Here is a 144,179-nt window from a genome sequence, read left to right on the forward strand (position 1 = left end):
GGCTGATACTACCGAGAGCGCTGGAAAACGGAGATTGTTCAGGCAGAGCAGTGTTACCTACATGTGTATACTTGCCTGCAAAGGAGTGCGGAAGACCCTTCACCGAGCTCAAACACAGGACCGGAACGGCTGAAGATCGCTGGCAGGAATGGCTCTGACTGTGATGAGTCGACTAGGGGCTTCCTCAGTACTGATGGCAAGCGTGCGTCCCGGTAGTGAAGACGATGTAGGTTCGTTGAAATAAGTTAACCTTCTAGATTTATTCCGGATAAGGGTGTCGTAAACTGGGACGAGCCGGCTTCGGGCGAAATCGTGATGGTTGGCGTATTCAGCAGAGGCAAGAACATGTTTTTTGAGCTGTTGTCTTCGAATTCGCGAAATAAAATTCCTTTGGGCCAGGTTTGAGTGTCAAGAGCTGCTTCTCAAAACTTGGGGTCGATTCCGATTTTGTAGGAAACGAAGCTCAGACGACTAGTGTCGATGCCTCGTTTTACAAGAGGAATGACTCTAACAGCTTCCTCACACTTTAAACAATCCTTTACTAGCTTTTCAACAGCTTCCAATTTAGCGCTTGGATGGATACGAGAAAGGTAAACCCAAAACAGTTGAATTGACTCAGGTACGGTTATTACGCTGGCGTCGGGAACTATTTTCGTGCCACCAAGAAGAGGTTTATGCGATCCTATGTCTTCTTGACGACGTCTTTTGGATGGAGGTTGTCGGGTAGAGCCACTTTGTTGTTGAAGGACCGGAGAAGATGCCGCAATGCGTTTGGTTAGCTGAGCGATTTGTTGACCATGTTTTGTTAGTTCCATCCTGATTTCTTCGTGCGCGGATTCCTGCTTCTCAGTGATAGTGTTAACAACATCACTGAATGACGAAACAGCGAATTTGAATCGAACCATCTTCATAAGTTTCGCACACTCATCACACATACTAACCACTCCATAATTTTGGCTATTTAATATGTCACTAGAATCAGGAAAATTCCCAAATATATGGAAAAACTAATTTTTGATACCCATTTTCAAATCTGGAAAAAAATCAGACATACGTAGTTATCGTGGAATAGCCATTATCTCTTGCATTCCAAAACTTTTTGAGGCCATAGTAAACGAAAAATTATTCAAACAAGTAAAAAACCGAATAACAGACGCACAGCATGGCTTCTGTAAAGGGCGTTCAAGTTCAACTAATCTTCTTGAATTTGTTGACTATACCCTGAATGCAATGGATAAAGGAAACCATGTTATACTGACTTCAGTCGCATAGATATACCCATGCTTCTATTCAAATTGAAAAAAAAACTGGAATTGAGCCGGGACTACTCAAATGGCTTGAATCCTACTTAACTGATCGCCAATTGATTATAAAATTTAACAACAATAGATCAAAACCCATTCAAGCCACTTCCGGTGTCCCCCAGGGCTCTCATTTGGGGCCTCTATTATTCATATTATATGTAAACGACATTTCCTTCATTCTTGACAAACTTAAAGTGTTAATCTATGCAGATGACATGAAGCTCTTTTTGGAAATAGGGAATAAAAATGACCTCAACATATTCCAGAACGAAATATGCACATTCTACGAATGTTGCAATAAAAGCCTATTGCAACTGAATGTAAAAAATTTAACCTTATATCATTCAGCAGAAAAAGAACAGCATCAAATCTCTCAATTACATTAGGAAACCAGGTTGTAGAGAAATGCGATAGAGTTAGGGATTTAGGAATTATCTTAGACTCCAAACTAACATTCATCGACCATTACAACACCATTATTCATAAAGCAAATAATATGATGGGTTTTATAAAACGTTTCTGCTATAACTTTCATGACCCATACACAATTAAAACATTATATATTGCTTTGTAAGGTCGATACTGGAATATTGCAGCATTGTATGGTCTCCATTTTCAATAGCACACGAAGAAAGATTAGAATCAGTACAAAAACAATTCCTATTATTATCGCGGAGACGAGCCAGCCTCGGGCTGAAAGTCTCCTTAATAAAGACACAAAAAAAAAAAAAAAAAAATTCCTATTATTTGCTCTTCGTAAATTAGGTTGGACAACATTCCCACTTCCATCATATGAGGCACGCTGCAAGCTTATAAACATTCAATCTTTGAAAGAGCGTCGTGAAACTGCAATGGTTTCATTTATTAACGATATAGTTTCGCAGCGTATTGATTCAACAAACATACTATCGAAATTAAATTTCTACATACCATCTCGACAACTGCGTCATCGACATACATTTTTAATTAATCACTGCCGTACAAATTATGCAAAATTCGGACCTCTCAATCAGATGATGGCTATCTATAATCAACACTGCGAAACTATTGACTTTACAATGTCTCGGCAGAACCTAAAAAAATATTTTGTCATAATTCGAAACCTACACATCTAAATTTACATTAAATCGCAAAATTAAACACTACTTAACCAAACTATTTTTATTTTTATACACTATAATACCGTATTTATAGCATTAAGAAAATAAAGAAAAACATGTATATTGTATATGTACTAGTCTACGTCGGTTGACGAAATAAATAAACATCCACATGAGGTTTTGGATCTCATGGACGATTTTGATAAACGACTTGTTGAGTTTTTTATCGGTGCACCTATAGTGTACCATTTTTTCGCAGAAAGCCATGCAAGTAATACCCTCGTCGTCAGCTTTAACTACACTATAAAAAAAATACACGAGAGGACCGTGTGTTCTACACATGAATTTGCGCATGTTGACAAAGCAAATCAATATCACGTGTAAAACATATGACATCGCTCATTCGAAACTCTGCATTTGTTTATAAACAAACCACACGGTATTAACGTGTAAAACAAATAGAATTCTGTTGCTTGACTTGTCACAGTCACTTGTTTGATATGTGATATCCAAATGTATTCGTGTTGAATTTCGTTTGTTATAACAAGTGAATTTCGTGTTTTCTTTCATTTTTAAATGATAATGATGATTGCACATCCATCCGGAATCCGATTTCCGTCAGCGGATCGAAATCCATTTCGAAAAAACAGTTTTCATAACTTCAACTATTACTTGATTAGAAAAACCGTCACTCGTTGGTTTTCGAAACTATGACGGAAATCGCATTCCGAACAGATAGAATAAAATTCGAACAAGTGTGATTAAAATGTAGGTGATTGTATTTATTATGTTAAGAAATGCTAAACCACACCAACCAGCATTAACGACTTGAGGCCGAAGAGTTTGTTCTAGGACAGGTGAGTGCTTTCATCTTCCGAAATCTGCAACCAATGAATAAGATTCTCATCATCTACACAGATCACCAAGAAATTCAAAGGATTGCTGCCGGAAAACGGGATCGGTTCGATGCTGATGCCAATCAATAACAGGAAGCCGCCATGAAGTACGTACGTCGCAAAGAATATTCCAAGGGGACCGATACTGAGGATTCGTCGTTGTTTTTGTGAAAAATGCCGCAGCAGCGGGAGGAGAACATGCAATAAATAAGAAAATGCACCAAATTAGTATGTTCCGATTCGATTCAACACCAACGAGGAGCCACAGCAGGTCAGCCAGTTTTCCCAGAGCAAGAAAATCAATTTTGAAATATTTATATAAGTATATAAAAAATAATAAAATAATCAACTTACTTCTGTATTGTCATTGGTTTTCAAACGTATAATAGAAATCGCATTCCGAATGGATCAAATGAAATTAAAACAAATTAGGTATTTAAAGAAAAAAAAAAACAAAAAATCTACATTTTTTTAGTTTTAAATGATATAGAATAAAAAAACTTCAAGAACTTCTTTGTACATAGATTTGTAGGCGTATACTTATGTTCACCTAAGACAGCAATTCAGTTTAAATTTGGTAAGCTTCACTTTTTCGTCTATTTATGGTCGAAGTTGCTTGTTCCACACATGCCGCCATGTCTTCTGCCCTTTGGGTCACTGAACAGTGAAATGCCTCTTCCTTCCACCACCGCTTTATAGCCATTATAGAAACACGAATATATTTCTTCATAAATAATATTCAAACATAGTATTTTTCTTCTTTATTGAAGTGGAATTGAATATAAAACCGAGTATAAAACTATAGTTCACTATCGCTGATAGCTGAAAATTGTTACAACCTTTTCGAAACATGCATGAACATGTGCGATTTTATTGGAATGATGACAATTGGAGACTCATCAGAATCCATACCTAAATTCGTTTCAATTGATTCATAACATATTTAAGATAAACATATGACATCGTGGTGTATCAAGTATGAAATTTTCTATAAACATTGTCATTTCAACTGAGTTTGTAAAGAACATCGCTGTGATGTGAAATACATTAGACTTGCTGGTGTAACTTGGAATGAAATATCAACATTTTGAAACATACGAGTCGAACGTGTATTTGTTATGGGTTTTCATGGATATGCATATCATATCGTGGTGTATCAATAATGAATTCGAATACTAACTTTGTCATTTGAAATAAGAATGTCAAGAACATCATAGTGATGTGGATTACACTAGACTTCATGGTGTCAGCTGATTGAAAATATCCATATTCCGAAAAACATGAATCGAACGTGTATTTTTTTATCAGTGTAGCCTCGCGCAGTGATCACAAGCGGATGACATCGTCGATGGAGATGCTCTTAAACTTGCAGTGTGGATGTACGGTAGCCGAAAAAGTGCAGTTAGGGGATAGTGCGAATAGATTGCAAAACAAAACAGTCACAAGTCACAACAATATCACTATCAGGGAAGCGATGATAAACGATTGATTCGCAATATTTATCACTGACCATCCAACACAAATTTCACAACACTAAGTACTACGAGTCAAGAGCAATGAAATGTCACAAAAAGGTAAAATAATCACAGCAAGTTACACAACTAAATAAACGATACAAAAGACACACAATTCGAAGTGCTACTTCCAATCAAGAAGAGTGTCGATGATGATGATCACCCGCATAATCATGAATCATGTGTGGATTATTCCTCAAAACGTTCATGACTATAAATAACTTTACTTCTACTATTCTGATTGTTATTCGTACTAAAGATACACCAACCTCACCAAAAATAATATTTACATTTGATTCGGCGCTTTTTTGTGCTGTCAAACTCTACCTGTTGCGAAGCCGCTTGTGAACCCCTGGTTGTGCAGCCGCGATCAATATGACAGCTCATATGCAGCAGTGATAGTTTAGCGAAAGAAGAGAGAAAATGTGGTAGTTGTGGTAGGAAAATAAAACATAAACAACAAGTAGTACAGAACGAATATAACTTGCGCTCGCACGATAGGAAGAAAAAGTTATTTAGATTTGCATGAAGTAAAAGAGTTTTTGTTGATTATCAAGTGTAGGTATAATTTGTAGGAAAAAACCAAGTGTCAGGGCAATTTCGATATTAAAGCCAGTGAGTATAAAACCTGAAAAGAAAGACAAATTGTGTAAATAATAAATGTAAACAAATGTAAATACTTACCTGCAGGAACGGTGAATATTGATGCTTATCAATTAAGTACCATCGGATGTGCAAGACAGTCCTGTATTAGTTGGCCTGACACGCTGTCTCTAAAATGTTCTTTATTTCCTGCATTATATGTCAACATTTTAACATACTGTTGAGTGAAAATTTTGCACGCGAAAACAGACGATTTTTTATGGTGACATAACTTAACAACCCATTCAACATATTGTTATTTGTCAAATAACCGTACCACAAACTGTTAAAACTTTATAAGGGATTGTTCATTTACAGTTGTCAACAGTATAGGATACTGTTGTCGACCGCACGGGAAAATATCCATGTACAGTTTGTAATTATGCGGGTTGAGTCTCTTAAGGGTCTGTCTCATTTGGAGAATTAAACTGAAATTAAACTTAAAAGTGACATTTCAATAATTATCAAATAACCCTGCTCGCAAAGCAAGATTACTTTTGACAGATATCGAATCATTTGGCATCGATGTCTTATTGGAATTGCTGGGCAGCACCAGCCATTCTTATTACCGGGTTATTTGCTAATTTTCGAACTGTCACTTTTAAGTTTAATTCTCCAAATGAGACAGACCCTAAATATTACGCGAAAAGTGCTGTGGAAAAATCCACATATATTTTCACGTTGATATGTCGTGACGATTATTTTGGGTGTAATGAGAATGAAAATTTCAGCAATGTATATGAGTCGTTATGCACATACATTTAAGGAGTCAATTTTCTTGAGTGTTAAATTAATATAAAATTAGACTTTTTCTAACCTTTCTAACCGTGTGCGATAGCTTTTGGCCCTTTCAGTTTTCATGTTTTGACACATGATGATGCCATAAAAACATCGACCCTGGCAGTGCAAAGTGTTGTGCTCAAGTTGTGATCCATCCGGGAGATTCCTCATACATTTTCTGCATCACGATGGGAGCTTCCTCTAGCGCGCCGAGGACCGTCACCGTCGAGAACGATTCACCGGCCGGCGTTATCGACATTTCGGATGACGTAGTCCAGCGCCTCAAGACGGGACTGCCATCGAAGGAAGGTAAGTTCATATACCAAATCAACCGCAGCTGCTGAGTGTTTTGAAGTGTTGAAATGGGCCGACAATAGATTCCGGTTATGCAATGAGTAAAACAAAAAAAAACTACCAATTTTGTAAATAACAACTATTTCTACCATCGGCAAGGTTCCCGTCAGCAAGGTGCACAACGAGCGACTGGTTCTGATGGCAACGTGCCAAGTTCGTATCCGAATCCGTTGCCGCCGCCGGCGGCTGCCGGCTTCGGAGAACCATCGTTGTCTTCGCTGCAAGTGCGCCGTGAAAAGGAGCAAGAACTGCGAGCAAACGACGTCTACTGGACCAAGCGTTTGCAAACCCTTGAGGCAAACCTACAGAAAACGAACCAGATACTAGAAAAGGAGTATAATGATGCGGTGAGTTTGAATCTTTAAGGTTTTATTTTCCCGAAAAGATAAGGTATTAGAGAAAGTTGGGATAAGTTTCCTGATTTTCTTCTAATGTTATGCGATTTGCCTGCTGATGTGCCAATATATTTCTGATTTGTTTCAGATCGTCGACGTTAAAAAGCGGTTCGAAAGCACGGCCATAGCCCATCAGTTACCACCGTGTCAGGATCTGAAGGCAAAGGTGGTAGAATGCTACAAGAAGAACCAGAATGAAACGCTAAACTGCTCTGCCGATGTTAAAGCATTCACGGATTGCGTCAATCTACATCGCATTCAACTCCTGAAAGAGAAGGCATCCGTCGGAAAGCCAGCGGAAGGAAAATAATTGCACCACGGAAGTTGGGAAAACTCCGTCTACTGAATTGGTCACCTAGAGAGACAATTGTGTCCTTTCGTTTGTACATAAAAGAGAAGTAAAATTATCGCAAACGGTCACACTAAGCTGCAACCTTTATTCACCAGTGTTTCTGATATAGATAAGATCTTAAAAGATAAAAACTTAGGAGACGATTCAAACCCTCCAGCGCGGTGCTAATTTTGGCCAGTTTGTTGTTCTTGTTTTCTTGCGGGGTTTCTTCAGTTTTGTCTTCTGGAGGGTTGTTCAGCTCTTCGTTGCGGGACAATATTTCTTGCAGCCTTTCCTCCAGTTCCTGGAAGATGTCGTACCCTACAATACTTTGCTTTCCGTTGTGTCCCCAGTAGACATTTTTCTCGAACTCATCGTCCACTCCATTGTCCGATACTCCTGACAGTTTCGTAGTGGTTGTGTTGTCTCGAGTGGCTGGTTCCGGTATCTTATTGGCCACAGCATTGGCAGCATCCTCTAGGATTTCCTCGGGGGTCTTCGTCCTATGCAGAATAGGATTCCGCCTGATGATGGTTGTCTTGACGAGCGAGTTTGGATCTTCGACGGTTTCGTATGTGTGCAAATTGTTTAGCTGATTTTGCACGTTCCGGTGGTCATCGTCCTCACTGTTTCCGTTGTTGGTGGAAGAAAATCGAGCGCCAGATGGGAATTTCGGAAACATTTTCGGGAGAAGACGTCTGGCCAAAAAAAGAGCCATTTTCTTAAGCGACTTTCAATTTTGACAAATAGAAAAGTAAATGAGGGAAAAAGGCTACTGTGATCTAATGAGTTGCTAGAGCCTTTTTTTGCCTTAATCTACAAAAACTTTTTACCGAAAAATATGAACGACTTCCGATACACATCTTGATTGTAGAATAGAACACTTTTGATATAGTAAACCTCAACCGATTTACTCACAAGGGGCAGCAGGGACTATGTCCAAGGGCTTGACGACCCCTCCCCATGGCCACTGCGAGTTAGGGGGCCTGCCTAGGATGTGGTGGGGTTTGACAGTGGGCTCTGTTAAACCTCTACAAAAAGCTGCATGTGTCCATAAGCAGGCCCTATCAAACCCGGTCAACACATGAACGTATATGGTGTCGCGTAGGATGCTGAAGTGCAGGCGATAGAGGTACTTTTCCACACAACATGTATGTATATCGTCTCCAATTTAGCATCTTGTATTGCACCATGTGCGGTTTTGTGTAGACTGGGAAGCGACCGTGTGCCGCTCAAAGCGCACAAGCCCAACACGAGTGCCAACCGGCACATCAGGATTAATACCAGTGAGATCCTGATTACGGTATACTGGTCAGTGACACACATACGTGCGTAATGGAAAATAAACGACATGTAAAATGAACGTAAACTTACATTCTTTCTTAACGTCAAATAGAGATAAAATAAGGGTTGCTGAATAACATTAGCTTTCCGATTACTATCAATTATTTTCAATTTTAATCCCGTTTCTTTTTTACTTTTCTTACGTTAATTAAATGATAACGCGGGCGCCTAATCCGAAATTCAAATGAACAATCGCTCACTTTGAGCGATTGATTGTTTATTCTTGCGAAGAATGAACAATTGTACAAATTAAGGAAATGCTAATACTGCTGTGTAGAAGTTTCATAGGTCACATCACTTTCCATTGTGAATCCCGATCTATGTTACTGATTACCCCACCCAACTAACACTACTTCCTTCCCGTGGTAAATGTGGAGATGCAGAGGTATTCTCGGTCTCTAGTAGCAACAATTACCACACACTCACATTCCCTCCCTTTCCCAACTGACTGTAAGGACTTGGCCGGCGCCGTTATTGATCAACATTTGCGAGCTGCTGAAACGTGCACTTCGAGAATAGTTGGTAAATCCCAACCACTATTCACTTGGATCGTAGTGCAATTTGCACCAGTTCTGATCAATCACGGAGTAGCAACCATTGATATGTACAGTCAGTCTAAGCTAAGCTAAGCTAAGCTAAGTAAACCTCAACCGATTTACTCAAAAGTTGCATTCGACAGAGAATAAAGCACACAACGCTGCTGCTCTGCCTCGTTCAGTAAATTACTAAAAAAAAAGTCCCATATGGACAAACATATTATCAGCATTTGTATTATAGAATTGCGTTTGAATTTTTCAAAATATTTAAAATTCATAATATGCATTTTCATGTGCTTTCATGTGCTGACTCAGCCCTAACAATCAAAAAATGCCATTGTGTGCAATCAAAATTGGGCTCGATCTGCGTTGAAACTTTTTAAGCCCAATTAATTCAACGAGATTCAACTATGCAAAATAAGCAGCTTAAATAAGACAAATATTCTCTTCAACCCAAACTGTTCTTAGTTCCGAATATCTTCTTCTTCTTATTGGCATTACATCCCCACACTGGGACAGAGCCTCCTCGCAGCTTAGTGTTCCTTAAGCACTTCCACAGTTATTAACTGCGAGGTTTCTAAGCCTAGTTACCATTTTTGCATTCGTATATCATGAGGCTAACACGATGATACTTTTATGCCCAGGGAAGTCGAGACAATTTCCAATCCGAAAATTGCCTAGACCGGCACCGGGAATCGAACCCAGCCACCCTCAGCATGGTCTTGCTTTGTAGCCGCGCGACTTACCGCACGGCTAAGGAAGGTTCCAAATATACTGTTATGAATATGTGATATTACCTCTTTTAATGATGGTTGATGGTGGACCATTGGTGTGATTCCTTATTTATTGTTTCTTTTATGTGTTAGTCACATAATGCAATCGATTTAGTATGTCCACCTGTAAATATTGAAAGTTAATCAATTTAAATTGCATATCAGCAATGTGTATGGTGCATCACTTACAGTTTCAACACTTTATCCTTGCCGCCAGAAGCTACTCTAGAACCATCCGGGGCCCAATCAACTCCGAATACTTCGTCGGCATGACCGGGCAATTCTTGTGCAAGTTTCCTTTCCTTCACGCTCCAAACCTTCAAGGTGGAATCCTTGCTGCCGCTCAATATCAACCTGGAGTCGGCTGACCACGCTACGGTATATACGGCTTGCACGTGTCCACGGAATGCACAGATAAATGCTCCATCACCAGCGCGCCATAGGCGAACAGACTTATCGAACGAAGCGGACGCCACGAGCTTTACGTCTGGTGAATATTTGACGTCGTTGACGACATTTTGATGGCCGGTCATTCGCGTGATAAATTGCTTCTGGCTCGACTTCCAGAGATAGAGCGTGAAGTCGTCCGAACACGACACGAACGATTCGACACCATCTGGACATACTTTCTCGTAGCGTTCTAATGCGGATTTCTGCATTTCGGTCTCTGGAAAGTTGTAAGCATTATAAAAAATGATAATCAAAAGCGTATAGTTGGTAACTTACTGTCCGAAATCGAGTATGATTTGCTTCTGTCCACGACAGGATGGAAGGGTCCGGTGCGTAAAACATAATCCGTATTCAAAGCAAGATTATTCACCCAGTGAGCATGCCCGGTAAACGTTTTGCAAAGTACGCCGTCTTCGGCACGCCACATCTTAATGGTGCGATCACGGGAAGATGTGTATAGCAAACCGGATCCACCCCAACGTACTGCGGTGACCGGCGCAGTATGACCAGCTATCGTCTTCGTACAAGTTCCCAAAACGACATCCCATATCCTCACATCGTTGTCGTTGCCGGCGCTTGCCAAATATCGACAGTCCGGGTTCTTATGATATGGTTCCCAACTTAGGCAGCTAACCCACTTTTTATGGCCGATCAGAGGACGACCCAGCAGTTTGCCAGTATCGGGACACCACACCCGAACCTCTCCCGTCTTATCGGCCGAGGCAACCTTCATCGAATCTGGTGACCACGCTACGCATAAAACCCAGTTTCTGTGTCCTGTGCAGGTGAAGTGTGGTGTCTCCGTTGTCAAGTCCCAAAGCCGAAGTGTCGTGTCACCGGAACCACTTGCCAGGTGTAAGCTGTTAGGACTGAACGAGAGCGACACGATTGCTTCCGCATGACCAGGCATAGAACTGGTGCAGCGCGTGACCGGGCGCACTCGAAAAACTGCTTGCGGCTGATAGACAATGTCCAGAACATTTTCCACGTCAAGCTGCTTCGCGCCAAGTGTAGTCTGGATCGACTCGCGAACTTCGTCGTCGTTAACAAAGAAGAGATACGGCGTGGGTTCATCCTAAAATTGGCAGCACATTTTAAAGAGATCGGATCGTATTAGTAACATTATACCAGGGGTCTGATGTTTTGGTTGAGTTTTCGTAGTGTAGATGCAGTCTCGTTTCTTCTGCTTGTCGTTTATGGAACTGTCAGTGTGGAACGCACCTATCTCTTTCTTTCCCATGATTCTTCTTATGGCTGTCAGTGCGGAATTTTCTATGTTGGCTACGAAATGAACTGTGGTGGAGGTATACAAGTGTCAGTCCCGTGCATTATACTTACATTCTTCAGTAGAGCATTCAAAATCAGTTCAAGTTGCTCTTTGGTCACGTTCACCGGCAGGTCCAACGGTGGCCCAGCTTCGACGCCCACATCCGACACAAATCGAGCTTGAATCGTATGGGTTTGTGGAGTTTCTTCCTCACCGTCTACGTCCATATTGTCGTTCAAATTGTATACCCGGTAGCAGCCTAAAATTGCAATAATCGAATATCCCTTGGGCCAAGGTAGGACATTGATTGCAAATAAAAACACGTGCAGTATTCGAAGAACCCGAATAACCAATTCAAAACAAAACAAAAATATTTAATTTTGACTGCAGGGAGGGGTCAAGCAATACAAACAATTACATGTAATATCGTGGCGATGTTTTATCAATTACTGCAATTGTTAACCCCTCGAAGCCGAAATCGCCCAATACTGTATGTCCGTCTGTCAGCTGCGGCGAAAACAAGTTTTTTCACTCTCGCGCCAACGTTCAAAGCAGCAACATCGGAAAGTGGAAAGCTGGTCTTGTTTTAGCTTGTTCGCGTCCACGCGGTTTTGAGCGAAAAAAAGTTTTACATTTTCTCGATTGAAAGTGAAGGTTATTCTCATGTGTAAATAGTCATAGTTTAAGTTCGATTCTACTTTTATTTTTTAAGGTTCCATTAATTTTATCTAATCTTTGAATTCGAAAATCCAAAAAATATATTACTATCAGCTAGAATAGGTTAGGTTAAGATTTTATGAAAGTGGTGTAAATATAGGTTAAGTTTCAGTGCATGAGTGCGGATGAAAACGATTTCAGGGGTTTGAGGATCAGGATGTGTTAAACCGGAACTCATCCCCAGGTAAGTCTGGAATAAATGAAGGCATAAGACATGGGGTACGAAGGAAGCTAGAAGAAATTATTGAAACTCAGAAGGCCAAAACGTACAAGATAGATAAGGGTAAGGAGATGGCACAAAAAAGAAAACGGAGCAGGTAAAATGACAGACAAAATGAATGTTGACTTGACAGACGAGACTGACACAGGCAATACTAACAACAACGGACAAGACAAAAGGAAAAATCAAAAGAAAGAGGTAAACACGAACAAAATTCAACAAGGAATGACTGGACCAAAAATACGACACACACAGTTTTCTTCATCGAAAGGGAAAGCCAAGATGTCAAACCGGTTCATACAATGGAAATCGCAAAAATACTACACAACATCGGCATCAAAAACTATAAAGAACTGAAATTTGCTGGACAAGGACGGTACCGAATCACATTCAATCGACCGAGAGAGGCAGAAGACTTGCTTAATTCCAAGCTTCTGTCGGAGGAGTTTAAATACAAGGTGTATGTACCCAACATGCTGAAGGAATCGATAGGGATTATTAGGAATGTCCCCCCATCGCTCACCGAAACCGAGATTCTAAACAACATCCAAACAGGAGGAAAGAAGAAGATCATCAAAGTGGAACGGATCAACAGGATGAAGGACCAAATCCTAATACCAACATACACAGTGAAAGTCTACGTAACAGGACAGGAACTTCCAGAAAACGTCTCGATCTATGGTGTTCCAGCGATTGTTGAAGCGTACATCTTTCCCATTAAGATGTGCAACAAATGTTGGAGGTATGGACACAGACAAAAAGCTTGCAAAAGTAGGAATGAACGATGCGAAAACTGCGGACAAGAACATGGCGGTCAGGATTGTTCCAACCCCACCAGCTGTATTCACTGCAAACAAATGCACAAAGTAACAGACAGAAATTGCCCGGAAAGAATACGTCAGGACAAAATTCGTTACGTCATGGCGAACGAAAGACTGACTTTCATGGAAGCAGCGAACAAGTTTCCAAAACCGAATCAAGTACAAAACAGACTGGACTCACTAACAGATTTTCCACCGATCATAACGAACGATCACAATACACGACCAAAAACAAGACTACAAACTTCTCAATCAGACAATAGACCAGCAAGACAGGTTTCTAGAACACGAAATAGGTCTGGCAGCCAAAACAAACATCCACAAGAAACACAGGTAGACGTTCCTCTATCCTCAACAAAATTACAGCTATTCAAAAACCATCCTCAAACACGCAGAAAAATCCAGAAATAGTAAGGACACAATTGACTCAGACATTTTGTTAATAAACATAAGTGACCAAATCAAATCGATCATAGAAGCGGAAGTAATGACAGTCAATTCTAATCCCATCCAATCAAAAACTTCATGGGGAGTTTCAGGAATCTAAAGTTTGTACAACACAATATAACCAGTATTCGCCCATTAGATACCCGTAAATCTCTTAAAAACTTCCTTAATGTAAACAAAATAGACATTGCACTCTTACAAGAAATTTGGATCAAATCAAACGAAGAATGTAAAATCCCCGGATTCAATTTTGTTAAACAATGTAGGCAGAATGGATACGGAGGAGTCGGTATTTTAGTTCGAAATGAAATTACATTCAAAGAAGTTGCATTGCCAGATCTAAGCCCATTAGAAACAATAGCAATTAAAACACTAAATACTGAATACCCTATACTAATTATTTCAATTTACATCCCTCCACCTCCAATCAGAAATCAAAACATAAAAGATCCTTTAAAAAAAATAATAGACATAATCGACCAACTAGAACTTCCAACAATTTTTGCAGGTGATTTCAATGCCCATAGTCGTACTTGGAATCCTAACCAAAGTAATTGCCCTAGAGGAGAACTACTTGAACACCTTTTAGAAAACACTAATCTCATTAACATGAATGATGGTTCCCCAACTTTAATAAAATCCCCCAACACCTCCCCATCAACCATAGACCTAACTTTTGCTACGTCTGACATAGCACATAGAATAGAATGGACCATACACTTCGATGAAATAATGAGCAATCACAGAATTATAACTTTCGAAATACTTAACACAGCCAAAAATTTTAATTACAAAATCGAATGCATCAATAAAACAAAAGCTATAGAAATGATAAACCAGATAGACGTAGACACTATTATAGACCAACATGACATTCTTCCAGCAATAAAAGAAAAAATAGAAAAAAATAAATATCATAGAAATAGTAACAGAACTCCAAAATCATGGTGGAATAAAGAAATTGCTGAACAACTAGAATTAAAAAATAATCTGCTAATCCAATACTTTAGAAACCTAACACAAGAAAATTTAATACAATTTAAAAAGCCAAAGCGAAACTAAAACAACTAATAAGGAAAGCCTCAAGAAATGATTGGAATAAATTAATTGACTCAATAAATCCAGATATGGGATGCAAAGAACTATGGAACATTGTTAAAAGAATAGGAGGCGGATACACATCCAAAATAATATTCACTTACTAAATGATAAAACAATAGCATTAAAATTTATTGATATTAACTTCCCAGAAATAGAAAATGAAATCACTCATACAACAAACACAGCTGAATCAATTCCAAACATTTCCCTTTCAGATTTAATTAAAACTATACACTCTAAAAAAGATTCATCTGCCCCAGGAAACGATGGTCTTTCCTTCCAGATTCTTAAAAAATTAAATCCACCAATCCTTATTAAAATAGTTGATATGTTAAATTTAGTATTAAGAACAGGAGACATACCTAATGATTGGAGAGAGATAAAATAGTTCCTATACTAAAGCATAACAAGGACCCTCTAAAGCAGAATCTTATCGACCAATTTCGTTATTAAGCGTTTTACTAAAACTTCTCAATTTTACAGTTAAAAAACACTTATCAAATTTTTTAAATAGAGAAAATCTTTTGCCACCCTATTCCTTTGGATTTAAACAAAAAATATCAGCAGTTAACTGTGTAAATACTCTTGTCTCACACATTAAACAAGCTAAAAGAGAAAATGAAATAGTATTAGCAACTTTTCTAGATTTAACAAAAGCGTTCGACAATGTAAATATTGAAAAATTGATAGAAATTCTAAATGACATAAACACACCCCCAGAAATAAGCAATTGGATTTATCAATATCTAAAAAGAGGAAAATAATTTTAAAACTAGCAAACGGTACAGAGATAATTAGAACAACTAACAAAGGATTGCCTCAAGGCTGTCCATTGTCCCCATTTTATTTAACATTTATACCATGCAAATACATAAATTAGCTAGAAAAGACAGAATGTTTTTTCAATTCGCAGATGATTTTACAGCAGTTATCATAGCCAAAACAATAGCAGAAGCAGTAGATAAAATGAACAACTTTTTAAATCATACAGTAAACGCATTGAATGAACTAGGAATGATAATAAACTCAGAAAAATGTGCCACAGTGATATTCACAAATAAATTCCACCCCATAACCAGTATCACTATACAAAATACTCAAATAGAAGTAAACCCTTTCCACAAATTCCTTGGAATTTTCATAGACCATAGATTAAATTTCAATAAGCAAGTTGAAAACAGCGTCACAAAAGCTAGAAGAAAGATAAACATACTGAAAATGATAACAAAGAAAAAAAATGGAGCCCACCCTGAAACAGCACTTAAAATTGCTAAAACAATTGTACAACCCCATTTAGATTACGGTCTAACACTTTCAGCAGGAACATCCAAAACCTCATTTACTAAATTAGAAACTGTCCACCACCTTTACATAAGAACGTCAATGCGATACTTGAAATCAACCCCGAACCATGTAATTCTAGCTGAAACAGGAGAACTACCCCTAAAAGATAGAGCAGAATATTTAGCTATCAAGGAAATAACCAAAAATTTGTATCACAATAATAGCCCCATAGTACCCTTCCTTATTGAATCTATCCATACTGAAGAAATACACAAACATAGTTCTTATTTAGAAACAATAGCAAACATAAATAACTTCCATTTACTACAATTAGCAAAACCCATTTTCACTTTGCCAGCCAAACACTTAATAGTCAATACAGAAATCAAAAACTTAACTAAAAAGAATCTAACAAATAACGTACAAAAACAAATGGTAATAGAGTTAATTAAGACAAGCTACCCAGATAAATATCTTATTTATACAGATGGATCAAAATCACAAGATAGAACAGGCTACGGGATCCATGACGGCCAAGAACAATCTCTTATAGTGGTAGGCTTAGGACACAGTTCACGATCATGAATGCGGAGCTTGCAGCAATTCTAAAAGCAATTGAATACATTTCTCAAAGTAACATTCAATCTCCAGTAATATTAACAGACTCGAAAAGTGCCACAAAATTACTAAAAACGTTGAAGTAGGTGAAAATTATTTAGTCAATGAAATAATACATAAAGCACTATTATACGACAAACAGATTATTCTACAATGGATACCGGGACACATAGGATTATTAGGAAATGATAGGGCAGACTTGGCTGCTAAATTAGGTGCTAGTAAAACGAATATAGAGGATTTAAAGTTGACAAAAGGTGACTTACTATTAAACATTAAAAAAGAAACCTACTGCATTTGGGATCAAAATACAAAACAATATCATTAGATAAAGGAAAACAACACTTTTTAATAATGTCTACAGTAATTCAAAAACCATGGTTCGATAATATTAATTTATCAACAGATCTAACAGTAATTATATCCAGAATTAGAGCAGGACATACAGCTACAAAAGATAGACTATACAACTGGAATCTAATTAGCTCAGACAGGTGCGACGAATGCAATGAAACCGAAACCTTGACACATATCCTTCACCACTGCCCTAAATTCCAAACAATTAGACTGAAATATCCAATATTACAACAAATAGATGATATTACTCCTATTCTAGCTGAAAACAAACCAGAAAAATTAAACAGATTGCCGAATTCTTAAGAGAAACTAAAATTAGTGTTTGAAACTAACTAATCCGCGAAATTTTGATAAACAAACTTAAACCGTGACATTACATTTGACACTACCCGACACTGAAATGAGAGTACTGTCAAACTTCAATATTCCCGTTTCGTTTTCATAAATGACATGCGATGTTGTCACCCGCAAAACAAGACTTGGCTGAAATGGACCGATAGGTCTGCGCCAAAAGAGAGAAAGAAAGAAAGAAAGAAGTTTTTTCCTTGATGCTTGTTTGTGGCGGCGGTGGAGCAAAATATTAATTTATTTCACTCAGAATCAACTGTAAAACGCATTTCCTAAGCGAATCATGGCCCATTCGGCATTGGTTCAGTTATGCCGCTTTTGTGGTGGACAAAATGATGTGATAGTGGACTTACTTGAAACCGGATTAGGCGATAAACTGACAAAATATTTCCCACTCAAGGTAAGGAATCCCCTAGGGAATCACACTCCGCTTGCAAGGGCTGTGGTTGATCGTTCGCTCAAATTCAGTATTTTTTTTTCATCTGTATTTTCTATTCAAAATCAGTTCGAAGTGGCTGATCTCTTACCAAAAATGGCATGCGCGGAATGTGCCAGCACGATCCAACAGATGGAGGGTTTCGTACTCAAAGCCCAGGAAGTGGAACGGGACCTGCTGGAGCGTACGAGCCGACCGGCCCACAATAACGTGATGACCCCGTCGGAGATACGATCACTAGCCCAGTCGATGACAACTAAACTGTCCACACCGAAAACCGCCTCGGTGGGTGATGTCCTCCGCAAGCTAAACACGTCGTCGATTGTGATCAAAAAGGTCGACAAAGTTGTGCCGAAATACGAGCCACCGATGGTTCAGATTAAGAAACAACCAATCGACGAAGAACCACTGCTGAAGATGAAGGTTGAGGTTCTCGACGAAGAGCTCGAACATCTACCGTCCGATAACTTCGTGCACTACGATGACACGGACGACGACGATGACGAAGGGGAAGTGTTGGCCAGAAAAAGCTTCCGCAGCATTGAATCTGTCAATATTAAGGAAATGCATTCAACCGACGAGAGCAGCCAGGATGTATATGCGGAAGAGAGACTCGAAATAGAAATGGATCCAGACTATGTGGAAGAGAAAAAAGTGGTAAGGCTATTGGAACTTTTAATAATTTTAATTCATTGGGTATCCCATCTACGTTGATCAAAATGATTGAATGTAGTTATGCGAATTATAAGTCATCGTACGCAGAATAAGTAGTAGATTCTGGGAAGTTTAGGAAAAGCCAACAATGCTACTGAAAGGACGTTACTAATGAACGTTTCCCTAACAAGCATGTTCAACCGGTCCTTTCCAGATAACTAAACGGCGGAGACGACGGAATTCTATATGGATCCAACCTGAGGGCCTCTACGGCACCAAAAGCTTTACTGCTGATTCCGCTGATCCATGTAACTATGTCTGTGTTACATGTAAGGGAAATTTCAGCAGCTTTGACAAGTTGAAAACCCATATTGACAAGAGCAAGGATTGCAACAAAATTAACCGAACTTGTGATACATGTGAAAAGGTTTTCGACACGCGAAGGGCAATGTTTCAGCACAGACTGTCGCATCAGCCGAGGCCCCAGTTGACATGCGAACGATGTGGAAAAACTTATACGAATGTACACAATGTACAAGCCGAGGAAGATTCTCCGGATGGGGATGTCGGCTACGTGTGCTGTGAGCAACGATTCACATCGCGCCGGGACCTCGATGACCACATTACCAAGCATAGTAGAATATCAAATATGTTGTGTGATAATTGTGGAAATTTGTTCGCGTCACATAAGTCATACCGGCCAAACGTTAAATCGTATGCGTGTGAATTGTGTGATGAAATATTTGATACGAAGTTTCTGCTTATGCAACATTCGCGTGTTCACGCACCACCTCCTAAGGTATGTATTAAACTAACCACCACAACTACTGCCAGTCATTTATTATAGTAGTAACAACATGTATTCCGTGTCTTAATTAGTCACGATGAATTCGGATGTCATCCAAGATGTATTGGAGTTGGATTGCTGTCCAGTATGATCTTTTCTTGTGGATCATGGCTTATGATCTTAAGCAGAAGAAACGTAGTAATGTCGATTCTAATTTGCTTAGTAGGTCGTAGATTCCTCAGTCAGGTACACGTTTTTGGCGATTGACTAAGACCCTTGCATATCGCTTCCGCTTCGATCAAAGTATTCGAGCGCTACCCCCTTCCGAATTATATTTTTTTTAATTTTAAAGTACAACGCCGCTTTCAAACTATAAAGCATCTTAACGTTTAATTCTCATAAGACTTTCACAGTTTGATCGTCTTGTACACGATGTGATAACCAGAGATTTTGTTTTTAATTCGTCACCGAAATTCCAACAAAATTTTAAAAATCTTATGCCGGATAACTTAAGAATGGGTTTTTCTGACCAAAAAGCTCAAAGATGCAGCCTACCCGGCTGTCGTAGCCAAGCAAATTCGTCTTCCGATTTGCCTCTTACCAACGAAAACAAGCGCGGAACACCGAAGGATAATTCGCATGTTCACGCCTCAAAAACAGAACACTAAATGATCGTTTATTTTCACCGTTCCTATCAGCCTACTGAGATTGAATTTCAAATTTCTTCTCATAAGCTTCTTAGTATGCTGGCATTTCAAATGCCAACTACGATTGAATTTCAAATTCATTATCATTTTTTCTATTAATGTCATTTTTAAATATTTTAGTTTATTTCATTATTTTTATCATGAAATAAGAAATACGTTCCACTTTATCCATCAATGTAACCAACAAATGCAAATGCATTTTTCGGACTCACTTTATTCCCCACAATATTCACCGTCTCTACTCTTTCTTTTTTTTTCGGTTAGGAAATTTTTTTTTGGAGCTGTTAATACGAAAACATGAATTTAATTGTATTCTTTTTTTCATACCGGCGCAGTAGTTTATATATCAATAACAGCTGTGAATTTATTATTTGTGGCTCTAAAGCATTGACGCTGTCCTTAAATTCTATTGAAACTATTGATTTACTAAACCATTAACTAAACCAATCTAACCCAAATCTAATCCACATTCTACACAAATCCAATCCAATCCAAATTCAATCCAAATCCAATCCAAATCCAATCCAAATCCAATCCAAATCCAATCCAAATCCAATCCAAATCCAATCCAAATCCAATTAAAATCCAATCCAAATCCAATCCAAATCAAATCCAATCCAATCCAAATCCAATCCAAATCCAATCCAAATCCAATTCAATCCAAATCCAATCCAAATCCAATCCAACTCCAATCCACATCCAATCCAAATACAATCCAAATCCAATCCAAAGCCAATCCAAATCCAATTCAATCCAAATACAATCCAACTTCAATCCAAATCCAATCCAAATCCAATCTAAATCCAATCCAAATCCAATCCAAATCCAATCCAAATCCAATCCAAATCCAATCCAAATCCAATCCAAATCCAATCCAAACCAACCAAACCAATCCAATCCAAACCAATCCAAACCAATCCAAACCAATCCAAACCAATCAAACCAATCCAATCCAATCCAAATCCAATCCAAATCCAATCCAAATCCAATCCAAAACCAATCCAAATCCAATCCAAATCCAATCCAAATCCAATCCAAATCCAATCCAAATCCAATCCAAATCCAATCCAAAACCAATCCAAATCCAATCCAAATCCAATTCAACTCCAATCCAAATCCAATCTAAATCCAATCCAAATCCAATCCAAATTCAATCCAAATCCAATCCAAATCCAAGATTTTGAGATACTTAACCGAATTGGCAAACTTATTCAATTTGATGTCACCAAGCAGATGTATTGCAAACAACACCATCTTAAATCCAGTAATTTTTTTAAATTTTTTTTTCCACAACTTTTTAGATTACGAAAACTTTTCAAATCTCACCGACAAAGAGATATTCAACTCAACCTACTATCTTGAACAACAGCTCCGTCGATCAGATAAATTTAAGACTTAACAAATGTTCATCTCATTGATTTTGATTTTCTCAACGACTCTGTAGAAGACAACTTTCCAAATCTTATAGATGTCAAGATATTCAACCGAACTGCCAATGTAACTGTCAATATAACGCGCTGCATAGCGGATGAGTTCCAAACATAACTGATAACTGATCTTGAAATGGTAGACCACCTTCGTTTTTTTATATTTCTCAATATTGCTTATTTTGCTCATTGAAACATAATTTTTTTTTCTTTATCACTATTCTGTCAAGAATCTCTCTCGCCTATTGACACCCCTTATTTTTTTATATGTGTGTAATTTTTTTTCATGACTTTTCTTAATTTTTTTGCCATATTATTTTCTCGCGTTCTCTCTCTCTCTTTCTATTTGCCCTTAGCATATACACTACCCGCCAAAAGTATGGAAGCGCAAAAATAAGTATTGCAACACCCGCTTTGAATATTGCAACACTCCGAAAAGTTTAGCATCACTCCGGAACTAACATATTCGTGAAGATTTATCGTCGGATCCTTTACATTTAGAATGGTGGAACCTTCTACAGAATTTATCACGGCGATAAGTGCATTGCGAAAGAGGACAATTTAGCTCTTTGGAGTGCCCTGGCCATCAGGTAGACCGCGGATTATCCGGATTCTGAACCACGTGTGAAGTCACCGCTTAATACATCTATTCATTCTAGCGACATGCCAAATGTTCATCATCTTTCGTAATCGCAATATGACAGAAAAATCAATGCTGATTGACGCTTGCTTGACCCTTGGCGTCCTCCCAGTGGTCCTCCGGGAGTTTCGGAACATCCGGTAAAGTGGTTAAATTTTGAAATTCGTCACAGAAAGCTGCGACTTTTACAAAGCCGATTGTGGCAAAATTATCAGAGCAAAATCAATGCAAGCATCACTCATTGACCCCAGATGGCCTTCCAGTGGTCCTCCGCAAATTCCGGAACATCCAATGAAGTGGTCAATTTTTAAAATTCGCTCCAGGAAGCTGCGACTTTTTCTAAACGGTTTGAGGGAGCATTGCCAGAGAAAAATCAATGCAAGCATCATAATTGATCCCAAGTGGCCTCGTATTGTTCCTCCGGAAGATCCGGGACATCCGGTGAAGAGGCCAATTCTTGAATCTCGTCCTAAAAAGCTGTGACTTTTTCTAAGCCGATTGTGGTAAAATTGTAGGAATTCCTCCGGAAGTCCTTCTAGGAATTCTTGCGAAAGACTTTCCAGGAATTCCTTCGGAAGACCTTCCAGGAATTCCTTCGGAAGACCTCCCAGGAATTCCAGGAATTCATTCGGAAGATCCTCCAGGAATTCCTTCGGAAGCTCCGTTCCTCCAGGAATTCCTTCGGAAGTTCCTCCAGGAATTCCTTCGGAAGTTCCTCCAGGAATTCCTTCGGAAGTTCCTCCAGGAATTCCTTCGGAAGTTCCTCCAGGAATTCCTTCGGAAGTTCCTCCAGGAATTCCTTTGGAAGTTCCTCCAGGAATTCCTTCGGAAGTTCCTCCAGGAATTCCTTCGGAAATTCCTCCAGGAATTCCTTCGGAAGTTCCTCCAGGAATTCCTTCGGAAGTTCCTCCAGGAATTCCTTCGAAGTTTCTCCAGGAATTCCTTCGGAAGTTCCTCCAGGAATTCCTTCGAAGTTCCTCCAGGAATTCCTTCGGAAGTTCCTCCAGGAATTCCTTCGAAGTTCCTCCAGGAATTCTTTCGAAGTTCCTCCAGGAATTCCTTCGGAAGTTCCTCCAGGAATTCCTTCGGAAGTTCCTCCAGGAATTCCTTCGGAAGTTCCTCCAGGAATTCCTTCGGAAGTTCCTCCAGGAATTCCTTCGGAAGTTCCTCCAGGAATTCCTTCGGAAGTTCCTCCAGGAATTCCTTCGGTAGTTCCTCCAGGAATTCCTTCGGAAGTTCCTCCAGGAATTCTTTCGGTAGTTCCTCCAGGAATTCCTTCGGAAGTTCCTCCAGGAATTCCTTCGGAAGTTTCTCCAGGAATTCCTTCGGAAGTTCCTCCAGGAATTCCTTCGGAAGTTCCTCCAGGAATTCCTTCGGAAGTTCCTCCAGGAATTCCTTCGGAAGTTCCTCCAGGAATTCCTTCGGAAGTTCCTCCAGGAATTGCTTCGGAGTTCCTCCAGGAATTCCTTCGGAAGTTCCTCCAGGAATTCCTTCGGAAGTTCCTCCAGGAATTCCTTCGGAAGTTCCTCCAGGAATTCCTTCGGAAGTTCCTCCAGGAATTCCTTCGGAAGTTCCTCCAGGAATTCCTTCGGAAGTTCCTCCAGGAATTCCTTCCGAAGTTCCTCCAGGAATTCCTTCGGAAGTTCCTCCAAAAATTCCTTCGGAAGTTCCTCCAGGAATTCCTTCGGAAGTTCCTCCAGGAATTCCTTCGGAAGTTCCTCCAGGAATTCCTTCGGAAGTTCCTCCAGGAATTCCTTCGGAAGTTCCTCCAGGAATTCCTTCGGAAGTTCCTCCAGAAAATTCCTTCGGAAGTTCCTCCAGAAAATTCCTTCGAAAGTTCCTCCAGGAATTCCTTCGGAAGTTCCTCCAGGAATTCCTTCAGAAGTTCCTCCAGGAATTCCTTCGGAAGTTCCTCCAGGAATTCCTTCGGAAGTTCCTCCAGGAATTCCTTCGGAAGTTCCTACAGGAATTCCTTCGGAAGCTCTTCCAGAAATTCCTCAGGAAGCTCCTCCAGAAATTCATTCGGAAGTTCCTCCAGAAATTCCTCAGGAAGCTCCTCCAGAAATTCATTCGGAAGTTACTCCAGAAATTCTTTCCAGGATTTTTTCCGGAAGATCCTTCACCTTCCAGGACTGCTTCCGAAAGTTTCTCCAGGAATTCCTCAAGAAGTTCCTCTAGGAATTCCTCAAGAAGTTTCTCTAGGAATTCCTCAAGAAGTTCCTCTAGGAATTCCTCCAGAAGTCCCTCCGAATTCCTCCGGAAAATTCCTCATGAAGTTCCTCCATGAACTACTCAAGAATTTCCTCCAAGAATACCTCCGGGAGTTTTTCAGGAAGTGTACCGAAAGTTTCTCCAGGAATTCCTCCAAATGTTTTTCTGTCCGTTCTTCCAAGAAATCCCCTTGAAATTTTTTGCAGGAATTCTTCCGGAAATTCCACTGGAGTCCGAAAATTCCACTAGGACCTACTCCAGAAATCCCCCAAAATCTCTACATAAATTACTTTGAGAACTATACAGAAATTTCCTCTGAATTCGTTTCTAAATACACATGGAATTCTTTTAAGCCCACCCATCTCCGATCTCCAATATTTTTTCCTGAAATTTCGCATTCCGCATTCTGCCAGAAAACCGTTTGGAAATTTTTTAGAAGTTCTTTCAGGAATTCCCCAGAGATCACCCAGAAAACGGTTCACGATTTATTTTCAGGAAATACTCTTGCAATATTATAAAGAAGTTAACCTGAAAATAGTCCCAGAAATGCTCCCTTTTTTCTTCCACAAGGAGGGCTTGTATTCGACAAGGAATTCTGCCAAAAATGACCAGAAATTTCTGCGGAAATTACGTGGAGAATTGTTCCAGATATCCCTTTATAGATTCGTTTCGAAATTCCCCCAAAAATTTCTCCAAGTGTTCTCAAGAAAAATCCAGGAATAGCTCCGGGAAATTCCCCTTCCAGAAAGATTTTACGATAGAATTTTTATGCGAATATCTGAAGGAGTTCCTAAAAGAATTCATAATGAAATTCCTGAAGGATTTTTTTAACAACGTTCTTAAGAAATTCTCGAAGATATTCCTGATTTGAATCTGAAGAAATTTTTACAAAATTGTTTGAAATAATTTTGGGTGATTCCGATTTATAAACTATATCGGAAATGAGATTATATTCTGCATCATTAGAAGTGGAAAATGACATATGAACATGGTGGAAAATATGTATTTCTGACAGGAGTTAGACGAAACTGGAAAACTGAGCTTGACTTTACTGTTAATGCTCTTTTGGAAAAAAGTTCGAAATCCATAATCCTACTGCCTACAATAGCCATCGGCGTTGTAAAAAATATTTGGACGTGGTAAATTTTCATACAATTCATTTTGATGGTGGCGGCACAGGTCTATTCCTGAGGACCACTCAGTGAAATTTTGCTTTCATGTTGCTACATCTAACATACGAGGGAGGATTACTATTTAAAAGAATGGACCACTTCACCGAATGTTCCAGAACTTCTAGAGGACCATCCGAGGAGAACGACTGGTTGTTATATTGAATTAGTTCTGACATTTTTACAACAAGCGATTTTCAGAATGTTGCAGCTTTCTGAGTTGAATTACAGAAATTTACCACTTCTCCGGATATTCTAAAGCTCCCGGAGGATTACTAGGTGGCCACCAGGCGTCAATGGGAGATGCTCGCATTGATTTAACTCTGGCATTACTATTACAGTCAAACCTCTATGAGTTGATGTTCTATGACTCGATATCGACTCATGGAGGCAAAATATGCCATATTGAAAAAAATATTCTGGGTTACTGTGATGGTCCCTTCAAACAGATTTTCAATGATTCTCTATTCCACGTCTCGATATTTAAACGAGTCTTCATTATCGACTCATTGAGGTTTGCCTGTACAAACGGTATAGGAAAAATCGCAGTTTTCTGGGATGCATTATAAAACCATTAAATATGACCACTTTACTGGATTATCCACTGGTCAATGAGTGGTGCTTGCTTTGATTTTGCTTTCACAATGCTACCACAGACGTTTTAGAAAAACTCGCAGCTTGCTGGGACGTAATTTAAAAATAGACCACTTTACCGGATGTTCCGGATCTTCCGGAAGAACACTGGGAGACCACTTAAGGTCAATTAGTGATGCTTGCTCTGATTTTTCTCTGACAATGCTTCCACAAACCGTTTAGAAAAAAACGCAGCTTTCTGGGACGAATTTAAATAATTGGACACTTTACCGGATGTTCCGGATCTTCCGAAGGATTACTGGGAGACCACCTGGGGTCAATTAGTAATGCTTGGATTGATTTTTCTCTGACAATGCTTCCACCGACCGTTTAGAAAAAATCGCAGCTTTCTGGGACGAATATTAATAATTGACCACTTTGCCGGATGTTCCGGATCTTCCGGAGGAATACTGGGAGACAACCTGGGTTCAATTAGTGATGCTTGCATTGATTTTTCTCTGACAATGCTTCTACAAACCGTTTAGAAAAACTCGCAGCTTTCTGGGACGAATCTTAATAATTGACCACTTTACCGGATGTTTCCGGATCTTCCGGAGGAATACTGGGAGACCACCTGGGATCAATTAGTTATGCTTTCATTGATTTTTCCCTGGCAATGCTTTCACAAACCGTTTAGAAAAAATCGCAGCGTTTTGGGACGAATTTAAATAATTGACCACTTTACCGGATATTCTGGATCTTCCGGAGGAATACTGGGAGACCACCTGGGGTCAATTAGTGATGCTTTCATTGATTTTTCTCTCACAATGCCTCCACAAACCGTTTAGAAAAAATCGCAGCTTTCTGGGACGAATATTAATAATTTACCACTTTACCGGATGTTCCGGAACTCCAGGAGAATCAGTGGGAGGCTACCACTAACTGGTCAAGCAAACGTCAGTCAGCATTGATTCTCCTTTCATATTGCGATTACGGAAGATGATGAAAACCACATCTCGCTGGAATGAATGCATTTATTAAATTGTGACTTCACACGTGTTCCAGAATCCGGAGCATCCGGATGTCCACCCGGTGGCCAAGGCACCCAGGGAGCTAAATTGACGTCCGGCCTAATGCACTTATCGTCGTGAACAATTTTGTTGAAGGTCCCATTATTCTAAATGGAAAAGATCCGATGGGAATATGGGAGTTCTGAAGTGATGCTAAACTTTTTCGGGGGTGTTGCAATATTCAAAGTAGGTGTTGCAATACTTATTTTTGCGCTTCCATACTTTTGGCGGGTAGTGTATATACCATGGCTTATCTTTTTTTTTTGCCGTTCTCTTTTCCAACTTAGGCTCACCATTTTTTGCCTTTTGTATAGCATGGCTTACCATTATTTTTTGCCATTTTTTTCAGACTGAGGCTTACCATTATTTTTTGCCATATCTCGTCTGGGGTTTACCTTTTTTTTACCCTTCACCAATCATAGCTTATCTTTTTTTTTGCCATGTTTTTTTACGTCGGAGGCTTACCATATTTTTTTGCCTCATTTAGCTTTTCTTCTACTGCTGAACTCTCTTACCTTGTAGGGAGCAACGACTACGTCATTGTCGTAGCCAAGCAAATTCGTCTTCCGATTTGCCTCTTACCAACGAAAACAAGCGCGGAACACCGAAGGATAATTCGCATGTTCACGCCTCAAAAACTGAACACTGAATGATCGTTTATTTTCACCGTTCCTGTCAGCCTACTGAGATTGAATTTCAAATTTCTTCTCATTAGCTTCTTAGTATGCTGGCATTTCAAATGCCAACTACGATTGAATTTCAAATTCACTATCATTTTTTCTATTAATGTCATTTTTAAATATTTTAGTTTATTTCATTATTTTTATCATGAAATAAGAAATACGTTCCACTTTATCCATCAATGTAACCAACAAATGCAAATGCATTTTTCGGACTCACTTTATTCCCCACACCGAGTTGTACGCAAAGGTGATGCTTGTCGTCACACAATATTCTGCTACCAACGGCATTTTTCTATCGTTTTGTTTTGCATTTTGATGCAAATTCATCTCGGCCAACCTTTTATTGCATGAAATGATGGTCCCAAAAACAACAAATTTATTTTCTCAAAAATTAAATTTCACTTCACTGCTGTTGACGCTATTGAACTAGCATCCCTGTCAGTCTAACGTGAATTCAGCCCCTGCTGTCGTCACCGCACGCTGCCAACCTTAACTTCCTGTTTCGTGCACTGCAACGAGAAGATTCTATTCAAGGAGAAACCGTCAGAGTAAGCAGTTATAAACGTGTCTTTACGCAAACAAATGAAATAATAAAATACAGTCCGCTTAGTTATTAAATAGTTCGCCTTTTTTTTCGTTCCGCCTTCTCCCTCGCGTACATTTGGACCTTCGTCGCCGGATAATTCGCGAAACAGTAATGGAAACGAATCGTAAACGTCGCGATGTGCTTTTCGAGCGCATGAAATGGGAGAAGAGTCACGCGAGTGCCGTAGAGAAAAAAATGCCTTCTGTCGGCGAACTTCAGGAGCGAATAAATAAACTTTCCGAATTGTGCGAGCAATTCGACAAAGTGCAAAGTGAAATGGAGGAGCATTATGATGCCCTTGAAGAAACCAGTTCTATTTTCAATCATCGAGTTGAATTCGAGGAAATGTACTATGATGTAAAAGGGCGGTACATAACATTGCTTGGTGTACCGAAACCCCACGGAAGTAGTGAAGGAACTATCTTCGACGATCTCAAAGAGGCAGTGAAATTGCTTCTGGATTCGCAACGAATGTTGTCGTCGCAGGCTGCAGCCCAAAACACTGTCTCGCAGTTGGCTGGTCAAGTTGGTTCCGTAAATCTTTCACGTCGCTGATGCTCAAACGTCTGGAGGGCAATTTACATTCGAGGTGCGCCTGCCAACTGTTTCTCTGCCGGTCTTCAAAGGCGACCGGAAGCAATGGGCTTCCTTCAAAGATCTCTACGAAAGCTGCATTCATTCAAAAAACATAAAGGACTCCGTAAAACGTCAGTACCTGCTTTTCCACCTCGACGGTGGGGCGAAAAAGTTGGTTAGTGCATTCACTGTTACCGACGCTAACTATGTGGAAGTATGGGACCGACTCAACGAGTTTTATGATAAGAAAAAGTACACTGTCGCAGCTCTTATCACGGAATTCTTTGATCAGTCGCCGAACACTACACCATCTCTCGTCGGACTTCGTAAAATTGTGTCAAAGTCGGATGAACTTGTGCGGCAGCTCAAAGCTCTAGGAGAAGAATATGAATCCCGAGATCCCTGGAACGCGTTCTTTGTGGGCTCAAAAGCTGGTAGAAGAGGATTTCCCCAGCTTCAATGATTTTGTCATGTTCCTTGAACGAAGTTGCGATGCGATGGAAACCTGCGCATCATTTTCCAGAAAAGGAAGAGAAACCACAATCAAAAAGGAATTGGACCGTAAAGCAGACCAAAATATGAGACCGAACAAGGTGATTCAAAGTTTCCATGCAATTATGCAGTTATCTTGTCCGCAATTCAAGTTTCAAAGGGATGTAGCTCCATGACCGGCGTGAATTGATTCAGCGAGCCAAGCTCTGTTTCAATTGTATGAAAGCGACTCACATTGTGAAGAACTGCACGTCTGCAGGAGTGTGCAAACAGTGTAAACAGAAACACCCTTCACTGCTCTGCACAATCGGTGCATCTAATTCCGGCCAGCTCCGCGAAAAAACGGCAGCTGCAAAGAATCAACAAACCACCAAATCAGAAGAACCGAAGCAAGCGGATTCGGTGGCATCGTATGTCACGGATCTCAACGCAACTGCTCGCTTAACTTTCTCAGTTTGCTTCCAACGGCTTCCATTAAAGTATTGGGGAAGAACGGTGTCTTTCATGAAGCACGGGCAATGGTGGACTCAGCCTGCATGAATTCACTAATCAGCAAACAAGCATTCGAACGTCTTGGCCCGGAGAGGCGCAGTGCCAGCATTCTGGTGAGCGGAATCATAGATGGAAAATCCACCAAGACGTCGGGAGCAGTCACATTGCAAATCTCATCGTGATTCGACGACCGTATCATCATCGTGGTAGAAGCTCTGATCCCGAATCATCTGGTTTCGGATCAACCGAGTCAACAATTTGACATCGACACTGTAACAAGCTGTACGACGATCAAGGCATTTCGATTGCACAAAATTCTTCGGTTATCTGGTCGAACGTTTTAACCCTAGCCCAGCAGGGTAAATTGGCACAACTTGCCAATGAGGCACGCCGCATGAAGCTTGAGATCCTGGGACTGAGTGAAGTCCGTTGGCCAAACTTTGGAGAACACAGAACGCCGTCAGGACAAGTTCTGCTATACTCTGGTTTACGAGGTGAACACGCTCCCCGGCATCGCGGAGTTGGCTTCCTACTAAGCGCTCAGGCACACTCTGCGCTTATGATGTGGGAACCTATAAGTGAAAGGATAATCGTTGCTAGATTTAGAACACGGGTCCGAAACCTTACTATAATCCAATGTTATGCGCCAACCGATGCTGCCGACCTGCAAGACAAAGAGAACTTCTACAGTCAACTCAATGCCGTCGTAGGTAGAATTCCGAAGGGTGATATCAAGATCTGTTTGGGCGACTTCAATGCGAAGATCGGATCCGACAACTCGAACCATGAGCGCATTATGGGACGCCATGGTCTCGGCGAAATGAGCGAAAACGGAGAGCTGTTCGCAGAATTTTTTGATAATAACGACATGGTGATCGGGGGATCGCTTTTCCCTCATCGACCGGTTCACAAGGTCACGTGGGTCTCCCGTGACAGCTTTACAGAAAATCAAATCGGCCACATCTGCATCAGACGAAAATGGAAACGGAGCCTTCTTGATGTACGGAATAAACGTAGTGCCGATATCGCATCTGATCATCTCATCGGCGAAATACGCCTGCGCATTGCGCGAATTCGTCGGCAGGAGGAAAGAGTTGGACGACGATTCAACACACGCCGACTGGAAGATGCCACGGTGAAACGGTCCTTCGTTGAAGAACTGGAGACGCGTGCTGCAGATATTCCGGAAGGTGGCAGAACAATCTGGGCGAACTAAGCACCCAGAGAAAACAATGGATCACCGATGAGACCTGGAGAAAGATAGAGGAGCGAAGAGAAGCCAAAGCCGCGATAGAGCGATCGAAAACCAGAGGAGCCAAAGTCTTAGCCCGTCAACGATACGCGGCTCTTGAGAAGGAAGTAAAACGCTCATGTCGACGGGACAAGCGAGCGTGGGCAGACTCTCTGGCCGACGAAGGAGAGAGAGCCGCCGCAACCGGGGACATTCCCCTCCTCTACGATATCTCACGACGCTTAAGCGGGCGAAGATGAATGCAACGATGCCTGTGAAAGACGCGAATGATCAGTTATTGACCGACCCAACTGACCAGCTGGAACGCTGGTTCGAGCACTTAGAACAACTTTTTCAAGTGCCAGCCAGGCCATCACCACCTCGGCATGATCTGCCTAGGATCCGACGTATAACACGCGTCAATACCGAAGCTCCATCACTGCTAGAGATTCAAACAGCCATCCAAAGCATGACATCGAATAAAGCCCCAGGGGTCGACCGCATATCAGCCGAGATGCTCAAAGCTGACCCCATGACATCCGCCCAACTAATGCATCGTTTATTTCATAATATCTGGGACACCGCAACTTTCCCGGTCGACTGGATGCAAGGTATCTTAGTGAAGGTGCCCAAAAAGGGTGACCTGACTGTATGCGATAACTGGCGAGGCATTATGTTGCTGTGTACCGTTCTCAAAGTTCTGTGCAAAATTATCCTAGCCCGGATTCAGGAGAAGATCGATGCGACTCTCCGGCGGCAACAAGCCGGATTCCGTGCCGGAAGATCCTGTGTGGCCACGCTCCGCATCATTCTGGAGCAGGTCAACGAATTCCAAGAGTCCCTATACTTGGTATTCATTGACTACGAAAAAGCTTTCGACCGTCTCAATCACGAGAATATGTGGGGCGCCCTGAGACGCAAGAGAGTTCCTGAGAAAATCATTGGCCTCATCGAGGCACAGTACGAGGCCTTCTCGTGCTGCACAATGGGGTCTTGTCCGACCCTATCCGGGTCGTAGCTGGTGTGAGGCAAGGATGTATTCTATCACCGTTATTGTTCCTCATCGTAATCGACGAGATTCTGGTAGATGCGATTGACCGTGAACCAAACCGCGGGCTGTTATGGCAGCCTATAACCATGGAGCACCTAAATGACTTCGAATTGGCGGATGATGTTACACTCCTCGCGTAACGGCGCTCTTATATGCAGAGTAAGCTCAACGACCTTGCCGAGCGCTCCTCTTCGGCAGGTTTAGTCATCAACGTCAACAAAACCAAATCGTTGGATGTAAAGGCTACCTTACACCTCGGGAAAATTTTCCGCCGGATTTCTGCCCCCGTGTATTTTAAAGGGGGCCGGGATTTTTATTTTCCGTGCCCAAATCCCGAAGACATCGCATATGCAAAAATGCATGGGGAAAAAATCCGCGGACCAAATTCCCGAGGTGTAAGGCAGCCTTAAACACGGTGACTCCTTCCAGTTTCACAGTAGCCGGGCAACCAGTGGGAATGTTGAAAGCTTACAATATCTTGGTACCCAAATGGCGTCAGACGGCGGTCCAAGATCGACATAGGCGCACGGATCAAGAAAGCAAGGGCTGCCTTCGCGAGTTTAAGAAATATCTGGAAAAACAGGCAGATAAGTGAACGCACCAAAATACGAATTTTCAACTCTAACGTGAAATCTGCGCTGTTATACGCCAGCGGAACATGGTGTGTATCAGTGGAGAACATTCAACGGCTGCAGGTGTTCATTAACCGATGCCTGCGGTATATAATTCGAGCCTGGTGGCCGCACAACTGGATCTCAAACAACGAGCTCCATCGTCGTTGTCACCAGAGGCCGATAGCAACAGAAATTCGGGATCGGAAGTGGGGCTGGGTCGGCCACACTCTACGTAGGAGCGGAAACGAAATCTGTAAACAAGCATCAGACTGGTACCCAGCGGGACATCGCAGCAGAGGCAGACCCAGAGGCTCATGGCGGCGAAGCCTCAATGAAGAAATACAAAAAGTCGACCGAAATCTAACCTGGCAACAGGTTAAAGCGATAGTCGGGCAACGCTCAGGATGGAGATCTTTCAAGTCGGCCCTTTGCACCACCGGAGGTGTACAGGATCCATAAGTAAGTAAGTTATCTGGTCGGTGGCCAATTCAAAACATTACGCGCCACCAGCGGTCGTCCAATGCTCGGCCTAACAACTACAATTGATCTGGACAAAACGCTCCGGAAATTTTGGGAGATTGAAGAAGTGCCTAAAGCTAAGCAGTTCACCCCGGACGAGTTACGTGCTGATGATCACTTTCACTCTACCTTGTCCTGTAACGCAAAGAGCCGCTACGTAGTTCGCCTTCCCTTAGATAGTTCCAAGCAGTTCATGTCTGAGTATGTTGCTCTCGGTCATATGGAAAAAATACCTCCTTCGGAAGTGGTGGTACACCAGAAAAATCGTTTTATCTTCCGCACCATGCCATATGGAAGGCAGACAGCTCCACGACTAAGCTTCGCATCGTATTCGACCATTCGACGTTTCTAGTAAGAGTGCATCTGGAGTGTCACTCAATGATCACCTGTTGGTTGGACCGAATGTGAACAAACCGCTTTTCAATGTGTTTACACGCCGGCGGACCTACAAGATTGCCTTTTACGCCGACATTGAAAAAATGTACAGGCAAGTTCTAGTTGCCAAAGAGGATACCGATTTCCAACGAGTAGTGTGGCGTGAAAGTCCAGAACAACCACTGGAACATTATTGCTCACTGTTACCTATGGTACCGCATGCGCTGCATATCCATCAATGGCTGCTTTACGACAGGTTGCTGAGGACAGCAAGGAAGCACATCCACTCGCAGCAGAACGGATTCAGAAGAATTTCTATGTCCATGATTTACATACTCTCGGGTGCGGATTCCATCGACGAAGCAAAGTTCCTCCACAACGATATCACCGAGGTTCTACAAAGCGATGGTTTTGTCTTGCGTAAGTGGTGCTCCAACACACCGCAGCTTCTCAAGTGTGATGCAATGCCAGATGAACCCATTTCTTTGAAGCTTCAACAAGACGATGTTGTTAAAGCTTTGGGGATCAGATGGTCACCTGAGGAGGACACTTTCAGCTTCAAATTCACTTTCGATATCGACGGCACAAACACCAAGCGTCAACTATTGTCCGATTCATCGAAGTTTTTCGATCCATTCGGTTGGATCGCGCCGATCACTATCCGAATGAAGATATTGTTTCAGCACCTTTGGCTTTACGATCTCGGATGGGACGATCCACTTCCCGCCTTTATTCTAGAGGAGTGGATTACGTTGAAGGAAACGTTACACCACAGACAAACAGACGTAACACTGGAGAAAATACCATCGACCATGACTTCAACCCTTCAACGATCAATTTGAATTTGATTGATTACGCAATTCACAACTAGAGGCGCTAGTGTCGTAATCCTTTGTTTGTCATTTCACTCCAGCGCCTTCTGGTGACGATGTCATACGAAACATCGTTTCGTGTAACATGCTCGCAAGATGGTGGTAGAGGAGTTGAGCGATAGATTTTTCTGAAAAATGTTCAAGCTGTTACGTCTGTTTGTCTGTGGTTACACTATATAGAAAAGATTCGAATCAAGCGATGGCTTCCACACTCTAGAGGTAAGTTCCAACTCCATGGATTCGCGGATGCATCCGAAGCTGCATACACCGCTGTCGTGTACGCCCGCACCATCGCCCAAGATGGTAGGATCGACACAAATCTGGTAGTAGTGAAAACCAGAGTAGCTCCAATTCAACAGATTTCATTACCATGCTTGGAGCTAATGACAGCCGAATTGCTTGTCGATTAATGAGCAAGGTGATAGAATCATTTACCCATTTGGAGAAATGTTTGCGTGGGATGATTGCGAGATCGTGTTACACTGGTTGCACTGGCTCACGTCGCTACCAAGAAAATGGAAAACATTTGTAGCCAATCGCACTTCCAAAATTCGACAGCATCTCCCGAGAAATCATTGGTGCCATGTACCGTCAAGAGATAACCCGGCCGACTGCACCTCAAGAGGCATCACGGCATTGGAACTGGTTACACACCCATTATGGTGGAGGGACCCCGGTTGGCTGTCGGAGACCGAAGACAACTGGCCGGCTCATTCAATTCGTTCAATTGACGAAGATCAGCTCGAGAAGCAAACCACGATAACATGTCTAACATCAACTGTGGTGCGTAGCTCTGTGGCGAGTTGCATGCGATGTTGTCGAATGAAAGGTAAAACTGCAACACAGCTTAAGGAAATCCTACCTTCGGTACGAACTACAACGACTCACGCATTCGTGCACTGTGGGGTAGATTATGCGGGCCCAATTCTTCTACGTTCCTCCAATCTTCGGACAGCTAAAACGGTAAAAGGTTACGTGGCTGTTTTTGTTTGTCTTGCAACAAAGGCAGTCCACCTTGAAGCAGTTTCTGACCTATCCACAAATGATTTTATGGCCGCACTCAATCGCTTCTGCGGTCGACGTGAGCTTTGCAGCGAAATCTAGTCTGACCATGGAACGAATTTTGTGGGTGCAGACCGTGAGATCCGGTAGCATTTACAGTCACCCGAGTTCAACGAGGCTGTAAGTCAATATCTATCGAACCTGAAAGTGAAATGGATTTTTATCACTCCAGCTGCTCCCCACATGGAAGGAATTCGTGAGGCGGCTGTGAAGAGCATGAAAAAACATCTTGTGCGCTCTCTTCCTCAATTGATTCCTGCGAGGCCCTCACTCCGGGGCATTTAATTATCAACCAACCGCTCAATCTACTACCTGAACCAGACATATGTCACATTCAGGAGGGTCGTTTAAACAGATGGCAACGCATTCAACACTACGTAGACGAGATTTGGGCTCGTTGGAGAGACGAATACGTTGCGACACTACAACCAAGAAACAAATGGCAAGCAGTTCAGCAAAATTTGGTTCCGGTACAGCTGGTGCTGATTAAAAATGAAAATACCCCGCCTCCCATCCGGATCAGTACGGTGTTGTGTGCACTATTACCGTACGTCGTGGACAGCATGAGCATCAACGAGCGGTACACAAATTGGTTCCGCTTCCTCTGGATTGAGGCATTCGTCACAAGGGCCGGGAGGATGTTACCATGCATTTTAACCCTATGCGCAGCCCTATCCCTCACGCAACCTATTGCCAAGCTGTCGTAACCGCACGCTGCCAACCTTCACTTGCTGTTTCGTGCATTGCAATGAGAAGATTCTATTCAAGAAGAAACAAAAGATATTTTAGTTACCAGATAAAGATTGTCGCTGTCGTCGCTGTCCGGAACATCTTTTGCTGGCGACGATAGGGGATCTAAATGTCAATGAAGGTAAAATACATACGATTTGACAGTTAGATACCACACATGTTTCGGACAGCAGAACAAAGGGAACCGAAGCGACAATCTTTATCTGGTATGTCAACTAAAATATCTTTTAAAGAAACCATCAGAGTAAACAGTTATAAACGTGTCTTTACGCAAACAAATGAAATAATAAAATACAGTCCGTTTAGTTATTAAATAGTTCGCCGCGTTTTATTCCGTTCCACCTTCTCCCTCGCGTACACCTTGAATAAAATACGAAACAAGAATCGGTCGTGTCACGTTTATTTTCACTTCGTAAGAATTCTCCGTAAAAAACCAGAATAACTACACTTTACTATTTGTCCGCCCACATGTTATGGGCCGAGAGTATGCGTAGCTAGAAAATATCCGGTCGTAGTGTTTCGCTTTCCGGGAGAATCGGTAGAAAATAAGTTTTTTTTCGTCGGATGGAGCGCAGGCGTCCGCAACAGTAAAACAAAATGGCTGATTATGCAATGTTTCCATTTCCAAGATTGAACAAGCACAATGGATCAATCAAAAAGCAAAAACTGCCGCTATGAAACGAATAGCTTGAGCCACCGTAGACATGTTCTGTCAAAATCACACGAATAGAAATATGCGTATACAGTGCCGCCGTTGTTTTGAAGCGGTGAGTGCGAAATGAGTTACCTTGATTGATCCATTTGCAAACGTGGAAGTTAAAAATGGAAATAATGCTTTTACGCGACAAGCTACGGTATGTCATCGGTGACCAGAGGCCCCCGGCAACAGAGAATGAGGACGTTTTGACCAAATGGGGCAGATATGATCAAAGGGCTCGTGCGACAATTTGTTTTTGTCCTGACGACGGACAGTTGAGTTTGGTACGGAATGCAGAAACTGCAGAGGAAGTGTGGTCTGCACTAAAGAAGTACATACCATGACAAAACATCGGACGTGTACCTGGACTTCATAAAATCAAAACTGTTCGCAGAAGCAGAGAAACGCAAAGAACGATCCGGAGTTGCCGGCACAAGCAGTGGCAGAGCTTTGAAAGTCAATCATCGCCGATTTCGCGACGGAAGTGGATCTAGCTACAAGAAAGATTTCCGGGTATGTTTTTACTGCAAACTACCCGGCCACCTGAAAAGCAATTGCCGTGAGTAGCTTAGGATGCAAACCCCAAGGCCAAAATAAGTCAAGCGCAAAGTATATCGGGACCGTTGGCATGGTTGGTCGGCTACGGCGAGCCGGCAGATTGGTTTGTGGACAGCGGAGCGTCTCGGCACATGACGGGAAACAAAAGTTTCTTCTCAAAGCTACAGAAGACAAAGTTTGCTAGCGTTATTCTCGCGGACGGCAAGAACGCCATATGTGTGATCGACGGTAACGGAGAAACAGTCGAAGTCCTATTGACAGATGTTCTTTTCGTACCGAGTCTGACGAGTGGACTAGTTTCAGTAGGCACACTCATAAAAAGGGAGTTCAGCGTGGTATTCTCTGGCAGTGGTTGTAAAATTCGTAGATCAAATGGCGACGTGGTGGCGAGAGACCCTGAGAGGGCAATGGCAAGTATACAGCCTTCGCATACGCCAAACTGTGTGCATACCTGGCATAGGCGGCTAGTGCATCGTGATCCGGAAATTGTGCGATCCATTCCTATGAAAGGGCTAGCGGACGACATTAAGGTGGTTGATTGCAATATACATACAGTATGCCAGTGCTGCCTAAAAGGAAAGATGGCTCGAAAGCTGTTCCCGAAGCAGTGTGATCGTGGATCGAAAGCTATATTGGATTTGGGGCACATGGATCTCAGTGGGCCAATGGTGAGTACTCCCAGATACAGATACTACCTTTCCATCGTTGACGACTTCTCTCGAATGTCGTTTACCTATTTACTGCGGCGTAAGTCTGATGCTGTGGAGAAAATTAGGGACTTCATTGCGTTCAGTAAGACACAGATCGGCAAAGTTCCGCGAGTCATCCAATCAGACGGAGACGGAGGCGGAGTTTCTCGGCAAAGATTTGCAGAAGTTCCTGAGAAGTCAAGGGATAGAAAGCCAGTTTTCGGCACGATATTCGCCGCAACAAAACGGCGTAGCCAACAAAAAATCGCTATCTCAAAGAAATGACGTTATGTCTGTTACTGGAAGGAGGCCTGGAAGAAAAATACTGGGGAGAAGCGGTGCTTACAGCGACATACGTCCAAAACCGGCTCCCGTCGCGTGTCACAGGAATGAGCCCCTTCGAGTGTTGGTTTGGTAGAAAGCCGTCATTAGGGCACATCCAAATTTTCGGTAGCGATGCCTGGGTACATACCCGCGGAACGTAGGAAGAAAATGGAACCGAAGGCCCGTCTGCTGACATTTGTTGGCTATTCAAACGAGCAGAAAGCATATCGTTTCCTCGACAAAACTACAGGGCGCATTACGGTGAGTCGAGATGTTAAATTTCTTGAAGATATGGCAATAGACCGGAGAATCGAGAGGGATGGCCGAAATGTACAACGAGATGGACAGGAGTCAATGGTCGAGTTACCACCGCTACGAAGATTACGAAGCTCGGATAGCTACATACAGGGGTTAGACAAAAAGGTTTAGATAGGTAAAATTATGTCGAAATTCAAATCATCATAACTTTGCGTACAATAATCCGATTTTGATAAAATCAAGACCATCAGAACCGGACGCTTTTCTAGTATACTGCCCCCCTGCAAAACCTTAGATTGGTCATTGGCCACCGTAGATGTTCCGGGTTTTCCGAAGGTATGTTCAAAATGCATTTTTTCCACTGCTTGTCATTTTATGTGACGTTTACTTTCATCATGTTTTTTGCTTTCTCCAAAAACTAGAACTAATATGCCGGCCAATGGTGGCTGTAGATCGAGAATCCATCGAAACTACGCAGAGATATGGCCATTTCCGTAAAAACGGTTCCTGGAACATGATGAAATGATAACAGATCGGAATTGCCACCGCCCGAATATGGAACTCATACGAGTGACGCTTCCGCAGATTTTCCTCGGAGAAAGCATTTCGACTGCGTCTTTTTACGGCTTTACGTATAACCCTTTCCCGTATAAAGTGCTTCTGACCTGCTGCATCGAGGGACCAAAAGTTATTATTGATATCGATCCTGTCATCCTTTGAAACCAAATTGCTACGTTCCTTGCTGCAACCGCAATGCTCAAGTAATGTGGCATGTGCAAGCCGCCGCCGTTTCGCTATGTCTCGCTTCCGTCTTTCTTTCTTCGTCCTTTTTCGCTGCGATCTAGATTTCTCCGACTGGTTACCAAAAAAACTGCCATCAGAGTTGTCTGCACTCATGGAAAACAGGCTTTCATTAGATGTTACATCGTCATAGTTATTTCCATCGTTTCCAGGATCATCTTTCTCATCTTCATTCGCAACTATAAAAGGGAAATCAGACGCCTTTTCTTCACAGCCATGGTCTATACTTTGCTTCGTCGACACTTTACCGTCATCCGCCTTCGAGGATATATCTGCTCTCGATACAATATCACCAGAATTATCAAGCGGCAAGGAAGCGAAGAAGGACCGGAAGTTTTTCCTTTTTTCTTGGTCATAGCACAGAAGCACTCCACGCGTTTCATTACATGTGTTCTCACTAAATCCACGAAAATCCTCTTCATCAGAACTTTGTTCACTTCCGTCAGATGAATCACCCAAATAACTTCTAATTAACTTCAAACCTGACATTATAGATCCGGTAATGTTCGCCAAACCTATGCGCAAAACGATCCGACTCTAGCCAATTTAAAACAAGTGACAGTTGTTTCCTTAGTGACACAATTCAAAAGCGTGAGACTGGTATGCGGTTACTTTTGCTTTTGAAAGGCAAAGTAACCGCATATACTGTCCCATGATTTTTCCTTAGTGAAAAACAAAATTTCTCCTTAACCAATGCAGGTATAGTGAAATTAATATATTTCTACAGCACACTGGTGACAAACATGTGAAAAAAGTAATTTTAAAACGGCACAACAAGGAAAATGAAGATTCCATTTTCAATGACGATTTTCTCGATTCACTGTTTTTTCATATGGGACTGATATGCGATTATAGGCAGTAAACGTCAGATAAAACGACAAGCTGAAGAAAAAAATGCATTTTTAACTTATTCTCGGAAAACCCGGAACATCTCCGGTGGCCAAGGGCCAATCTGAAATTTTGCATGGGGACAGTATACTAGAAAAGTTTCCGCGTCCAAAGGTCCCGGTTTCATCGAAATCGGATCATTCTACGCAAAGTTATGCTGATTTGAACTTCGACAAAATTTCGCCTATCTTAACCTTTTTGTCTAACCCCTGTATGTGCTAAGAAAGGTTCAAAATTTCCAATGGATAGGGGGTATTTCAAAATCAGACAGCAGGGCGAGGCACCACCAAACAACGCTGATTACCAACGTTTAATTGGAAGCCTTTTGTATATAGCGACTAACAGTAGGCCCGACATAGTTGCCTCTGTTAGAACTTGAGTCGCCAAATCTGTTCACCATCTTTAGTCGATTGGACAGAAGCAAGAAGAGTCGTTCGCTATTTGTTACATACTGTCGACTATGGATTAAGACTAGGAGCACACGACAAGGAATTGAAGCTATTTGGCTAAAGCGATTCGGATTGGGCCGGCGACAGAAGTGACCGGTAGTCGTGCAGCGGATATCTGTATCATGTAGGAGGAGCTACTGTGAGTTAGATCAGTCGCAAGCAAAGCTGTGTAGCCACATCCACAATGGAGGCAGAATACATTGCGCTATCTGGTGCAACGCAGGAAGCGGTATGGCTCCGTGGTTTGTTGAATGAGCTGGGCGAAAAGCAGATGCAAGCTACTACCATGTACGAAAATAACCGCAGCCTTACCAAACCGCTTGGTACGGAACGAGTGCGGAAGTTCACCACGATGATGAGCCTGGTACCTAATCTGGGCAAACTAGGCTGAATCCCTGAGGAGGAGTTTTGAACTGGCATCCCTGTCAGTCTAACGTGAATTCAGCCCCTTTCAGAGAAAACGCTTGTACTTATGTTTTTTAACCTTGAATAAAATACGAAACAAGAATCGGTCGTGTCACGTTTATATTCACTTCGTAAGAATTCTCCGTAAAAACCAGAATAACTACTTTCTGCTACCTGAATGATGTCAACTTTGTTTTGAAATGTCTAAAGTTATCGTACGCCGACGATTTGAAACTGTATTAATGTATCAAGCAAACTCAAGACGCAATGTTTCTGCAACAACAGTTTGAATCCTTTGCAGAATGGTGCCGTATCAACCGAATGACGCTCAATGTTGCTAAGTGCTCGGTCATATCTTTTGGACGCAAACACTCTCTTCTCCAGCATGAATACGCTTTGGCAGAGATAAAAAGCTTCAATGAGAATCGACAGTCAAAGACCTAGGTGTTTTGGTCGATACGAAAATGGCATTCAAGGACCACGTAGCATATATTGTTTCGATGGCATCTTCACAGCTAGGTTTCCTTTTCCGTTTTGCTAAGAAATTCCGGGATGTGTACTGCCTAAAATTATTGTTTTGCGCCACTGTTCGACCAATATTGGAATCCCAAGTAACAATCTCAATGCTTCGAAGATTTATGCTAATTTTATAGAGGTTTTATTACGGCATGTAGAAATGCTTCAAGTTTTATTTTGGTTTTATTCAGTTGTCATTTAATTAGATCCGCAAGAGTACTTGAGAACTACGTTTTGAATTCCAATATAAAACCACAGCTCTTTAGGTTTTATAATGCTCCTGTGTTCCTCCTCAGAGCTAAAAAATGGAACTGACATAAAGCCAGCAGTTAAGTTATATGTTGGTTTTGATCAAGACTTATAAAAGCTGCCAAGCTTCCTAGAGTCCTGTATAAAACCATTGCCATGTTGTCATTATATATAAAACTACCAAGCTTTAGGTTTGACCAAGATAAAACTTGCTAGTCGTAACATGGTCTTCAAAAGGCCAAGATAAAACCTCTAGGTGTTTGAAATGCCCAGATAGGGCCAGTTCAGGAGTGATGGTTATATAGAGGCATTTTTTATGCAATCAAAGTTTTATTCGAAAAAATATCGCCGAGATGAAAAAAATAATGAATTTCATAATCGAAATATCATGCAAATTTCTGTTTCACCTTTTAAACGGTAAAATTGGACATTCTAATAAGTTTTAGGAACAATGCTTTGATTATTTGATCAACCAAAGTGGTTATTCATTGAAATTATTTTTAAAGTAATTAACTAAGGCAATTAATTAAACTTGAAAAATTCTCAATAATAACAAATTAACGAAGCGCATTGTTAAAATACTGATTATTTATCATGGTTTCACCATGAAACATCCCTGGCATGCCTTCAAACATGCATAGAACACTCAAAGCCAGATATGAACTTCAATTGAACTGGCTGATAATAATTCTTCTATTTTTGTTGTTGACATGTAATCCATGTATTGCAGCATATTTTTTTCGAGTACAAACAATAAACAAATAATCAACTTGAGAGTTGACAACTGTTTCATTATCGGCTTATTTGTTGTTGTATCATAGTCATGAAGTGGTTGTATCATGGTTATATAGTGGTTCTCAAAACCACCAAGTCTAGAGGAGGTTTTATGTTGCATGTTTTATGTGAGACTTGAAGTATATTATAAAACCGTTGGTTCTGAACTGGAACGCATATTAGGTTTTAATGATTGCAATAAAGCTGGGCCAACTGGCTGTAACATGGTTTTATAGAAATCTACAGGAGGTTGTGGAAACTGCAAGGACTGCATGGAAGGTTTTGAGATTAGGTTTTGAAGAACGCTATAAAACTCTGATACAACCTTAGTTGTTACTTGGCTTGGCTTGGCTTGGCTTTTGCTAAGCTAAAGCTTGAAATGCTGGAGGATATGCGGAACGTCGAGAGGTGTGATGCAGAGCGGCAACGACCAATCACAGCGTAGGAACGGACGGAAGGGGCATTCCTGGAGCAGAAATATAAACTGTTGGCGCAAGCTATGAACGAAAACGGCTCGTCTAAGAATGGATCAATGAGCAGAAGGCAGAACTGGATCGCATCTACGAATGCGACCCGCGATGGGTTCACCACCCCATGCAGGTAAAATACAACTGGAACCCAGCAGTTGCACGGATTGGTAGCACTCGTTCATCGTTACCAAAGCCCAATCCCCCTGATCCATTCCCAATACCGGAGACCATGATCAGCTTCAAGAAAAAAAATGCCTAAATAAATCTTTTAAAAAAATCCCTGCTGAGCTGTAACGTGAATCCACATGCATTGATGTGCGCCTACCGTCTCCCAAGACCCAGAAATGGATCCATTGAATGGAATCCCACGAAACCTAGTCTTCATAGCATGAACGGTTTGTCCCAGACTCGAACCGGCATTCGATTTATCAACAGAATCGTCCTCATTCATCTACAATGCAAGATCACCAACTCTATAACCATTCGAATCCAAAACTGTGCGTAACGATTCACGTACAGCCAAGAAGGGCAACTCCTTCGTCAATGCTCATATCGAGGAAGCTTCAAAAGATCGTCTCTTCACAGCGCTTTCCAACGCGAAAACTGCAGCCACGAGCTGCCTAGTTTGCAAGGGAAGCTGTAAGTCGATCACCAAATGCAAACATTTTCTGGAGTTCTCTCGCGATTATCGCTGGGCGACTAGTCGAGACCTAGCCCTTTGTCACTGGTGTCTACGCCAACATAAAGGTGGATGTCAAGCCCAACTGTGTGGGAAGAATGGCTGCGAGTTGAGAGGATGATCAAAGCTTGAGATAGGGTTAAAACATGACTCCAAGATGTACACAATGCAAGGAGTACGCACATTTGCTGAATTACTTTTTCCGACTCAGTCTCTCAATGTCGAAGAGCTGTCTGAGCTCATCTCAAAGGTCTGCCGATCAACTCCTATCAAGATGTTCTCCAAAAAATTCTCATCAGACTGAAGGATCAGCACCTCAGCCTAGTTAAAAAGAGTCGCGAGAGAGCGCTGCAGTAGCCGATCGATGTTAAAACCCAGCTAGGCTGGACAATTAGTGGTGGAGGGAATCGCGACAACGCCACCAATTTGGTACACTCTGTGTTTCAGATCTGCGCTTGCGACTTATATAAAATAATATATAAATAAAATAACTAATAATTCGGAGTAGACTGCCTAGACTTGTTCAGCCGAAGAAACGTCTCGTCTCGACAGAAGAAGAGCGAGCGCAAAATCTACTCGAAAGTCGCGAAGTGATTAAGGGAAAACGCTACGAAACTGGCTTACGACTGGCTGCGTTACGACAATGTTCGGCTGCCGGACAGTTTCCTGATGGCCCTCCGGCGACTGCATGGCCTCAAGAAGAGAATGGATGAAGACTTCACACTAGCCACACTAGCGGACGCCTTCAACAGGAAGATCATCGTGGACATCGTACCGTGGAGGTACCATATTCTGCGCATTTAAGAAAATTTTGAAACAAAATCGTTGTTATCGAGAAACCATAATGATTTATTAATACCTTTATGTAGTAGTTGTGCAGCTATAATCCACGGAAGACTATGAATCTTCAAAATTTTGATTAAATTGACTAAGAACATATATTATTAATCGATTTGTGAATTGCCATATGGTTCCTAATTCTGCGCACGTATTTTGAAATGTTCCATATTCTGCGCACAATGTTCCTAATATTCTGCGCATAATAATAACCAGTCAGTTTGAGTAATTTTTTGTCTCATGAAATGGTTTTGAACATTTATACAAATATTTCATTACTTTTGCACGTTTTTAGTACCATGTATATTTCCTAAAGTCTATCTAACTACAACGTTTTACCGTTCTCGTACGCAAGTAGACGAAAAAACGTCCGTCCAAAACGAACTTATAACAAAATATAAGACCTGGCGAATTGGACCCAAACCCAATCGACCCAGCTGTGATGAATTGAGATAATGCCTGTGTGTGCGTGTATGTGTGTACGATGTATGTGCACAAATATCTATTTTTCAAGTCCATTATCCGATTGCTCGCCATCACCACAAGTTGCTTTCGTTGATTTTCCGTTAGACAACTTTCCAGATCGGTTATTGTGTTCATGTCAATGGTCAAGTCACTGTTTTGCCTTGTTTATTAAAGTTCACCATTGACGAAAAGGCAATTTTTTATTCCGATCAAATCCGATATTTATATGGAATTGAAATACACAGGATTTTGTTTTTACACGATTTTTTTTCGCTGGTATTTTTGATCGTGTGAACAATCAATGTGACAAACTTCACTTCGCAACATGTTTAAAAAAATTCAGAATAAATCAAAGAAAAATCCCATGATAATTGATATGCGTTAAACATTTAGGATGAGTGGAAAATTGAGAAAATGTAAATCGTGTAAAAACAGAATCCAGTGTAAATGTAATCCAACGCGAATAATAAGACCAGTCCTACATAAATGCGGATGTTGCCCAAAGTGCTATTTTCTCAAATGTCAGAATGCCAACCTACGAAATCTTCGATGTCGATTTTTCAGAGAAAATTATTCATGCTAGTAACGTGATATACACATTTAGATTAGAAAACTCGAAGTTTAAAAATACGCTCAGTGGAGCTGTGGTGCGCACGGCCAAGTAGCAGATATCCCTTGTCTCTTGCCGGATAATCTATCTTCGCATTTTTTTGCTCTTCTTGTTTTATTCCAGCATTTTGAAATATGTTTCCTTGCCAAAACAGTTGCTACATTCAATTTGGGTTGACAAGCCAGGCTTATTGTACCTATCCATTCCACGCGCACAATTAGGAACAGAAAGTAAATTTTGTGCCATATTCTGCGCAACATAAAATGCTTTCTATAAGATAGATATTACACTCTGGAAGCCGATTTTCATCATATTGAAGCAACAAATAATCTGATTTGGAACTCCGCTTTGAAAAAATGAGTCCAAATCTTTATTTTTTGCTCAAATTCGAGAAAAAATGTTTACGTGCGTTTTAGCGCTGCTGCTAATGGAGGCCATTTTTCGACATTTTTCGATTTTACCGATTTTGTTTTTCTTCATATTTCCGCTATCAACGCTAAATTATTGCTTTATTATCTGCACATGACAACAATAAATTGCCAACTTTTTGATGACATGTAAGTAAATATAATGATAACATTAAAGAAAATTTAAAAAAATGTTTTAGTGTCAAAGTGCGCAGAATTAGGAGCCGCGCAGAATAAGGTACGCGCACGGTATCTACATATATTTCCGGTAACAAACGCTTTAAGCCAGGCAAGATCCGAATGGTTTGGAACGCCGCCGCAGTAGTTCACGTAATGTCCCTAAGCTCAGCGTTACTCGAAGGCCCTGATCAACTTAGCGAGTTATTTACCATACTGGTCCGTGTCCGTGCCCTAGTAGCACCCAGTTCGTTAAAAATCTAAAAATCTAAACGCCGAGCGCTTCAAGGGGGACTATTCAGCGGCTGTTGAAGTGATTCAGAAACGCCACTATGCTGATGATTGTGGCAACAGAGAAAGAAGCGATTGAACTCGCACTGCAAATAAAGAAGATACACGTAGCTGGCGGTTTTGAACTCCGTAATAGGATCAGCAACTCCAAACGCGTCACTAAGGCTTAAGGGGAACAAAACTCGGACGAAAAAAATCAAGATCTCTCAACGCAACTAGCCACGGAAAAGGAACTCGGTATGTACACTGGTGCACTGATATAGACACCTTTATCTACAAGATCGGTTGGTGCCGATTTGGCCAACCGCTGCTGGAGGGCCAACACCGCCCAACAAAACAACAAATGCTGCGTGTACTCATGTCCGTGTTTGATCAGTTTGGGCTTATTGCCCAGTTTCTAATGTATTTGAAAATATTGTTCCAACAAGTCTGGCGTTCCGGCATCGGCTGGGATGACCAAGTCTATGAATCGAACGATGGTTCATCCTACGATCGAGTAGATCAGTATTCCTCAGTATTATATCAGCGAATTAAGCATCCACTACGGAAACGCACAGCTTCACACGTTCGTAGATGCTAGTGAAAACGATATCGCGGCTACCTGTTACCTACGATTTAACTATCAGTGCAAAATAGTCGCCGCAAAAACCTGAGTCGCGCCGTTGAAATTCCTCTCCGCCTAGAGCTTCATGCGGCCCATACTGGCTCTAGACTAGTCAGAACACTCTCCGAAAACCTCACGATTTACATCACCCGTCGGGTTTTCCGGTCTAACTCTCTAGATACCTTGTGCTGGATCAGATGGGACCACCGCCAATACTCACCATTCGTAACGTTTCGAGTTAGCGAAACTCTCGAGCTGACGGACATGGCTGAATGAAGGCACGGTCCCACCGACCTGAACGTTGCGGATGATGGCACAAAATGGAAAGGATTTCTAAATCTGAAGCCTGAAGCGAGATGATTTAATTGCCCTCAATTCCTCTATCTCCCTGAGGACCATTGGCCACGCAAGTCGCATGGCTCACGAATCACCGACCTCGATCTCGTCTTAGTGCAATGGCGCACTTCACCGCATCCGACTTCTCCAATTGGGGTCGATTGATTCGAGTCGTTGCGTTTGCGAAACGCTTGAAGAAGTATATAATAAGCTGCCCTCTTTCCAGCTCAGAAACAAGCATGGATGAAGCATATCTACTACGTCAGGCGCAGTTGGAAAGTATACCGACGAAGTCGGTCTCCTTTACCGAAAGCAGCATAAACCGATGCCATTTAAACGCCGTTGTCTAAAGCAAGTCCACTGCACCTGAAATCACCATGGCTGGATCAGAATGGGGTTTTGCGGATACGAATCCGTATCACCAATTTCGATTGCTATAATCCTGCTTATCACCCTTTTTGTAAATGGGACACACGACACCTTCCACATCCACTTCTGCGGCAAAACCTGCTCCTCCCTAATCTTGGTAATCACCTAGTGTAGCTCTAGCCAGTGCATCACCACCGTATTTTAATAACTCTCCTGGTAGTTGATCAACCCCAGGGGCTTTGTTCACCCGGCCAATCTCCTCATGGATTTTCTGGAAATCTGGAGCTGGTAAGCGTATGTCTTGCGCGCGTGCTCCTAGGTTCATCAACATGTCGCCCTCGTTTCCTGCCACATCGTCATTCATGTGCTTTTCGTAGTGCTGCCGCCACCTTTGGATCACCTCACGCTCGTCCCTAAGAAGATTTCCGTTTAAGTCCTTACACATGTCAGGCTGCGGCACGTGACATTTACGTGTACGGTTCAACTTCTCATACAACTTCCGTTAGCTATTAGCGCGGTACAGTTGTTCCGTCTCTTCGCGGTCTCGATCTTCCTGCTGGTGCTTTTTCCTTCGGAAAATCGAGTTTTGTCTGTTCTACGCCCGTTTGTATCGTGCCTCGTTCGCTCTCGTGCGGTATTGTAGCAATCTCGCCCATGCTACATTCTTCTCCTACACTAACTGCTCACATATACAACTTTACAAGGGATACCCACTCTTATTTTTAAATCATTGGTTTCACTACATAATCATGTATAATTCTTCATCCTTACAGGTAAAACCACGTAAACCGTCCCCAGTGAAGGCCAAACCCAAGCGGGCATATAGTACCCAGAGTGTTGTTATCAGTTTAACGGATCCATGCAACTATGTTTGCGTGACGTGCAAAGGCAAGTTCAGCAGCTTCGAACAGTTGCAAGCCCATATCGATGAGAGTATAGCATGCAAGAAGGTTAACACCACATGTGACCAGTGTGGAAAGATATGCGACACGCGACGGGCTTTGTACCAGCACAAACTGTCGCACCAGCCCAAGCCCCAACTGATTTGCGACCAGTGTGGAAAGATTTATACCAATTCGTTCAACTTGGAAAATCACAAAAGCCAAGTTCATGGCGAAGAGTTTGAGGAGCTCGGCTACGTGTACAAGTGCTGTGAGCTTACATTCCCGACGCGCCGGGAACTCAATGAGCACATCAAAACGCACAGCAAAATATTGAACCTGTTGTGTGACACATGTGGTAAGTCGTTCACCTCGCATAAGGCACTCCGGTCGCATACACAGAGCCATTTAAATATTAGACCGTTCTCGTGTGATTTGTGTGATAAAGCATTCCGAACAAAGCTGCTATTGGTTCAGCACTCGCATGTTCACACCGGAATAAAGGTATGTACTAACTAAGGATTTATGGCAAAATTTGGTTTTGTAACTGAATGTTATCCAATCCCATTAGGCTTTCAAATGCGACGTGTGTGAAAAGTCCTTTGCCAAAAAGGATTCCCTCCGAAAGCACTACAAAATGCACTCCAACGAGCCCGTCAGCTGGTCATCGACGGGCGAGAAGATCTCGGTTAAGCCCATGGATCAACTGCAAGGGGAAGAAGAAGAACATTTACAGCCAATTCATCCGTATGTTGAGTTTGCCACCGGCATGCAGGAAACTATGTAAATAATTGATGTGCGCTAGGAGTTGGTTAAACTTTAACTAAATGTTAAGCTGATTAGAGTTAGTTTGACTGTTCAAGGTAAGTGCTCATACAGATTACAGCTTAGCGTGTCTCACAAAAAAAGTGGAAATCGAATACTGACATTTTTTCCGATGACTTCCTTGATAAAGTTTAGTTTTTTTTAAGTAAGCCATTAGATGGGTCTCTGACGAAAAGTTGACATGGCAACAAACCGAATGGAACATGGCCAGTTGCATTCTTGCTGAATTGTCGCTTGAAGGACTTTCAAACAATAGGTACTTTATCTAGATGGACACCTGGTTGGATACAGCGGCGTTACACATGTGCCTGGCCTATTGTAGAGCTTCATTATCGTTGGTCTTGGGCGATGTTCCTTCAGTTTTGCCAAATGTTGAGGTCCCCAGGTCCGATTTATCCGCATGCAAACAGCGTGTCCGTGTCTTTCCATGAAGTCGCCGGCATCTACCCAGTTATCTGTTGAATATTGTTTCTGCTATTCTTTCTACCGACATTTATACTAAGTGATCAGCCCATTGAAGTCTGCCGTATTTTATACGATTCACAACATTTTCTTCTTTGTACACTACACACCATTTTCTAGTTTTCCTCCGAGTATCGCATGCACCACTTTACGCTCAAAAATCTCCCACTGGTAGAATCAAAGTTTTTATAAGAGGAAATTTTGTTTCCGTCCGCATATGCCCGAACATCTCTCCTACTGAATTGCACTTCCTGCAGAGGTCCTCCACGTTTTCGTGCAATATATAGTGCCGATAGTTCTTCGTCGCAATTACCCGGTCCTGGATGGCTATTATGAATCCTTCTGTTTCTGAGAAAAGTTCGCCCCGCACCAGCCACGTATTCGACGTATTCCAGCTCCAGTTGATGGGGGTGCGTCCCATGTAACTCCTTCTGCTTCCACGATGCGATCATCTCGTCGACAGTTTTAATGTTGCAATCCAGCTGATAGTCTTCCTGCGCCAGATGCAGGGCACTGAATCCGTGGTCAGTTTCACATACAGCGCGATGGATTTCGTGGCGGTTCTGGCTCTCCACGAAGTATCTCCGCAACTTTTAAATAAACAAACTGCTGGATCTGGGAAACACATAGTGTCTGTATATCGTCTGTATATATTCCTCCTACTGTACGTGGCAGGGTGACTCCTCTCAATGGACGATTTTGCATGGCGCATGCGATGCTTAATGAACGCCACTCGTACTGCTCGTTCTAACGCCTCCAAATCAGTCTTGGTCCATCCTGTCCATCCTGATGCTGTTAGTACTGGACCGTAACACCTATTCTCCATCGGTAATGTGTAGGGATGTGATCCACATCCCCATAGCGTGATGCATTAGCCTGATGACGTTACCGTCTATATTATACAACTGCAGTCCTTTAAGAAAGTACGAGTGAGGTACTGAGTCGTATGCCTTTTTATAGTCGATATACGCCATGCTTAGGTTTCTTTGCTTGTGGGTGGCCTGTCCAACAATGACTGCACCAATGATGATCTGATCCTTGCAGCCTCGAATGTGGCGTCAATAATCTTTTTGTTCCTCGGTCATCAGGTTGTTGACGTCCCAATGGTTCTGCACCCTCCTCGCTATTACCGATGACCAGGACTGAGATTTTTATTTTCATTGAGAGAGAGGTTACGCGATATTTACATTTTAGTATCTTCTGCTAGAAAACATAAGCAATGAAATAAATTTTGCTAAATTTTCACGGATTTTTATTTCATGAAAGCATATCAAACTATCGTAAACAATCTGTTTCTTCTTTAGTATTGTTACTTCTAACTAAAAAATCATGAACAATATAATCATTCTATCGATTAGTCATCGCTATTTGCACAGATCTATTAAAACTATTTGGAAATATAGATTTCAAAACCAAGCAACATTCCCATGCTTGTAATGTGACAGGTGACCGGGACCCCGGTACATTTTCATTTGGTCTCTTGAAAATGAAAATGCAACTTGTTTTCATTTTCACATGACGATCACGAAAACTACCAGTACTGCCGATGACAGCACTTTGTACAGACTCGAAAGGCATGTTATTGGTCTGTACTTGGCTGGGTGCAAAGTGTTCCGATCCTTCGGCAGAAGATAAGTGATACCTCTAGCGATGAATTCCGGTGGCTGCCCGGGGTTATCTAGTACCGTGTTGAAGCATTCCGTCATCCGCCCTTGGACCATTGTGAGTTTCTTAAACCAGAAATTATGCACAAAATCGGATCCTGGTTCAGCCAAATTCCTAGTATACCGGGTCCCGATCAAGAATGCATAACAAAATTATAACAAGTGGAGTTATTTATTTCAGAAAAATAATGTAACAAAATGTGTTATAAAATTGGCTGGTTAGTTGTTAAAATAACAAAAATTATATTAAAATTCCCTCTAGCCGTAACATAATTATATCAGAGGTTGTTACCTTCATTTCAACATTATAACAACCGTTGATATGATTATGAGGTACAAAAATCTACTTTCATGGTAATTGCCTACATTACGTATAAAAATGTGGTACGCTACAACGCCGGATTTCCATCCATAATGTAGGCAATTAACTTTGTACTAGCTATTAACATCGAACATTGATTCAAGTTATACTGGAGGTGATTACCTCCGCTTTTTTCCAATATCAAAAAATGTAGGCAATTATTTTGTGTAAATATACATAACTAATGTTGTTATAATTTTGATATGAAATAAAACTGGCCGAAGACACATTTTTATCGAATTATCTAATTATAACACACGTTGTTTTAAATAACAACCATTGATAGAATTGAGTTATAATTTTGTTATGTATTCCTGATCGGGGTAGCCTCAAGTATGCCATGTCATGTCTCCAATTCCACCATCTCCTCGTTTGTCGGGTGAAGATCACTGCGTCCAGATTTTAGGACTATTGTGATATACCCTTTTACTGTGAAATACGCAAGTTATCTCAGTAACATGTTTGTCACTGAGATACCTTGGTATCGACTGAACTCAAGACCATCTATTATTGATGAATAGAGATCCTGAGTTACAGTATGTGACTCCCCCATTCTGGCGAGACTAGCTTTATGAAGCCAACCACGTCCTTGGGGATAAGATCCATATGTCAGCAGGCCTTAAAAAGGGCTTGCTGAGAACTTTGAACCTACGTTGGGTGAGTGCACTGCAATAGCAGAGGATGTGTTCTGATGTTTCTCTCTCCTCGTCACAGAAGCGGCAATTTGAGGTTTGGATTGCTCCGATCTTTTATAGATGGTATCTGCAGGGGCAGTGTCCAGTTATTAGACCGGTGTAGATGTTGAGATCCCTTTTGTTGAGACCTAATAGTTGTTGGGTTTTCTTGGGGTTAATCGTTACGAGCCTTTTGGATTGGCTCGTATGGGGAAGTGCATTCCAGTTTGATGTGATTTGACTGATCATATATTTGTTCAGTTCCATTTTTACAGAGCAGTCTGAGATCCCGCAGAAAGGCTCAGGGCCAATGAACCTTTCATTAGATCCATTCCTGGCTAGCTCATCAGCAATCTCGTTTCCCTCAATTCCACCATTATACCGCTCTTCTTCTGCCATCCACACCCCATCACCGTTGTGTATGACGGGGCTCTTCTATATATTGGACCAAAATTGCGTGACTTCTCCAATCTCCGGAAGGCGCACTCGTCAAGGAGTACTGCAACTTGGGTATCCGGTGTCGGGACATGGGATCTGTCCCACGAAACTGTGTGACTGCTGTGCCCATATGATTGGCTAGTTCGTCCTTCAAATGCTGTCGTGGCAATTCCACTGCTGGTCCTGGAGCGGCGGGTGCAATCGAATCGCGACGGTTACTTGCGATTGATGCATCCAACCCAACAGAACTCCTTCTCTGCGTATCGCTCGATCTTGCCTCCTCCTCCTCTCCTAGTTTCCTCTGCACTTCTCGCTTGATGTAATCTACGTCTTCTGGAGTCAGCATATTATGTGACATAATAGCTCTCTGGCGTGTGTACAACTTGTTCTGGTCAAGCTGGGGTGCAAACCGAGGGAACCTTTCATTTAACATCTCTAGCATCTCCGGTCTGCCTGGTGCAAACGAAGTAGCAACGGATCACGTACTGAATAATCTCCCTTGTCCACATGATACTCTCAGCACCAACACCACTAGGTTTTCCTCTATCTCTATCTGCAACCATGTACTTTGTTTTTGCTGAGTGTATCCTCGCCGTCTCCTTCTTCAATGGGACAAAAGTCTTCACTCTGTGTCTGAAACTCGATTTATACATATGCACAACCAGTGGTGCAATTTATCAACAATGCCTGCTGAGTGTGATTCTTTTGTTTTGTATTTTTCTCTGTTCCTCTCTGCCTATGACGGTGCCTTTCAGTCAGAACTACAAAGCAGGAGTAGCTTAGCAAACTCGGTCTGCCAACAGCGGGCTGAAACTGATGATCATTCGGCACAAATTTCCTGTCATTGTCTATCAAGTGATAGTATTCACCCATATATAGGGCTGTCGCATTCACACAGCAGCGAGTGAACTGAATAGACTGTCAGTGCCGGCTGCGTGTGCAATGAGAAGAGAGGTATTTTGTTTACTTTATCTTTGATTGTTGCTGCTAACCATTTTCAGTTTTCACTGTTAGGAAGTGAGTGTGAAGAGGGAATGGTATCAATATCCAACATTGCGTGTGCAATGAGAAGAGAGGTATTTTGTTTACTTTATCTTTGATTGTTGCTGCTAACCATTTTCAGTTTTCACTGTTAGGAAGTGAGTGTGAAGAGGGAATGGTATCAATATCCAACAAATTTCATTCACTGAGATTGAGAATTCGCACCACTGTGCACAACATGTGACAGATTTAGTTCGAAAAATGTAATTATTTTCTTTGGTGGGGTTTGATCCCACGAAACCAGTACGCTAGACAGGTGCTTTCCCAAGGACCTCTGTCGTCATCCGCAGCTAAGTTCAATCTTGTACATATCATTAGGGGTGGTCCATATACACCGTGGACAAATTTGGGGTGAGGGGGGATTTCGGTTATGGAAAATGTCCAAAGTTCAAACACATTTTTGAAAATTTATATGAGCAATTGTGCACGCGGGAGAAGGGGGTATCTAAAACTGACAAAACCTGTCCAGGTGGTATATGGACAGCCCCTTAAGGGTCTGTTTTGACGGAAAAAGTATTAAGAATCCTTAATTGCTATTTTTACATGCACAAAGTGCTCGAACCATTTGGCTGCTACATAGCAAGCACTGACGCAGTCTTAGGGGCAAGCCAGAGTAAACGCGACGTGCGATGCGACGCGACAGTGCAATTTGACAGCCTGTTGATAATGATTGTTATTCTTTTATGTGAGTCGCTTCGCGTCGCATCGCTCGTCGCGTTTACTCTGGCTTCACCCTTATGATTCGCATCATTGACAGTCGCGTAGAACCTCGGCATATCTGTCCATGTTCTCCTGCGTTTCATCTATCACACTGTCTTTGTACTGTCTTTTCTTTCTGCATTTGGTTCGTTTTCCGCCTCCACTGTATCGTTCTCTACTGTATCGGATAACAGCCTTCGATACTAGCATTCGACTCCTAGAGTCCTAGCAGCATTTTTCTCGTCCGTCACTCGCTAGCACTCCTCATAAATAAAAACTTGCGATTGCGTCGCGCTGTACAGTGCATAACACTCCCTGTGCTGTTGTAGTCAGTTTCATGGATATTATCCCGCAATTGTTTGACGTCGCCAGAATTGTTAGCATCTGCATCCACTCATCCAACTTCTGGCGGTACTGTTCAGCAACTCTTTCAACTGGCAAGCGTTGGATATTGAACCGCATCGGTCTAATATTTCGTGAGTTCGTGACGCTGACTACAAGATAGTCGAGTCAATGTTCGGGCCTCTGAAGGACCATACATCTATAACGTCCAAAAATGCCGTCCAACGATCAGCACGTGACGAAAGGGTGGCAGAAGCTTTGTCTCTCGATCTGCGCGTATGCATCCCCGATGACAATCTTTACATCGTATGTTGGGCACTATCCCTAGGCCTTATTAAAGCTCTCATAGAACGTATCCTTTACGCCATCAGGTCTATCGTTCGTTGGAGCATAGATGCTGATCGGGCTGTAGCTGAGGAATATGTCCTTCGTTCTCAACATGCAAATGTGGTCGCTTATCGGCTTCCTCCGGATAATTCACATTATCTACTTTCCGATCGCTATAAACCCAACTCCACGTTCTGCTCTGTCGCTGCTGCTATACTGCCGTGAATCGCATTTGTCCCATATGAATAGGAAACCCTGCAAAAATGGGACAAATATGCAATTCACGGCAGTATAGCAGATGTGGTACTTCAATAAAGAGTTTGCGATGGGATCCACCACTCATAATTCACGGTCTCCGGTTTTGAGCCACCGTATTTCGTAAATTGCTGTCACGATCACGTCGATCTGCAGTTCACGAGCAAGGAGCACAACTCGTCCGGGTTCATTCAAAGTTCTTACGTTCCAAGATCCGAATTTCCAATAGTTGTCCTATTCGTTGTCGGGTCTGTTGCCGTTGAATCCATCTGTTTGCTCTGCTTCTGCCTTTCTTGGTAACTGGAGAATGTTTGTTAGGATTCCTTACCAGGGTTGCGCTTCCTACATCGCGTTGAAGGGGCTACCTTCTCGATGCTGACACAATGCAGCATGATGTGCACAGTTTAGTTAAGAGTCCCTCGCTCGCACTCGGACGATGATCAGCCGCCCCTAACTAACATTGGGAACAGATGGTGTTGTGAGCCGCTTCTGACATAGAAAACAGACGCTCGATCAGGTTTGCATCTTTGAAAAGGAGCAAATTTCCCCCTTCCCTGTCAGCACCACGGGGAGGTAGAGATAGGAGCTGCTGGGTAAGACGCTAAAGGACCGCGGAATGGGATCTATTCTATATCTTCAGGTAAGCGATGTACCAAAGGTACGCATTACCCAGCATTTGTCATGCCACCTTATTGTTATTATGCCACGATTAGGGTGCATATTGCATACAAAAATAATTATTCATGCGGCTTGGGTATCATCTTAGAAATATCTTAAAATAATATGAGTTCAAAAAATCGAGATGAAGGAGACAGTAAGAAAAAATGTTCAATCTGTCCTCTATTTTTGGAGTTTTGATTATCAGGAAAGCTCATTTCGGTTTTCAAATTTGAACCATTGTTCTAAATTCGTGTAAATATTTATTCTTTTACAAATCTGTGTGTCTGTGCTATGCTGCAAATGCAAATAAGTTGACGTAATACCAAATACCACATAAATTAGTTTCGCCGTTTGGTTGTTGGTGTGATAAGGCGGATAAGGCTTGATTGCTTTCTTTATTTGTCCTTGTCTTCCTTCACTTCTTCGATGGTCGCCGACGGCTTGTCGCCCGGCTGATTCAATTCATAAATTTTATAATTAAGCACCGTTGCAAATGAGCACCATGCAAGATACGGAATGAAAAGATAGCCGGCTATCTTGTTCACGTTGAAAAAGGCAAATCCCGTTGCAGCGACTGCGGCGGTCAACGCTGATAGCTCCACCCAACTCTGAGGAATAATTTTGTTCAAGTCAACTACCATATCAAAATCAGTAAACAATAAATCTTACCCATTTAAGTTCATGTTTCTTGAAGAAAATTGGTGTCCATGCCCAGTTCAACACAAGCTGTGTTCCGTACAGTACCAATGGTCCCTGTGCAACTCCCCCGAAGCCGCCTCCGTCTCTCCAGACCAGATAGGAAGCATATCCCATACCCGCGTAAAGAGACGTCCAAACTGGGCCGAATATCCAGTTCGGTGGACGGAAGGACGGGAAATTTAATGTGCTGTACCACGTCTTGATCTCCTTCCGTGTGATGTAACCACTTATCATTCCTCCGATTTGCGGCAGAACGATTGCTCCAGCAATTTTAGGGATTTCACTACCCATGGTAAATATTTTTGAATCAAAGAACCTCGCGATATGAGTTTAAATTGCTGACTGAGAAATAATTTTGCCGACTCTGAATTTCACAATGTTTGGCGGTATTGTGTATTTATTGATGTGGATGTCTGGTATGCGAAATGATATAAATACTTGTTCGCACAGATAAACAGATGTAGAATTTTTTTTTTACTCAGGTGTAGACCACTGTAGACTGCCTAAATTACACTGCACCATCGTAGATCATAAAAACGCTAATGGCCATTTCGTGGTCATGATGTAAAGAGGTCAATGATTGGTCTCAATGAATTCGGAATGGGTCAAATGTCAAATCCTAATCATAATCAAAATCCTTTTCATGACGAATCCCTGAAATCCAATCAAATCAATTTTTCAAAAGTACCTATTAGTAATTTATTTTCAGTGTATTAAAGTTTTGGGCGTGTTTTGGCTGTTTTGGATTTTAGCAAACAACTCTATTGCTGGTTTACAATCAGCAAACTGTTTTGCTGGAACGCGAAATGAAATTTTGGTGTGTGCCTAAATTACACTGCACCACCGTAGATCATAAAAACGCTAATGGCCATTTCGTGGTCATGATGTAAAGAGGTCAATGATTGACCTCAATGAATTCGGAATGGGTCAAATCCAAATCATAATCAAAATCTAGATCAAAATCCTTTTCATGACGAATCCCTGAAATCCAATCAAATCAATTTTTCAAAAGTAACTATTAGTAATTTATTTTCAGTGTGTTAAAGTTTTGGGCGTGTTTTGGCTGTTTCGGTGTCTCGTTTATAGACCAATGCAAGATCTTGATCTAACCTCACTTATTTGACAGTTCACAGAGCTTGTTTACAAGGTGTTAGAAGAAAAATCGATGAGGAGAAAATTAAAATTCATATTTTTAGTTTAAAATTGCTGCGATCCGAATATTTCAATGATATTCTTTGCATTCAGCATGAAATCAATCGCAAAGGACATCTACATGCGAATAAAATGACGAAACAAATTTATCGGAAGCTACGCCAGAGGCTAAGTCCCGGTGAAAAAGCTCTGTGAACTGTCAACCTACGTCATCATGCACTGGTCTATTGTGACGGCTGTGACTGACATGTGTACACTGGCAAACTGACTTATGTGTTTTGTTGTTGTTCTGTGGTGCAACTTGGTTTTATATAATTTTTTGCCTCCATTGTGCTCCATCGGTACCCTGGAACTATGTCCGTAGTCAGCTTTGTTTCTAGATTCGCCATATCCGGACAAAACTTGGCCGGTTATGGAGTAAGTAAACGCTGTCGTTGAATTCTGGTTCATTAATATTCTTAAGAATGACCACCCAAATACATTTTGTAGTTCCAGCAAGTTCGTAACAAATGGACCGACTGGCGCATGATAAAAGATGCTAAGCGGCGGAAATGTGTAGTGGAACATGCCAAAGACCGGCTGCGAGTCAATTCACTGAGGAAGAATACAATCCTACCGGTTGAACTACGCGAAGTGGCTAGTGCGGAGATTCATGCATTTCCACGAGACACCTCGTTGGTGCGTGTAAGAGAACGATGTGCCATCACTTCCCGATCCCGGGGCATCGTCCATCGTTTCCGAGTGAGCCGAATCGTTTGGAGGCACCTGGCTGACTATAATAAACTGTCCGGCGTACAGAGGGCTATGTGGTAATATGAAATATAGCACATTTGGAGTTTGAATTTATGATTTTGACTGAATTCTTCGAAATCTAAAGAAACAATTAAATATATGTAATTATAGGTTTATTCTACACAGAAATAATGTCCAAATTCATTGATATTAATCTTAGCACAAATTTTACGCCAGAGTTGTACAAATGCAACTAATAAAGCAATTAACTTCACTTCTTAGCTTCTCTACTTTGAGTTAAAAAACAAACAAAAAATCATAATGTAATTTTTTTACTAGATTTAAACATGAGTCGGATCTTGTAAATTTCACATAGTGAGTTGCGCTTCGTTTCGAATTACGTTTGATTACCTCAAATGAGTCAAGATTGAATTAAATTTTCCGGATAATAAATGTCGATAATCCTTATCTCGTTTCATCCAAAACGCCGCGTATCGCACGTTCATAGGAGAATAGGTCCGTCATTCTTGAATTTTTAATATTTCTACAATAGATAAGAGTTTATTGACTTACTGCACGTGAAATTATTTAACTTTAATATTAATTATTGAAAAAAACAACTACAGATTATCTCTGTATTGCTTTGTTGGCGTAAAAACATGATAATATGTTGCTGTATAAGAGTAACATCACTATTTCCTCAAACAGTAACATTTGATATAGATAATTGCTTAAATAACGCAAACAGTCTCTAGCACCAGGTAAAACGTAGATTAGAATAGAGTGTAGGACCTTCGGCTTATATAGCAAAAGCGGTAACCACTAGACCACCAATGCAGTTACGCTCTATTCTTTGTTTTGCTTATGAAACGGAATTAGGTGGGAATTAGTGAGCATATTTTGCTTTTGTAGTATGTTAATTATTATGAGGTTACTACTGATCTTCATACCTATGAAATGAGGATAACCCAGGTTTCCGATTTCTTTTTTCGATTATCTAATTTTAGTGTCATCTGTGATACATTGAAATCTCTTGAAAAATGTTTCAATTTTGTTTTATTCTACAATCTTCCTGTTTGTTTTTACAATGCCTTATATAACCAACGTATATCAATACACAGAATCCTAAAAACTATCATCACCAGCAGAGGCTCACTTATTTGTTCTGTTTCTTCTTGTAATCCTCGAGGGCTGCCTTGATAGCATCCTCGGCCAGCATCGAGCAGTGAAGCTTGACCGGTGGTAGCGACAGCTCCTTCGCAATGTCCGTATTCTTGAGCTCTCTGGCTTGGTCCAAAGTTTTGCCCTTTACCCATTCGGTGGCCAGCGAGCTGGAGGCGATGGCTGATCCGCACCCGAAGGTCTTAAATTTGGCATCGATAATTTTTCCATCGGCATCGACCTTGATTTGCAGCTTCATGACGTCACCACAAGCCGGAGCACCGACCAGTCCGGTTCCGACCGTTTTGTCCTTCTTGTCCATCGAGCCCACATTCCGGGGATTTTCGTAGTGATCCAACACATTTGCGTGGTACAATGCCAGTGGGACGCTCTGAGCGCGACGGAGTTTCAGCAACGAGTTGAAACTTTTCTGCAATGCTGCCATTGTTATTGTTTTGAGATACGTACTGAACTGGCACTATTTCACAACTTTTTGTTGCTAGTTGCGCAGTAGAATACCGTGAGAAAGCACTGATAACTACTTGCTGAGCTGAGCACCAATATGAAAGTAAGCAGATTCTGACTGATTTAGAACAAACAAAAACAGCTGAACTTGACAACCGAGGGCATGTTCAATAAAGGTATTTAATTTCTTTTGATTAAATGATCGGTGAGTAGATTTTGGTGTACCACAAAACATCGCATAAAAAAGTAAACACCGCATGCGCATGCAGGGTTGCCATACCCTCATAATAAATATAACCTGGGTGCTGCTGATAGAGCCGCTTTTCTGCTCTCAAGCGAGTAGCGGGATATTTTGAAATTAATCCTATAAGCAGAATTATTTTGCAGTTCTCTGGCTGTCAAATATTTTCCCGCTCTTCGAATTTCTCTTTCCATCCTGCATGAAGGCGCACGAATGCGCGAGACTCTACATGACTTAACGATGGTTTACATATTGTCGGGCCGCCACCAAACCGGACGCAAGTCGCGACAATTTGAAATATTTCATTAGTAGTGCGCATCATTCACGCATAGATGTACTATCATGCGCACTAATCAGAAATGAGTTGCGACGTCTGATAACTGCAGATATTTCATTTTATTAAAAACAAATGTTCGATTTTCTACTATACACTCAGTACATTCCTGCTTCAATCAGCTGCTGAATCTCGTGAAATCTCGTAACGAGTGCTTTTTAGTAGCATTCCTACTAATTATCCACTCGAAATATAATGTGAATATATTTGTTACAAAGAATGCAAAACTCAAACTAAGTTTATTTTTATTTTTCCCACAAATAATAACAATACAGTCGCGATTCGCTGGTTGGGACACGACCTCGGCCCAACTAACGAATTCGGTTTTTTAGTTGGGTCAACTGACAGCCATTTGAACACGTGTATTTCGACTTGAACATCACAAATGATGTCCACCCGAATAAAAATACAGTAGAATAACAATACAATTGATTGTAACACTACTATTAATACCATTAAATTGGCAATAGATTATATTGTAAATGAAACCATAGAAATACATTAGAATGCATTGTTATGAACCATATACTCAAATGTAAATCAAGTTTTCGCAATAGAATGTACGGGTTGTTAAGTATCGTAACTACCCGCATAATAAAAAACAACATGTTATATGGTCAGAATCATTATTACGATGTAAGATATAGCTTCACAGTTTACGTTGCGGTTATCGAATACTTTTCGATCGATTAAACCATAACTGATCGACAACATCACTAAATGTCAACATATAACATACTGTCTCTAAAATGTTCTTTATTTCCTGCATTATATGTCAACATTTTATCATACTGTTGAGCGAAAATTTTGCACGCGAAAACAGACGATTTTTTATGGTGACATAACTTAACAACCCATTCAACATATTGTTATTTGTCAAATAACCGTACCACAAACTGTTAAAACTTTATATGAGATTGTTCATTTACAGTTGTCAACAGTAAAGGATACTGTTGTCGACCACACGGGAAAATATCCATGTACAGTTTGTAATTATGCGGGTATACAAAATCTGAGATTTTTCCATACATTTTTTTTCGTCACACAATAGAGTGTATGGTTAATATATTGTTGAAATATCCGAACAAAACTGTTCAAAATACAATGGATTGTATTGTATTTGTATAGTAAAACAATACGATTTTTGATTTCTCAGTGGTGACAGCTTCACTGTTCAACAATGCATTTTAAAGGGAAAAAATGCATATTTGGCACTATGAGGCAAATATTGTAATATAGTTTATATGCAATGTAAAGAAACGTTTCAAAAGTTATCAATGTATGAATCTTATGTACGAAAACGTTTTAAAAACAATTGCAAATATTGTTACATTAGAGAAATATGTTGATGTATTGTATCCTCAGTGTTGATACAATCTGTGCAACCATCAAGAAACATCATATCCTATTGTATACCGTACATTGTATGGAAATTAAATTGTTTACACTATTGAGCCAATAGTACATTTTTATCCGGGTGATTACGGCTTATAAACCAAAACCATGATTTTTGATTTTCTGGCATGAACGATTGCTTTGTAAATTATTCTTCATGCTAGTTAAAACTCCGTACTTGATATCTCTTAAGAAGCACATTAATTGCTATTTTGAGTGAACGTCTCATGAACCATTTGCACCATTGTGGTTTTTAAGTCCTTTGTTGGCGCCCTTAACTACCATGCGGAATGTTTGCTTTGGTTTTTAGGCCGTTCACTTTATATTGTTTATTTAGAAAAACTAGCTTCAAGTTATTTTAAAATGTATATTCTTACTAGGTTTTCGATATATCGCATAGCAGAACTACTCTGGCTAACAAATCTAAACAAATCCGATGGTGTTAGTAGCTTTGAGCAAACGGCTTAAAAACCAGACGTGTTGCCGATGATGCGAGTAAACGGCGCGATTTTTGTTTTAGCTGAAATTTTGTAGATTTCGAATGGTTTTTCAAATAATCTTGATCTGCTGTTATAATATAACGATTGTACGACATTTCGCGGTAACACATTCCGCGGTTAACCATTTCGCGGTGTACCAGCTCGCGGTCTGCCACTTCGCGTTCAGATCATATCGCGGTATAACATTTCGCGGTTTATATTATTTGGCGGTATACCATTCCGCGGTTAGTACTATTTCGCGGTGAACTTTCTCGCGGTCAATACCAATTCGCAGGTTTAATTTTACTAATATTACAAGTAGCTCAATAATGTGTTCTTTAGCTTTGAAAAGCCTCTAAATTCACCTAATTTTAATGTAAAACGAATAATCATTGAGCTTACACCAGACTAAGTCTGGTGTAAGCTCAATGATTATTCGCTTTACAAACAAGTCTTGTTTAAATTTTAATCCCAACAAAAAAATATGTAGATGCAAAACATATTGGCAAATGCGACTATGTAAAGAAGGCGAAACAACACACTTTGCCTTATACCGGGCAAATGCAAACATTTAAAGAAGGCGAAACAACAGATTTTGCCTTATACCGGGCAAATGCAAACATTTGAAGAAAGCAAAACAACACACTTTGCCTTATACTGGACAAATGCAAATATTTAAAGAATACGAAACATCACAATTTGCCTTATACCGAACATAATGCGAACATTTAAAGAAGGCAGTACATGATATTTCGCCTAATACCGGCTAACATTTAATGAAGATACATTTTGCCTTATGAATCATTTTTAGTCATTCCATCTTCTGAGTTCTACCAAAATAAATAGACAAACAGCGAGCTTTATCATTAGTGTATCTTGATGACAAAGTTCACACATCTAATCATCATATTGACAAGTATGTATATTTTTTTTTTGGAAATAGCATAAAATAGTTCGTAAAAGAAAAAAGAAAAATGAAAGGGAAACGCTTTAAAGAAACGGTCATATAAAGAAGAGGAAATTAAGAGTTGGTAGAAAAAAATGGCGAACTCTTAAAAATAAAAAAAAGGTAAAAAGATAAGCTAAGCTTGAATACCGCGAAACGAAGCACCGCGAAATTGTAAACCGCGAAATTTTATATACCGCGAAATGGAATACCGCCAAATTGTATAAACCGCGAAACAGATTACCGCCAAATGTTACAGACCGCGAAATGGTACACCGCGAAATGGTTTACCGCGGAATGTTTTACCGCGAAATGTCGGACAACCAATATAACCATTTACGTATAGTATTGACATGGTTTTGGCAATGAAATGAGTTTCTACTTCAATAAATGAATTAAATTAGTCATAGAAAATTTGAACCTCATTTTTCTCGGTTCAGCTTTGTTGTTTTTTCGGCCCTAATCATATGTTGCTCGAGATATAATCATTAAATTGATTTTCTAGTCCTCATTATTAATCTGGGGACTTGTCAGATGACGCTTTTTTCTTAGTCACTATTTCCACTCATGGGACTTGAAGACTTCAATTTGAATTTCTATTTCATTGCGTGAAAAATAATTCGTCAAAATCAAAAATCAAAAAGCTAACGATTTGCTGGGTTCTACGAATTATATCAGGTAACTAAAAACAATTTTGAATCTTGTGGCGGCTGCATTCAGCGGTTCTACCGTCCAAAGCTCAAGTAATCTCATGTTTGAGTTTACCCCCCGAAACTGCTTCAACATTCGGACTAATCGCTGAATACTTCATATGCTTACTCCTCATGGTTCGAGGAAATAATCTGAATTACGGATCAATCGATTGCATTAATCCATGCACTCAGCGCCCAGCGGTTTCCCAGACATTATGGTGCAGAAGCAGGTGAAAATATGCTAAGCTTATTGAATGTTCTGACTTAACTAAATTTTGTTCCCAACAGGAAGATCGAATCCGACATCGAAGTACCCAATTTCATCGGAAAGATTTTGTTTTGGAAGACGCGCGGCCGGAGAGCAACCAAAGTTAACGTATACAGCGTTTGGTACTTCATCCCCATCAAATTATCCCAGATGACCGAGGAATAGTGTACATTCCATTAGATCGATCGATAAGTGGTCACCCAGCAGGCAATGACGCTTGTTCCAATGAAATATAGCCCGCACAATAATGTAATTTAAGAAATAAATAAATTTCTAGTTGGATTTCAAAAATATGTTGTTTTTTCAAAGCGTATAACACTTTTGTCGTTTCCTAAAACCAATAAACCAATGAATAAATGACAATAATCTTAGGTAGATATACGTGGAATATGCATTTCAAATGATTAAACTCATTTTAATCATTCACAGATTATTGTAAAACTAAACATTGCAATGAGTGGATAGATCGAATATGGTTTTAGCACAGACAAACAGACATAACACATTGAATATTCACTCATCAAATTCATCGTCGTTCAAACACTAACGACATCTGTTGATTTTAGTTAGTTGGGCAAACCACGAGCCAGATGGCGGTAGTGTGCAAATGTCAAACTCGAGCAAATCCGATGCGCGCGCCACGAGTGGTCGATTGGGCAACCAATGATTATTTGAATTGACCAGTAAATCAGTGAACGATGGAAATTTGTCGAGTGTTATGTCTGTTTGTCTGTGGTTTTAGATTAGATTTTAATCTATTTGGCTTTTTTATTTTTATCCGTGTAGCCCGAGAGGTAGCCTTAATTTCTTTTGCCGTTCTCGGGTATGTTCAGGGGAACGACACCCAATTTTTTCACTATGGATTTAGACAGGTTTGCCTGTTCGTGCTTTTTTGGGTGATAAATTTAGGGATCGTTCAAAAATTACGTCCATCGTTTTTCGGCATTTTCAATCCCCCTCCCCCCCTCCTGTCACAAACTGTCACAAATCATTGACCCCCCCGCCTCCCCCTGTACGTACATGTGTCATTTTTATTTTGATGATAATTTTGGTTTTTCATTTTCGTACACTATTTTTACAATAACATAGTTATGTTCCTTACTAACAGTTTGAATATGTTTTCAAAATGCAAATTGTACTTAACCCTTAAAGGCGCAAGGCGATTTTTTTAGAATTCGTCGGAAATATTTTTATCGTAAATAACCATTGGAATTATTAACATTAAACATATTTTCGGTTTGTTGTTTTAAAACAACATTGCGCATTTAAGGGTTAAAATGCTTTCAGAATTTTTTCTTGTGGATGGACGTCACATAAGACAAAACCCCCTCCCTCCCCTGTCACAAACTGTCACAAAACTCAGACCCCCCTCCCCCCCTCAAACCTTGGACGTAATTTTTGAACGACCCCTTATCCCCCAGTGTCAAATCACCCCAATACTGATTTATTTTGCAATAGTATATACATATGTGCGCGAATTTTGAATGTTTACGTTTTTACAGGAGAATATGATGCAACTCAATAATGCAACATGATACAATCATGAGAAAATAGAGAAAAAGTGAACGAACTATAAATTAAAACTATTTTAGACTCGATTCCATGCTTATTTGCTCAATTCTTTAGAATGCTGCTTGCGTAAGGTACTGTCTATGCCTTCGTTAGTTTTATATCATTTTCACCCTGGAAGTTGTTTGTGTTGCATTCGCAGTGCACTCGTATTGGTGACTCAGAAAAGATGTGGCAAAGATGGCGTAGCTTGTCATCCCCGTGGGTATGTTGGAAAGAACATCTCGATTGAGAATGTCGATTATTTTCAGTGTGTATCAAAACATCGCACATGGAAAAGTAAACAAACTCCACGTGCATTTCTGTTGTAAACAGCTCGGCTCAGCTCCGCTCAGTTGGAGTTCGCTTGGAAAACAGGTTGATGGCTATGTGAAAATATTTTGTATTGTAATTTATTAGAAAATGTCACGTATAATCATTAAAAACATCCCGAATGGGGTAAGTATTATTAGTTCGGGATAATACAAAATATTTAATTATTTTCGCCTAATCTCGTATTTTGCAGATCACAGAGTCTAAACTGAAAGACCATTTCAGCCAATGCGGAATCGTAACTGACATCCAGTTAAAGTATACTCCAGAGGGAAAATTCAGAAACTTTGGCTTTATCGGGTATGAAACGGAAGAGCATGCATCGAAAGCAATTAGTCACTTCAATAACACCTTCTTGAGAACTTCCAAGATAAGTGTGGCCCCGTGTGCTGCTCTGAATGAGGGTAAAGATTTCAAGGTTTGGAGTAAGTACAGCAAAAGCAAACAAGATTCCAAGGATGTAACGAGACTATTGGAAGAAAAAGCTACAAAAGGGAAAAAAGGGGAAACTGCTGAGGATATTTTGAAGAAACACAAGAATGATCCGCTTTTCAAGGAGTTCGTCAAAGTTCAGAATAAGGCCGGTACTGCCATTTGGAACAATCAGATGCAGCAGAGTGCCAGTGAAGATTCCGATGATGATGAGGAGCAAGAACATGAAGTGGAAAAGTCTTCTGTTTTGGAAAGCCAGAGTGAAACCAAAAAGAAGGAATTGAAAATTTCTAATCTTTTTGTAGCAAAAATACACAACATCCCTTCCAAAACCAAGCGCCAGGACTTGCTTCGATTCTTCAAGCCGGTAAAACCGTACTCTATCAGAATACCGCCAAAGCAGAAAGGATTCGCTTACGTGGGGTACAAAACTGAAGCGGAACTGAAAAAAGCGCTACTTAAAGACAAGAGCTTTTTGGGTGGAAAGCAAGTCAAAGTGGTTGACTTCACCGCCAAAGATCGGCTGCGGTCAGAAGAAGAGAAAGCGAATAAAAAGGAAAACCCAAAATGGATCAGACAAAAGGAATCGGTATGCAGTGAGAGTATAGTGGAAACAGGAAAACTGTTCTTCAGAAACTTGGCCTACTCGGTCAAGGAGGACGATTTGAAACAACTGTTCGAGAAGTATGGTCCAGTGGCTGATATTGACTTGCCAATCGATTCCAATACGAGAAAATTGAAGGTTGGTTACGTAACCTTTTAAATTTTTAATGAAAAACTTCGTAATAGTACGAATAAAGTAAAATTATTACAATAACTGCTTTCAATATTTTCAGGGCTTCGGTACTGTTACATTCCTCATGCCTGAGCACGCTGTCCAGGCGTACAGTGAGTTGAATGGTACATTTTTTCAAGGACGCATGTTTCACCTTCTCCCTGCTAAAGCTGATGAAACCAAACAAGATGAGGAAGAGGACGAATCCGGATTAAATTACAAGCAGAAGAAGGAATTAAAACTCAAGAAAACTGCTCAATCTGCACATAACTGGAATACGCTGTTTATGGGAGAGAATGCTATTGCTGAAGTAGTTGCCAAGAAGTACGGAAAAACAAAAGAGGAGGTGTTGAACACTGAGGGGGGATCGACCAGTGCTGCTGTTCGGTTAGCTTTAGGCGAAACCGAAATCGTTTCCGAGATGCGGCAGTTCCTATTGGATAACGGTGTTTATTTAGACGCGTTCAATGGAGTACCCAAGGCAAGGTCCAACTCGACCATACTAGCAAAGAATCTACCCGCTGGTACGGAAATCAATGAACTGAAAGAGCGTTTCGACAAATTTGGTTTGTTAGGCCGAGTAGTGCTGCCACCAAGTGGCGTGTCAGGTGTGAAAATGTTTTGGATATATTGCATAAATTAAAATCTAATTTAAAATTCTTTCAGCGGTTATTGAATACTTGGATCCCAGTGAGGCTAAGAAAGCCTTCAAAAAGTTAGCATACTCTCGTTTCAAGTCGCTTCCTCTTTACCTCGAGTGGGCTCCGGATAATATATTCAATAAGACATCAGAGAAATCTACCAATGAGGATAATGCTGCTGAGAATACGAGAATGAAAAAGATTGAAACTCCCAAAAATCACAAACAAGAAAAGAATACCGAATCTAAGTCGGAGCAAGACGAACCTGAGACCGCCGCGGAAAATGCGAACACCGACTTCCCGCCAGAAGAAGGTACAACGTTATTCATTAAAAACCTAAGCTTTCGAACCAATGAGGATAGTATTCGTGAAACATTTAAAAATATCGGTCTGATCCATTCTGTGCAAGTAGTGCGCAGAACAGATGGTGGCAAGAGCGAAAGTCGAGGATATGGATTTATTCAGTTCAAATTTCGAAAATCGGCGGATGCGGCTTTAAAGAACTTGCACTCAGTTAGCATTGATGGCCGAAATGTAGAACTTTCACGAAGCGATAGAGTACTCAGCACTGAGGTTACTTCAAGAAAAACGAGTAAAATGAAAAAGCAAACGGGTACCAAAATTCTCGTACGGAACGTTCCATTCCAGGCGAATGCCAAGGAAATTAGGGACTTATTCAAGTGAGTACAGGTTATGATATGAGGGAAACTGACGAATTGAATTCTGATTATTTTATTTACAGAGTTTTTGGTGAGCTGAAATCGGTCCGTTTGCCACGAAAGATGGTATCTAGCGCAGATGAAAGTCACCGCGGATTCTGTTTCGTAGACTTCATTACGGAAAACGACGCCAAGCAAGCGTTCGAGACGCTGTGTCAAAGTACCCATTTGTACGGCCGTAGGTTGGTGTTGGAGTGGGCAGAAGCCGACGATGGCGTTGAAGAACTGCGTAAACGAACAGCCGAAAAATTCGTGGGAACCGGTGGATCAAGTGATGCTAAACGTAGTCGCAAAGGTGTTTTTGATACATCAGAAATTGGTGCACTTGACGCTGGTCGCTTGGAGGATGCAGATGGTGAAGATGGGGATGAGGATGAAGATGGTTTCTGATCTTCAATAAAGTTTTAAGTATGTTACTAAACTTCATTTTTACTTTTTTACCACAAAGGTTTCTCGAAAAAGCCAGGAATCTTTCCTATACCTCCAAATTTCTTGTGCTGTACAGACAAATAAATAAGAATTCTATATAACAGACCTGGAGTCACAAAAAGGTATGTGCACTTCAGTTTCATCAACACCTGGGCAGACGGGGTCCTTCGCTTGCCAAAACCTGCGGAGGTACTGCCGGAAGCAACCTAGGCCTAACAGGAATTGTGTCAGATGGAAGTGAACTGCCCCATGGGGTCTCCTCACCCAGCTCGATATGTTAGGTATCAGCCGATGGGTCCACCTACCTTTAGAAGAGTTATCCCACTCACGCTGCCATCTGGCAACCGAAGTCACCCTGATGCGTTCGCGATCGCGACTTCACCCATATGAATCACTGCTTGTTGAACCGACTTGCAGTTGTTGACGATAGCCACCTTCGGTGCCCGCCAGAGTAAACGCGACGAGGGATGCGACGCGACGCGACTCACGTAAAAGAATAACAATCATTATCAACAGGCTGTCAAATTGCACTGTCGCGACGTGCGTCGCGTCGCATCGCACGTCGCGCTTACTCTGGCTTCGCTCTTCGTCTTATGTTGAGCAAGCTCCAGGCCTCTAGCGCTCATCCAGTCCGCCACAAAGTGTTGATCGCGTGTGCTGCGGTCAATTGTACCTCGGGAATGCCCATATACCTAGAAGGTTACGTCATCGGCGAAGCCGACGATCTTAACACCAGGAGGGAACTTTAGCATACATAAGGTTCCATAATATCGGGCCCAGTATTGAACCTTGCGGAACACCTGCGGTAATAGGAACGCTTCTCTGACCGGCATCGTTTTCGTATAATAGTTGTTGGATCTCGAGCCAACGTCGCTGGTCACGTAATGGTTAAATTCCGCGATTATAATCACCTCTAAGTAAAACACGATTTGGTGTAATTCACGGTTGATTATAATTGTCCTGTATAGGATAAATGATTGAACATATTTTAAGAAATTGTAAGAATAGTTCTAGTACATAGCTTTCAGCATGACTGTCTCTAGCGTTTGTTTACAACATATGTAACATAATAAGAATATAGCTGACTTACGTTTAGTTTCCCTTAGTATAGCTTGTAACCAACGTAGATAGTGCCTTCGGATTGGTATTCTAGGGAGCACTAACATGAGGATATAGAAATTAGATTAGATGGTAAGATCAGAGATTAGAATAAATTTCCATTGTTTAACAATTAGTTCTAACCTACCGTGATTGCTTAGTAATTCAATGTAAGCAATATATTCCCGTACGCAAAGGGCTTGTAAGGAAAGGCTAAACTCGCGAAGATAAATTAGTACTTTAGCTAACTTGGTAATTACAAACATCATTTACCTTCAAACTGTACTTATATTACTAGTATGTACATTTAATAAATTCACTGCTTTCTAGAGTATAACTATTTGGTACTTCCACATGCGACTTGTTTGTTTTTAGATCTTCCTTCTATCCATACTCATCGGTTGAGACCTTCATACATTACCGTTCAACGCAGTTGTGTGAGTCGTGCCCAAAATAGATTGATGTCAGGTGCGCTGACGACGAGGGACTCGCCAACACTCCCCCCAGGTAGCCGGATCCTTACCGACTACTTATCCTCGCATCTGACGTTCAGAACAGCTATCTTGACCGCCGGACGTTCGTATACACCGGCTGTAGTCCGCACCGTTGCTGATCTCACCTCTCCGTCCTTACCTGGTCGTACAGCAATAATCCTACCTTTCGGCCAACAGTCTCGTGGATATTTCGAATCTACAATGACAACTATGTCGCCAACTTTCAACGGCACTGTGCTGGAAGTGTACCATTTTGATCTTCTCGTTATTTCCGGCAGGTACTCAGCTATCCAACGCCTCCAAAATTGATTCGCAATGACTTGAGAAGTACGCCAACATTGGCGGACAATGGCACCGCTATCGTCTAGTACAGAGAGCGGCTTAGATCCATTTGAGCACCCCAGCAAGATATGATTGGGAGTAAGAGCCGGTGCTGCGGTGTCTTCAATAGGGACATGTGTGAGAGGCCTTGAGTTTATTGTATTCTCGATTTCGGAAAGCGCATTGCGCAGTACTTCATCCGACGGACGTCGAGAGAGGTTTAATGACTTGAGGCTATTTTTTACACTACGGATCAACCGCTCCCAGCTGCCACCCATGTGTGGCGACGCTGGCGGATTGAAACACCAGGTAGTCTCGGAGCTCACGAACTCGTTCATCATAGCTTCGTGATCGAGTTCTTTGTTTACTCGTTCTAGTTCTCTACTTGTGCCTACGAAGTTGGTTCCCCTGTCACAGTATATATATCGAGGAACGCCACGTCGAGCTATCATATTGCGAATAGCCATCACACATGAGTCCGTGCTAAGAGAATGTGCTACCTCAATATGCACTGCTCGTATGGTCATGCATGTTGCTAACATTCCCCACCGTTTCTCAACTCTCCTGCCAACGACGACTTCCATAGGGCCAAAGTAGTCGATGCCCACATGAGTGAAAGGCCGAGAAAACGCCGCCAGCCTGGCTTCTGGAAGATTTGCCATCATTGGAGGCCGAGGTGTAACTCTATTGTTTTTGCATTTTTGACAGGTGTTCCTCACCTTGGCACAGCACACGCGAATTCGGGATATGGAATACTTCTGCCGTAGCTCATTAACTACTGTTTCTTGATTAAGATGGTGGTATTTGGTATGGTAATGGGTAATTATTAGCTTTGTTATATGGTGGTCACGGGGTAAGATGATAGGGTTTTTTGCTTCTTCGGTGATAAACGGACAGAAAGATGTTCGACCTCGCATGCGTAGTAACCCTCTGGCGTCGATGAACGGTGTTAACTTGAATAGGAAACTGTTCCGTGGTACCTGCTTACTTTCGATAAGGGTAGCAATCTCGCAAGAGAAGCACTCTTTCTGAGCCTGTCGTATAATACAATCTTCAGCTGCTTGTAATTCCTCCGAACACAATGGACCAGCGTTGATAGGTTGACGTTGAAGCTTACGCCTACAGTTTCCTGGAAAGCGGAGTAGAAATCCAACCACCTTTACTAGTCGTTTCCAATTGGAATAATTAGTGACATCTATTGCTGGTAATGCTGCCGATATATGCGCCACTAGGTTGCTACGAAGCTCCTCTTGTGTTCGATGACTGACATGTGTTGGTTGTGGCCAGTCGGTTTCGCTCTGCCAAAGAAATTCAGGTCCAACAAACCATCTGCTGCCGGCTGTTAAGTTTGGTCGCCCCTGCCACTTCGTTGCGTCGTCGGCAACATTGTTTTTCGTTGACACCCAGTGCCATTCATTTGCTTCTGTGGTATCGAGGAGCTCGCTAACTCGGTGGGCTACGAACTGGGTAAATCGTCGATGGTCCGAGTTAATCCAACACAGTACGTCTCGGGAATCGCTCCAGAAGTAGCGTGTTGTTATTCTGATGGATAGGGACTCTACGATAGTTTGTGCTAATCGTGCACCGAGAACTGCGGCCTGCAGCTCCAGCCGAGGGATGGACTGGAATTTTAGAGGTGCGACTCGAGTTTTAGCTGCCACAAGAATACATTCTACCTTATTCTCACTAGCAAATCTAATATACGATGCGGCGGCGAAACCATTTTCACTGGCGTCGACAAACGTATGCAGTTGTGTTGCGTGCTCAGAGAACTTCTGGGTATGATAATGCCGGGGTATTTCAACGTTTTCGACTTCGGGTAGCATTTGTAGCCAGGTTTGCCATTTTGAAAAAAGGGAATCGTTTATTTCTTCATCCCAGTGGACTCCAAAACGCCAGACTTCCTGCAGTAGGACTTTTAGATAAATGAGGAAATGTGCAATAAATCCAAGGGGATCGTATATAGACATAAGCACTCTGAGAACCTCTCTTTTCGTAGGGCGTCGCTGTCCTTTCAACAACGCTTGATCATATCGATTCCATCCTACCTTAAACGTGAACGTATCTTTCTGAGTGCACCACCAGAGCCCCAAAACTTTCTCGGTAGCCAATTCAATTGACAGATCCAGATTCTTTGTGCCCGCATCCTTGCCTCCCAGTGACGCCAATACTGCTGGAGAGTTACTTATCCAATTACGGATTTCAAAGCCTCCTTGAGAGTGGACATATTTGACCTCGTTTGCTAAACGAACGGCACCTTCTATCGTCTTTACGCTCACCAGCATGTCGTCAACATAGTGGCGTTTTATGATAACGTTGACCGCTTGCGGATACTTCTCAATGAACCGCTCTGCATTCAAGTTTTTGATGAATTGAGCACAACTTGGCGAGCAACACGCACCGAATGTCATGACACACATTTCGAATACGGAGATCTTTCCTGAATCGTCCCTCCAAAAGAACCGTTGACATGATCTATCTTGCTCCCTAATTTGAACCTGATGGAACATCTCGCGTATATCGCCGGTTAGTGCAATCCGATGTTCCCTGAACTGCACCAAAATGGAAAATAGAGAGCACATTTGATCTGGTCCCTTTAGGAGGGCAGAATTTAGTGAAACTCCATATATCGTAGCTGCCGCATCCCAGACGATTCGTATCTTGTCAGGCTTGTTTGGATTACGCACGGGGAATACCGGTAAATACCAGCAGCGGGTAATTTGGCGTTCCTCTTCCTCTTTGGTCAACTGCCTTATGTAACCTTTGGCAAGATATTCTTTGATCCTTTGATTCAGCGCTTCTGCTAGATCTGGATCCTTGCGCATGCGTTTTTCTAGCAGATGATATCGTCGTAGTGCCATTGGTCGGCTGTCTGGTAGGCGAATGTCATTGTAGCGCCAGAGCAGGCCTGTTTCGTAGCGTTTTCCATTAAATTTCGTTATGGATTTTAGCATTTTGCAGCTACGTTGATCTTCGGACGACAAAAGCGCTGTATTCGATTTCACCACTCCTAGGCTGTCGATTGCGAAATATTGCTTCATGGCTTGATGCAAATCTTCATCTGAATGATCCTCATGTGTTCCTACATGGAATGAGTAGTGTACCATGTTCGGAGCATTTTCACCATCGCTTCCCCCGCATATAGTCCAACCTAGCCGTGTCTTGATTGCTATTGGTTGCTCAGGTTTTCCCTCTCGACTCTGTAATACAAGACTGGTGTGTGCATGCTTCAATCCAATCAGAATTTTTGGACGGGCGTTTTCGTATGCTTTAATGGGAAGACCACGAAGATAAGAATATTGATCTTTCAGGCTTCCGGCATCAAGAGATTGTTGGGGCAGTTGAAGCTCATTCACCGTGCGTACTTCATTCAGCTTGAACCGTTTTGCTCCTTGGTATGATCCTTCAATGCACACGGTAACAACTCGAGAATTATTTTCGCACCTTTCTGTGCCACCAGTCCACCGAAGATATAATGGACTTTCCGCTCCGCCCAGTTCAAGCTCATCAGCAAGGTCTTGATCCATGAGGGTTAGTTTTGAACCTTCGTCCAAAAAGGCAAATGTTTCAACACATCCATTTTTGCCATGGAGTTTAACTGGAAGATAACGGAACAGCGAAACGCTTGAACTAGAACGATGAATATTGCAGTCGTGTCGCGATGAGCTAGTTGACTGACGCTCATTGGTTGTCGGCTCCATATCCTTCTTGCTTTGATTTTCGTTGTGAAGTAATTCATGATGCTTACGGACACAACCATTTTTTCCGCATACTCTGGCCTTGCACCCTCCGTTATGCTTTACTAGGCATCGACGACACAAATTTAGATCACGGATTACTGCCCATCTTGAGTCTCTAGATAATTCGAGAAACTGTTTACATTTGTCTATAGCCTTGCAATTGAACCTGCACACCGGGCACTCGTTGCTCGAAACTTTTTTGGGAACTTCTTTCTGCAGCTCTGTTTCTGACTCACTTGAATCCACGTGTGCGTAGAGGAATCCAGAACCTTTTCCGACAGGACGTGACTCGTTGCGTGATACCCTTGAAGTTTGACTCCCTGGAATCGTAACCGTGCTCACTGCTTCCGCTAAAGAGTAGATCCAGTTCCCGAAGGTCGCCAGGTTGACACGTGGAAGCGTTTGACGATACCTGGCCCAGTCTAATTTGATAGACGGTGACAGCCTGCAGACAAGTTGATGCAAGAGTGATACATTGTACATGTGCTCCTCCAACTCGCACGCATCTATAATGGCGCAAAAGTTCTGAACTTCCACGGCGAAATCCATTATCGTCTCGAGTCTGTCATCTTTCAACGGTGGTAAGGCCGTTATCTTTGCTATCAGTGAATGAACTATGGCTTCAGGTTGCCCGAATCTCATTCGAAGTGTAGCAATAACACCACTTACGTTTGATGGATGCAGCAAACGACTTTTCACGGCGTCATATGCCTTCCCAGTTAGACACTTTTGTAGCCGCACTGCGTTCTCTGCATCGGTAAACCCACACATGGTAGTTGTGTTGGTGTAGGTCGAGTAGAAGATGGGCCACTCTTCTGGGTTCCCAGAAAAGCTTGGAAGATCTTTTGGTATGGCTTGACGCGCCGCGAGTTGCTTTTTTGTTAATTGGCAAGGGTCGCCAATGTCTTGTTCGAATTCTCGCTCTTCTCTGGAATATGGTAGTTGACGGTTCGCATCACCTGGAATGCTTGGAACAGGAATAAAAGCCCGTGGGAAATTCTGATGTCTCCGAACTGATGGAGCTTCTTCGTCTATTGGGCGTTGATGGTTGCGACTGTCTACGCCGGAATACCTCCGTCCTGCGATGGCATCGGGGGTTGCCCTCAACGAAAAGGTTCTGCCGATCGTCAATTGATCCAGCTGAAGAGGTAGTGAGCGTTCTACTGCGGCTGTCGCCTGATGCGTCACCGGATTCTGTGTGGAATGCTGCTCTGGATCAAAAACTTCTACGTTAGAATGCCGCATACCACTTTCTCTCCGATGAGAATTTTCACGTACCCAGTCGCGTACTCGGCTCATGCTTGAACTGGCACTGGAACTTTTCTCACTGGCTGCTTCTTCTAGGAGCGCATACTTCTTTGACAGGAACTCTCTCGCCAATTTCTCCTCTTCTTCAAGCTTCTGCAACTGCAGCTTCAGAAGTGTTCCTGAAGATTTGCGGGACGCTGATTTCGACAAAATACTTTTACCTTCCAAGCCGCAATCCTTTTTGCTAGCCGATCGTAATTGATTTTCGTCAGCTGTCTTCGAACTATGTGGTTCCACTTCCTTCTTCGCATCTAAACCGACAACTGGTGTAGGATTTCGCAGTTTTTCGTCGTTCGGATCCTCAGAAACTCGTTGATTCAGCGCTATCGTGCCACTCTTTACACCACGGGTTGGTTGAAGTTTTTTGCTAGATGTAGACCCCGATCGTTGGGCCCATTCTGCCGAAATGCACTTTGGGCAACTCCAACTGTGGTCCGCCACCTCCTCCGTAACACCAACACAACCAAAATGATGCCACTTGTCGCACTTATCGCACTGCACCATTTCTTCGGAATCCGGACCTTTGCAAGACTTGCATGTCCGACCAGCTAAAGTCCGTTCATCTGTTGTCTCATCAGGAATACCCGTGACCACTACTGACACCATACCACTATCTACCACTTCTGAATTCTTTCCTTTACTGCCCTTACCGGCACTTTGCGCCTTGCGACTTGACATATCCGAATATAAACGACAATTATAAACTGTTGGATCTCGAGCCAACTTCGCTGGTCACGTAAGGGTTAAATTCCGCGATTATAATCACCTCTAAGTAAAACACGATTTGGTGTAATTCACGGTTGATTATAATTGTCCTGTATAGGATAAATGATTGAACATATTTTAAGAAATTGTAAGAATAGTTCTAGTACATAGCTTTCAGCATGACTGTCTCTAGCGTTTGTTTACAACATATGTAACATAATAAGAATATAGCTGACTTACGTTTAGTTTCCCTTAGTATAGCTTGTAACCAACGTAGATAGTGCCTTCGGATTGGTATTCTAGGGAGCACTAACATGAGGATATAGAAATTAGATTAGATGGTAAGATCAGAGATTAGAATAAATTTCCATTGTTTAACAATTAGTTCTAACCTACCGTGATTGCTTAGTAATTCAATGTAAGCAATATATTCCCGTACGCAAAGGGCTTGTAAGGAAAGGCTAAACTCACGAAGATAAATTAGTACTTTAGCTAACTTGGTAATTACAAACATCATTTACCTTCAAACTGTACTTATATTACTAGTATGTACATTTAATAAATTCACTGCTTTCTAGAGTATAACTATTTGGTACTTCCACATGCGACTTGTTTGTTTTTAGATCTTCCTTCTATCCATACTCATCGGTTGAGACCTTCATACATTACCGTTCAACGCAGTTGTGTGAGTCGTGCCCAAAATAGATTGATGTCAGGTGCGCTGACGACGAGGGACTCGCCAACAATAGTACACGGTTCTGATAATAGCTTTCCAAAATCCGGTACAGGCCCACCGGCAGGCTAAGCCGGTGTAACAAGAGCGCTTGCGCTGTTGAATGCGTTCTTCACATCAAGTGTCACTAACGCGAATACCTCGCCTTTTCTGTTGGATCTTTATCTCGGCGGTTTTTACCACCGAGTTAATAGCGTCCAACGTGGACTTACCCTTGCGAAAACCGAAATGATTGCTTGACAGGTCGTTCGTACTCTTTGAGTAAAAGGTCAGCCTGTTGAGGATGATCCTCTCTAGCAACTTGCCCGTCGTGTCTATAAGACAGATTGGTCTATACGCTGATGGGTCGCACGGCGGCTTCCCGGCAGTCGGCAACAACACCAATGTATGCCTTTTCCATCTTTCGGGAATCTACACTCATCAAGGCATCTCTGCATAGCTAGCCTGAACATGTTTGGGTTCGCTATGATTGCTGTCTTGAGAGTGCTGTTCGGAACTCCATCAGGAGCTTTGTTCGTTACCAGACCAGTTCGTTACCAGTTGAGCACCGTGAGTAATTCTTCTTTCATCACCGGAACCACCATTTCGGACGCACCAATATTGCCTCGCGGTGGAGGAGGCCAGGGACTTGTGGCTCGGGACGGGAAGAGTACCTCGTTAATCCTCGCTAACCTATTCGGTTTACCGTTCGGGATGTTGGCCATCACTGTCCTGTAGGCGTCATCCCACACGTTGTACTCTTTCGCATAGGTTGTCGAAACACGCTCTCTTACTGCTCTTGGCCCTGTTAAAGGCCAGTTTCGCAGCTCGAAGCATTTCACGGCGGTCCGCTCTTTCATCCTCGATGTGTGCACGTTGCTAGATGATCACTATGGGTGTAACCCTCGTCCACCCTCCAGTCCAAGTCTGGTGGCAGACCAGGACTGACAACCGTTACGTTCCTTCTGACCGTGCTAGCGAAACCATTGTTTACTTACACTGCGACAAGCTTCACTAGCGCCTCTAGTAACGCTTTTTTTTTTTTTTTTTTTTTTTTTACAAGGGAGAATGCATTTACACACTAACCCAGTACACGTGCATTGTAGTTGCCAAACTACCACACGGAAGTGTCGGACTCGACCATACCGGTAATACAGACTAAACTCCCTTGGGCTCCACCATCGTTTCCCCCAGGAACTACCTCTCAGTACTACTTCTGGGGGATGGCAGTACTAAACGTACTCGCTCGTTCTCGCTCACACAGGCACCCGTCCCGTGCGAGACTGACTTGGGTGCTCGCTCTATCGCACCCTCAAACACACCCTACATACTCTGTTGCACCTCTGTCATGCCGTGCGGGTCTAACTTGTGTGCCCACCCTTCTCATGCCATGTGGGTCTAACTTGTATGCCCACCCAAACCCTTGATTCATGCTCATACACTACATGCTTGCACACGCGCTAACGCTCCTATGGGTCTGACTTGTGTGCCCACCCTTCTCATGCCGTGCAGGACTAACTTTGTGCCCACCCTTCTCATGCCGTGTGGGACTAATTCTATGCCCACCTTTATCGTACCATGTGAGACTGCTCACCTCTTTCATTCGGTTCGCGCTGACACATACTACTCAGGTCATTCGACCTAACACTCCCTCTGGCATCCCTTGTGGGACTCTTCAGCTTAGGTTCCCACTTCTGACATACCATGAGTCTGACTCACCTAATTCATGCCATATGAGACTAGCTCAACACGACTCAACTCATTCCTTTCGTACCATGTGAGACTGACTTGGATGCTCCCCCACACTCCTCTGCCACGCCGCGAGGTATCAGTAGTCGTAGGAACCAACATTCCTGCGCTACTCCCAGCGCGGCGTGTGCAGTCCATACATACACCTATTCATTCACCCTTCTGCCATGCTTCGAGGTGACGATCTCGGTTGCCACCCGCTGCGCCATTACCTCTGCATGGGCAGACCATTCACACACTTCTTCGCGTTCGGCACTTTCGCTCTAACTTACCAATCACAAGTTAGTCATGCTTGTCGATTGTTGCTCGGCGCGCCAGATTCTCTGCAAGCTGCAGGCAATCTGAAAGGTTGCAGTCGAGACTGCCTTCCACTTCTCCACCGCTTGACACATCCTTTGGATAAGATTATCCGGAGTTGTGTCCCGGCCGCAAACGTCTAGCATTGCTCTTCTTTCGACGTCGAAACGAGGACATACGAACAGTATGTGCTCTGCAGTTTCGTCAACACCTGGGCAGTCAGGGCAGACGGAGACCTCCGCGTGCCCAAACCTGTGGTGGTACTGTCGGAAACAGCCATGGCCTGACAGGAATTGTGTCAGATGGAAGTGAACCTCCCCATGGGGTCTCCCCACCCAGCTTGATATGTTAGGAATCAGCCGGTCCACCTACCTTTCGAGGAGTTATCCCACTCGCGCTGCCATCTGGCAACCGAAGTCACCCTGGTACGCTCGCGGGCTCCTCTGGTGCCACGTAGGTCAAAACACTCCTCGTCCTCCCGGATGACCAGCCCGACTGGCATCATACTCGCTATCACGCAGGATGCGTCGCGCGATACCGTGCGGTAGGCCGATATCACCCTGAGACACATCAAGCGGTAGGTGCTCTCCAGTTTCTGCAGGTAACTGGTTACCCCCAGTGCTTTTGCCCAGGACGGGCCGCCGTACCTAAGAATAGATGCGGCAACGCCTGCCAGTAGCCTACGTCTACTGGCGCACACCTTGGAGCTGTTGGACATCATCCTCGATAATGCCGCCACAGCAGTCGAAGCCTTCTTGCACGCATATTCGACATGGCTACCGAAGGTAAGCTTGTCGTCTATGATGACCCCAAGAATCTTCAGACTCCGCTTTGAAGTGATCGCGACGTCTCCCACGTGTACAACTGCATGTTGTGCCGACTTACGGTTGCTGACGATAACCACCTCCGTCTTATGTTGAGCGAGCTCAAGGCCTCTCGCACTCATCCAGTCCGCCACAGTGCTGATCGCGTGTTCTGCGGTTAGCTCTACTTCGAGGATTGACTCCCGTAGACCTCTAGGGTTACATCGTCAGCAAAGCCGACGATCTTCACACCAGGAGGGAACTTTAGCTTCAGAACCCGTCATACATCAGGTTCCATAGTACCGGACCCAGGATTGACCCTTGCGGGACTCCTGCGGTAATAGGAACACTTTTCTGACCGGCATCGGTCTCGTATAGCAACACACGGTTCTGGAAGTAGCATTCCAAGATCCGGTACAGTCCCACCGGCAGGCTAAGCCGGTGTAACGAGAGCGCGATGGCATCCCAGCTTGCGCTGTTGAATGCGTTCTTCACGTCCAGTGTCACCAACGCACAGTATCGAATTCCTCGCCTTTTCCGTTGGATCGCTACCTCTGCAGTCTTGAGGACTGAATTGATAGCGTCCACCGTGGACTTACCCTTCCGAAAACCAAACTGGTTACTCGACAGGCCATCCGTACCCTCTGCGTACGGAGTGAGCCTGTTGAGGATGATCCTCTCGAGCAGTTTACCCGTCGTGTCGATCAGGCAAATTGGTCTGTACGCCGCTGGATCGCTTCCCCGCCTTCGGCAGCAGTACCAACATCTGCCTTTTCCATCTCTCAGGGAAACGACACTCATCTAGGCATCTCTGCATAGCTAGCTTGGACATGTTCGGGTTCGCTATGATCGCTGCCATGAGTGCACTGTTTAGGACTCCATCAGGCCCTGGAGCTTTGTTCATCGCAAGGGTGTTAGCCACTGCGAGTAACTCTTCGTTCGTCACCGGAGCCACCATTTCGGCCACACTCCCAGCGCCTTGCAGCGCAGGAGGAGGCCAGGGACTTAATGGCTCGGGACGGGAAAATACTTCGATAATCCTCGCCAACCGGTCCGGTGACCGTTCGGGGTGAAGAGCCCCTTTGGTCTTGGCCATCACGATCCTATAGGCGTCACCCACGGATTCGCATTGGCACCCTCGCACAGGTTGTCGAAGCACGCTCTCTTGCTGCTCTTGATGGCCTTGTTAAGGGCCAGTCTCGCAGCTTGAAACACTTCCTCCTCGGTGCGGGCTCGTTGCGTCCTACGTCTAGCCTTGAGGCAGGCTGATCGTAGGGCTGCAATTTCGGCACTCCACCAGTATACCGGGCGTCTGCCATTTCTTGGCAGGGCTTTCCTCGGCATAGTAGCGTCGCACGCGCGTGATAGGACAATATCAGCGCATCCCCGCTTAGACTGTCGGTGATGGCCTCCAGTCCCAGGGCCGCGGTGAAAACTTCGCTGTCGAAGTGAGTGGTCTTCCACCCACGGACCTGACAGGGATCACCCGCCCTCGGACGCTGCACACCATAATTGATCTTGAAGCGAATTGCTAGGTGATCACTATGGGTGTAGCCCTCGTCTACCCTCCAGTCCAGGTCCGAGACCAGACTAGGGCTGACAAACGTTACATCTATCCATGACTCGACCTCATTCCTACGGAATGTGCTACTGGCTCCGTCATTGACAAGCACTGCGTCGAGTTTTGCAAGTGCCTCGAGTAACGCTTGTCCCTTCTGATTGGTGCAGCGGCTGCCCCATTCCACTGCCCAAGCATTAAAGTCTCCCGCTATAACGAACCGGCTCCGACCTACTAGGTCGGCCGATAGCCTGTCGATCATCTGGTTGAACTGTTCCATTGGCCACCTTGGTGGGGCGTAGCAGCTACAATAGAACACCCCGTTGATCTTGGCTATCGCGACACCCTCCGCGGAGGAGTGTACAACCTCTTGAACGGGGTACCTTCCCGTTGTGCAAATTGCCGCCGACCTAGACCCGTCCGCCACCCAGTTGCCGTTGCCGGCAGGGACGTTGTACGGGTCGGACAGGAGGGCGACATCGATCCTCGACTCCGAGACCGCCTGCCACAGCAGCTGCTGGGCGGGTGCACAGTGATTCAGATTCAGCTGTGTTACTTGCACGGCTTTTTCCAATTGGCTTCTCCGAAGGGACACGCAGGCCCGCCCATAGCATGGTTCCGGGCCTGCTTCTTACTGGTGCAGATAAGGCACCTAGGTGCCTTGTCGCATTCCTGTGCTTTGTGTCCCTCCTCGCCGCAGCGACGACACATCTTGCTTCGGTCTGGGCCCTTGCAGTCATAAGACTTGTGCCCGGACTCAAGGCACCGGTAGCACCTGTCCACTGAAGGTGGCTGGAGCACGCTTACTGGGCATACTGACCAGCCGATCTTCAGCTTCCCTTTCTCGATGACCTTTTTGGCGTCAGCCACCGGTAGTCTGAGATAGGCTACCTGCGTACCAAAGAATCCCCCTCTTAGACGTACAGAGGACCGCTCAACCTCTGTGCACTGCTCTTTGACGGCAGAGACGACGTCTTCCGCGGTCGTGACCTCATCCAGCTGCTTACACTGGAGGGTCACTTCCGCACCCAACGACCTAACCTGAGCGCCGTCACCCAAGACCTCCTGGGCAAGCTTTTGTAAGCCACCCCGCTGGATTGCGCGCCACGCTTCAGTACCAAGATCATTTCACCGTTCTTGGTACGTCTAACGCTGCGCACGTCCTGGCCCAGGGCCGATAGGCTATCGGCCGCTCGCAGCGATTTAAGGACATCGGCGTATTTGTCCTTGTCGGTTTTCACCAACAAGGCCTCGCCTCTGTCTCTCACTTTCTTCATTGGTCGAGGAGTGTACGACTTCCGCTCACTACTGACCAGTTGCCAAGGATTCGCATCCCCTTCGGCGGGTACCGATGGCTGGCTGGGGCCAGCTTGTGGCTCAGCAACTTGTGCCTGTCTAGTGCCTTTCGCCTTCTTGGGCATACGCCCTTCAGGCTCCGGTGCACCATCCAGGCGACGCTTCGCCTTAATGGTAGCGCGTTTGGGTCGCTTCTTACTTGGCGTTTTCTTGCCCTCACTGGCCGTAAGGGCGGTCGCCTCTTTCGCCGCAGTAACACCGCGAGGGCCTTGGTCTGCGTACCTTTGGCTACCCTCTCTGCTTCCGCTACACGCCTGATATAAGCGACCTGTTCTTGTCTTGCGACACGAACAGCTCGCCGGAGCACCAACAGGCTCTGCTTAAGCTCCTTGTTGGTGTTCTGCCTGCCGCTTACGAACTCGATGATCTCATCAGGTTGCTCGGCCACCACCCGTATCCCGGGTAGTGGCTCGTCAGGCGATGCAGGCAGGGCTACTCCCCACCACCGCTGGAGACTCTTCGGTGCTGCCAATAGCAGCAGCCGTCACTTCACTTGCCCCCTCTTTAATAGGGGACCTCGCTAGGCCCCTTTGGCAAAGGGGTCCGTCACCTCCAACTCCAAAGATAGGTTTCGTTCAATACTCATTTCTTATGGGTCCCCCTTGCGGCTGCCGCCGAATCCTGCTGGAGTGGTCGCCTTTAGTGATCCCATAGTTATCTATGCCTGCCTTGCGGCAAGCAGCGGGGCTATGCGAGGGTTGACACTTGCGTGTTCAGAGCCAGATCAGCGCAAGTAAGGAAAGGGCATCTGAGCCTACTCCCACCCAGTAGGCAAAACTGGATGGCAGGATTGGGCAGCGTGCTACAAGGCCCGCCACGGTTTTATGGGACGGAAGACAGCCTAGCCATTAGCCCACTCGCCGTTTCGAGTCAGTGTCACCCGACCCTACTAAGAGAGTAGAATGTCAGACTGCCAGCCCTCACTTCACAATATAACAATATCCAAATACAAAACCAGTACACGCAACCAGTATGCCATAATCAGGGTCTTACTGATATCAACCCTGATGTGCCAGTGGCACTCTCTGGGCTTGTGCTTTTGAAGCGGCACACAGTCGCTTTGATAGAGTCTGCTTACGGGCACTTGTGGTTTTTTGGGAGGGATTTTAGCAGAGCCCACTGCTAAGTCCCACCACGCCCTAGGCAGTTCTCCCTGACTCACAGACAGCTGGGGAGGGGTCGTCAAGCCCTTGGACATGGTCCCTGCTGCCCCCAAGAACTCTAGTAACGCTTGACCCCTTCGATTAGTGCAGCAGCTGCCCAAGCGTTAAAATCTCCTGCTATAACGACCGGCTTACGACTCACTAGGCCCTAGTAGCACACATGTTCCAGGTCGATTGTCGTAACTGATATTCGACCGAATTTGGTCACAATCAAGTTGCTGTAACCAGATTTGGATCGGGTACCGTCTTTTCGTGCAAATAGCCGCCATCCTAGACCCGTCCGCCACCCAGTTGCCGTTATCGACAGGGACGTTGTACTAGTCGGACAGGAGGGCGACATCGGTCCTCGACTCCGAGACCGACTGCCACAGCAGCTGCTGGGCAGTTGCACAGTGGTTAATATTCAGCTGTGTTATTTGCACGGCTTCTTATTGTTTGCCTCTCCGATGGGACACGAAGATCCACCCATAACGTGGCGCAGATTATGCACTTTTGTACCTTATCGCATCCCTGCAGTTTGGGTCTTTCCTCTCCACAACGGCAACACAGGTTGCTATGGTCTGAGCCCTTACAGTTATAGGGCTTGTGCCCCAACTTTAATCACCGATAGCACCTGTCCACTGAATGCGGCTGGAGTTTTCTCACTGGGCAACTGACCAGCCGATCTTCAATTTCCCTCGTTCCATTACCTTTTTGGCTTTCGCAACCGGTAACCTAAGGTATGCATCTACATGCTAAAGAGACCACCTCTTAGGCGTACAGAGGTCTTCTCTGACGGTAGAGACGACGTCGTCCGCGTTCATGACCTCGTCCAGTTGCTTGCACTGGAGGGTTACTTCCGCCCCCAACGACCTCACCTCGGCATCGTCACCCAAGACCTCTTGGGCCAGCTTCCTATAGTCAGTCTCACTAGCCTGCGCTCCGCGTTTCAGAACCAATATCATTTCACCGGTCTTGGTGCGTCTGACGCTTCGCACGTCCTGACCCAGCGCCGAAAGCTTTTCTGCCGCCCGCATCGATTTAAGGACTTCAGTGTACTTTGCCTTATCAGTTTTCACCAACAAGGCCTCGCCTCTGTCCTTAGCTTTCTTTGTGGGTCGAGATGCGTTCGACTTCCGCTTTGCCCTACTGACCAGCTGTCAGGGATTTTCGGTCCCTTGTGTCGATGGCACAGGCTGGCTGGTGCCCTCTTTCGGCCCGGCGACTTGCGCCTGGTTGGTGCCTTTCGCCTTTTTGGGCCGAGAAGTCACCTTCTCGGGTCGACGCTCCTCGGGCTCTTCTGCACCCCGATCTGATATTGATTTAGAAATTGTATTGGATGTAACCACTTTCCCTTCAATGGGACTCGAACCAATGACCCTACAGTTGGAGGTGTGCGCCGCCGCCGACAGTTTCTGGCACGCTGCCGCCGCCGACAATTTTGCATCGGCGCGCCGCCGTTTAAAATTTGTCACGCCGCTGATCTATAATTTTCTACACCGTTATAAATTTTCACACTCCGGAAGCACTGATGATGATAAGGATTCTACGCGCAGCTGGAACGTGAGTACGACAGCTGCCCAAGCCACGACGTCAAAATCATCATAGGAGATTTGAACGCTCAGGTTGGCCAAGAGGAGGAGTTTAGACCGACTATTGGGAAATTCAGCGCTCACCGGCTGACGAACGAAAACGGCCTACGACTAATTGATTTCGCCGCCTCCATGAACATTGCCATTCGCAGCACCTACTTCCAACACAGCCTCCCGTATCGGTACACCTGGAGATCACCACTGCAGACAGAATCACAAATCGACCACGTTTTGATTGATGGACGGCACTTCTCCGACATTACCACTATCTGGTGATGGTTAAGCTGCGCCCAAAACTATCCGTCATCAACAATGTTCGGTACCGACGACCGCCGCGGTGCGACCTAGAGCGACTGAAGCAACCTGATGTCGCCACTGCATACGCGCAGCATCTCGAGGCAGCGTTGCCGGAAGAGGGTGAGCCCGATGGAGCCCCTCTTTTGGACTGCTGGAAGAAGCGGAGTGCGAGGAGATGGAACAGCTGTGCCGTTCTCAAGAAACACGCAAGTTCTACCAGAAGCTCAACGCATCCCGCAAAGGCTTCGTGCCGCGAACCGAAATGTGCCGGAATAAGGATGGGAGCATCTTGACGGACGAACGTGTGGTGATCGAAAGGTGGAAACAGCACTACGAGGAACATCTGAATGGCGCTGAGAGTACAGGCAGTGAGAGTCAAGGCAGCGAAGGAGATGACTACGTCAGTTCAGCGGACGATGGAAGCCAACCAGCCCCCACCTTGAGGGAAGTTAAGGATGCCATTCAACAGCTAAAGACCAATAAAGCAGCTGGTAAGGATGGTATCGGAGCTGAGCTCATCAAGATGGCCCCGGAAAAGCTGGCCACTTGCCTGCACAAACTGATAGTCAGAATCTGGGAAACCGAACAGCTACCAGAGGAGTGGAAGGAAGGGGTTATATGCCCCATCTACAAGAAAGGCGACAAACTGGAGTGTGAGAACTTTCGAGCGATCACCATCCTTAATGCCGCTCACAAAGTGATATCCCAGATCATCTTCCGTCGTCTGTCACCATTAGTGAACGAGTTCGTGGGAAGTTATCAAGCCGGCTTCGTTGACGGCCGCTCGACAACGGACCAGATCTTTACTGTACGGCAAATCCTTCAAAAATGCCGTGAATACCAGGTCCCAACGCACCATCTGTTCGTTGATTTCAAGGCGGCATACGACAGTATAGACCGCGTAGAGCTATGGAAAATTATGGACGAGCACAGCTTCCCTGGGAAGCATACCAGACTGATCAAAGCAACGGTAGATGGTGTGCAAAACTGTGTGAAGATTTCGGGCGAACACTCCAGTTCGTTCGAATCGCGCCGGGAACTAAGACAAGGTGATGGACTTTCGTGCCTGTTGTTCAACATTGCGCTAGAAGGTGTCATGCGGAGAGCCGGATGTAACAGCCGGGGTACGATTTTCAACAGATCCATTCAATTTATTTACTTCGCGGATGGCATGGACATTGTCGGCCGAACATTTGCAAAGATGGCAGAACTGTACACCCGCCTGAAACGTGAAGCAACAAAAGTTGGACTGGTGGTGAATGCGTCAAAGACAAAGTACATGCTTGTGGGCAAAACCTAGCGCGACAGGGCCCACCTGGGAAGCAGTGTTACGATAGACGGGGATACCTTCGAGGTGGTCGAGGAATTCGTCTACCTCGGATCCTTACTAACGGCTGACAACAACGTTAGTCGTGAAATACGAAGGCGCATCATCTGTGGAAGTCGGGCCTACTACGGGCTTCAGAAGAAACTGCGGTCGAAAAAGATTCGCCACCGCACCAAATGTGTCATGTACAAGACGTTAATAAGACCGGTTGTCCTCCACGGACATGAACCATGGACAATGCTCGAGGAGGACTTGCAAGCACTCGGGTATTCGAGAGACAGGTGCTTAGGACCATCTTTGGCGGTGTGCAAAGAAGACGGTGTGTGGCGGCGAAGAATGAACCATGAGCTCGCCCAACTCTACGGCGAACCCAGTATCCAGAAGGTAGCTAAAGCCGGAAGTGTACGATGGGCAGGACATGTTGCAAGAATGTCGGACAGCAACCCTGCAAAGATGGTGTTCGCTTCCGATCCGGCAGGTACGAGACGGCGTGGAGCGCAGCGAGCGAGATGGGCAGACCAGGTGCAGAACGACTGGGCGAGCGTGGGGCGTATCCGAGGATGGAGAGATGCGGCCTCGAACCGTGCATTGTGGCGTCAAATTGTTGATTCAGTGTTATCTGTTTAGATGTAAACTAAATAAATGAATGAAATACCAGTTCGGACATACGGCTTTCAGCCAATGGAATTTCCCAAGAATTTCTTACGGACAATACACTAGTCGTTCGATAACTGCACCATGACGCATTCTAGACGTCAAACAAATGTCAGACGTCGTCAAAATAGAAGTGCATCTGATTGTTCACCGCTATGCAGCTATCATCGACTTTGACATAATTTTGTAGCTCAGCTGTTCGATAACTGCAAAACTGATGTAACTTTCGAAATGCAGTTGAAAGCATTGTAGTTAAATGACTTTCAGTTATCGAACGTCTACTGTACAAAGAATTTCCCGTAGAATTCCAATAACTTCGAACAATTTTTCGTTGAATCATTTTGAAGAATCCTCCATGGAAATTCTAAACAAGTTTCCGTTAAACTTACGGAGAATTTCTCTTGAACAATCCAGAGAATTTTTCTCGAAAACTCCTTAGAGTCTCCCGCGGAAATTCTTAAGAATTGACTGTTTTATCGTTGGCCACGCCAAACTAGCCGTCTCTTTTATTATAGACTGAGAAAGCCAACGGTAAAAAAACCTATTCAACTAGAAACAATATTTGAAGCTCTTTTTAGTATGTGAATACATTCCATTCAACCATCTAAGACGAGTTTAGTAACTCCATTTGATTCCACCAATTATTTTGATATCTTTGCAGATACGTATTTCGACCACAGCTGTGTGGTCGTGTTCAGTGTCTCGTACTTTACTCGACTAGCCTAGCCAACTAGCCTACAATTATCAATAAGGTTCTGTGCAAATTTGGAAGAATACTCAACAGAAACTCAACAAGGACTTTTCATAATATTTTTATAAAAGTTTTTCTTGTAGAAGTTAAGAACATTTTTTGTGAAAATTCTGAAGTTTCTCATGTAAATTGCGACAAATTGTCTGCTGAAATTCCAAACAATTTTATTTGGGAATTCAAAAGAGCTTCTCTTGGTAATTCCAAAGATTTCTCGAAACTTCAAATAATCCTAAAATATTTTTCAAATTTTGGTTTTTCTCCAGATATTTCTGGAGAAGTTCATTAGATTTTTCATGCGAAAATAAAAAAAACTTATTTTAATGTCTTGAAAATATGCCGAAAAAATGCAAAAAAAATCTAAGAAAAACGTAATGAAAAAATCGCCACGCCGATTCACGCCGCCGCCGCCGACCAAAATTCTGACAAACGCCGCCGCCGACGAATATTGGACCGGCGCACACCTCTACCTACAGTACGCTAGACTGGTGCGTTAACCAACTAAGCTACGAAGGACCTCCGTCGGCCTTCGCAACCTAGTGGCTACTGAACGAGCTCGAGATTCCCAAATTGGACGCATAGTCAAATCGCTCGCAATCCATTTCTCAAGCCAACACTTCCACATGACTTCCAAATTAATGTCCAAGTCGGGTGGTTTCATCCCCGGAAATAGGCAATTAACTTTGATTAAACTGAACCTGAGTTGCGTGCTCTTGCCTACGCAATGCGGTCGGGTCTAAGCTTGACGACCGACTGGCAAATAGCTTACACAACCTCACTTGATCAGTACAGTTGCTGATGAAGAATGTGTACAGCCGCCAGACATTCTAAATACTCACGCTCCTCTAATGTGTACGAGTACTATACACATGTGGAAGTGTTGGCTTGAGAAATGGATTGCGAGTGATTTGACTATGCGTCCAATTTGGGAATCTCGAGCTCGTTCAGTAGCCGCTAGGTTGCGTAGGCCGACGGAGGTCCTTCGTAGCTTAGTTGGTTAAAGCACCAGTCTAGCGTACTGTAGGGTCATGGGTTCGAGTCCCATCGAAGGGAAAGTGGTTAACTCCAATATATTTCCAAATCAATATCTTCCACATAACGTACATATTCACATATCAGTTTTCACAACATTGTAAATGAAATATGTTTCCTTATTAAGTGTGTGAAATGAGATGTTCGAAATGAGAAGTGACTAGTGAGTAGCGAAAAGTAGAGGTGAGATGTGAGCAGTGATAAGTGAGAAGTGAGATGTTCGGAGTCAGTAGTGAGTAGTGAGAATTAAGAAGGCTATAGTGGGAAGTGAGAAGTGACAAGTGAGAGATGAGAAATGAGTTGTGTGAAGTTGTTTGTAAGAAGTGAGATGTAATAGGTGAGAAGTGATAAGTGAGTTAGCGAGTAGTAAGACATACGAAGCGAGAAATGAGTATGAAGAATAAACAAAGAAGAAGGGAGAAGGAAGAAGGAACAAGGGACATGTGGCAAAGAACAAAGAACAAAGAACAAGGAACAAGGATAGGTGAAGAAAAAAGAAGGAAGAAAGAAGAAAGAAAGAAAAAGGAAGAAGAAAGAAGAAATACGAAGGAAAAAAGAAGAAAGGAGAAGGAAAATGAAAAAAACAAGGAATAAGGAAGAAAGAAGATGGAACAGGAAAAACGAGGAAGGAATAAAGAAGAAGGGAGAAAGAAGGAGGAAAAATGAAGAAGGAAGAATAAAGGAAGAAAAAAGAGGGATGAAGCAAGAAGAAAGAAAGAATAAGGGAGAAGGAAAAATGAAGAAGGAAGAATGAAGAAAGAAGAAAAAAGAAGGAAAAAAGATGAAAAAGGAAGAACTTTTCACTCACTTCCTACTTTCCACTTCTTATTTCTCAATCCTTGTTTCTCACTTCTAAATTTTCACTTCTCAATTTTTTCTTTTCACTTCTCACTTTTGACTTTCCACTTATTCCACTTCTTACTTCTCACTTCTCACCTTCCATTTCACACTTCTCACTACTCACTACTCGTAATCTGAGATATTCGGCCACCAAATGACCTGACAGCTTGCCTTAAACCGAATCTAACTAACTTCACTCTGCAGATCCTTTTATTGTGATCGACCAATCTAGCGCTATTCAACGGTAGCGAGCAGTTTAACATCATATATTATTAACTTGTGCTCAGCATTAGCGGCAACGAGAAAGGTGGTGTGAAAAGATATTTTAGTTACCAGATAAAGATTGTCGCTTCGGTTCCCTTTGTTCCTCTGTCCGAAACATGTATGGTGCATAACTGTCAAATCGTATGTATTTTTCCTTCATTGACATTTAGATCCCCTATCCTGGCCAGCAAAAGATGTTCCGGACAGCGACGACTGCGACAATCTTTATCTAGTAACTAAAATATCTTTTGTGGTGTGCTATGCAGAAGTGATCAATACAAACCGTCGGGCATCTCAAACAAGGCGCTAAAAACGAGGCAGTTCGCATACTATTAGTTTCGTGGCAGACATGGGTGGAATACACGGTAACCATGCTGTTTCCACAAGTTGGTCCTTAAACCTTCTTCACCGTGCTTTTCTTTCATTGCTAAACTAGTGGATACCCAAATAAAAAGTATTGAAATTTCAACAAGCAAATCACAACTGTATATCGATACACATTTGGCTTTACGAGAGATTAGGGTAGGTTAGCAACCTAATATTGTTGTGAATCCGTATGAAAACTGAAGTATGCACTAATAAAGCTGACCACATGTACACATGATGATGGAGATCGTTAAGTGTTGTGTTATAATTAAATTTACCATGTTGTGTGAAACACGTGTCGTCTTGAAGCGTACAAGCAGACTTTTCCTTTCTTGTCCCTCATCCCTAAAACTTACACCCGGACCAGATTCATCCCTTACGAGCCAGTAGAACAACGTAAAACTTTCCAGCTGAGCTGCAGATGTCGTCAGGGTCGTTGCATTATGAGTGCTCATACAGTAGCGGCCAGATAATAGTTAACAATCTGAGAATGTTTATTAATCGATTTAAAGTTTTCAATCGCCAGATTTTATTCTATTGGAATCTTGAAGATTTCATTGGACATAGTTTACTATTTTTATATCGAAAACGGGAAAATAATCAATTACAAGCACTGTATGTTTATTGGATCTATTGCCAACATCTTAGTACCTTGCGTTTACCTTTCACGTCTGACCAACTGCGAAGCAACTTTCGTCCGAACGCTGAAGGAGATAAACGAGTGGATTTAGGACAAATTAATTAGATAAATGTTTACATTTCGTGCTGATAGCACCGGTCGGAAGGTCGAACTTCTTGTTGGACGTTCCGTTCCAAAAACTACCCTCGCTTAGCACAGCAAGAGAAGAAATAAAGGTGAACGATAATCTCTATTGAGGGAAGTGGCAATGATGTCACCGCTTGCCGACCATTAACTTTACGAGTTGTTGGCGTTCATTAGAAGTAAACTTGTGCTGCTGCTGTGAAGAAATCGGAATTTTCTACATGTGAAAAGCATTCGATTCAAGTACCTACGTATCAGAGATAACGATGTTGAAACATGGTGTGAATTTCCTGTTATCGATTAATCAAGATATGTATTATAGGAAACATACATCCGCCTAAAATTTAACATATTTTAACACATATATTTTATCAAACATTAAAGACTTTGGCGATGTACGAGTTAACGAATTTTCAAGCGAAACATTGTAAGTTACTTGACAAAAAGTGAGTTAGTCAAGTAACGTGAGATAAGCGTAGGATTGCCAACACGGAGAAGGCGAGTTCGATTCTCGATTCGATCTAGGGTGCTTACAGGTGGGAAACATTTTCGACTCTCTGGGCATAGTTTATCTGTTTATATTTATTAAATACATAATCATGCGATGGCAGAGGTATCAGCTTTGATAAAATTATTATGGTCCGCTTCTAATAGTGTTAACGAGTAGCAGCTCTTCAACAACAAAAAATGAAAAACTTATAGGTTGTAATTTGGCGAATAATGGATTTGTCAAGAAAATTTGTACCACAGTAAATTTCAAAGCAGAAGCTTTCTAAAGAATAACATTTGTTCATTTCATTTATTTAGTTAACATCTAAACAGATAACACTGAATCAACAATTTGACGCCACAATGCACGGTTCGAGGCCGCATCTCTCCATCCTCGGATACGCCCCACGCTCGCCAAGTCATTCTGCACCTGGTCTGCCCATCTCGCTCGCTGCGCTCCACGCCGTCTCGTACCTGCCGGATCGGAAGCGAACACCATCTTTGCAGGGTTGCTGTCCGGTATTCTTGCAATATGTCCTGCCCATCGTACCCTTCCGGCTTTAGCTACCTTCTGGATACTGGGTTCGCCGTAGAGTTGGACGAGCTCATGGTTCATTCTTCGCCGCCACACACCGTCTTCTTGCACACCGCCAAAGGTGGTCCTAAGCACCCGTCTCTCGAATACTCCGAGTGCTTGCAAGTCGTCCTTGAGCATTGTCCATGTTTCATGTCCGTAGAGGACTACCGGTCTTATTAACGTCTTGTACATGACACATTTGGTGCGGTGGCGAATCTTTTTCGACCGCAGTTTCTTCTGGAGCCCGTAGTAGGCCCGACTTCCACAGATGATGCGCCTTCGTATTTCACGACTAACGTTGTTGTCAGCCGTTAGCAAGGATCCGAGGTAGACGAATTCCTCGACCACCTCGAAGGTTTTCCCATTCTATCGTAACACTGCTTCCCAGGCGGGCCCTGTCGCGCTCGGTTCCGCCCACAAGCATGTACTTTGTCTTTGACGCATTCACCACCAGTCCAACTTTTGTTGCTTCACGTTTCAGGCGGGTGTACAGTTCTGCTACTTTTGCAAATGTTCGGCCGACAATGTCCATGTCATCCGCGAAGCAAATAAATTGACTGGATCTGTTGAAAATCGTACCCCGGCTGTTACACCCGGCTCTCCGCATGACACCTTCTAGCGCAATGTTGAACAACAGGCACGAAAGTCCATCACCTTGTCTTAGTCCCCGGCGCGATTCGAACGAACTGGAGTGTTCGCCCGAAATCTTCACACAGTTTTGCACACCATCCACCGTTGCTTTGATCAGTCTGGTAAGCTTCCCATGGAAGCTGTTCTCGTCCATAATTTTCCATAGCTCTACGCGGTCTATACTGTCGTATGCCGCCTTGAAATCAACGAACAGATGGTGCGTTGGGACCTGGTATTCACGGCATTTTTGAAGGATTTGCCGTACAGTAAAGATCTGGTCCGTTGCCGAGCAGCCGTCAACGAAGCCAGCTTGATAACTTCCCACGAACTCGTTCACTAATGGTGACAGACGACGGAAGATGATCTGGGATATCACTTTGTAGGCGGCATTAAGGATGGTGATCGCTCGAAAGTTCTAACACTCCAGTTTGTCGCCTTTCTTGTAGATGGGGCATATAACCCCTTCCTTCCACTCCTCCGTTAGCCTCCGGTTTCCCAGATTCTGACTATCAGTTTGTGCAGGCAAGTGGTCAGCTTTTCCGGGCCCATCTTGATGAGCTCAGCTCCGATACCATCCTTACCAGCTGCTTTATTGGTCTTTAGCTGTTGAATGGCATCCTTAACTTCCCTCAAGGTGGGGGCTGGTTGGCTTCCATCGTCCGCTGAACTGACGTAGTCATCTCCTCCGCTGCCTTGACTTTCACTGCCTGTACTCTCAGCGCCATTCAGATGTTCCTCGTAGTGCTGCTTCCACCTTTCGATCACCACACGTTCGTCCGTCAAGATGCTCCCATCCTTATCCCGGCACATTTCGGCTCGCGGCACGAAGCCTTTGCGGGATGCGTTGAGCTTCTGATAGAACTTGCGTGTATCTTGAGAACGGCACAGCTGTTCCATCTCCTCCAGGCGGCGTTTCTTCTCCTGAAAAAGGCGGGTCTGCTGTCTCCGCTTCCGTCTATAACGTTCCACGTTCTGCCGGGTACCTTGCTGCAGCGCGACCGCCCGCGCTGCGTCCTTCTCTCCAGAATCTGTCTGCACTCTTCGTCGAACCAATCGTTCCGTCGACTTCGACCCATATACCCGACGTTGTTCTCCGCTGCGTCGTTAATGGCTGCTTTAACTGTACTCCAGCAGTCCTCAAGAGGGGCCCCATCGAGCTCACCCTCCTCCGGCAACGCTGCCTCGAGATGCTGCGCGTATGCAGTGGCGACATCAGGTTGCTTCAGTCGCTCTAGGTCGTACCGCGGCGGTCGTCGGTACCGAACATTGTTGATGACGGATAGTTTTGGGCGCAGTTTAACCATCACCAGATAGTGGTCAGAGTCGATGTTAGCGCCACGATATGTCCTGACGTCGATAATGTCGGAGAAGTGCCGCCCATCAATCAGAACGTGGTCGATTTGTGATTCTGTCTGCAGTGGTGATCTCCAGGTGTACCGATACGGGAGGCTGTGTTGAAGTAGGTGCTGCGAATGGCCATATTCTTGGAGGTGGCGAAATCAATTAGTCGTAGGCCGTTTTCGTTCGTCAGCCGGTGAGCGCTGAACTTTCCAATAGTCGGTCTAAACTCCTCCTCTTGGCCAACCTGAGCGTTCAAATCTCCTATGATGATTTTGACGTCGTGGCTTGGGCAGCTGTCGTACTCACGTTGAAGCTGCGCGTAGAATGCGTCCTTATCATCATCAGTGCTTCCGGAGTGTGGGCTATGGACGTTGATTATGCTGAAGTTGAAGAACCGGCCTTTGATCCTCAACCTGCACATTCTTTCGTTGATCGGCCACCACCCGGTCACGCGCCTTTGCATATCGGCCATCACTATGAAAGCTGTTCCCAGCTCGTGTGTGTTGCCGCAGCTCTGGTAGATGGTATGGTTACCTCTAAACGTTCGCACCATTGATCCCTTCCAACAAACCTCCTGCAGCGCTACGATGCCGAATCCACGGTCCTTGAGCACATCGGTGAGTATGCGTGTGCTCCCGATGAAGTTGAGAGATTTGCAGTTCCATGAACCGAGTTTCCAATCGCTAGTCCCTTTTCGTCGCAGTGGTCTTCGCCGATGGTTCCGGTCCGTACTCTCTTGTTGATTGTTCGTTGCTTATGATTTTTTTTAAGGGTGGCTTGCAGGGCCTGACACCAACCCCCTAAATTTCCGGAGGACCATTCCTCCTTATTTCCGGTGGACCATGGTGCACAGTTTCACTTAAAGTCCCTCGCTGGCACTCGGACGATGATCAGCCGCCCCTAACATGGAGAACAGACGCTGTTGTGAGCCGATCCTGACATGGAGAACAGACGCTCAATAAGATTTGCACCTCCGAGAGAGGCAAACCCCCCTTCCCTGTCAGCATACGACCATAGTTCCCACCGGGGTTGGTTACCCGATCTTCCCTAAGGTTGCTCGTATCCCGGCCAGCACCGCGGGGAGGTAGGGATAGGAGTTGCTGGGTAAGAGGCTAAGGACCGCGAGATGAGGTCTATTTTATTCCTTCAGGTACGCGAAGTACCAATGGTACGCTTTACCCAGCATTTGCCGTGCCTATAATTTGTTACTACCTGGAAATCGACAAAACAATAAAAAACATTGATGAAAACAGGCAGTGCCAAGCTCGGGAAAATAAACAAAAATGTCAGTTGATATATAAAAATATGGGTCTTTGGGCATCCTATATAAAGATTTTTTTTCAAGATGGTCCTATAACCTCCCAATGATCAGAGAAGACACATGTTATCAAAGTCCTCAATTGTTACCCATTTGAGAAACAAATACATTTCGATCCCATTTAAATAACAAATAGGGGAACGGTTCGGCACTTCATCCCATAGCTCCTATTTCCATCCCATGAAAAACAAAGCAATGCACTATGGTCCAGGATTCAGATTTACGCGGAAAGATGCATTTTACGCCAAAACTATATTTTTTAGAAAAAACTGTTGTTCTACAAAATTGTTCGAAGTAGTAAGGCCATCATTATGGTTCTACCAAAAAATAGGGTGGCCCATCATATAAAAAAAAATAGAGAATATTTTTTTTATTTCTCAGAATATTGACATGTTATGTTCTACAATGTTGTAGCGCAGCTTATTCCAATCAACTTTGCTAAAAAAACCTTTTCTGTAGCTCTTAAGTTGGCTGATTTAGAGCATTTTTACCTAATTGGATTAGGGTGTTCCTCAAAAAACTGTATTTTTAATCTACTTTTTTTGTTTTACATTTCTCGAAAAAGTCGTCTTCAGGTGACTTTTAGAGCTGATGGGTAAATATGCTCAATATCTTTTTCCGATCAAAAGTTATAATCGTTTTTCTGTCAAAATTACATTTTGTTCATAAGTTGATATCTCCGGTTAGGGCAGACCAAAAAAATAAATTTACACAGCATTTGAAAGAGAAATTAATATTCTTTATTATGTCAAAAAATTGGGGATATGTTATTTTTTTATCTCAAGTTTCATCAATTTTACTAAAATCATGTTTTTTCAAATAAATTGATATAACTCGACAACGGAAGAAGATATAGACGATATTCTTATAGCAAAACACGCGTTTTAAAAAGCCTCAAAAGTTTTCAGAAGGTGACTTCAGTGAAGAATAAAAAATGAAATGAGCAGATCATAAATATTCTTTTTTGAGGGACACCCTAATCCTGGTAAGTAAAATTACTCTAAACAAGTGAGCTTAAGAGCTACATAAAAAGTTTATATGGCAAAGTTGATGGGAAAAAGCTGCGCTACAACTTTGTAGAACATTTTATGTCAATTTTTCCTAAAATAAAAAAAATAAAATTTCACATTTTTATAAAATGGCCCACCCTATTTTTCAGTAACTCTATAATAAGGGCCCAAGTATCCAGAACAACTTTGTAGAACAAATTTTGTTTCTTAAAAGTATGCTTCAGACCGAAAATGCATCTTTTCTCGTAAATCTTGCAATACGATGATAATGATAAAATTTATAAAAAGTGTTTAAGCTGTAGATTTTTTATTTTCCATTTCTCACGAATGTCATCTTCTGAAGACTTTTGGGGCTTTTCAAAACGCGTGTTTTGCTATAAGAATATCGTCTGTATCTTCTTCCGTTGTCGAGTTATATTAATTTATTTGAAAAAACATGATTTTAGTAAAACTGATAAAAGACGACTTTTTCGAGAAATGTAAAACAAAAAAAGTAGACCAAAAATACAGTTTTTTTGAGGTACACCCTAATCCAATTAGGTAAAATTGATCTAAATCAGCCAACTTAAGAGCTACAGAAAAAGTTTTTTTAGCAAAGTTGATTGGAATAAGCTACGCTACAACATTGTAGAACATAACATGTCAATATTCTGAGAAATAAAAAAATATATTTTCTAATTTTTTTTATATGATGGGCCACCCTATTTTTTGGTAGAACCATAATGATGGCCTTACTATTTCGAACAATTTGTAGAACAACAGTTTTTTCTAAAAAATATAGTTTTGGCGTAAAATGTATCTTTCCGCGTAATTCTGAATCCTGGACCATAGTGCAATGGAAAGGAATTTAATTTGTATCTCATTTTTGTGATTTTTATCACCAGTGAGCACGCGTGCTAGCAAACAGAAGCGACGAGATTGGTGATGCATTTCTTCGTTTTGCGATGAGATGAATATATGTTCAGTGAGATGGAAAACGGAACAGTTCCCCTACCTCATGACTGCTTTTCTCTTAATTAAATTCACTTTATGGCATTATTATTGTTAATAATAACTGATAGCAGTAAGAATAATTTATTACTGCCTAGATCCATCAGCCCTTCAAAATCATTTATAATCCGCTTTTTCTTATTATTCCGGTCAACAGTATCCTGCATTTGGCAGAGTAAGGAAACGCCTACACGACTAAATATACGCATCGCATCGGATACTGTTGGTTTGGCATCTTCCTTACTCCTAACCAGATGAAAAGTATGTCTGCTGGAAAGGCCGATTCTCCCATAATCAACTTCAGCGCATATCAGTCGCACCGACAACAGTGCAGAAGCACAGACAACTGAACATGGTTCTGTCTTGTCTAAATACTTCTTTAGGGAATGATAATTACTATCGTCAGCCGTTAACTTCTATTTAAATTTTGTTCAAAATTCCTTGAAGATTTTCATCAACAATCAATAGCGATCCCATTTATTGAAACCATTTAAATTAATCGAAAGTCAAAACACAACAAAAAATGAATTTTCAGAATTTCGATGTCAAGTGATGTCTCTTGTAAAATATGCTTCTCTTCTTTCTTGGACACAAAGTTTAGTGGAAGGTGGGGAGACTTGACTCCCTCCCCCCTGTTTTATCGATATTCGAAATAGTTTTGTTCTAGCATATTTTTTAGTATAGTTCCTTTAGACAAATGATTGTTATGTATGAGGTGAGTTAGTTTTTTGGATTAACAACCGAATTTATTCTATAGGACAGTTTGTATGTTTTGACCCTCCAAAAGATTTTTTTAGTGGCCACGCAAAATTACCCGACCCTAAATGGCACTAAATGACCCCTAAATTACTGGACCCCTAAATGGCAGAGGCCATGAAATTGCGATAAATGATTTTTTTGGCCAAGTTTCGTAGTCCATATTGCAGCGGGGACATTATTCTATATTTCTGAGGCTTCATTGTGGGTGCAGCTGTGGAAAGTTAGGAGATATTGTCGGCGTAGCACCAAACTAATTGATGCGTTGTTTGGCGCATCTTTAGGGCAGTTCTCAACCTTTTTTGTTGAGGCACCTTCGAACTTTTACATTCATTGAGGTACAACCTATTTTTTTGCTATAAATGCAAATAAGCATAACACAGAAGTATGAAAAACGGACCTGAAAACTAACTTGGGACATATGGCACTCCAAAAGTTGTCTGAAATTTGTGCTGTTTCGTGAAGTTTTCAATTCAAATAAGTTTTATACATACTCTGAGGAAATTTTAGAAGCTTCCGAGTCTCTTAAAATAGGCCTCCGGGCCTCTTGAAAATAGGCTGCTTCCGTGTGCCTTGGAGGGTTGCTTCCGAGCCTTTTGAAGAGGTTTCCAAGCCTCTTAGAAGGAGACTTCAAAGCACTTCAAAGACTTCCAAGTCTCTTCAAAGAAGGCTTATGAGCCTCTTCAAGGAGGGATTCTGAGCCTCTTGAAAGGAGGCTTCCAGGCCTCTTGAACGAAGGCTTCGAAGCTCTTGAGGAGGCTTCGAGCCTCTTGAAGGAGGCTTCCGGAGCCTCTTCAAAGGGAGGCTTGAGGCCTCTTCAAGGAGGCTTGAGGCCTCTTCAAAGGAGGCTTCAGGCCTCTTGAAGGAGGCTTCGAGCCTCTTGAAAGGAGGCTTCGAGCCTCTTGAAGGAGGGCTTCCGAGGCCTCTTGAAAGGAGGCTGGGCCTCTTGAAAGGAGGCTTCCGAGCCTCTTGAAAGGAGGCTTCCGAGCCTCTTGAAAGGAGGCTTCCGAGCCTCTTGAAAGGAAGCTTTCGAGCTGTTTGGAAGGAGACTTCCAACCCTCTTGCAACGGAGCTATTTAGTTTTTCGGAAAAAGCCGTCATGCCTCTCAAAGGTCTTCTAGGTTTTAGATTTTAATCACTTTACGTTTTGTCCTACAGTCCTTCATACACTGTGCTGGTTGTAGTGGCAGGATTTAATAGGTTCTGATTCACTGATCACCATACATATTATGTACAATACAAAGTTTTGGAATAAAAAATTTCACAATTATGAATAAGTGGTTATTGGAATTGTAATACATCCGCCATTACGCATTATTGTCCGAGGTACCCCCTGAGGCCAGCGAAGGTACCCCCAGGGGTACATGTACCCCAGGTTGAGCTGCTTTAGGGGAATCCAGTGCACTACTTCGAAGTTGGGAAAGTTGCCTGTATCTGGAGAAAATCCAACTTCGGTATAAAAAGCGGTATAAATTTATTCCGGATACACAATACAAAGAGGGTGAAGTGAAAGTATGCGCTTTCGGCATTCTCAAAAATGGTGGTCTGGAACCGAACCCCCCATGGTGCAAAGGCAGCCCCCCTCCCTGTAGTCTAAAACTGACCTATATTTCGCACAAAAATAGTTTTAGTAACGACAAACGAGAATGCAGATAGATTAGCCGACAGCGCCATCTACGAGAAACACCGGAAAATCGGTGAACAATTATGGAATACTTTTGCCAAAAAGTAATAATTTCACAATCAAATTCACTATTTTCAATGGAAAATGAATTTCTATTAGCAATATTAGATATCTAAATAGCAATACATCGTAATTTTGACTGCTTCAAATGCTTAAAAAGCTTTAAATTTGATCAATTTGAGAAAATTGAATTTATCAGTGTTCCGTGATTGTGTGTGGAATTTTCGTTTAGTATTTCCTGTATAAATCGCTTTTTAATCATTTTTTGTCTCGACATCTACGCTCAAAAGCAATAATTGTACACGCAAAAAAACTACCATTCCGAAGGTTAATTTAAGAATACGCACCGACGATTTTCAGCAGAGAACAAACCCGTTTGATTTTACCATGCGCGCAGTAAAAATCAACTGTGGTCGTGGTGGAATGTTGTTACATGAACCAACGTCACTCGTCCGGCCCTACGCCGTCACCTTACCCAAAAACCTAGGTCGACACTCGTGGCCCACGCCACTTGACAACGTTCGCGAACCATCTCCCTGCGGTCGGCCAAGAGCGTCGCCGGCCGATAGCCGCTGGATTATTTGACCCATCATCGACATCAGCACCACCCACAATGACCCATAACCACCATCATAAGAAATCGCAAGTAGCATGTGACGTCACAATAGGTTAAGCAAAAATGTACCAAAATTATGTCTCGTACCCTACAATTGTATAATATAATAACAGTTAATATGCAATTCAACTTTGGCATGGAAACTTTTCATAGTGTTTGAAAGTTTACTACTGTTTGTAAATTTGGTAACGTATTTCGGACCCAAGTGGGGTCTCCATACCTCCCTCCCTTAGCGGTTCGTTCTGAACTAGGTTTAATCCTGTGGCCTTTTAGCGGATTCAACCGTTTGGCAAATACCGATTGTTTTCGGTCACCGAGTTTTGTTCATGTGATCACCCTAATTGTCGTGAGTTCTGTTGGCAGCCTTCCAGGAGTGGTTACATTTAGTTCCGACCCTGAAGAATAACCTTCCACTGAGCAAACCAAGGGTTTTACAGTAATTTTGCTTAGCTCAGATCCCGACTTCAATGCGAAGATCGGATCCGACAACTCGAACCATGAGCGCATTATGGGACCCCATGGTCTCGAAGAAATGAGCAAAAACGGAGAGCTGTTCGCAGATTTCTGTGGTAATAACGACATGGTGATCGGGGGATCGCTCTTCCCTCATCGACCGGTTCACAAGGTCACGTGGGTCTCCCGTGACGGCTTTACAGAAAATCAAATCGACCACATCTGCATCAGCCGAAAATAGAAACGGAGCCTTCTTGATGCACGGAATAAACGTAGTGCCGATATCGCGTCTGATCATCACCTCCTCATCGGCGAAATACGCCAGCGCATTGCGTGGATTCGTCGCCAGAAAAAGAGAGTTGGACGACGGTTCAACACACGCTTACTGGAAGATGCCTCGGTGAAACGGTCCTTCGTTGAAGAACTGGAGACGCGTGCTGCAGATATATCAGAAGGTGGTAGAGTGGAAGACCAATGGACCGCCATCAAAATGCCTTCATCACCACCAGCGAGAACAATCTGGGCGAGCTACGCACCCAGAAAACAATGGATCACCGATGAGACCTGGAGGAAGATAGAGAAGCGAATAAAAGCCAAAGCCGCGATAGAGTGATCGAAAACCAGAGGAGCCAAAGTCTTAGCCCGTCAACGATACTCGGCTCTTGAGAAGGTAAAACGCTCATGTCGACGGGACAAGCGAGCGTGGGCAGACTCTCTGGCCGACGAAGGAGAGAGCCGCCGCAACCGGGGACATTCGCCTCTTCTATGATATCTCACGACAGCAAGCGGGGCGAAGATGAATGCAACGATGCCTGTGAAAGACGCGAATGATCAGTTATTGACCGACCCAACTGACCAGCTGAAACGCTGGTTCGAGCACTCGAACAACTTTTCAAGTGCCAGCCAGGCCATCACCACCTCGGCATGTGATCTGCCTAGGATCCGACGTATAACACGCGTCAATACCGAAGCTCCATCATCTGCATAGAGATTCAAAACAGCCATCCAAAGCATGAAATCGAAATAGAAGCCCCGAGGGGTCGACCGCATATCGAAATAGCTGAGAAGATGCTCAAAGCTGACCCCATGACATCTGCTCAACTTACTGCATCGTTGTTCATGTCAGTAATATCCGGGACACCGCAACTTTCCAGTCTGACTGGATTGCAAGGTATCTTAAGTGAAAAGGTGTGCCCAAAAGGATGTATTCCTGACTGTATGTCATGTATGAGGTGAGTTAGTTTTTGGATTAACAACCGAATTTATTCTACAGGACAGTTTGTATGTTTTGACCCTCCAAAAGATTTTTTTAGTGGCCACGCAAAATTACCCGACCCCCTAAATGGCACCCCTAAATGACCCCCTAAATTACTGACCCCCTAAATGGCAGAGGCCATGAAATTGCTTAAAATGATTTTTTTTGGCCAAGTTTCGTAGTCCATATTGTAGCGGGGACATTATTCTATATTTCTGAGGCTTCATTGTGGGTGCAGCTGTGGAAAGTTAGGAGATATTGTCGGCGTAGCACCAAACTAATTGATGCGTTGTTTAGCGCATCTTTAGGGCAGCGGTTCTCAACCTTTTTTGTTGAGAGGTACCCCTTCGAGCTTTTACATTCATTGAGGTACCCCCTATTTTTTTTTTCGCTGTAAATGAAAATAAGCATAACGCATAAGTATGAAAAAAGGACCTGAAAACTAACGGGACATATGGCACTCCAAAAAGTTGTCTGAAATTTGTGCTGTTCCGTGAAGTTTTTCAATTCAAATAAAGTTTATACATACTCTGAGGAAATTTTGAAGCTTCCGAGTCTCTTAAAAATAGGCCTCCGGGCCTCTTGAAAGTAGGCTGCTTCCGTGTGCCTTGGAGGGTTGCTTCCGAGCCTTTTGAAGAGAGGTTTCCAAGCCTCTTAGAAGGAGACTTCAAAGCACTTCAAAGACTTCCAAGTCTCTTCAAAGAAGGCTTATGAGCCTCTTAAAAGGAGGATTCTGAGCCTCTTGAAAGGAGGCTTCCGAGCCTCTTGAACGAAGGCTTCCGAAGCTCTTGAAAGGAGGCTTCCGAGCCTCTTGAAAGGAGGCTTCCGAGCCTCTTCAAAGGAGGCTTCCGAGCCTCTTCAAAGGAGGCTTCCGAGCCTCTTCAAAGGAGGCTTCCGAGCCTCTTGAAAGGAGGCTTCCGAGCCTCTTGAAAGGAGGCTTCTGAGGCCTCTTGAAGGAGGCTTCCGAGCCTCTTGAAAGGAGGCTTCCGAGCCTCTTGAAAGGAGGCTTCCGAGCCTCTTGAAAGGAGGCTTCCGAGCCTCTTGAAAGGAGGCTTCCGAGCCTCTTGAAAGAAGACTTTCGAGCTGTTTGGAAGGAGACTTCAACACTCTTGCAACGGAGCTATTTAGCTTTTCGGAAGAAAAAAACCGTCATGCTTCTCAAATAAAGGCCTCCGAGCCTTCTAGGTTCTAGATTTCAATCACTTTACGTTTTGTCCCACAGTCCTTCATACACTGTGCTGGTTATAGTGGCAGGATTTAATAAGTTCTGATTCACTGATCATTATACATATTATGTACAATACAAAGTTTTGGAATAAAAAAATTCACAATTATGAATAAGTGGTTATTGGAATTGTCATACATCCGCCATTACGTATTATTGTCCGAGGTACCCCCTAAGGCCAACGAAGGTACCCCCAGGGGTACATGTACCCCAGGTTGAGCTGCTTTAGGGGAATCCAGTGCACTACTTCCGAAGTTGGGAAAGTTGCCTGTATCTGGAGAAAAATCCAACTTCGGTATAAAAAGCGGTATAAATTTATTCCGGATACACAATACAGAGGGTGAAGTGAAAGTATGCGCTTTCGGCATTCTCAAAAATGGTGGTCTGGAACCGAACCCCCATGGTGCGAAACTGACCCCCCCTCCCTGTAGTCCAAAACTGACCTATATTTCGCACAAAAATAGTTTTAGTAACGACAAACGAGAATGCAGATAGATTAGCCGACAGCGCCATCTACGAGAAACACCGGAAAATCGGTGAACAATTATGGAATACTTTTGCCAAAAAGTAATAATTTCACAATCAAATTCACTATTTTCAATGGAAAATGAATTTCTATTAGCAATATTAGATATCTAAATAGCAATACATCGTAATTTTGACTGCTTCAAATGCTTAAAAAGCTTTAAATTTGATCAATTTGAGAAAATTGAATTTATCAGTGTTCCGTGATTGTGTGTGGAATTTTCGTTTAGTATTTCCTGTATAAATCGCTTTTTAATCATTTTTTGTCTCGACATCTACGCTCAAAAGCAATAATTTTACACGCAAAAAAACTACCATTCCGAAGGTTAATTTAAGAATACGCACCGACGATTTTCAGCAGAGAACAAACCCGTTTGATTTTACCATGCGCGCAGTAAAAATCAACTGTGGTCGTGGTGGAATGTTGTTACATGAACCAACGTCACTCGTCCGGCCCTCCGCCGTCACCTTACCCAAAAACCTAGGTCGACACTCGTGGCCCACGCCGCTTGATAACGTTCGCGAACCATCTCCCTGCGGTCAGCCAAGAGCGTCGCCGGCCGATAGCCGCTGGGTTATTTTTCATAGGATTATTTGACCCATCATCGACATCAGCACCACCCACAATGACCCATAACCACCATCATAACAAATCGCAAGTAGCATGTGACGTCACAATAGGTTAAGCAAAAATGTACCAAAATTATGTCTCGTACCCTACAATTGTATAATATAATACCAGTTAATATGCAATTCAACTTTGGCATGGAAACTTTTCATAGTGTTTGAAAGTTTACTACTGTTTGTAAATTTGGTAACGTATTTCGGACCCAAGTGGGGTCTCCATACCTCCCTCCCTTAGCGGTTCGTTCTGAACTAGGTTTAATCCTGTGGCCTTTTAGCGGATTCAACCATTTGGCAAATACCGATTGTTTTCGGTCACCGAGTTTTGTTCATGTGATCACCCTAATTGTCGTGAGTTCTGTTGGCAGCCTTCCAGGAGTGGTTACATTTAGTTCCGACCCTGTAGAATAACCTTCCACTGAGCAAACCAAGGGTTTTACAGTAATTTTGTAGCTCAGATCCGACTTCAATCCGACGACCGGATCCGACAACTCGAACCATAAGCGCATAATGGGATGCCACGATCTTGGAGAAATAAGCAAAAACGGAGAGCTGTTCGCAGAATTCTGTGGTAACAACGACATAGTGATCGGGGATCGCTCTTCCCTCATCGACCGGTTCACAAGGTCACGTGGGTCTCCCGTGACGGCTTTACAGAAAATCAGATCGACCACATCTGCATCAGCCGAAAATAGAAACGGAGCCTTCTTGATGTACGGAATAAACGTAGTGCCGATATCGCGTCTGATCATCACCTCCTCATCGGCGAAATACGCCTGCGCATTGCGTGGATTCGTCGGCAGGAGGAAAAAATTGGACGACGATTCAACACACGCCGACTGGAAGATGCCACGGTGAAACGGTCCTTCGTTGAAGAACTGGAGACGCGTGCTGCAGATATATCGGAAGGTGGCAGCGTGGAAGACCAATGGACCGCCATCAAGAATGCCTTCATCACCACCAGCGAGAACAATCTGGGCGAGCTACGCACCCAGAGAAAACAATGGATCACCGATGAGACCTGGAGGAAGATAGAGAAGCGAATAAAAGCCAAAGCCGCGATAGAGTGATCGAAAACCAGAGGAGCCAAAGTCTTAGCCCGTCAACGATACTCGGCTCTTGAGAAGGAAGTAAAACGCTCATGTCGACGGGACAAGCGAGCGTGGGCAGACTCTCTGGCCGACGAAGGAGAGAGAGCCGCCGCAACCGGGGACATTCGCCTCTTCTATGATATCTCACGACGCTTAAGCGGGGCGAAGATGAATGCAACGATGCCTGTGAAAGACGCGAATGATCAGTTATTGACCGACCCAACTGACCAGCTGAAACGCTGGTTCGAGCACTTCGAACAACTTTTTCAAGTGCCAGCCAGGCCATCACCACCTCGGCATGATCTGCCTAGGATCCGACGTATAACACGCGTCAATACCGAAGCTCCATCACTGCTAGAGATTCAAACAGCCATCCAAAGCATGAAATCGAATAAAGCCCCAGGGGTCGACCGCATATCAGCCGAGATGCTCAAAGCTGACCCCATGACATCTGCTCAACTACTGCATCGTTTATTTCGTAATATCCGGGACACCGCAACTTTCCCGGTCGACTGGATGCAAGGTATCTTAGTGAAGGTGCCCAAAAGGATGACCTGACTGTATGCGATAACTGGCGAGGCATTATGTTGCTGTGTACCGTTCTCAAAGTTCTGTGCAAAATTATCCTAGCCCGGATTCAGGAGAAGATCGATGCGACTCTCCGGTGGCAGCAAGCCGGATTCCGTGCCGGAAGATCCTGTGTGGACCATATTGTCACGCTCCGCATCATTCTGGAGCAGGTCAACGAATTCCAAGAGTCCCTTTACTTGGTATTCATTGACTACGAAAAAGCTTTCGACCGTCTCAATCACGAGAATATGTGGGGCGCCCTGAGACGGAAGGGAGTTCCTGAGAAAATCATCGGCCTCATCGAGGCACAGTACGAGGCCTTCTCGTGTAGAGTGCTGCACAATGGGGTCTTGTCCGACCCTATCCGGGTCGTAGCTGGTGTGAGGCAAGGATGTATTCTATCACCGTTACTGTTTCTCATCGTAATCGACGAGATTCTGGTAGATGCGATTGACCGTGAACCAAACCGCGGGCTGTTATGGCAGCCTATAACCATGGAGCACCTAAATGACTTCGAATTGGCGGATGATGTTGCACTCCTCGCGCAACGGCGCTCTGATATGCAGAGTAAGCTCAACGACCTTGCCGAGCGCTCCTCTTCGGCAGGTTTAGTCATCAACGTCAACAAAATCAAATCGTTGGATGTAAACACGGTGACTCCTTCCAGTTTTACTGTAGCCGGGCAACCAGAAAGCTTCCAATATCTATTATCGCGGGGACTCTCACTACGGGGACCTAACCAAAGCGGACGCTGGGGACGAGACCTCACAGGCCTTGCCACCAGGGGTTCCCAAACTCTTTTTTCAGGGTCGGCTCTTTGCGCTGATCAGAAGTTCAAACCCTCAGTTTTTTTTCACTTTTAGTTTTAGATTTTTTTATTGAACTTACTTTTAGTGTAGGTGTGTAAGTGTATGCTGGGCCGGCCGGCGATGGTGGGGGTTTCTGGGCAAATCTGGGCGTTGCGGCGTAATCGGAATCGTGGAATCGCATGCGCTTGGGGGCGTCCGATATCGCGCGGGATGTCAATCACGGTATCTTTCTCTCGTGGGTCGTAGCACAGGGATAGGGCAGACCTCGCTACAGGATATCGCCACACGTGCTTGGCAAACCGACAGGGTCACGGGATTGGAGCCTATTCTCCGAGGCTATGAGTTGGCGGTGGCACTGACAACGTGGTCACACACTGGCTCAGGGTCTAAGCCAACACTTAATGGGTCCTAGGAGGAATTCGGGGAGGTCTTAGGGTTGCACTTATTTATTCACCGTGAATAAAGGTTACCTGGCTCAAATTTTCCTTTATCTATGATAGAATTATTTTCCACTATTATGCCACTCAAAATTCGGTAATGGCTTTCACTTTAAAATGGAATTCAACTTTTTATAACTACTGTTAAATTCACACACGTTCTTGATTGATCAAAGTCTCCAGTGGAAAAGGCGGATTAGATCCAGGTTCAATCGTGGCAAACCCCTTTTCTACCTCCCCTCCATTTCCTCACCCCTCCTAAATATCCTTTTTCCCCTCCTTTGGGTCCATTCGTTATTCCCGGCATGTTCCATCCACCCACCCCTTGTATGTGTGTTTCGTGTTATGTGCGTTACAATTTCATTTGTTATTCAAATTAACAGTTGGATTTAGGGAGTTGTGTGCTTATAGTTTTTCTTACTAGAGAAGTATTTAAATACTTGTATACAAACTTTTATACAATATAAACAATATTAATTCGTCCTGAACAGTAGTATGCATCCTAGGGTGAAGTACCCAAAACGGTAACATATCTTGGTAGCCAAATGGCGTCAGACGGCGGTACCAAGATCGACATAGGCGCACGGATAAAGAAAGCAAGGGCTGCCTTTGCAAGTTTAAGAAATATCTGGAAAAACAGGCAAATAAGTGAACGCACCAAAATACGAATTTTCAACTCTAACGTGAAATCTGTGCTGTTATACGCTAGCGAAACATGGTGTGTATCAGTGGAGAACACTCAACGGCTGCAGGTGTTCATTAATAGATGCCTGCGGTATGTAATTCGGGCCTGGTGGCCTCACAACTAGATCTCAAAACTTTCAAAACTCAAAAAGTAACAGATTTGATGTAACTTTCAGTGTTTGTTTGCTCAATATTATGGAGCGACGCTTGTATACTGTCTGCAAAACTGTGCTGAAGCACTCAGTTGGGCAACAAAATAACTTTCCTCAGTGGTAAATATGATATAAATGAAATAAACACAATATGAAATTGTGCTGAAAAGTATTAAGTCGTTTAAGTATTGCCTTAGGGGTGGGCATGGGGGGTGGGTCATATCATACCGTCTTACCCTAGATAAAAATTCTCTTTCTCCTTTTTGTCCCATCTCAGCAAATAAAGGAAGATTCATAAATGACGTAACGCAAAAAATCAGCCATTTTTAACCCCCGGTCCCCTCTATGTCACACTTTTTGTACGAAACATCTAAAAAATTTGAAGGGGGTGTCACAGATCAGGGAACCCCTGCAATTCAAATCATGCAATAAAACTCAAAGGTGCAGCCCAATCGGGTTGTACGCAAAGGTGACGTTGAACTACGTAGCTATATCTAATGTACAGGTTTTCGACTATTCTATGCGATGAGACCAAACCAAGCGTTTTTCAATCTGCTTTTGTTGTTTATCCTATGCTCCTGAGATTGAGTGAGCATTACGAAAACTGATGATGTATATAATTTTTGGACCAACATTTGAAAAGGAAGATAAAAATAAAATTTTCAAGTAATCAAGGATGAACAACACGCTCACGATGAAAGCGTTCACATATTCAAATTATCAATTGATAAGAACTCGTTAGAGAGTAAGAATCGTTCGATAATTGTATCTCGATTCGAAGCATTGGTAAATGCTACCTTTGAACTTATTTTCCTACATAACACCAAAACACAATGCCAAACAACCGATTGAACTTCATTATTGATATTAAATTGGTATTACGTTTAATTTTTTGGTTTAAAATTTGAAAAGCACAACACTGGCTGATAGTGTACAGCTGCAACCTTCGCCGACGCAAACTGGAACAGAGACTAAGCACCCGTCACTAAGTCTATCTAAGCCCCTGGTGGCTCATTACAAAAAAGCCCATCGCGAAAGCTGGGCTGTCAACGGCGTTTGGTGGTCATTCTATGCAGGAAGTCGGAGTAGACGCGACAAAGAAGTTTGAGAATTTATTGATAATAATTATTATTTCTTCACGTGAGTTGCGTCGGATTCAGCGTTTACTCCGGCAGACACCTACGAATCAGCAAAAACGAGACAAATCAAGTTTACCAGAACGCATTCAGTGCAGCAGCGAAGAAGATTCGGCTCCGCGACGTTAGGCATAATGGACGTTAGGCATAACGGACGTTAGGCATAATATATGTTATGCCTTACGTTCATCATGCCTAACATACTTATGCCTAACGTATTTATTCCTATCGTACTTATGCATAACGGGGTATATCCGAACATTTCGAGCTCCTCTATTGGCATCAATAGACGTAAGCAAGAAGCTGGCGTCAAACGCCCCAAGCTTTCGAGAGAAAACGCACGTTTAAGTTGGCAGAAAACTGCATAAGCTAAAAGCCCTGCAATGGCGGACATAAGAATCTTTTAGTTAATAACTAAAGAAATGTTAATAGATTGCTAATAGAATAGTTGAAAAGCAGGCCAAGTTCCAGTTGGAATGTAGTGCTATGGAAGAAGATGTTTGCGATGCACTTACGAGATTGACTGATTCACCGAAATCGAGTGCTAAACTGTTAGCAAGTTTTTAATAATAAATATTATCATACATAGATATTATAACACACTAGAGTCAGTTTTTACGCGGAGGAAATGGGCCGCGTAAATTAAAACAACGTAAAAGAACGCGTAAATCCCAAAATATGTCTGAATAAACCGCGGAAATCCAGAAATTCGAATGAAATAAATCGCATAAAAAGCGATGCCTGTAAAAATAACCGCGTAAAAAATGACTTCTGTGTACATCGGATATGAAGCGTTGACTCATCCTTGATCGAATGGTTGAAGAAAATTGAAAATCTATGGAGAAACGGCTGAGATATTAACGATCGAAGTCTATCATATTTTCGTGACGTTTTTCAATTTTTTTTGCTATCGTGAAGTGTACCCCAATATAGAAAAGACAGACGTAGTTCTACGTCAAAAAGTAGAGTGCAATAAAATGGGGGGTCGGTTTTGGACCACTGCTTGCCGGTCGGTTTCGGACCACCCCGACTTTTTTCGCAAAATGACGCGCCGTTCAACAATACCACCTCATACGACCTAACCTAAGTATGTGTAACATAGATAAGACCATAAGCAATAAGGGAAGCTCATCGTTCAATTTCTCAATGCACGCTAAAAATATTTTACCGATATCTCCTGACGGCCAAAAATCAATTCAAACACAATATGGCGTGGTCAAAACACAATATAGATCGAAAACTACGAAAAACGCAATCTTGTCAATCTGTATTCTACTGACAATACAGGCATATTCGCCGATAGCGCCATCTATGAGATGAACCAGGGGGTCGGTTTGGGACCGACGGTCGGTTTGGGAACATCCTCCCCTACTAAATGAACTGTTTTCTTCTTCTTCTTGTCGGCAATACATCCCCACACTGGGACCGAAAATTGCCTAGACCGGAACCGGGAATCGAACCCAGCCACCCTCAGCATGGTCTTTCTTTGTAGCCGCGCGTCTTACCGCAGGCCCCCGCTAAATGAACTGTACATCATAATTTTAGATTATTTGAATTTTAAATTGTTGCCTCAATATAGGGATACTTGGAACGTGAAACCTCGGAACATCTGCTTTGCAGTTGTGATGCATTGTACAAGGGTAGATCTAAATTTCTAAATAGTGGCTCTATGCAACTATGAGATACTTGGACTGCAAATCCTGGAAAGGTAGTGGTTTTTATTAACTCAATTATGCCGGACTGGGAAAAGACGCCTCTTAGGTTGTTTTCTAGACAAATGGTGATCAACCTACAAGATGCTAATAGCTAATAGTAATCAGGGGTATACCACAAAAGTTCAACTCGATGGACGCAGTGGTTCTAAGCCCCAACAATAAAAAAATAAAAAATAAAATAAAATTATTCTCAGGCAGCTAACTTTTCGTAGATTTGACAGTTTTGATGGAGGGTAGGCTCGATAAAAATATGTATCGATAGATATCATAGAAAGGGGATCAAATCTCCCCAAATTCTAAGATTGCATGCGATGTCGAATTCCATAACTAAAATCGTTCAAAAAAATCTGCGTACTTTGGAGAAAAAAAAAATCATAAATACAACTTTCTACTTTTATCAAACCAAGTCAAGCATTCTAAAAATTGATTGTGTATCAATAACAACAACAATTTACAGACTGTCACACATCGGTATGTCACACACATCTGGCGAGGCATTATATTGCTGTGTACCGTTCTCAGTTGTATGCAAAGTTATCCTAGCCCGGATTCAGGAGAAGATCGATGCGATTCTCCGGCGGCAGCCGGCCGAATTCCGTGCCGGAAGATCCTGTGTGGACCATATTGTCACGCTCCGTATCGTTCTGGAGTAGGTCAACGAATTCCAAGAGTCCATTTACTTGGTATTCATTGACTACGAAAAAGCTTTCGACCGTTTCAACAACGAGAAGATGTGGGGCGCCCTGAGACGCAAGGGGGTTCCCAAGAAAATCATCGGCCTCATCGAGGCACAGTACGAGGCCTTTTCGTGTAGAGTGCTGCACAATGGGGTCTTGTCCGACCCTATCCGGGTCGTAGCTGGTGTGAGGCAAGCATGTATTCTATAACCGTTACTGTTCCTTATCGTAATCGACGAGATTCTGGTAGGTGCGATTAACCGTGAACCAAACCGCGGGCTGTTATGGTAGCCTATAATAACCATCCCAAGTAACATTTTAAGTTTTATTCCGGTCTAGGAATGGTTTTCAAGATGAAATTGTAAGATCTGACAATAAAACCCATGACTACATACCAACCTTCTGATGACCACTATAAGAGTAAGATATGACCAAGTGGCCCTCTCTAGATAACCACTATAAACCTATTATAAGAGTTTTTTTAGAAATCCTTTTCAAACCACCCGGAAAAAGGGAATTTGGCTGCGGCAGCTGTCAAAAATGTTGCATTAAAAAAGAGAAACAAAACTTTGCTGAAAAATAACAACAAAATAAATTGATGATGACAATCGTGATGAGGATGATTCAAGGGATGATTATAAAATAATATTTTTTCAGGTCTGTTTTTCAATTCACTTCTATCCAAATGAGGTGCGCTTTCAATTTCACGCGCTCTCAAAATAATGTAGTTTTGGGCTTTTGAGTTGAAATAATCATAACAACAATATCGCAAATTTCCACTGATTCGATTGATACTTCACCCCAAAATATTTGTAATGCACATCAACTACCAAAAAAGTGCTTTACGCGACGAAACTATCGTCAATTCATGAATTTCAGTGAAAAATTTCATTGTCTTAAAATGCTTCTCCATTTTCAATATGGTCTTCACAAATTTCGATCAGAAAAATGTTGCTCTCATTGAATACCGTCATAAGCTCTTTGCAATGCAAATATTCTTATTGGGGTAATTCATTTGACCATATTACGACCAAAAATTGTAGCTTTTATCGAGCTTTGAAAATAGGATTTATCACGCTCTTCATCACGACCGTAGCGCTACTCATAAGGTCAATAAGCGTTTGACGTTTGAAGCTTTTTCAGCATATTTATGAGAGGTTTATTGATAGCAATAAGTTCGACAATAAAACTGAGCAACTAGCTATGGCGATTGCTATTATAAATCCACTATAAGAATTAAACAAATCCAAAAAGCATGGAAATTGTTACTTGGGATGGAGCACCTAAGCAACTTCAAATTGGCGGATGACGTTGTACTCCTCGCTCAACGGCGCTCTGATATGCAGAGTAAGCTCAACGACCTTGCCGGGCACTCCTCTTCGGCAGGCTTAGTCATCAACGTCAATAAAACCAAATCGTTGGATGTAAACACGGTGACCCTTTCCAGTTTCACAGTAGCCGGGCAACCAGTGGAGAATGTTGAAAGCTTCCAATATCTTGGTAGCCAAATGGTGTCAGACGGTGGTACCAAGATCGACATATAGGCACACGGATCAAGAAAGCAAAGGCTGCCTTTGCGGGTTTAAGAAAAATCTGGAAAACAGGCAGATAAGTGAATGCACAAAAATACGAATTTTCAACTCTAACGTAAAATCTGTGCTGTTATACGCTAGTGAAACATAATGTGTATCAGTGAACACTCAACGGCTGCAGGTGTTCATCAACAGATACCTGCGGTATATAATTCGAGTCTGGTGGACTCACAACTGAATCCCAAACAACGATCTTCATCGTTGTTGTCACCAGAGGCCGATAGCAACAGAAATTCGGGATCGGAAGTAGGGCTGGGTCGGCCACACTCTACGTAAGGGCGGAAACGAAATATGTAAATAAGCATTAGACTGAAACTCAGCAGGACATAATCTGCCTCAGCAGAGGCAGACCCAGAGGCTCATGGCGGCGAACCCTCAATAAAGAAATAAAAGAAGTCGACCGAAATCTAATCTGGCAACAGGCTAATGCGATAGCCGGACAACGCTCAGGATGGAGATCTTTCAAGTCGGCCCTATGCACCACCGGAGGTGTACAGGATCCATAAGTAAGTAACACATCAGTAAAGTTAAATTATATGTTTCTTAGAAAGTCTGCGCGGAAACCGCGTAGGTATAATTAGTTTTGGAAGTGATACATCGGAAATGAAAAAGGGGGGGGGGGTCAAGTTTCTCCAGTCTCTCCTACGTAAAGGCTATTTTGTTCGTTCCATGGAGTCAGCACATGGAATGGAGTTAAATAACATTCGACTCAGTTCAGCGAGCTGAAGTTATGTTTTTGTGCACGTGTGTTTAAGTGTATGTGTGCGCAAAAATTACACTGATTTATTTGATACTTTTTTTTTCCGAATTGCTAGCAACAAGAGGATCTCGAAGTTGCAATCCCATTGTTTGACTCAATCGTTAGGTAGTTATTAAAATTTCTTACATTTCGTGTATAAAAACCTATCCCAATCTGTATAAGAACTGGGCTTATGCAAAATTGTTGGATTCTTAAACAAATATTGTATGAGACCTTTCTGGTATATGACAAAAATCAAAAGGTTAATAAATAGGAATTCATGCATAACTAACAGCCAAACTAACAATCTAACTTCACATAGGCTAGATGTACCAGTCGTGGCTATAGCACCAGTTGTCGCACTAGTGATTTATACACCAAGTGGCACATCACATCATAACAAAACGTTTTCTGATCAGTGAATCATACTCCTCCAAATCAAACAAACCATAATTGTAAAAAATGATTTTGCTTGATTTTTGTCGTCCTTTGCACCATTTGTCGCATTAGTGGTCCCATTATGGCCAATTCCATAAGAAAACAATGGGATTTGCCATAATAGGAACCAAAATTAAAAATAGTGCCACAACTGGTACATGCGTTCATATTATGGATTAAGCCATTTTGGGTACCATCTCGAATTTTAATGCGGTTTTCACATTTGTTCTAAGGAGCAGGAAGAGAAACCTCGTAATTCAGCTCGTAATTCACACGCACACACTATTTTCTCGTTTCCTGCCGAGTACTCTACTCTACTTCGTCTTTGACGTGTTGATGAGTAGTCCAATCCGTTGAGCTTTTCTTTTCAGTCTGATGTAGGCTTTCTCCATCTTCTCAAAGTTACGTGCTACAATATCAATGTTGTCGGCGAAACTTCGTGAAAATCATACCACTCGTGTCAATTCTCGCTTAACTTTTCAATCGCAATCAATAGCCTTCATGTTGTTCTGTTGATTGCGCTAATTCATGAAAAAAATGTTACTTAGGTCCTTTTGAAAAGTTAAGCGAGAATTCATGCCCTTCGTATTAAGGTTCCCCCAAACACACGCGACGCGACAGTCGCGACGCGATTCTATCGCTTGGCGACAGCGATTCTGTCGCCGTTGGTATGGAAGCGTAAATAGAACATTGCCTGCAGCGACCCAACGATAGAATCGCGGCGTCTAGTTGTCGCCGTCGCGGCGATGAAATCGCTTAGGTCTGGGGGAGCCTTTACTTACTCCTGTCAACCCCTGCCCGTCGCACAAAAACTGACTAGTAATAAAAAGGCAAGATGGTGATTTTGTTTTGTGTGTTCTAGGTTTTAAAATTGTTTCTAATCAGTTCAAGCTAGTCGGTACTAATCTCGTGGCGTGTAATAGCGCGAGGACGAATGAGAATAACTCCACTCTTGATTATATAATCCGATTTTGGCCATTGCCGTCTCGCAGCATACCTATAGTATTCATTAAGCACTTCCACATTTGTCAACTGCGAGGTTTCTAAGCCAAGTTACCATTTTTGCACTCGCATATCATGAGAATGACATGAGGGTACTTTTATGCACAAGGAGGTCGAGAAAATTTCCAAGCCGATTTTTTCGGACCGGACCGAGAATCGAACCAAAGCATACCTTCAGCCTGGTTTTGCTTTCTAGCCGCGCATTTTACCGCACGGCTGAGGGAGGCCCCTCAGGACAGAATAAGGAATAACCGCAAAAAAATGAGCTAGACTGTTTTCGTATCCGCATAACTTGGAAACGACTGGATGAATATTTTTCATTCCTTCTACAGATACGTTCAATATAGTAGCCGACGGGTTTATTTAGTTTTTTTGCATGCAAAAAAGTTGTGAAAAATCTAAATCGTAAAAAAACTAAAATTAGGATTTGTATGGAAATTTCACATGGGCTGTTTACAACGCGCAATTTTCGCATACTATGCAGGGCCTCCTCAGTGCAGGACAATGTCTACTGGGTCAACTAATTTTTGATAGATTTTTAATGGGAAACAATGCTGAATTGCTGAGTCGATTGGTATATAACGTTGTGGGTTTTGTCTATTTAGCGAATATTATTGACAAGGGCCCTCCTTAGCCATGCGGTAAGACTGGCTTAGAAACCTCGCAGTTAATAACTGTGGAAGTGCTTAATGAACACTAAGCTGCGAGGCGGCTCTGTCCCAGTGTGGGGATGTAATGCCAATAAGAAGAAGAAGAAGAAGAAGAAGAAGAAGAAGAAGAAGAAGAAAAAGAAGAAGATTATTGACATATGAGTTACTATGGACTTAACCACGAGCGTCTTCTTTTTTCACGATTCTTCTTCTTTTCGCTCGAAAAAATGACATCCGCTGCGGGCCGATGAACATTTGAGTGAATTCGGAGCTTTTAGTTCACCGGATGTTCACGTTGATGTTCATTTTTTGTAAACTTTGCCCTCAGATGAGGTTTTCTTCTTACTGAAAATCGACGCGTGACGTCATCGTGGTTTAGTCCATAAGGAAAGACAGTATAATATGCCCCCCTACAGGGCCGGATTTGGCCGGAAGGGGGCCCCGGGGCCGACGGTATGTGGGGCCCCATAATGTACAAAAAAGGTTGGTTTTGGTACATAAGATTTGTGGGGGATCGGGGCCACGCCCCCGCCCCCCCATAAATCCGGCCCTGCCCCCCTAAGGCAATAGGGTTTAGGCAGGTATTTTCGTCTTTTCGTCATAGTCTCGAAAACCAATAAAAGAGAAACTTTTTTGACAAACTCATCCGTATCAAATCGTAAGCTCAGGAGATACGTTCTGCTATAAATAGTGGAGTTCTAGCTAAAGGACGTTCCTTTCGATGGTTTTAGCCCCTATGACAATGGACGGAAATACCTGCCGTGTCCCTACCTGTGATAACTTTTTACTGCGCAAATGCATTGCCTGTGAGTAGTCATATAAAAATATTACAGAGAACACGCAATGAAGCTTTTTTGAAAAGTCGTGAAAAAATAAAGTTCAACAAGCGCCTGGGAAAAACGCCCCACCGTATGCCAGACATTAAAAAATCAACATAAGTCCATTTAAGCAGGATTGAATTACATTTCAATGGTTTCCATATCATTTGGAAGCAACTGCCAGGCTCGCCGCGCTTGTGTATAGTTGGTAAGGGCATATCGTCCTGCCTACACTAGGGTGTTTTGACCAGTGAAACATAGTTTCGAAAAACGTTACATTTTTGAAGATGGAAGCTATTCTATATCATGTTAACCACTGAGAAAAAGTTATTTTGTTGCCCAACTGAGTGTTCCAGTGCAAGTTTTGCGGACAGAATGCCAGCGTCAATCCAGAATGTTGAGCAAACAAACATGGGAAGTTACATCAAAACTGTTACTTTTTGTATTTTGCTATTATTTTCAATATGTAATACAAAAATACTTCCTCATTCACATAGTATGATGGTTTTACAAATATTTTAAGGTACCAACTGATTTTTACCCTTAGTTAGTTATAGTTTTCTAGAAATCATAGAGGAAATTTTGGCCAGTTGGGGCGCATTATACCGTCTTACCCTACACTATTAATAATGGAACAATATTAAGTATCAAAATACCGCTCAAAATCCAACAGAAAAAAAAACTGAAGAGCAATTTTTGTATACATGCTGGATTTTTTAAATTTTGCCTTGTGAAGCAGCAAGAAAGGAGTCCATTTTCTATAGTTCGATAGACTTTTGAGTATTCAGTTTTTATTACAAAACTGCTCCCCCGAGTCGACATTCTGGTGTTATCCAGCTTCTTGACTGCTGTTAAAAAAATAGTTACATGGAAAGGTTCTACTTCAAAAGCATTTTCCCCTATTCCGTGGAACGTTTCATTGTCTATGACATATCAACCAAACCTAGCAATAAAAGAACTACCAAAAAGTAGCGATGGAGCCGGGACTCACATGAAAGGAATAAATTTCAATTTCAGCAGATAGAATGTAATTAATTATAACGCATTCCCTGTCCGTTCTCGCAGTTTCATATCTATACAAATACCGACCGAATGAGTAGCATAGAGCTGAAAAGGATTGCCCTTAAACTACGTTACCCATTTGTTGCAGAGAGGAGGTCGAGAAATACACAGTATTAACAAAACCTGTAGGGACAATTTTTAATTGTCCTGTTTATAAAAAATGTCTGTTGGAAAGTCGTTAAATGTAGAAGATTTATCTGGACAGCACCTAAACATCCCTTCAATTATACCACAAAAAGGGTGAGTCAAAAATGAGCGATACGTGATCCGTGAACAATCCCTTGATATATAGCTAAGTGTTGAGTAGGAATGTTGATATTTGGCACGTTCCTGTTGCAATTTATTTACGCTCTGAAGCTTACGTACATCTAATGATGAAGCATGGGAACATATTAATTATATATGTAGAATATGTTTAGTGGAGTCAATTTTTGTGTCCAACGGTTGTTTACTGGTACTATGTAGAAATCATTCGCCATCATGCATGATGACGAAGGCTTATCTCAAATAAATACATACCAAAATATATCCCTTTATTGTGTGGACATAATAGTGAATGCATAGCATAAAACTGCTAAGTAATCTAATAAAAGTGTTGAGTACATTTATGTAACTTTGCGTGGCAAAGGAGCACAAGTTTTAGTGCACATGTCATATCTTCTTCTAGGCTCTACATTCTTCCTGAAATTTGGCCTGCTTTGCAACTGAGCATATATTCTATTAGGTAGCATTTCCTCAGTTATTAATTGAAAGCTTTTCTATGCCCGTTAATTTCATTTGGCGACGATTTTAAGCTTTACTGGATTGTTTCTGAGGCATATTTCTTGCAAACTCAGCTTGACGTGTTCATCAAATGGTGTGAGATAAACCGTACTTAATGGTACGTAATGGTACTCAATGCTGATCAATGTTCAGTGATTGCATTCTCGCGCAAAAGTTCCTCGATTGACTACTGCTACAAAATTGAAACAACGAATCTTAAAAAAAAGAATGCGAGTGAAGGATCTAGGCGTACTATTAGATTTAAAATTGTATCCTCCAAAGATTCTAAGATGCTTGGTTTCATTTTCTGCATTTCCAAAGATTTCAGGAATCTCCATTGTTTGAAAGCACTTTATTGTTCCTTGATAAGGTCGATTCTGGAATTCTCTTCTGTTGTTTGGTCACCGTTCAAATAATACAGTATCTTGCGTATGGATCGAGGCGATTCAACCGGAAATCTGTTCAGTTCTTTTCTGTTCCTTCAGGGTGCTCGTACAAATTATGGGCATAACGAGCTATTCACTAGCAGGAGTCGTGTCTTCAATCGATGTGCTACTAAAATCGATTTTCTTCTCTCTCGTTCCAACCTTCGGGAAAAGTTTTGTCGAATACTTGACAGTGCTAACCCAAATACCCATTGGCATTGATAGATAGTTAATCAGGATAATTAATTAATTATTCACAAATTGTAAAAGTTTTAAGAAATATTTCATCTGTAGGAAATTGTTATTTCTGTTGATATCAAAAGAAGAGAAGGTTTTGCGTCCGTTTGAGGAAGGGATATTTCTCTACTCAAGCGGGCTTTGCCCTGCTCCAAATAAAGAATAGAGATGCTGACTTAGTCATTCCTTGAATATGTATCTTATGTGGAAAGTACCACGGATACACTATGCTCTGGGGGTTGAGAATGTTTCCAACGTGAAAACCCTAGACCGAAACGAGAATCGAATTCCCAGAATGGTGAGCAGACATTAAGGATTGCGTATTCAGCTGGTAGTGCAGCCATCGTGCTAGCCTCATGATATACGAATGCAAAAATGGTAAACTGGCTTAGAAACCTCGCAATTAATAACTGTGGAAGTGCTTAATGAACACTAAGCTGCGAGGCGGCTCTGTCCCAGTGTGGGGATGTAATGCCAATAAGAAGAATCTCTCTGTGGATCAAAAGGGTAAACAGAAAGTAATTCCGAAAATTGTGTTTTCGTTACTCCGCACTTGATCTTACAATTGTACCACAACTTCGATTATATTTTGAGCAGCCATTGAAGAAGCCACCAGGGATACATGATGCTGTGAATATCCACGTTTTGAAGAGTGTCAACATTTACACCGACGCAATTAGATATTAAGAGGACTAATAGTGTTGTCTTGGAATCAGCTATCAAAATTTTTAATTGAATTTCAAATCGTTGTTATGACACATATGAGCATTCATTCACGCATATGCCGAAAACAATTTGAAATCAACTATTTGCTTTAGAATCAAGGTTTTCAGAATTAATGTGGTTCAGTAGTTGAAAGTGCAAAAAAAATAAATTCTGCTTCGATTAGATCGATGTGTCCTGTTACAGGTATCAAAAGTCTATGTGGTGCATCCAACTGAAAGTTCGTTGGTGAATCCGGTTCTGTGAGAAATATTAATGCCCTTATGGCAAATCTCAGTCCCGCATTTTTCCTGCATTAGAAAGAGATAATTCGAAATATAGAGAAGCCTATTAAAATATCTAGTATGAAGGCAGATGGCCAAGGAAAATCTCCTCGAAAGATAAACTCTCTCAAATCTTAGCATTTTTAGCAATCCTAGATCTACGTGACCTAACGTAAGCGAGTACCACTTCTTCTCTATTTAACTATAAATTTATCTCTCTGGCCACATTTAATTCTATTTTAATCGATGTTTAATTCAAATTCTGTTGTTATTAAGGAGCGGTAGGCAATAATCTATCTATCCATCATGGTGGTCGTACACTCCGTGTTGTCCGTAGGAGCAAAACCGAATAATCTCGTATTTCAAGTCGCTTGTTCTTAGGCTCTCTAGTCTCGCTAAAAAAACACCACTTTTACTTCTCTTTCAGCAAACGCACTAAATGTCCAGCCCACTGTAATGTGCCATATTTTATCAACACGTCGATGTTCTGCATTTTGAAAATTGGACAACTGGTGATTAATGCGTCTGCGCCATTACCATTTTCAACCATGCCGCCAAGATTAGGCGCAATATTTTCCGCTCAAACAGTCCGAGAATTCCATAGTCTGCATCCTTTATCGTCCATGCTTCACCAACTATGTGGACAGAGCTAGTTTTGTCTTGCCTGCTGCGTGACTTCAGCTGGCTATGCAAACCGCAAAAGTCCTCGCAACGTCAGTATAAATGTAACGAGTGCTTCAGTATATGAATTCGTCGCCAACCTCAAATCGCATCCGTCCATTTCCACTTTAAAATCAAAACCTTTTTTTGTCATAGCCAAACGATTTGTCTACCTTCTCCGTGAAAACTGGCTTTGGACGCGATAAACAATCAGCGCCTCAAGAAACGAACATTGAATGATCTTCATTTATATTCTATGTCACCCTTTGAACAATCTGTCAGCCTACTGAGATTAAATTTCAAATTTTTTCTCATTGGCTTCTTAGTATGCTAGCATTTCAAATACGTACTACGATTAAATTTAAATTTGCCATTTTTCATTATTGTCATTTGAAAATATTTCAGTTACGTTCCACTTTATCAATGTAACGAAAAATACAAATGCTTTATTCAGGCTCGCTTTATTCACACCGTTCTCTGCCAGCCACCAGGTACTTAGTTTTGACAGAGTTAATAATCAGCTCTATTATTTCAGTGCCCGTAAATGGCACGAGAACCTCTTCCACTGCTCTGCAATCTACACAAATGGTGAAGATGTCATCCGAAAACCATGGAAATGTAGGGTAATCGTACCCTTAGGGAGGTAGCACCAATAGTGGAGGTAGGGTTTTAATGAGATTTATCATATTTATACATTTACGATGGTTTCAGTTGATGCGTCGTGTCAAATATCCTGTTAAATGCAACTTATCTTAAAATTCTGCATGACAAACTATTGAAAACAATGATTTTCCTTAATAAAATTGACTCCCTTACTATAGTGGGTTGCACCATATAGTGGCGAGTATCATAAGAAACCAATGGATAGCACCACTATGAACCAAAATTAGTTTTCACCGCCTCTAAAGGAACTGCAAGCAATATTTGGTAACTGCTGATGTTAATGACATCTATCTCATTTTTGTTAGCAAATTTATTAGTTTATCTATTGACTAAGATATTAAAGCAAAAGAGAAGGAAACATGAAGGGAATACAGGCGACTCGATTATCCGAGGCTCGATTAACCGGAGAAAATGGCTCGATTATCCGAGTAATATTTTACCCATCTTACAAAAAATATCTTTTGTGTATCCGTAAGTATCTCCATACAAAGTTTGAATGATTCATACAAAAAGTGACATAGGGGAGGGGGTTGAAATGGCCAATTTTTGCGTTACTAATTGATCTTCTCTAAGGGACTGTTTATAAATTACGTAATGCTTTAGGGAAATAAGGAAGTCAGACCAAGGTTTGATCCGTAAAAACAACCTTCCATAAGTTACGAGTGGAGGGTGGGGTAACAAAATTATCAAATTAACGTTACGGATTTTGTGAAAGAACCTTAAGGAAAGAAAATCAAGAACATTCATAATTGGTCAATTTATGATACAATTCGAAGCACTATTTTTTAAGCATTGTATGTAGGGAAGGTGTAGACTTGATCCTCGGGAGACTTGATCACCCCTGTTTATCGAGAACAGTAGTTTTGTTCTAGCGTATTTTTAGTACAGATCCTCTAGACAAATGACCTTTATGTGGTGAGTAATTTTTGGATTGACAAACTTATTTGTTCTGTAGGCGGTTTGTATGTTTTGACCTTCCAAAAGATTTTTTATTGGTACGCAAAATTTGAACAACTTTTTATAACAATGATCAAATGCTTTCATTTTTCACAGCACAAAGCCATAAATATGCTTAATGATCTGTACTGATGAAACGTCAACATTCCATCAAAGTTGTAGGATATTTGGATTTGAAGTTGTTGCCTCAATATGGGGACACTTGATCCCCATTAGTCACCCATACAAAATTTGGCGAAAAATTCATAATCTGTTCTCAGCTTTTTTTGTACATTTGACAGATTTGATGAAGGAGTGGCAGGAAAAATATTTATTGCGTAGATATCGTAGAAAGGGATCAAGTCTCCCATATTTTTAAATTGATGTGCCGTCGAATTCAATAACAAAAATCGTTCCGTATACGCACAGCAATTCGAAAATCACGTGTATTTTGAAGGAAAATATTAAAAAATCTGAGAGCAACTTTCTAGTTTTATCAAAGCAAATTATTGGAGAAAGATCAATTCGCCGAATATTTTGAAAGTCGATTTTTGACAGCAATCCAAAAATCGATTGTGATAATAACAACAATAATTTAAGGACTGTCATACATCAGTAATGTTAAATACTTTATTTCTTAGAGAGTCTTGTGGAAATCGCGTATGTTTATTTATTTTGCTGATACATCGAAAATCGAGGGGATCAAGTCTACCAGTCTCCCTACATCTTGAGTACAGCACATTGTGATTCATGCCACCAAATGGTCCTTCGGAATATCCGGAATGAATTCATTAACAAATAACGTAACACAAAATTTGAAGATTTTCGACGCTTTTTGTATGGAAGGATTAATTGGTATGTATGAATCGTAATGCACGGCCTGACCCTTTCCTCTTCTTCCGGCGATACGTAATTTGTGAACAGTTTCAATATTTATATGAAAAATAATTATTTCACCAACGGTGGTCCATGTATGGATTAAAATACCAGTTCACCTGTCATAAGACGAGTTTGAACAATCCCATTGAATTCCACCACTGTATCCTGACAGATACGTTCGACTCAACAGTAAGGCCGTCTTCAGTGTCTTGTACTTGACTCGACTTCAAGTTCAATAGTCATAGTAACAACAAATGGCGCTTAAAAATCCTTGCGTTTATGGAACATCCGTAAATTACGTAACGCTTGAAGGGGAAGGGGTTTTCTGAAGTGTGAAATCCATACTTTTTAGATACCTCATACAAAAAGTGTGACATAGGGGAGAGGGGATTGTAAGTAATTTTTGCATTACGTAATTAATGGATCTTTGAGGTCCCTCCATGGACTACAAAGTTGGCGACGATGCAAGTACAGACCGAGCTGAATGTAGATGAATTTTATGTATTGCAGAGGCCTTATTTGATAAATCAAATTAAATAAATTCCGATGTTAGAATGTCAAATGGTGCGATGAAATTCTATTTTTAATTGCATATATTCGGCAACTCGGCCGTACGAAAACCATTTTTTGAAGAGATTTCAGTATATGCTGACTACATTTTCTACAGTGTATGGTTAATAAGATGCTGTTTGTGAAAGCTGAATCTTGAGTATTGCTCACCGGGTGCAAGTTAGTTTTGCAAATTATCTTCGGATGCTTGATTTAGCCCAATCACATTTGCTTATTGAATCCACAGCGCGAGTGCACATTGTTTATTAAAGAGAGGATCGCACTCCCCCAGTAACGTCTGGGCGGGACGGTATAGAATGCGAATTCAATCGCACTCTGCTGTGCCAAAGGCTTGCTTGAGCCAAAGCATTTGATGAGTTTGATTGCCTTCACGAAGCGGTCGCGTGTACTCAGACGACTAATGACGGTGAAAGACCGACACTGATTACGATCCTCTGCGATCCTCTCGTTTAATAAACAATGTGCACTCGCTTGGCTGTGGATATACAATAGTAAAGAAAATGTGAGATTGGACAAACAAGCATCCGAAGATATTCAATTTGAAAGAGAGCTAACCGCGGTGGAGGTTGTACTGACTCGATGCTTTTCCGCAAACGTGACCTTAAGTGGTCTTTGTGTAGGGTTATCACGCCATTCAGAGTAGGAGGTTGAGGTCTGAGTCCTCACACGTGGATTCTTTTCGCAAATTTCATATCAATTTGTCCATTTCGAAATATGTGCATATGCACAGCCAAGATATTTAACATTATTTTTGTTTATTTCATGGACGTTCCGGAATTTTCGGTAGGCCACGACATGTATAAGCGAGAACATCAAGTGCATCTGAAAAATCTTGGTGCTTAACGATAAAAGAAGTTTTTTATCCTCCACAGGTGGTTAGAGGCGTGCGCCGTCGCCGCGAAGTTTGTAATCCGTCGAAACTCCAGAGGATTTCTCGTGAAAAAATCTATTTTTCTTTAAAATTCCATACAAATTTTCGTTGAAAATCTAAAACGCTTTTCGTAAAACTAAGAACTTTCATTGAAAATTCTGATGAATTTCCTTCGATATCTCGAAAATACTATCTTTGAAATTCTAAGTACATTTCAAAAGTTGGAAGATCTTTTCGTAGAATTTAAGAAAGGAAGACAGGATCACCGTCTTTGACCAGAGGTCGCACAGACTGAATACTCAACACTTAGCATTAGACAACGGACAAGACATTCACACAGCACCCAGTGAACCAGCGGAGCTTTCGCTAAGAATTTCCTGTTGAAATCTACAGAATTTCACGTGGAAATCAAAAAGTTTTGACGGGAAGGGCCGTATGTTGTTTGCTGAATATGTCATTAATCTGAAACTTGACTGGCATTTGGCCGAAATAGACATATGAGAGATGCCGGCCGAACTGGTCATTTGGCAAAAGTCGTCAATCGAATAGGTCATTTAACCAAAAGACCCAAATGGTCGCGATATAAAAAGAGCCATTTGTCCGAAATGAACATATGGCCGAAAGTGTTGTCTGCCGAGCTGCAGAAAAAATCGTTTGACCGAAAATGTTGCTTGGTCGGATGAATAGAGTCGAAAACGGTTTGGCCAAAATGTCATTAGGCTGAAGATCATACGGCCGAACGATAATTTGGCCGAAAAAGACGTTTACTCGACAGCTCGTTTGTTCGAATATGGCGTTTGGCTAAACGGGTCAATGTTTTTCGCCATATAATCGATCAGCCGTATAACAGTTTTGGCCAAATTTCCTTCCTGCTAAACTACGCTTTCGGTCAAATAGAATTTTCGACGACAAGGCCTATTCGACCAAACGACCTGTTAGAGCATATGGCTCTCCAGCCAAATGACTAGTTTGGTCGTAGTCAAACCGTTTTCCACATAATAATCGTATCGATCAAATGGAATTGGCTAGATAGCTGTCGGCTTAACGTATTATTCTGCCAAGTTGTATTCGACTTTCCACTTTCCACCGAATGATTTTCAACAAATGACCCTTCGTCTTTTGAAATTTTCGTAGAATTTCCGAAGAATTACTAATGGACAACATCAAAATTTCGCGTAAAAATCCAAAGAATTTCTGAAAAAAATAAACAGTCTTTGTGAAAGTTAAAAAAAAATCAGAAATTCTGTTTAGTGGAAACTCCGGAAAATTCTTGACGAGAAAATATCGAAACTTGCATGCCGGTGGCATAGGCAAACTCTAAACAATTTCCCGTGAAAATTTCAAAGAAATTCCGTGAAAACTTTGAGTATTTCCTGTCGAAAGTTCGAAAACTCGGAAGAATCTCCTGGGACAATTCATTAGATTTTTCCGGCGAATTAAAAAATTCTCCGTTAATTTCTTTAAAATATCTTTAAAAAAACTTTACGTTACGAACGTAATAAATAAATGCCAGTCCTCGCCGACCAAAATTGTGAAAGCCCCAGCTGACGATTTTGGATCGGCGCTGACTCAAACGGTAGTCAGAACCCATGAACGGACCAGGACATTTTATTAGATTTATATGAAACGAACTTGAAATGTCCGAGCGGAATATTAAGACGCTTCTACCACGATATATGAAGTGTTCGAGCCGACGGCGGCACGGTTTTCGGGTTTTAGTTAAACACTCAATTGAATAAGACCTTTTTATTTATGTAACACTATTTAGTTTCATATTATACTTTTCTACTATGTAACACTTGTTTCTTATAATTACACTTTTCCTAGAAAAACTCAAATATTATCCATTTCAACGGATTTCGCACTATTTTCCGTATGAAGTTTTCACAAGTTTCAACACTTTTTTCGATACTTATCAAGAGACTCTAACACTGATTTTCAATTTTACCGCGACGGACTATTTAACTGTTCACTTTTATCTTTTCAAGAAGTTAATTAATTTAAACTTAGATCTCGATTCGCCTAGTCACGAGTGTCGAGGTGGCTAAGGACAACCTAATTCAATTGGAGTGTTCGCAGGCTAGGGAAACCTGAAAGCGCCGAATTCCAATAAAGGTGCTGCTGTATTTGGGACGACCCTGACTCAATTGGAGGTTCGGTAGGCGGCTAGGAAACCTAGAAAGCGCCGAATTCCAATAAAGGTGCTGCTGAATATTTGGGACTGACCCGATTCAATTGAGTATTCGGTAGGCGGCTAGGGAAACCTAGAAAGCGCCGAATTCCAATAAAGGTGCTGAATATTTGGGACTGACCCGAGCTTGGAAAAGCGCATATATATAGTCAATCCGAGTTCTGAATTTCAATGATTTCATGAATTGCATCAGACTGGACTTTGGACCACGAAAGGTCCAAGAATCCTAAACGTAACATTTTCCTCATCCCACATTTATCTGTTCAGACTATGTGGTTTTAATTTCAACTTAGTAAATATCCTCAATTTTTAAGCTCCCATTCATTACTCAACTTTGCATTCTTTATGGATGCTCCCTAAGATTTTTTTGCACGAAATGCTTGATCAGTCATTTGAAAATCCATAAATTGAAACAATTTCTTATTCCAAATTTTAACAGTTATTTAATTTCTTGTAGATTAGCTAATTCAGTTAATATTGGACTTCCATACTTTAGAAACTTTGCCCCTTTTTGGATGTCCCTTGAAATTCTCTTGAAAAATTCTGTTCTCTTTCCACTCTCTAAACTCTCTTATTTCGAACACATTCAAGTGGCTACTTCAATTTACTAATGTTGATTCGTAATGTTTTTGATAAAATGAGTATCTCTAAGTCCTGCCCCTTTCACTTCCTAAACTTGAACATTGCTGCCTCACAGAGTAATGTTCAAGTCCCAAAATATTTCATAATGCATGATACTACTAAACCAAGGATTGTGAAAACCTTCACTTTAATCAGTATTCGAACCCAGCATGGGTTCTTTTGTAAAACACGCACCATACCGCCGAGCTATTGACAGCTACCGCTTGAATTTCTTTGATTTTAAGTATACTCTAAAATCAATCAATCAATATTTTTCTTTCTTTCAACTGGGCTTTGAATTAAATTCCCTTTCCTAAAGAATCATTACCCTTCTCGGCTCTTCCTTTCCGAACCACTCAGACCCCAATATCAATATTTCCTTTCAAGTTTATATTGGTAGAACAAAATCATGTTCCTCTGTTTTTCATACTGGGCAAAAACCCTTTAGATCAATACACCTGTATACGTGTATGTAGACAGAAGACTCTTATTGTCTCTATCATTTTGGCTAAGTTATTATTCCGCGCTCCTCACCCAAACAAATTCTTTCCTAGTGCCCATACATATGCGCCAATGCATCATCATCAATGACGATCGCGGCTATGTACCGCTATATCGTGCACTGTCCAATATGTGAGCACGTTTGAACATGCTCAATCCACGCGCTCCAGTTAAGAATCTGACGTTGTTTTCGAGGTTTGTCAAACCGTGATAAGGGTATAGATATTTCAATAACTTTAAAATTGATGAAAAGTGAATTAACCAACAATTCCTACATGCAACATTTTAAATTCATGTTGATTGCTTAAATTATTTGCGTTGAGTAATTGAATATATTCGGCCTTGTTTTACAATATCTCACCGCCATCAGTATTTAAAATTGTTTTAGGGGGTGTCGGACATAAGTGTGCATATCCTTCCATCCCATCGAGTTGAGTATAGTAGATTATGCTCAATGTTGCCGGAAAATCCGAGTAAATATATCGACCATTTCAATTTAACGGTCAAAAGTAACATGAATTATACTGTCAATAGTGATTTTATGCCACATTGACCCATAACGCTTTGTTGTTCCATTACGTTGGGAAAGGTAATGAACGTTTTCCTTGAACAATAATTGCCACTAATCAAATTGAAATATGATGCTCGTATGTGAATCGCCGGGCGTTGGTCCTCTCCAGTGGCAATGTTTTTGCCCTCTTGTATATATTATTTCATATGCACGATCGTTTATTTTAATTTGTTTTCGATCAGTGATCGCAAGATGTGGTCAGCTGAGTCTGTCTCAAAGTTTTACGCTTTCTTCTATGTTTTAAATATTCCTGCGATGTATATTCCGTGATCTGATATGAGGAGTGATCTGGCGTTCATCTCCTCCCACTAAAACGAGGTATTCTGCGAAATGATCCTTCGCTTGTTAGGTAGCAAAACATATATATATTTTCAATTATATAATCATTCAATGGTCCGTTGTTTATCAATCATTAATCATTATCTGTCATCTGAATTTTACTGTGGGTATGTTGAGAATCTCTTGATGTTATTCGTTCTATATGTTTTTATAAATTCTTTTAATAAAATTTCTTACAAAGTTTACTTTTGGAACCAAGATTTAAATACATGATACGTTTTATTCTTCTAATTTATTTCATTTTGTGTTATTTCAAAATTATTTTTCACCCGTATCTTAGTGTTATCAACTTATTTTATTAAAAAAAATTTTTTGTTTGTTTGTTATCTGTTAATCTATTACGTGTTCTTCTAATCTATCAAATCACCCTGTTATATCCTCTTTTTTTCGTCGTTTGACCATTTTATTTCTTAATCTTATTCTCATTCGCATAAACTTTCTCAGAGTTTCTTACCTGATGATGCCTTCTCGAATCGCCTCCCTTTACTTGGTGTTGCTCTTGGTCCTGACCGCAGTGTTGTTGATCACTGGTTGTAAATCTCGAGGTGTGTTCTGATCTGCTGTTTGATTCTTCCGTATCGTCTTGTGCTTTCTGATGCTTACTTGTTTCGCCTCTAAGCTGCTCCTCTCGTGTGGGTTCCTTTGTACTGCCGTCTAAATAATCTTCGATGAAAGTTTTGGCCAAGCCATGATGATTGGTAAATGATGTCTATTGTTTTTGGTAAAAATTGTGTGTACCGGCCACTTGTATAAATCTGACGTGATATCTCCAGCGAGAAGGGGCCTGCTTAGTTGTATTTCAATGATTTTCGCTGTAACATTGAAAGTTTGAGTTATTACAGTGCCTTTTCAATAGTTTTGCTGCTTCCTGTAGATAAGTTGCTAGTTAGCAAGTTGTGATGAATTGACGTGTCACATCGCTTAAATGTATGGATTCTTAGATGCCGTTATCATGATGTTCGCATTGTTTGTGTTTGGTTCGAAGTCTTTTTTGTTTTTTGAATTGTATTGGCTATCAGCCAGGAAATTTTGATTACTTGATAAGTTGCCTTTGTTTAGACCCGCCTCCGCTGTAGTTTTAGGACTCTGCTTTGAATTGACTTTTGCGTCTGGTTAAATTGATGAACACTGTTGAATTGTTGATTGTTCTAAAATTTCGTCTTAACGTTGTTTTATCTTTGTGAGGCGACTTGTATCTGCTCGTTCCGTCATTATTGTGTTACTTAACTCTTCCAAAATCATCTCCAGGGGTTGAATTAAATCTCTTCTTGCACTTTCGGTTGTGTATGATGATGCTCCGATATGTCCTTGCTTTCAGCTTTGTATAATGTCTTGTCATTCCTATCTCCAATCGCCTTGTTGAATCCGCCTTTTGTTTCGTATGATTCATCCGTCTTCGCCTGTTATTTGTCACTTTAATTGTATTGTTGATTTCAGTGATGATTTAACCCTTTCACTTCCTGGTTGAGTTCGCCTTCATTGATAACCTCCGAATATTTCGTCTTCCGTCTCCTGATCCCCCACTCTGATCTTCCCCATCATGACCGTCGTTCCGGTGATACCAATTAACATGGTATGTATATCGTGAGCGTTGATGCCTTCCTTCTGCCGATGTCACCTGTTCGTCTTCTAGATGCTATCTGACCGTCTCTCGAGTAAGTTGTGCATATTTAAATTCTCTCAAATTATTGTGAATAGTTCACATCCTATAATTTATAATAAGACTTTTAAATATAAGGACCTGCCCTACAGTCTTTGTTACTTTTCACTTACTTTAGTTATTCGATTCGGTATTAATTCCTTGCTACCTTTTTACATGCTTAAGTTATTTTATTAGAACCTTACTTACTATTATTATCATTTTTCGATTATTTTGTTTCTAGTATTATTCCCATTAAATTTATCTTTGTGTTGTAGCAATGAATGTCTTCTGCAGGGACGTATCAATTCAATAAAATTTCTTCCTAAAATACATTGTTGCTCTCTATCGTGTTATACTTACTTTTTAGTATTTAGGGCGGTTTGGTTGAGAAATTGCTACAACCTCTCCCCCTCATCGACTTACTCTAGGCGTGCTTCTGAAATATGATACTCAATCCTTGCGATTAATTCAGTATTTATAAACATTTTAAAATAAAAAAACAAAAAAAATTTATTAGTTGTACTATAAACATATGTATATTAGTATGCAAAATTAAAGTTCCTAACTTAATTTGTTGATTTAGTAAATTATCCTATGGTTATTTTATTTATTTGATTATTGATAATAAAGCAATAATTACCAATTACCTTTAATTGAATTAATGTTTCCATTTTTTCGTATAGATGTCTGAAAACTTTCCATTTCAAAGTCATGATATTTTAGTAATCAAAGATAAATTCCTTGTTTCATGCTAAGGCCTTTGATGGGTGTCCATTCAAGGTTTAGAACTGTAACATTACTCGTCATATTTGTGAAAACTGCTTATATAGAAGATGAAAACAATCAAATGTTTGAAGGTATTGTATTTTTAATCTGTTATTATGTATTTTCTTTTGTTCTCATTTAATGATTGTTGTTTGTCTTCCAGAAAAGCGACATTCAGGGCCCTTCCATAAGGCTCGTAATTTTTTGTCCCGTTGGGTTGGCTTGAACGAGAACCATATCTCCCATGGGCTGCCATTCGTCAGAGTTCTTATCGTAAATTTCCTTACGTTTTTCCTTCGATATTATTAATTTTGTCTTTTTCATGCACTTTTAAAATTATTTCTCTTTACTGTAGTCATCAAGGTTTAATTCTGACTCGGTAATTGTATAAATTGATGACGGGATTCTTGCTTTTCTTCCATATAGGAGTTCGAGGAGGTAATTCGTTGATCCGTTATTTGTCGATTATATTCAAACGAGAAGTAGTTTATGTTGATCCCATAATTGTGGATTACCACCTACAAATTGTCTAAGATACATTTCAATTCTCTGTTAGATCTTTTCTACTAAATTTGCCTGCGGTGATAAGCACTAGTATTAATCTTTTTAATTTTCAATATTTTGCAAATGTGTTTGTATTACTCATAAAATTTGATCCTTGGTCTGTAAACAATTCTAAGGGTGTCCCTCTTGCAAATTAAATTTTCTACAAACGTTCTCAAAGTTTCGGCTTCTTGTTGCTCATAGGTGATACCACAGAAAACGTGTCAGGTCATTCATGACAGCCCATATCTGTTCCCCATTCCGATTCCGGTAGAACTACAATATCCATGTATAATTTTTCGAATGGTTCACAAGCAGTGGTAGTAATTTTCATTGGTATTTTGTGTGATTTACCAATTTTATTCTTTGACAAGAGGCACACTGCGAACATAGTTGTCAATATCTCGTCTCATGTTTTGCCACAGAAAATTAATCCAATTCTTTTTCGCATCCGGCGTGCCCTGACGTGTCCTCCTAGAGCATCATGAAATTCTCTAATTGTTTCAATCTCATTAGCATTAATTTGAATTCGTTCGGAATCTGTGTTATATAGGCTGAAAACTAAGCCATATTTGGTTGCTAGAAATTGTAAATTTCTAATATATCAAACTGTTTTATTTTTCGAAACGATGTGACATGAATTTTATTTGAAGCTTTAATCATAGTTCCATTATCGCTAAACATTTATCTAATTTCTGGAAAAACTTTCTGCTGTTGATTACTGAATTACTTTTCCCGTCAACAATTATTCCAAATATGTTTTCCTGTGGAATCGATAGTATTCCATTTTCGCTAAAGTCTTTATTCCATGCGGTAAATTGGTGATTTGAAATTTCATTGTATTTGATCTACTGTTCAAAATAACGATATTAATATCGCTGAGCTATCCTTTAGTGATTTTGAAATTACTAATTGTTCTATGTCAATTGAATTTTCTTTAGATGATTCAAATATTCTTCGTATGCATTGGTCATATTGGAATCTTCAACGTCACAATTTTTGTCTATATCATATGATTGAGTCATATCATCGTTAATTTGATTTTGATCCGTTCAATAGGCAAGTTTTGTCGTTGTCTATGTTTGTATTAGGAATTATTATCTTTATTGCATTTACTGATTCAAAGTTGAGTTCCTGTTGTTTGTTGCTGACGTGTAACAACAGCAATAATTTGTTCCTCTGATTCTGTGTTTTGAGAGATTGATTTTCGGCAGTTGGAAGCCGAGATAAAAATCTGCTACAATGTTCTTTCCCTGTTTGTATCTAATGTCACATTCTAATCCTTGTAATTTCATCTAAGTGAGAATTGGCGAAGTTTCTTTTAAATGCCATAAAGAAATTAGCGGTCTATGATCCTATAGACAAAACCTCTGATGATATATGTAGTCTGAAATGCTGAACTGCCACACTATTGCGAGTAATTCTTTCGATTGTATGATACCTTTTTCTGCTCCTATAAGACTCCTACTAGCATAAGCTATGGGTTTATCAATTGATTTTTCATTCGATAGTACCGCACCAATGCCATGTTCGCTCGCGTCGGAGTAATAACAAACGTGTCTTTATAATTTGGTCTGGATAAGAGTGAGTCCGATGTTAAAAAGTTTCTCAGTTCCTCAAATGCTTTTGCAGTCATCCGACCAAACAAATTTAACATTTTTCCCAATAATTCATTCAGGGTTTCCTTCGGCTAATCCAGATATGAATTTTATGATAGTTCACAGTTCCTAAAAATGATCTTACTCCTTTCACTGTCTTGGGTACAGACATTTCTTTAATAACCTTTAATATTATCATTTAATGGTCGTTTCCATTTTTATCTACCATGTGTCCTAAGAATTTTAACTGAGTTTTCAGAATTTGACATTTCATAGGCTCATTTCAAATTGTGCCTTCTAAGAGCTTCAAGTATTTTAATAAGATTTTCGTTATGTTCCTCTATTGTTTTTCCAAAACAATGATGTTGTCTAAATAAACAATAGCTTTGACATCTTTAATCTCGTAAATTATTGTGTCTATTAATCTTTGAAATGTTGATGGACTGTTTCTTACCCATTGGCATCCTTGTGAATTCAAAATGTCCTCTTGGTGTTGAGAAAGCAGTTTTCTGCATCTTTAGGGTGAATTGGAACCTGATAAATCCTGACTTTAAGTCAATGGTGAAAATATGCACTATCCAAATTGTCCATTATTTCATCTATTAATGGAATTGGATCTAAATGGTTTCGTGATCAAGTTTAACGCTCTAAAATCTACTTCAATTCGATATTTCTTTCCTTCTTCATCACTTTTCTTCGGAATGCATAAACAGGTGCATTCCATGGACTTTACTTGGTCTAATAATGCCTTGCTTGTACATTTCATCAATTCTCTATTAATATGCTTCTTGGTAGATTCTGGAAATCTGTATTGTCGTTTATTAATTGGTACATTTGTTGTGGTTTCAATTTCATGCATTGCAGCATTCGTAATTGTAAGCTTATCTTCTTTCAAATAAAATACGTCGCATATTTCGCCATAATTTCTTCTATCGCGTTGAAGTTAGGTTTCTTTAAATGCTTGAAGTCGATTATTTCTAGTAATTTTACTGCGTTCATTGCCTCATTTGCTTTCGATTCTTGTTTTCTACCAGTGAGTCTTGGTTGAGTCCAACCACAGGTTTCCATTGTATTTCGAATTCTCCTGATATTCGTTTTCTTCATATTCATCAATATCGTTTCGCCATATTATCATTCAATTTTGTTCTGAAGATTCAATCATTGTAGTTTCGTCGTAATAATATTCCTGCATGATCCGATCCATATTCCGGACTCATGTTGTTGATAAGATTTGTTTCATATCTCATCATTATTATGCTGCCAATCGTTTTCGGATTGGTTAAAATACGTGTTTTGATTGATAAATGTACTTGTTTGAATTTTGTTAATAGTATGCACGTACCTATTGTTGTTTCTACTTGATATCGAAACATCGAAATGGTTTGCAACCGCTTTCAAAGTAATTGTTCTGAAGTTTTCATCATGTTTGATACATATTGTGGAATTCTATTCCAATGATACCTGGCATTATTAAATTGTCTACTAAGTGAAAAGTAGTTATAAATCTTATTCCATTGATAAGTAATTCTACGTCTGCTCTCCCAAGTGTTACTTTACTACCATTTTCATACCCACTAGTGTAATTATCTATCCGTATTAAAACTTTTAACGCCTACAAGCTTAATAAATCATATCTTAATAGGTTTACTAAGAACCTGTATTCATTAAATATTTTATTTATTCATGGCTTGTCCACGACGCCAACTCCATAAAATATTTATCATTATCATAAGTTAATTCCTGTAACTGAGCTGCAATGTTTGAGTTTTAATGTTCGGCTTTTCTATATGACCACACGTTTTATCTGATTTTGCTACAAATACAAATCCATGTCCTCGTTTAGTTTGGCTAATTTTCTGTCGCAAGTATAGCCTCCATTGTTGTCTTTATCTGCAGTGTACTATGAATTCCTTATTGAATGTGTCTGCTATGTATCTTAAAATGTCTAAAACTTAATGTGTCGAGTAAATCTTAAAGGAGAATACTTGAATAATTTTCGCCAACTTGCAAATTCTGGACCGTTATGGAATCCATCTATGAGTCCTTTGAAAAATACTTTGAGTTAAAATCTTTTTAGTACCATTCATTAATATACCCCAAGTTCTTTTATTAGGAAATGAAAAATTCTTCCATTTAAATGTGGTTTAGACCATACGGAAGGTCGATGAAATTCTTCAGTTCTTTATAAGCTGATAGACTGTTAATTATTAAAAATGTAGCATCTGTTTCATATTCCTCAAGTATTTTGTCGTCAATCTTATTGATTTCTGTCTAAGCTGTGGCATTGCTTTACAAACTCTTCGTAAGGATATGTTTCTCATGTATTATCTTTTGTGTCGACATTGAAGTTGATATTTTCTAGACCATCATTATGTGGGTTCCGAATTGATTCTTGTGAGTGTCAACTACCTGATTCATCGCTATTGGGTTAATTATTTCTAGAATACAGCAGCTTGTTTGGGGATTTATTGTGAGATTTAATTTCATTGCTTTTAAAGTATATTTGTGATTTTATGAAACAATTGTTGTCTCGTAATATCTCTTTTCTTCATATTCTATTAAATCCTTGCTTACAAATCCGAAACATTTAGAGAAGTGTTCTCTGATCTTTTTAGTTTAAAACGTGTTTCCTCGAAATTCATGTGTTGATTCGATATGCTTTAGCAAATTTGTACCCATTGGCTGGTACTCTAATTTATCCACCACGTGGAATTTTGTGGTATGATTAGTTCTCCATTGTTAAATGAATCCATATTGTTCCAATGGATGACTTGTTTACTATTTACGCATATCCATGCATGTTTGAATGGGCTCATTTTTGTTGTCTCGACTTTGATTGGTGGTGCTTTGATGAATGAAATTATAACAGATACTTGTATCCAGAGTATCTCTCTTGTATTGTGGATTTTCGTGGTTGCCAGTTTCCAATAAAACCGGTTGAAAAGACTCCATACAGGGCTTGTTGCAAATAATTTTCCTGTTTCTTCTTCTTCGTATTGTGCATCAGTATCATATACTTGTGTATAAAAACAGTGGGATCGTCTATCTTTTTCCTATCCAAACCCCCATGGTTTAGTTTTTGCTTCTGATTGTATTCAAAATTTCGGTCATTCCAGTTTCCTTCACGTAATGGTTCGAATCTTCTGTTTTCAGAGTTTGAATTTCCGTCTATATTAAAGTAATTTCTATTTCCGTTGTTTTGATGCGGTGATTCATTCCATAATTTTGATTCGAATTGTTTCTATTGTTTTGGCTATGATATTTTGTCATATTGGTTACCGTTATTTCTGTAAGAATTTTGTTCAGTTATTTCGTTCGTTGCGGGGAATTGTAATGTCTGTCATTTCTTGAATAGTTATCATTTCGATTTCGATAACTAATTATTCGGATATCCGTAGTTCTGATTTTGCTGGTAGTTATTAGATTGCCCATTGAAATGGTTTCTGTCATTATTTCTATTCCTTTGATCATTTCTGTCGTCATTCAATGTTTCTGTTGTAAAAATTGTTTCTGTTTCTGAAATTTCCAGTTTTTCTTTGGTTGTTGAATTTTGCTCTTCTTTTCAAGTCTGTGTGATTCTGCAATATGAGCATCCTGCACCATGCTCAATTTGTTCTATCTGCTCCACATCTATACATTCCTCCTGCAGATAAGTTATCAAGTTTTCCAAACTATCCTCCTTATGTGTTTGGCTAAGTTTTTCAAGTTTCTATTTTTAAGCCCTCCCAAGAAATGGAGTCAAGTTTCTGAGAGCGTATGAATTTTCCTTCCCCCTCTGTTCGCTCTATATTCATCAATTGTTGTTTCAGTAAGCACCCTATCTTTGTAACTTTGAAAGGTCTCTGTTTTCCTTGTTCCAACGTTTCAATCTTTTGAAACAATTCTTCTAATTTCAATTTTCCTTTGAATTCTCTTTGCAAATTATCTCTAATTTCTACCCAAGTATCGGCATGTATTCGTTTGAAATGCAATGCTGCTGGTCCTTCAATTTGATAATATTACATGAATGAGTTCCGTTTGGTTTCATGGATCTCATTCTGATCATTCCTTGGTGGAATGAATTTGTAAAATAGTCTGCTTGGAACAAAAAGCCATCCAATTCAGCTGCTGTTCTCGAAATTCTGGAATGCATTTAATTGCTTTTTCTGTGGGGAATTCGTAAGCCATTTTGTTCAAGAATGATTTGTATAGGCTCAAATTTAACACTAAATTCTTGTGCTCGTTAATATCAAAGATTTGGATCGATTTCAGATTGATAGTTATTTAATGTAGATGATAAAAGATTAGATCACGTATTTCCAAAATATAAATCTGTGCCAGATATGGACACGTTCAGATTCGAAAATCCTCAATACTAATTGGAAATGATCTTCACTAACACTTACACGTCTATTCCTCAAATTATGAAATTTTCCTGCTTGAATTTCAGAGTTCTTTCCTAGTTTCTTTGTATTTTCTAATATTTGAATACAATTTTCATATTTCTTTTCACAAATATCCAGTTTATCTGTTAAATCATTCCAAATTTCAGTTTCGTTTAATTGTTCATATTTTTGGACAATGTTCTCGAATTCTTCTAACGCCGCTTTTAAGATTTCTGATTTATGAAAAATACCCTGTAAAGACCTTGTTCTGGTTCTATTTTTTAAATTATCGAATTCCTTAAAAAGAATTCTCGAATTTGTTCTAATTGTTCAGAGTCTTTTCAAATGAATCGTCCAAACTTGACATTTATTTGAATAATGTCAAATCACAAATATTTCACTATTGATGATGAGAAATAATATCCAAATGCTTTAAGGCATTCAAATTAAAGAAAAGGTTGTTACTTACCATATTAAAATTCATGTATTATTGTTGTTTCCATATCTAAGACCTGGTGCCTGATCTGTGGTCGTTTTTTGTATTTTTTCTCGCAAAACCACTTCTACTTATCTGATGTTTGTTCTTATTTTCTTCGGCACTCGATTTTCACTTAATCAAAAATGAGCGTTCCTCTGTTGCGAAAACAGTCTTTTCCGCTGTCACCATATGAAACGAACTTGAAATGTCCTGAGCGGAATATTAAGACGCTTCTACCACGATATATGAAGTGTTCTACGGCGCGGCACTGGTTTTTCGGGTTTTAGTTCAAACACCAATTGAATAAGACCTTTTATTTATGTAACACTATTTAGTTTCAATTATACTTTTCTTCTACTATGTAACACTTGTTCTTATAATTACACTTTTTCCCTAGAAATTAAACTCAAATATTATCCATTTCAACGGATTTCACTATTTCCCGTATGAAGTTTTCCAGTTTCTAACACTTTTTTTCGATACTTATCAAGAGACTCTAACACTGATTTTCAATTTTACCGCGACGGACTATTTAACTGTTCACTTTTATCTTTTTCAAGAAGTTAATTAATTTAAACTTAGATCTCGATTCGTGCACTAGTCACGAGTGTCGAGGATGGAGGACAAACTCTGATTCAATTGGAGTGTTCGGTAGGCCGGCTAGGGAAACCTAGAAAGCGCCGAATTCCAAAAAGGTGCTGCTGAATATTTGGGATCGACCCTGACTCAATTGAGTATTCGGTAGGCCGGCTAGGGAAACCTAGAAAGCGCGAATTCCAATAAAGGGTGCTGCTGAATATTTGGGACTGACCCGAGCTTGAAAAGCGCACGGTATATATAGTCAATCCGAGTTCTGAATTTCATAATGATTTCATGAATTGCATCAGACTGGACTTTGGACCCCACGAAAGGTCCAAGAATCCTTAAATAACGTAACCATTTTCCTCATCCCACATTTATCTGTTCAGACTATGGTTTTAATTTCAACTTGTAAATATCCTCAATTTTAAGCTCCCATTCATTACTCAACTTTGCATTCTTTATGGATGCTCCTAATTTTTTTGCACGAAATGCTTGATCAGCTTATTTGAAAATCCATAACTCTGAAACAATTTCTTTTTATTCCAAATTTTTACAATAGTTATTTAATTTCTTGTCTAGATTAGCTAATTCAGCCTTTGACTTACACTTTACGAAACTTTGCCCCTTTTGATGTCCCTTTGAAATTCTCTCTTGGAAAAATTCTGTTCTCTTTCCACTCTCTAAACTCTCTTATTTCGAGCACACATTCAAGTGGCTACTCTAATTTACTAATGTATTGATTCAGATGTTTTTGTATAAAATGAGTATCTCTAAGTCCTGCCCCTTTCACACCTAAACTTGAACATTGCTGCCTCACAGAGTAATGTTCAACAAGTCCAAAATGTTTCATAATGCATGATACTACTAAACCAACGGAGGTGAAAACCTTCACTTGTAATCAGTATTCGAACCCAGCATGGGTTCTTTTGTAAACAGCGACCATACCGCCGAGCTATTGATAGCTACCTTTGTATTACTCTTTGATTTTAAGTATACCTTAAAAATCAATCAATCAATATTTTTCTTTCTTCAACTGGCTTTGAATTAAATTCCCTTTCCTAAAGAATCATTTCTTCGGGTCGGCTCTTCCTTTCCGAACCACTCAGACCCCAATATCAATATTTCCTTTCAAGTTTATATTGGTAAGAAAAATCTATGTTCCTCTGTTTTTCATACTGGGCAAAACCCTTAGATCAATACACCTGTATACGTGTATGTAGATTCAATGAAGACCTTATTGTCTCTATCATTTTGGCTAAGTTATTATTCCGCGCCTCACCCAAACAAATTCTTTCCTTAGTGCCCTATACATATGCGCCATGCATCATCATCAATGACGATCGCGGCTATGTACCGCTATATCGTGCACTGTCCAATATGTGAGCACGTTTGAACATGTCAATCCACCGCGCTCCAGTTAAGTAAATCTGACTGTTGTTTTCGACGGTTTCGCCAAACCGTGATAAGGGTATAGATATTTCAATAACTTTAAAATTGATGAAAAGTGAATTAACCAACAATCCTTTACATGCAACATTTTAAATTCATGTTGATTGCTTAAATTACTTGCGTTGAGTAATTGAATATTCGGCCTTGTTTTTACAATATTCTACTGCCATCAGTATTTAAAATTGTTTTAGGAAGGTGTCGGCACATAAGGCTGTGTGCATATATTTAACTAGGATAAAGATTATTTTGAGCAAAAGTTAAATTTCAGGTCAAAAATGCTCTGATTATCCGAGGGTTCGATTATCCGGAGTGAAATTTTTCAACACTCCGGATAATCGAGTCCGCCTGTAGTGAAATGTCCCCTGGTGAGTTATAAATACTGCAGAATGGTTTCCATCTTGCCTTGTGAAAATCGTGACGCATTTCAGACAACCCTCTACTGATTGCTGCTGCACCAACCGGCAGCAAGTCGTGGAGCGTAAAATTTGGAAAGTTTTATTTATAGAAAAGTTTGCGCTCAGTTTCCGGCTCTGCAAATGTAATTGAGGGGAAAGTATGAATGTCTGCAGTTTTAATTGCGAATGGTTTTGCAAGTTTTAACCAATGTCAAATTTCTAGAAATGTTGCCCTGGCTTTCTACCGCAAGCCACTTCTTAATTAGTTACAGGAAGATGTCGGGCGATTGATGTTTCCTTTTTCAGGCATAAGCCTAAAAGAAAATCAGTAACTGTTGAGGATTGTCCTTGATAAGGTGGGACATCTGCTGAATGTCCGCTTGATGCCAGTCTGATAGACCATCACGACGTGCCACGGTTA

The 144,179-nt window shown here is 41.7% G+C and overlaps 8 protein-coding genes across 9 annotated transcripts; 4 read left to right on the forward strand and 4 right to left on the reverse strand.

Annotated features, from left to right (window-relative positions):
- Positions 1 to 6,330: 6,330 nt before the first annotated feature.
- Positions 6,331 to 7,424, forward strand: LOC134205509 (MICOS complex subunit MIC19). Its single transcript, XM_062680792.1, has 3 exons — positions 6,331 to 6,545; positions 6,690 to 6,937; positions 7,074 to 7,424. The coding sequence occupies exons 1-3, from the start codon at positions 6,425 to 6,427 to the stop codon at positions 7,293 to 7,295; spliced, it is 591 nt and encodes a 196-aa protein (XP_062536776.1). The 5' UTR covers positions 6,331 to 6,424; the 3' UTR covers positions 7,296 to 7,424.
- A 1-nt stretch (position 7,425) lies between these two features.
- LOC134205508 (uncharacterized) lies at positions 7,426 to 9,407 on the reverse strand. Its single transcript, XM_062680791.1, has 2 exons — positions 9,306 to 9,407; positions 7,426 to 8,216 (listed from the first exon to the last, which is right to left on the reverse strand). The coding sequence occupies exon 2, from the start codon at positions 8,032 to 8,034 to the stop codon at positions 7,426 to 7,428; it is 609 nt and encodes a 202-aa protein (XP_062536775.1). The 5' UTR covers positions 8,035 to 8,216; positions 9,306 to 9,407.
- A 615-nt stretch (positions 9,408 to 10,022) lies between these two features.
- Positions 10,023 to 12,045, reverse strand: LOC134205507 (protein Notchless). Its single transcript, XM_062680790.1, has 4 exons — positions 11,758 to 12,045; positions 10,696 to 11,494; positions 10,159 to 10,636; positions 10,023 to 10,093 (listed from the first exon to the last, which is right to left on the reverse strand). The coding sequence occupies exons 1-4, from the start codon at positions 11,911 to 11,913 to the stop codon at positions 10,081 to 10,083; spliced, it is 1,446 nt and encodes a 481-aa protein (XP_062536774.1). The 5' UTR covers positions 11,914 to 12,045; the 3' UTR covers positions 10,023 to 10,080.
- Positions 12,046 to 17,763: 5,718 nt separating this feature from the next.
- On the forward strand, positions 17,764 to 50,230 carry LOC134205505 (zinc finger protein 287-like). 2 transcript variants are annotated; one of them, XM_062680788.1, is made up of 5 exons: positions 17,764 to 17,999; positions 18,105 to 18,692; positions 18,904 to 19,488; positions 49,203 to 49,814; positions 49,882 to 50,230. In XM_062680788.1, the coding sequence occupies exons 1-5, from the start codon at positions 17,883 to 17,885 to the stop codon at positions 50,095 to 50,097; spliced, it is 2,118 nt and encodes a 705-aa protein (XP_062536772.1). In that variant the 5' UTR covers positions 17,764 to 17,882; the 3' UTR covers positions 50,098 to 50,230. The 2 variants fall into 2 exon arrangements, with proteins under 2 accessions (XP_062536772.1, XP_062536773.1); XM_062680789.1 differs by lacking the exon at positions 18,904 to 19,488 and having other exon boundaries at positions 17,765 to 17,999.
- A 7,065-nt stretch (positions 50,231 to 57,295) lies between these two features.
- Positions 57,296 to 58,195, reverse strand: LOC134205510 (translocator protein). The gene is made up of 2 exons (XM_062680794.1): positions 57,728 to 58,195; positions 57,296 to 57,666 (listed from the first exon to the last, which is right to left on the reverse strand). Exons 1-2 carry the CDS (start codon positions 58,046 to 58,048, stop codon positions 57,454 to 57,456), a joined length of 534 nt encoding a protein of 177 aa, XP_062536778.1. The 5' UTR covers positions 58,049 to 58,195; the 3' UTR covers positions 57,296 to 57,453.
- A 964-nt stretch (positions 58,196 to 59,159) lies between these two features.
- On the forward strand, positions 59,160 to 59,751 carry LOC134205512 (small ribosomal subunit protein uS14m). The gene is made up of 2 exons (XM_062680796.1): positions 59,160 to 59,326; positions 59,399 to 59,751. Exons 1-2 carry the CDS (start codon positions 59,264 to 59,266, stop codon positions 59,720 to 59,722), a joined length of 387 nt encoding a protein of 128 aa, XP_062536780.1. The 5' UTR covers positions 59,160 to 59,263; the 3' UTR covers positions 59,723 to 59,751.
- A 929-nt stretch (positions 59,752 to 60,680) lies between these two features.
- On the reverse strand, positions 60,681 to 61,399 carry LOC134205511 (iron-sulfur cluster assembly scaffold protein IscU). The gene has a single exon (XM_062680795.1). It carries the CDS (start codon positions 61,245 to 61,247, stop codon positions 60,798 to 60,800), a length of 450 nt encoding a protein of 149 aa, XP_062536779.1. The 5' UTR covers positions 61,248 to 61,399; the 3' UTR covers positions 60,681 to 60,797.
- A 6,070-nt stretch (positions 61,400 to 67,469) lies between these two features.
- Positions 67,470 to 70,491, forward strand: LOC134205513 (probable RNA-binding protein 19). Its single transcript, XM_062680797.1, has 5 exons — positions 67,470 to 67,629; positions 67,697 to 68,677; positions 68,772 to 69,318; positions 69,377 to 70,031; positions 70,094 to 70,491. Exons 1-5 carry the CDS (start codon positions 67,594 to 67,596, stop codon positions 70,458 to 70,460), a joined length of 2,586 nt encoding a protein of 861 aa, XP_062536781.1. The 5' UTR covers positions 67,470 to 67,593; the 3' UTR covers positions 70,461 to 70,491.
- Positions 70,492 to 144,179: the final 73,688 nt, after the last annotated feature.

The sequence above is a fragment of the Armigeres subalbatus genome, chromosome 1 (genome assembly GCF_024139115.2).
Source record: "Armigeres subalbatus isolate Guangzhou_Male chromosome 1, GZ_Asu_2, whole genome shotgun sequence".
NCBI classification, from domain to species: domain Eukaryota; kingdom Metazoa; phylum Arthropoda; class Insecta; order Diptera; family Culicidae; genus Armigeres; species Armigeres subalbatus.

Coding starts and splice junctions, on each gene's coding strand:
- LOC134205509 (XM_062680792.1), top strand. CDS start 6,425: ATGGGAGCTTCCTCTAGCGCGCCGAGGACCGTCACCGTCGAGAACGAT. Junction 6,546..6,689: donor GGGACTGCCATCGAAGGAAG/GTAAGTTCATAT, acceptor ACCATCGGCAAG/GTTCCCGTCAGCAAGGTGCA. Junction 6,938..7,073: donor AAAAGGAGTATAATGATGCG/GTGAGTTTGAAT, acceptor GATTTGTTTCAG/ATCGTCGACGTTAAAAAGCG.
- LOC134205508 (XM_062680791.1), bottom strand. CDS start 8,034: ATGGCTCTTTTTTTGGCCAGACGTCTTCTCCCGAAAATGTTTCCGAAA.
- LOC134205505 (XM_062680788.1), top strand. CDS start 17,883: ATGGCCCATTCGGCATTGGTTCAGTTATGCCGCTTTTGTGGTGGACAA. Junction 18,693..18,903: donor ATGTGGAAGAGAAAAAAGTG/GTAAGGCTATTG, acceptor GGTCCTTTCCAG/ATAACTAAACGGCGGAGACG. Junction 19,489..49,202: donor TTCACGCACCACCTCCTAAG/GTATGTATTAAA, acceptor TCATCCTTACAG/GTAAAACCACGTAAACCGTC.
- LOC134205511 (XM_062680795.1), bottom strand. CDS start 61,247: ATGGCAGCATTGCAGAAAAGTTTCAACTCGTTGCTGAAACTCCGTCGC.
- LOC134205512 (XM_062680796.1), top strand. CDS start 59,264: ATGTCCGTAGTCAGCTTTGTTTCTAGATTCGCCATATCCGGACAAAAC. Junction 59,327..59,398: donor AAAACTTGGCCGGTTATGGA/GTAAGTAAACGC, acceptor TACATTTTGTAG/TTCCAGCAAGTTCGTAACAA.
- LOC134205507 (XM_062680790.1), bottom strand. CDS start 11,913: ATGGACGTAGACGGTGAGGAAGAAACTCCACAAACCCATACGATTCAA. Junction 11,495..11,757: donor TGAATGCTCTACTGAAGAAT/GTAAGTATAATG, acceptor TGCCAATTTTAG/GATGAACCCACGCCGTATCT. Junction 10,637..10,695: donor ATCATACTCGATTTCGGACA/GTAAGTTACCAA, acceptor ACAACTTTCCAG/AGACCGAAATGCAGAAATCC.
- LOC134205513 (XM_062680797.1), top strand. CDS start 67,594: ATGTCACGTATAATCATTAAAAACATCCCGAATGGG. Junction 67,630..67,696: donor TTAAAAACATCCCGAATGGG/GTAAGTATTATT, acceptor CGTATTTTGCAG/ATCACAGAGTCTAAACTGAA. Junction 68,678..68,771: donor CCAATACGAGAAAATTGAAG/GTTGGTTACGTA, acceptor CAATATTTTCAG/GGCTTCGGTACTGTTACATT.
- LOC134205510 (XM_062680794.1), bottom strand. CDS start 58,048: ATGGGTAGTGAAATCCCTAAAATTGCTGGAGCAATCGTTCTGCCGCAA. Junction 57,667..57,727: donor AGAAACATGAACTTAAATGG/GTAAGATTTATT, acceptor ATTATTCCTCAG/AGTTGGGTGGAGCTATCAGC.